We start from the raw sequence: 144179 nt of genomic DNA on the forward strand, positions 1-144179 counted from the left end.
TTTTCCTAATGCTTTAATTTTTGTTCAGGGGCAAAAGATCTGAGATAAAAGGTACATTTTCCTATGTACTATCACAGACAAACACTACAGTGATTGGCAATTGCCCATCTCAATGGGACTCCAATCAACCTAATCCAACATGACAAAGCATTAACATGACCTTCACTTAGTATATTAACAGAGCTACTGACTCTGAAAGCTGCAAACTCTACCCCCTCAAGACCAGATCGACCCAATACACACATACTCAAGAGACCAAGACAAATTCACCAAGTGTCAAAGATAAGCCCTCAAAAATATAGAGGAAAAAAATCTCAATTCCACCTCCAAACCACAAATCCCATATCCAAAGCCTTCTTCAAGACAACAAGAAATCAGTCAAGAATCTTTAGAAATATAGTAATCCAAAGAAAATTACCCTGAAGTCAACAGTTCTTTCCCATACTATAACAGTGCAAAGACATAATTATTTTGGTTCTATTTTTTGGATGCACTCTTCACTCTTTAAACTGTGGATGCATTCACATCAAAGGAAACACACATTCAATGTATGTTACATTGGGAAAGATTACAAGGTGGAAACTAAGTTTGCTAAACAGGAAGGCTTTGAATCTGAAGTAAGGTTTAGAGCCCAGGAGACCTATTCTTACTGCAATTACCAAATCCTACAATAGAACAATTTCCTAAATCAGATACTGTTTTGTAGAGGAGTAGAAAGTGAACCATTCTGGCTAAACCCAAACACCATACCATATCCCAGTGTAAAAAAGGCCTTTGTGAATAGATTTTTTTTTTTTTTGGATAGGCAATTAGGGTTAAGTGACTTGCTCTGGGTCACACAGCTAGTAAGTATCAAGTGTCTGAGGCTGTTTGAACTCAGGTCCTCCTGACTCCTGGACCAGTGCTCTATTCACTGCGCCACCTAGCTACCCCTACATTTTTTTTTTTAAAGCAACAATTTCACTTATATCCAAACTTGCACACCTTTTAGTCCTAAATTATAAGTTCCTCTGCCCACTCATATCACCATAAACTGTCCAAACAACTGTACAAAGTGGAAAAACACAACTGTAATTCTTTTGAAAAAACAGCAAAAAAAACAAAACAAAAAAAAAAACTTAGTTACATGGAAATTCACAGGATTCAAGATAGTAAATGTAAGCACAACTCAAATCACAGCTACACAATGATTACCTATCCTCAGCCCTGACCCCACTTGAGATTTCAATAAGCAAAGCTTTTCTGAGCAAGATATGATAAGCCAAAGAACTTATCTGAAAGACAGAGGAGCTCTCTTAAATATTTTACAGAGGAAGAACTGGAATGCTTCTGGGAGTAAGCATATAAACTTTTATAGGAAAATAAGCGTGTTCACCAACCATGATCAAAACCAGGAAATGAAATCTGTGCAGTGCTCTTCTTCCTCTAGCAACCAGAAATTACCCTTAAAAAGTCAAATCTACCCATACACATCAAAATATTCATAGCTACACTTTCTGCAGTAGCAATAATAAAAAAAAAAACTGGAAACAAGGTAGATTACCACGAACTAGAAAAGAGCTAAATAAAATGTGGCACATGAATGTAATGAAATATTATTGTACCATGAGAAATGATGAACATGCAGAATTCTAAGGAGCTTGGGAAGATTCATATTAACTGATGCTGACTCTAAAGGAAGCAGAAATCAGAAAAACAATGTGATTAATATGATGTAAATGGAAAGAACAAAGAAAAAAACTGAATCTAAGTGATTATGACTAAGCAAGGTCCCAAAGAAGAGATGAAAAGGTGTACCTCTCTCCCTTTCTGAAAATGTGGGACTGTGGATGTGGAAGAGCACATACAGAGTCAGACTCAGCTGAAGTGCTGGTAAATTTTGCTGAACTGTTAATATTCCTTTTTTTTTTCTTTTAAACTCTATGCTTAGAAGGAATGAAAGAGATTTATATTCAGAAATGAAGGAGATATAAAAACAAAAAATATTAACTTTTTTTTTTCAAAAAGCTGCAGGAAAGTCATGTCTACCCAGCAATTGATTTATTACTCTTACTCAGTACGACCAAAGAAAGTACAAGAAAGCACAAGATTTGAATTTGGAACAGGGGAAGGAAGTTGTGTAGACGAGGTTTGAAGATGGTTTCCCAATTTGTTCAGTTCTGTGATGCAACTGACACTTTTTTTCCATTATATGGTGCCCAGGGAAGCTTCATGGACTTTGAAAATCAAAAATAAATGCAAATGAATCCAACATGAACTTCCACAAGGAAGGGAAACTGACACCTCCCAAGAGCTGCTGACAGAAGAGGATAATAGTCATGGATTTTCTATAGTCTGGAAAGAACAGAATTCTGGGCTCAGGTAATGGAAAAAGAAAGATCACCACTGCAATACAGGTCTTAGTGCCCCCATGCCCATAAGATTAATATATTGGCACACCAGGCTGGGGAAGAGCAGAACTGTTCGTAAAGCAGTTGAAAGTGGAGGAAAAAATAAAACATTCACCTATCCAGGGGGAAGGTTTCTAACCCTAAACTCCTAACATCCCACTTTCTTAGGTAGGTCACTATCACTGAGGTAGGAAGGTTGAAGAACTCTAAGGGGAAAGTGCCACAGAAGGAGTCAAACATTTAAGGAGGGAGAGGTTACTCCATTCTCCAGACACACCTTGAGGATACTGTCTGCCTCTAAAACCCTGGCCTAACCAACAGTTCTACCAGGTGAAGGCCTGAAGGTAGGGAGGGATTTTTGTGACTGAAAGGAAATTTAGGAAGGACGTGAAGCAAAGACAGAATATCCTAGTAAAGGAGGAGGACGCAAGCCAGTCAGAGAAGGTTGTACAAGAGAAAAGGAGTGAGGAAGACAGGCGATACAGAAATAGAGTAGTGAAGGACACAGGGGGGAAAGGAATGGAGGCAATGGGAGTACTACCTACACCCAGACCCCCTTTGAGCACCAGACACACACACACACACACACACACACGGACACGGACACACACACACTCTTTAAACCTTCAAACATAAATCGAATCCCCTGCCGTTCGGATCTAAGACTGGACTGACAATGCAACAGCCCCCCCAAAGTGTCGGGGCTGCAACGAGGCTGATGAAGTAGCGAACTCGAAAAGGCAGGGGCTGCAGTGGAGGGGGAGGGAAGGGACGAAACTGTACCGAAAGGCAGAGGCATGAAAGTGGGAGGGGGGGGGGGGGGGGGGGACGGAAGAACAGGATGTAGGGCAAGGGAACGGAAAATGCCACCAGGCACAAGTGGAACCCAAGGGTGCCCAAAAGGAGGACTCCAACACAGACAAAAGGAAGCAGGGGACAGGAGGGCAGAGGGGGGCTCCAATGAGAAGAGAGAGAACAGCCGGGAGCCTCCGCGGGAGGCACGGCAGAGCCGCTCACTGTCACGGCACTGGGAAGGGGGGGTGGGGGGGGCCGGCACGGGGACTCGGGTCCTGGCCGGCCGGCCCCGGGGGTCGGAGGGGTGGGCCCGCCGGGGGAGCAGGGCTGTCTCTGGCCGCGGCTGGGGGCAGGGTGGCCGCCGGGTGGGGGGCGCCGCGGGAACGGAGCCCCGGGGGGCGGGGGCGGGGGCCGGGGCCCCGATACTCACACCTCCAGGATGCGGTCCCCTTTGCGCACCCCGGCCCGGTCGGCCGCCCCCCCGGGCAGCACGGCGCTCACATGCTGCAGCGGCGCGTACAGCTCTCCGTTGATGCTCCGCAGCTGCCCGCCCTCGCTCACTTGGCCCCGCACGTTGAAGCCATAGCCGGACTCGGACTTGACGATGCGCACCACCCGCGGGCCGCCCCCGCCGCCGTTCCCGGCGCCCAGGAGCCCAGAGCCGCCGCCGCCACCGCCGCCGCCGCCGCCGCCGTTCCGCTGAGGGGCTGAAGGGTGAATCCCTTCCCCGTCCTCGTCCGCCATCTTGCGAGCGAGCGAGCCAGCCGTACCCCCGCCCCCTCCCCAGCCCGGTCCTCCCCTCCCTTCCACGCTCCCTCCCCTCGGGCGGCCGAGCCAGCGAGCGAGAGCGCGCGCCCAGCCGATGGCGTTCTCTGAGCCGGACAGAGAGAGGAGGGCTATTGGGCGGCGCGGGGCTTCCCGGGAAATGTAGTTTATACTGGGAGCTTCTGTGCGGGGGAAGTTGGACACGGGCCGACTGAGAGGGAGGCGAGGCCGGGTGATGACGTCACTTTGGGACCGCAGCCTGCCGGGAGTTGTAGTTGATTGCCTTTTCCCGCCTTTTCTGCTAGCCTCAGAACCTCTTCTAGTTAGGGGAGGGTGATGAGCCACAGCCCCAGGATGGCTCATTTGGCAGCTGCTGGTAGTTGACGATTGTCTTCGTTTTCCGGCAGCTAATACAGGGAGTACGGTGGCTCCTGGCCCAATGTGGTCGTGATGAGGAGGAAGAATTGTCTACAAATGAGGAAAAAAATGCAGAAAATTGGGCGCTCGAGGAAACTAGGCTACAGTAGATTGTCTAGCCCTGCAGTAATAATCCTACTTGAACAAAAATCGAGTCTCTGGACTTTCACATCGTTTTTAGCCAGTAAATGTGGGAGGAGGTTGACTCCTGGTTCATCACGGCCATGATGAAGAGGAAGAATTGTCTACAGATGAATGGAAAAAAAAATACAGGAAATTAGGAAGACCAGATTCTCAACACCTGCAATAATGATCCTACCTGAACAAAAAAATAGGTCTCTGGGCTTTCACCTCCTCTCCATCCTACTCATTCCTTTACATTCCCTCAGCACTTCTGGTTTCAGTTTGTACTATGGCTATGGCAACCATCACCCAGGTTTTTCTAGGACACTTTCAATTTCGAGAATAACAATTGCATTTTAAAGGACATTTGTGCAAAAAGTGATATTCTTTATTAGGCCATATGTCACAATTTTTTGGCATGGAAAATAGAATCACTCTCAAACTATAGCATTCTCTCTTTTTTGAGTTCCAAATTCTGTCCTTCCATCCCCTCCTCCCTGAGATGGTAAGCATTCAGATATAGGTCATACGTGTGCAATTATGTAAAACATTTCCATATTAGTCATTTTGAACAAAAAGACTTGAATAAAAGAAAAAATGAAAGAAAGAATGCAAAAAATAGCATGCTTCAGTCTGTATTCAATCAATGTCAGTTCTTTTTCTGCAGGCAAATAGTATGCTTCATCATTAGTCCTTTGGGATTATGTTAGATTGTTGCATTGTTGAGGATAGCTAAGTCATTCACAGTTCTTCATTGAACAACATTGCTGTTACTGTGTACAATGTTCTCCTGGTTCTGTTCACTTCACTGTGCACCAGTTCATGTAAGTCCTTCCAGGTTTTTCTGAAATCATCCTGCTTGACATTTCTTACAACAAAATAATATTCCATTATAGTCATATACCACAACTTGTTTAGCCATTCCCCAATTGATGGGCATCCCCTCAATTTCCAATTCTTAGCAACAAAAAACAAAAACAACAAAAAAAAACAACAAAAAAAAGCTGCTATAAATATTTTTGTACAAATTGGTTCTTTTCCCCTTCTTTGGGATGTCTTTGGGATATAGACCTGGCAGTGGTATTGCTAGATCAAATGGAATGCACAGTTTTATAGCCCTTTGGGCACAGTTCCAAATTGTATAGCACTCTCTTTAAACTCATTCATGTGTGTAGGTTTTGTCTTCACAACTACATTGTAAACTCTTTAGTGAGCCGGTCAATAAACATTTATTAAGAACCTACTAAGTGCTACGATTATAAAAAGAGGCAAAAGATATTGTGTCTGCCCTCAAGGAACTTACAGTCTACTGGGTGGGATAACATTTGAACAAATAAATACAAAGCATGCTCTCAACAGGATAAATAGAAAATAATTGAGAGGAAAGGCACTGGAATTAAGAGGGGTTAGGGAAAGCTTCCTTCCAGAAGATGAGATTTTAATTGGAACTTAAGGAAAACAAGGAAAGGCAGTAGGTGTAGATGAGAAGAGAGAGTATTCCCGGCACGAGGAACATCCAGAGAAAATGCCTGGGGCTAAGAATAGAGTGCTTTGTTTGTGGAACAGCCAGGAGGTCATTTATCAGTGGATCAAAGGGTATGTGGTTGGGAATTAGGTAAAAGAAGACTGAAAAGGTAGACGAGGGTTAGGTTATGAAGGGCTTTGGATGCCAGTTAGAGGATTTTGTATCTGATCCTGGTGGTGATAGGGAGACACTGGAGTTTCCGGAGGAGTGAGGATAACATGGTCTAAACTGTGCTTTCTCTCCTCTCTTTCTTCTAAAGCCACTGCAATATGACTTCTGAACTCATCATTCAACTGAAATTGCTCTCCAAAGATACCAATAGTCTCTTAATTGACAAATCTAATGTCCTTCTCTGGATCCTCATTGTTCTGGACCTTTCTGCAACCTTTGAAACTGTCACCTATATCTTCATTCTCTCTCCTTTCTCAGCTTTCATAACATTTCATAACATTGGCTATCCTCCTATTTCTCTGACGACACCTGCTCAGTCTCCTTTGCTAGGTTGGTTCCCCCAGTTCACACCCCTAACTATAGGTGTTCCCTAAGGATCTGTCCTTGGCCCTCTGATACAGTAGTTGCAGGCATTCAGTAAATGTCTGCTGATTGGTTGGTTGAAGAGAAAAAAAGGAAGCAGCTTATAGGACACCCTGGTTCTGTTTTTTGTTTGCTCTCCACCTCCTTTTGCATTTTTCCCATACTGAACACATGAATATTTAACTTTCAGTTAGCTGAATAAGATCAGTTGCTCTTCAAAGAGAAGATAACCATCAAAGTGTAGAAGGTTTAGATGAAGTGAGTATTATATGTATAAGAAAATCTTTGCTGCCCGACATGTAGCTATCCCATGGATAAGATCACACACACAACAATCACCTTTGTGGGGTGTAAGTGTGTTACAGGGTGTGAGCAATACTTCTCAGGTGCTCTTCGGGACAAAAATCTCCAAACCCCACCCCTTAACCTGCTTATTTGATTGTTATCTTTTAATTCTCTCTCACTGGGTTCAAAATAGGTATGAATGGAAATTACCCCAGAAAGTATTCAAAAATGCAAAATGTCTCATACTAATTATTAATTATCTCCAAGCTGTCACCTTACTTTATAAGAACAACAAAGAAGCTTCTTTTTATACAAGATTTTTCTCCTTACTCAATCTCAGACTCTGGTCTCATGGGCTTAGACAAGCATCAGTATTACTAGCTATATGATCTATTAACAGTAACAAATAATACTAAGACATAGATAAATATTTCAACAATGTTTCAGCTGTGAGAAAGGTCACAGCTAGAGTCACCTTTTTACTAGTGGCTGCAACAACTTCTGACTTCTCCAAAACACTGGAATCTCAGGCCAATAATTCAGTTCCCTGAAGATAGCCGATAAAATCTCTAAGGAATTCTTGGGATGTGTTTTCTACAGGATAAGAAGTAAACTCAGTTATCTCAAAAATGTCTCTTTGGACCCCCTCAAAGATGACAGTTAATCCTCTGAGTCCCTCAGAAACACAAGCTCTCTTGGTAGTTAACTGTAGTCTTTCAGAATCTTTCACCGTGCAGTTAACTTGACAGTAAAATTGAATATGTACAATAAGTGACAAAACTGATTTTTGACTCAACAATTTCATTGATTGGACTTTATCCTAAAAAATATAATAGAAGGATAAGGACCAGCCTCCTGTTTTATTGTTACAGCAAGTTACCTGGTGAAGAAGCTCTATTAATGAAGCCTTGTAATGAAAAAAGGAGACATGCAACAGTTAACTGAAAGAGATTCATTTATCCATAGCAGGAGAAGGATACAGAACAAGGATGGAAATTGAGGATACCTCAAGTTCATTTAGCTAAAAGAAGTACCCTCACTTGAATTGCCCATTATCATCCACCAGCCCGATTATCTGAGAACTCTTTGTGGGAGCTTTATACTCAGATGACTAGGAAGCAATGTTAACAGCCTAAGCCTTTAGTCCCTTGAGTCAACCAATATTTTTAAAGGAAAAGTTAGACTAACTTGCATGAGGGGAGGAGTTAGCATATTACTCCTACCACAATATAATCTGGAAAGAAGGTGGGCTGATCATGTAATAGCAACAAAGGATGATAGATGGAAGCACAAAGGCTTCAATGGTACCCATAGAATGCAAAATGACCTAGAGGAAGGCACCCAGCTTGTTGGGTGATTCTTTTAGGGAGGCTTTATGGAAGAACATGGATAAGAAGGCATGGATGGCTTGTTATATACACTATTGGAGGGAGTACCTATGTTGACAAAAATCATAGCACCATAGACATATTAACATAATGTAATATTATGGTGCTATTAAAATTACTACAAAGCATACAAGGAAACATGAAAATAAATCAAACCAATATGAAAAAATGAAAAGCAAGGTTATTAGAACCAGAACTGCATGCACATTCACTAAAACTATATTTGGGAAAAAATAAAGACAAAAATAGTGAAACTTCAGCTGAACTTGGAAAGAGATGCAAAGCAAACATTTTTGTTTATTTTCTGTTAAGTTTTTAGTTTTATTTTATTAAGTACTAAAGATCTTAAGTACGATTTTTCCCTCATTCTATATGTTTCCTTGGTTATTTGTTTTTGTTAATGGCTATTAAGTTTATAATGAAAAATTATTTGTGTATTTGTTTTGTCTCCATACCACACTGTAAGTTCTATGAGGGCAGGGACTCTGTCTCATCTAAACTTCACATCACTATTAGTGCCCAGCGTAAGGATCTGCACATAGTAGGTGCTTAATAAGTGTCTCTGGAATTTAAATAAAGATATAGAAGGAATAGATACAAAAGGATAAGAAACCAAGGGCAGCTAGGTGGTGCAGTGGATAGAGTACTGGTCCTGCATTCAGGAAGACTTGAGTTCAAATCCAGCCTCAGATACATAACACTTAACTAGCTGTGTGACCCTGGGCCTAGCCAAAAAAAAAAAAAAAAGAGAGAGAGAGAAACCAAAAGATACATGGTCAAACAAGCTTTTCTAGTATTCTATCAACCTGTCAAAAAAAAAATTTTTTTAACACAACAACCTCTTCTCAGGACCTGCAAGAAGGTATTTATGTATGTCTAAACAGATATTCTTTCTTAAATGTTCCCTTCATCTTTACTTTTCCTCAGTAACCTTCACTTATTTCCTATCACATTAATTCTAGAAATGAGAAGGAATGGAGAGGTAAAAAAAAAAAAAACTTTTTTGAAGGGGAGGGGACCCTTTCCTACATCTCACCCACTAAAAAGTATTCCACATTTTTAGGGGGGAAAAGAACATGCATAAAAAATAAGATTCAGAAATTATCCCTTCTTCTCTAAACTCATTTTGCTTAGATTCCAAAGTCTTCTATATAATCTGATTTTGTCCTCCACCTCCCTATGCTAATTAGGCTCGCTTCTCATTGCATCTTGGCACAATGGAAAGAGCACTGGACAGAAGACCAGGATTTGAGACCCAGTTCTAGAACTGGCTGTATAACCTTGGATAAGCCACTTCACTACCCAAGGACTCAGTTGGTTCATCACTAAAGTTGGTTCATCAATAAAGTGGGAGTATTACTATTTACAATCCTATACCACAGGACTGAGATGAGTAAAGTGTCTTTTTAATATTAAGGTACTATATAAATGTAAACCCCCATCTTTATTCCTGTAGGGGATAGGGACTGGACCTAGGATTTCATTGATACAGAGAACTACCCAGTGAGGAAACTCAATCTATCAATACAAATTGACACCTTCTTTGCAATTTGTAATCTTATTCTGCTGACTAGAACAGTGACAGATTAAGTAATTTGTGCCGGGTCACCTGTGGATCATATGTATATCACAGATTGATTGCATATCCAAGGTACCTGCCCGATCTGTGTACATTGCATACTGATCATTACTATCTTTCTAATCACACATGCATCACATCACATCACACGATCATCATGTGTAATCAAGTGTTGCTGACATGTGCATCATATACTCCTTACATGTTGCTTATATGTCACATGAATGGCATGTGAGCAACATTTGTTGCTCTGTGTTATACACATTACACGTACCTTTCTGTAGACCATGTGTGTCATGTGTCCATCAGTGCATAGTATGTATTGATCACTTGTATATCACAATGCCTAGCTTAGTCTATCCTTTCTGTCTGGGAATGGGAGAGTCTAAGGTTGGGAGAGATCAGGCAGTCACCTTGAGAAAGAAAAATGAGGTAAAAAGCCAGAAATGTTAGCAACCCAATCACTACCACTGTCACATAAATTCAAACCAGTGGGTTCACAGGAGGACAAAAGGTCCTTTCCATTTAACACACAAGCAGAAAGGGTGCACAGGGGATTAACTGTCTTGGAAAAGGGTGGTTCCCTGACAAAAATGATCGGCAATGCACTTGTCTTGTGATTTAAAACCTTCTCAGCCTTGTAGTCCACTTCGGAATTAAAAAGCACTTGGCTTAGTGATCTGGCTCAGTGCACAGCTCTGGCTCAGAAATGCACTTGGTTGGATGTATAACGTAATGTAATCTACTTTGAGATGTACACTACCATCCCTTGTTTCTGGAAGCACTTAAGACAATGCCCCCTCACCCACCCACAACAAAACCCCAAATATCAATCACACCTCTTCCTCCAACCCTGGGTCTGGCCTTGGTCCACTCCAGACTCTTCACTATTCTCAACTAAAACTTTGCTGAGAATTTATCTCATCTCCCTGCTCCCTCCTCATTCTGTCTCCCCGTCTCCTGGGTGACCTAAAGAGAACTATCCACTGTGATCGAGTGGCTCCAGGACTCAGATAGCAGCTTCAGAACAGACCATGGTGGTGAAAGTGCCCACACTAGTGGTCTTTCAGCTGGGGCAGCGGTGATGTGCAGCAGGGGCCAAGTAGGGGCCCAAGTCACACAATGACCACGATAATGCAGGGAACTTCAGAAAAACGATGAAAACAGTGTCCATTCATAATTTCAGAATCTCTTGGTAGAGAGGTAATAAACGGGAGGTGCAGAGAGGTGAAATTTTTTAAAAAGCCAGTGGATTGATTTGTTTTGTTTGATTCTACATATTTGTTACAAGACAGGACTTTTATTTAGGAGAGTGTGAATTCATGGGTAGTGATAGAAATGCTAAAAAGAGCATTCTTTTAATTGCACAGAAGTAAACAAGAGGAAGTGCAGAAGGGGACCCAAACTGAGCAACGTTGTTGACACTATACATAGCAAGTTCACAGTTTGTTATACAATCATCTTTCTTCTTTGTATGTTGAAATGACTATTAAAGTCATAATAAAGAGAAAATTTATTTTAAAATAACCAATAGAATGACGGAAAATGTGAATGGTTGAAACAGGATCTTCCAACTATTTGTTAAGACTATATTAATAATATCAACAATAATACTAACTCCTTCTCCAAGGATTGCTGAGATTCCCACTGAGTGGGGAGAGTAGGGAGGTGGCAGTCAGGACTCAGATCTTAGTGCCACACCTAGATGCCATTCACCAACTGGGATTCCCTGCTATTCTGTAATTTTAGCCACCAGGACCAACTGCCACTTTCACTTTTAAAGTGCCCCTCCCAATTGTGATTCCCAACATCTTTCTAGTTCCCTTGGCAATAGCAATGCTACTGTTGTTATTCCCAACTTTTCTACACTATTATTTTACCCAAGGAGGAGGGGAGAGAGAGAAGAAATGGGTGCCCAGGACAGAGCCCTGGGGCATACTCCCTCTAAAGTGGGAGGAAATGGATAATAATCCAACAAGACGGAGAAGAAACAAATAAACAGGAGGAGGAAAATGAGGGAAGAGAAGTAAGGAGGAGGCAGTCGACAGTATCAAGAGCAACAGAAAGGTCAAGGAAGACAAGGATTAAAGAAAAAGCCATTGAATTTAGAAATTAAGAGATCATTTATAAATTTGAAGAGATTAGTTTCAGTCCAGTGGTGGGATCAGAAGCCAGACTGCTTCAAGGAGTTGAGGAACAGAAGGTAAAGAAGTGGAGCCATCCAGTATAGAATGGTCTTTCTAGAAGTTTGGTGAGGAAAAGGAGAGATACTGGATAATAGACTGACAGTTTGGAAGAGCCAATCGAAGGATTTTTTTCCCCTAAGGATGTAGTAAACCTGAGTATGTTTGTAGGCATCAGGGAAAGAGCCAGAAGGGAGAAACTGAAGATGAGACACAGACAGGAAATGATTAATGGGGCCAACTCCTGAAGGAGACACAATGAGGTAGAATTGAGTGCACAAGTCAAAATGGTAGTCTTGGCAAGAATGACTACGTAGTCTCTTCCAAGAGTTAAAAGAGGAGGGCGTGGGTGAAGATGGAAATGGTTTGGAAGTGTGGAGCAGGGGAAATGAGGGAAGTGAGGGAATGGCTAATTTTTATTTTCTCAGTAAAGTAGGAGGAATGGACATCTGAGGGAACAGAGCAGTGGGGCAGGGGTTGAGGGGAGTATTAAGAGTTTGAGGAAAGAAAGAAAGTTTGGAATCATTCCGAGGTGAATAGAATAGAGAATTAGTCAAGGCAGAAAAAATTTTTTTTGTTGTTGTGCTGCAGTGAAGGTTTCAAGAAGATTAAATGCCGTGAATTTGTAACGGACCCAATTAGTCTGGTGGTATGACTTTCCCCTCCAGCAATTCTCTTCCCTTTAAAGGTAGGGCTCTAAGGACTAGAGAGGTTAACTTTAGTAAATTCAATTCAATTCAGTTCGATAAACATTTGTTAAGCACCTATTGTGTGCCAGGCACTATACTAAGTGAATGCAAATAAGAAAGACAGTCCCAGTTCCCAAGGAATTTACAATCTAATGGAGGGAGATTACACACAAAAGGAAGCTGAAAACTAGAGAGGGGATCCAGGATATGCTGTTTTGTGGAGTCAAAACCAAGTAGAACTGCTGCTGATGAAAAATGGAGAATTACCAGGAGCTGAGTTAGGATTTAAACCCACATTTTTCTAAAACTCCAAATCCAACCTTCATTCCTTCCACTATATCCTGATGCCTTCAAGTTGAATTGGTCAACTGGTCAGGACTGTCAAAGGAAGAAAGTGAAGCCAGAGCAGAGATTAGTAGACATAGGAATGGGGAACCCTCAGCCTCAGTCTTGAGGCCACATGTGGCCCTGTTATGTTCTCAAGTGGGGTCTTTTGACTGAATCCAAACTTTACAGAACAAATATATGAAATATATTTATAATATGTAATATAAAATATTTATAAAATATATATTTATAATAGAAAATATAAAAGGATTTGTTCTGTAAAACTTGGACTCAGTTAAAACGTCAAATCCCAGGACCTAGAAGGCCACATGTGGCGTCGAGGCCTCAGGTTCCCCACCCCTGGAAGGAGAACAGAGAGGAGTGGAGGTTTTAAAGGTCAAGTTGAGGACAAAAAAAAAGTTTTAGGAGAAGTTAGACAGAAATGTGAAATGATCATCAAAAGTGGGGAATTTTAGAGTTTAGAATCTTGGAAGAGGCTCATGCTAATAATGAAATCTGAGGCAGGACCATTTCTTTGAATGACTGAAGCATCCTATATTTGGATATATTTGTAGGTTCACATAAATCATGTATTACTTTGCAAATATGCACACACCACTTCAGATACAGAAGTCCCATTACAGGTATATAATATTAAGCATCATATAACAAAATCGCACACATGTATCCAAACACTCTGAGGTGACATGCAGTACATAATATCATACATTGGAGTTACATACATAGTATACATTACGTGTACTTGATTAGTTATCACCATCTGTTAATGTGTAACTATTTGTACAGCATGGCATCTCAGTGGGTCAGTGGATAGAGCACTGACTAGGCCTGGAGTCAGAAAGACCTGAAGACAAATCCTACCCCAGCTAAAAAAAACAAAACAAAACAAAACCTTATAGCCATTTTCCAATACTCCGCATCCCCACAGAATCCTGCCTTGTAACAAAGAAATACAATTATACCTTTACAAATGGGAAAATAAACAGGAACATCAACTGTATCTGCAACACATTCCTTTTTCTCACATGTAGCTCACTACCTCTCTAGGGAGGGGAAATATGTTTCATCATCAGTCCTCTGGAGTCAAGATTAGTCATTACATTGATCTGAGTTCTGATATCTTTTAATGCTATTTTCCTTTTGAGATCCTTGCACAAATTGTTTGTTGGGTTTGGTTTTTTTTTTGAGGCAATATTTGGAGTATAATAAACAAGACAAGTTAAAGAGCCTAATATAAAAGGTGTTAAATGCGACCACATAGATATCACTGACACTTTGTACAATGTGGCAGGAATCAAAGCACTTGCTATGTTTCTAAGTCCTTCAAAGACACTTCATCCTCCCACCAGTGACTCTCTGCTATTCCTGTTTTCTTGGTAATCAGGAAATCTAATTCCTGCTTCAGAGTCCATAGTATGGCATAAAATCTCTTCAGTATTCTCATTATCATAGGCTGAAATTATTACTGCAACTCGCCCCCCCCAACTCCATCCCAATGTAATGTCCTTATCCACCTCCCCCTTCTTCCTACACTGCTAAGGGCAGCCATCTCTGGACTAGGCTGAGTTATCTCTAAGTGCTACATGATAATAACAATAACAGCTGTCATCTATATAGCATGTAAAGACTAGCAAAGTGTTTTACATAGGTCTGAGCTCAAGCTAAAGCATCCTTAGACTCCCTTAAGCACCTAATTGAGATGTTTTCTATTGGGTCTAAGTGAAATGGGGGATGGGAGAGAGACATAGAAAAGAACCTTCTTAACCTTGGCAAGAGAAAAGGAAATAGGAAGGCTAACCATTGAAGACCCATGAAAGAAAAGAAAGGTTGATTCTGCAGACAATGTAGAATTGAGCAGCCCAGAAGTCTTGCTGGAGCTTAAGCTAGGGAGATCTTAAGCTAGGGAGTCTGAAGCTAGGGGGTCTGAAGCTAGGAGAGCTGTCTAACACCAGGAAATTCTATTCTTGCTGCCTGACAGGTGAGAGCGGGTAAGGCAGAGTCCTACTACAGGGATGAGGGGTTAATGGAAAGCTTCCAGGCAATTTGCAAGGCTCTGGTTCCAGCTGTCAGGGGATGATAAAAACTGAAAGGATTCTCTCACCCAGCCCAAATGTAAGGGAGCAATCAAAGGACCCACTGCTCTGCTCTAACTGAGCACAACCCCTTTTGGAGGAGCACGCCTGAACCTGCATACCTCCAAGTACTGCCTGTCTTCTCCCTGGGGCTGGACCCTTTTTGGTGGCACGTTTACCTCGACCCTTTCTGGTGAACTCAAAAGGCATGCACAACTAGAGGCTTCTGATTAGTCCCCATATAGCCCCTTGCCTTGCTTCCCTCCCCCACCCCCATATCATGCTGTATATAGAGGTAGGGGTATCTGTTGCAGCAAGATCCTCTCACTCAGTAGACTTTAAAGGGAGAGTCAGTTTCCACAAATTTCTTCTTCTCTTCTAAACATATGGTTTGGAAATGGGATAGTTTTAAAGTTGAAGGCATGGAGGAAGTCGTTCTCCCTCACTCCAGCTATGGCAACTGGCTCTTTCCATGTGGCAGGAGAGTGTGACCTATTCTAAGTGAACCTTTCGCATTGCATTCCTTTCTCTGAGCAGAGGTGGCAAAACAGCAATCCCAAGATGGACGATTCTAGTCTTGGGTGCTCAAGAGATCTAGAGTCAGTCAGTCAATAAATATATATCATGTGCCAGGCACTACACTAAGTGCTGCAGATACAAAGAAAAGCAAAAGACACTCCCTGCTCTCAAGGAACTCACAGTCTAATGGGGGAACAACGTGCAGACAACTGTGTACAAACAAGTTACATGCTGGATAAATTGGAGATAATCAACAGCAAGAAGGCACTAGAATTAAGAGGGATTGGGAAAGGCTTCCTGTAAAAGATGGGACTTCTGATGGGACTTGAAGGAAACCGGAGGATGCCAGGAGGCAGAGATGAGGAGGAAGAGCATTGCAGGCATAGGGGACAGTCAGTGAAGATGCTTGGAACCAGAGATGGGGTGTCTTGTCAGAGGAACAGGAAGGAGGTCTGGAGTAACGGAGAGGTCCGGATGACTGGCAGCAAGAGATACTTCCTGCAGCTATGATGATGCTACTCAGAAGAAATGACCATTGCCAGGGGGATGAGCCCAAACCACATCCTAGCTTTCCAGAAGATATGTAGCCAAGGGAGTTGCTCATTCTGGGCAGAGCCAATGTGAAGGTGAAATGGCTATTTGATGGTCCTGTAAATTGTTTCATGTCTTGATATTTTAAGTATCAACCTCCTGGGAGAGCATAATAGAACTTAAAGGGTTATTATTTCATGTTATAAGTCTTTATCAATGTGTACTTATGAGTCAAGTGTGGCAAGGGGTTGCCCCCCACATGTAACATTGGGATGTGTGGCTCAAAGGGAGGCAGAATAGCCATCTTTAGCCTTTCTCCTCCTACCCCTCTTCAAAGGAGACTCCAAGGGGGGTAAAGAGTCAAAAGTTTGTCCACTCTGTACTCCTCACAGAGAGGGGTCCAGGGCAAGAATTGTATCTACATGTTCCCTTAAATTATTAGTCTATGGAATATAGTTTTCAGGTTCAATCTAACTTCTGATCACTGTTTCATTAATGTGGGAAGCAGGATCCCAAGCCTTATATCCAAGGCTTTACTCTCTTCCTACCAATTACCAGTTTCACAATGAACACATACATATTAGTTAGCCAAAAAACTCATCTATCCAAGTCAATAGCAAAACAATCACAATAACAACAAAAAACAACCCAGAAATCAGAGAAAGTATACTTACGAGAATATATACCAGACAGGAGAGAGAGAGAAAGAACTCTGCCATTGGGAGCATCTTAACTCTTCTGAGAGTGAGAGGCCTAGATCCCATCTAAGAGGTAGTTCCCTGAAATCTCTAGTGTAGCAAGCTGGGGATAGGAACATGATGGAGACTGCCAACTCCTCTCAAGGCAGCTTCTTCCCAGAGTCTTTTCCTGGAGCAACTTGAATTGAGTTTGGCAATGCCCATCTTCTCTCTTGAAGCTGGAAGTCAGAAGCACCTGAAGTGACCGTAGAGCCCGAAGAGACTCTCAAAAATTCAAAGAAAACTGAAGAGCTCTCTTTTCTCCTCAGCTCCATCCTGACCCTTACCCGGGTGCAGGGCATGGATTTCCAGGAAGAAGAGAATCCTATGCCAATGAACTTTGGGCCTCTGGTTACATAAGCATTTCTTTTGGGGTGGAGGAAATAAATTTACTTTGTACACTGAGTACTTTTCTAGAAGGGACGTTATTGATGATCCCTTTTAGGGAGACCCTAGACACGAGTCACGCCTAATCTTTAAGTGATTCACCCCCCACCAGGGCTCTTGGGTAGGGGCATAAAAAGACAATGACACATAATCTGACCCCTCTCTCTAGAGGTCAGGCTCCATCAGGCTTGAATCCATTTCATAGGAGCCTAGAATTCCATCACTAAGTGGGAGAGGGAGTCCCAGCCCCCTGGACCAGCAGGTCTTTTTGCACTTGGAGGCTTATTTGGGATCTGAGGAACTAATTCCTATCAACCCTAAGTGCTTAATCTCTCTCTCTCTCTCTCTGAGTTTGCTTTCTTTTTTACCTAAACCTACTAGTCCTATCATCAGGTGAGTTCAGATTTCCATTTTAGGGTCTTCCTAAGAGAAGAGTAAGAGTTTTGTGAGAAACAAGTGAGTAGAATGGTAAAAAGATGTACAATGTAAAGCAGGTATGGGAATGCTATTTATTTTCTCTATACAAAAGAAAAACTAAAGACAAATACTAAAGACGAAATGCTAGAAGGTTCTCCCAAGAAGGCACTGACAAAAACTTAAATAAGCAGCAGGTAAAAACTATCTTTATAGTCTCTTGGGGAGGTTGAAACTTGAACATTAGAACATGAAGCAGTTTTCAGGATTGCTGATTAGGCATGACCATATTTCACCTCACTTTGCAGTGTCCTGCTGGAGGTAGGTGTCTTCTGGCAAGCCAGGTCAGGAATTAGGCTTATCTAAAATCTGGTTATCATCCTCTTTAAGATCAGAAGCTTCTCCTGCCACCAGTCAGCTCTGATCAAGGGACCCAGAATCTCCAACCTCTCAATCTCACAAGGTAGCTACTGAGACAAGATGTTTCCATTCTGGGATCATTGTTTGGTCACCTCTAGCCAGGAAAGAAAAGAACAAAGCAGAAAAGGTATGTGGAGCTCCAAGGCCTAGACATAGTCAAATGCCTGCTCTAGCTATCACCTGAGGACCATAGGACCACTGACATTTATGCCAGAAGGAACATTTATGACCCAAGATAACTAAGGGGATAGTAAAACAGCACCTGTTTGCCCCTGAAATACTTTGCAGGATTGCTAAACAGGCACAGAATTCAAGTCACCTGACTCAGATGAACTACATCCTTGGGTACTAAAAGAAATGGCACCTGTAATCTCTGAGGCATTGTCAGTGATATTTGAAAAATTGTGGGAAATGGGAGAAGTACCACAGAACTGGAGAAGGGAAAAAGTTGTCTTGATTTTCCAGAAAGGAAAGAGAATGGAGATTACAAACTAAAGGGCAATGAGCTTGACTGCAATTCCTGGGAAAATTCTAGAATGGATTATTTAAGAGAGAGATGTTTGAACATCTAGGAAAAGATGATCACAAAAAACCAACATGTCTTTAAGAAAAGGTATGGAAGCATATTTTAAAAAAACCAAGCACCTTTTTAGTTTCTCTAGAAATAGTAAGAAATACCATTTTTTCAGCCTAAAACCAGTTCCAGAATATTCCCTTTAAGGAAATGGGAAGAACAAAAGCTAAGGTCTTTCTTTGCCATGGAGTAAGGGTGATAATCAAATTCAACCCTAGTCTAGATAAGATCATTACCCCATGCTCAACTGTGATTGTCATGACCTTTCTAATGACAGTGTTTTCTCTTTTGAATTTGGAGGTTAAGATATTGATCTCAGGATGGGAACATTTTTCATTCCTTAAGAGAAGTGGTCCTGGAAGAAGCTGAGGACTTTGGATGTTAACTCAAAATTGTATTTTAATTATTATCTTTTCTTTGTTTAAGATTCCTCTAAATATTACTTAGAGTTGTCTTGGAGAGAGAGAGAGTCATATCAGAGGACATGGAGGTCTATGTCAGTATGGAGATTTTTTAATAGTATTTTATTTTTTCCAATTATATGTAAAGATAGTTTTCAACATTCACTTCTATAAGATTTTGAATTCCGAATCTTTTTCTCCCTCCCTCCTCTCCCCTCTCCCCAAGATGACACGCAATCTAATATAGGCTCTACATATACAATCAGTATGGAGATTTTCAAAGGAGAAATCATTTAGGTATAGACTAATGTTCAGTTCAATAAAAATTGTTTCTAGAAGATGAGCCTAAAATACAGAGTACATTATTAGTATTATTTTTTTCTCTCAACATAGGTCATTCCAGACTAAGCTTATTTTCTTTTAGAATAAGGTTATTAAAGCAGGGGTTGTTGTTGTTATTCAGTCATTCAGTCATGTCTGACTCTTCATGGCCCTGTGGAGTCCTACCCTTGGTGACCCCATGGACCATAGCATACCAATACTGTCCATGGGGTTTTCTTGGCAAAGATACTAGAGTGGTTTGCCATTTCCTTCTCCAGTGGACTAAAGCAAACAGAGGTTAAGTGAATTGCCTAGGCTAGGTGTGGGGTCATACAGCTAGTAAGTGTCCAAAGCAAGATTTGAATTTAGGTATTCCTGGGCAAGTTACTTAACCTAGATAAGAAAGAAAGAAAGAAAGAAAGAAAGAAAGAAAGAAAGAAAGAAAGAAAGAAAGAAAGAAAGAAAGAAAGAAAGAAAGAAAGAAAGAAAGAAAGAAAGAAAGAAGGAAAGAAAGAAAGAAAGAAGGAAAGAAGGAAAGAAAGAAAGACAGAAAGACAGAAAGACAGAAAGAAAGGAAGGAAGGAAGGAAGGAAGAAACATGTATTTCATCGATGAGAGGTTTGAATTAGGTATTAACAAGGCCTCCTTCACACATGGACGCATAGGACAGAAAGTCTGTTCAAACTGGGGAACTTAGTTGAATCCTAAGGGATTTGCATAATACTAGCAAGCTAATTTGTAATCTGGGATTCCAAGGTATTGTAACTTCAACCCTAGATTACTTCATCATCTTCCATTCCTATTCACATGCTGCTGAAGAGTGTTGTAGCAACCTTGCTAACTGGATCCACTACAAATTTATATTCTGTAATCTCAACTAGGCCCTCGTACTGCCAGGCAATTCTTTTACTCCTCTGTCATCAGTTCTCTCCCATATTCCCCACAGTGGCTATTCCAAATCTTTTCTTCTCTCTTCAATCTTCTCACCCTTGTATTCACTGTTCTACCAAGAGTGCATTTGTGCATGTGCCTGTTCTCCCACAGCTGCTCCAACAACTATGCATTTCCCATTTTTTGGTCATCTTAACGATGTGAGGTGGAACCCCAGAATTGTTTTGATTTGTATTTCTCATAATTAGTGATATGGAACGTTTTTTCATATGTTTGTTGTTAGCTTGCATTTCTTCTTTTGACAGTTTCATATCTTTCAACCATTTTTCTACTGGGGATCAAACACCACCTTCAATAAGCCTTTCCTTATTACCCTAGTTGTTAGTGGCCCACCCCAAACAAATGAGAGAATATTTGTACAGCACTTAGCACAGTATCTGGTACATAGTGGGCACTTAAATAAATTTTTGTTCCCTTCTCCTTCCCTTCCCCAGAGTTCTTTTGAATTTACTTTGTGTGTATTTTATATCTAGTTTTATATGTATACTTATTTCCCTCAGTAGAATATAAGGTCTGAGGACAGGGCCTGTTTTTGTTTCTATAGCCCCAAGGTCCTAGAATGATGATAAGAAAAATATGTGGCATATGATAGAAACAACTTAATTCTCAACAATTTGAACAAGTAATTAAAATTTTTAAATGGGAACACCAATAAGACTGACCCATAAGCCCATTCTCCCACTATGTACCAATCTTTTAAGAGTTGTCTATAATATACTAATTGAGTAGTACATCCTTGACTTGAGGGTATAAGTAGGGAACAAGCAGCCTTTTGCAAATGATAGTTAACAATGAGCCACATCTTTACCACTTCACAATTAACTGGAAGATGAATCAAACATAAGATCCCATTATACTTATTGTTTGTTGATTACAAAAAGACATTTGTTTCAGTAGAACACAACATCATCTTACAGGTGCTTTTAGGGCATGGTGTCCCCACCTTTATATCAAAATCATTCACAATTCCTTGGAATATATAACAACAGAAATAAGCCTGCTCAATGACCCTCTTGAAAAAAACATCAGGCAAGGCATAAAACAGAGACAAATGCTTGCCAAAGGTATTCACTACTGAGATGGAAGAGATGCAGCACAATGTTTTTCAAAGAGGGATGCTCTGTGTATGCCCTCCAGCTGCTCCTACAGGTAAATGACATTTTGCTGATGTCAATAAGCCCCAGAACATTAAAGAGCCTTCTAGAAGAGATCTTCAATCACTCAAAGGAGTCTTGCCTATCCAATCCCACAGCATAGACCAAGGGAATGAAGAATGACTATCACCCAGATTTCAACATGCATTTGGATGGATGTTCTATAGAATCTGTCCAGAGTGTGTGTATCTGGTATAGACAGTATCAGTGGGCAATAATCTGGGACCAGATTTGAACAGGAAAGGGAGATCAAGCTATACTGTCTTTAGAAAATTGCTGAAGTTCCCCATGAAAGCATTTTTTAATGCAGGGTACCCAAAAGTCTTTGTGCAGCTTTAAGCTCTGATAACTTCAGAAAGTGGAAAAGCTACAAACTTACAAAAACAACATTGGAAAGGTTTAATTATTTCAATTTTTAAAAACATTGATGTGTGTCCCTCCCTCATCATTAATTGATATCAATTAGTCAGAGTTAATTAGCTCTTAGAAACAGGTACTTTCTAAGGTGACATAATCATAGTTGGTACAAAACATCCCCTACCCTCAAAGCTCGGGACACACTCTCCCATAAGTACTTACAGAGTGAGGAAAAGTGGGCTCAAGCTTAGAGAACACATGTGATATAGGGGTAATTTCATAGCTCCTGGATGCTGGAAGTCCTTTTTCTCACCCTTGTGGAGTCATCAGGAAGTTCCCATTAGATATAATGTAGCTTTCTGCTGGTCTCCTCCTAAGAGTCCTAGAGCTTGCTTTTCTCATTATGTCTAGTTTGTCCTCAGCTTGATATTAAGACACAGATACCAGCCAAAGCTGTTCCAGAGACACTGCCAGGATACCCACATAAAGTACAAAGTCTTGCAACCTTTTGAAGCTCAAAAGGTCCCTTGAGGAAATAAGGAGATGAGATAGACAATCTTCTCTATTCAACTCCACTCCCCCACCCCCAACAGATTCCATCCTAGCAGCTTAGTTGAAGTAGCTTTCTCAGGCTAGTCTACCCCTGGAAAGTTAGGTTCCAGACTGACTTGTCTCCCAAAAAGTGATTGGATCTACTCAAGCAGTGAGGCATTTTAGTGGCTCAGTACATAGACTACTGGACCTGGAGTCAGGCACACCTGAGTTCAAATCTTGCCCGAGACCCTTACTAGCTGTATGACCTTGAACAAGTCACTTCATCTTTGTCTGCCTCAGTTTTCTCAACTACAGAATGGGAATAATCCTACCTCCCAGGGTTGTTATGAGAATAAAATGAGGCGATATTTATAAAGTGCTTAGCATAGTGACTGGTACATAGTAGGCACTTAATAAATGCTTGTTTCCCCTTGCCCTCAACCAATCCCAATATATTTTCTATGTAGCATCATTCATTTCATCCAATAATTTTCAATAATTTCATCCAATAAGTTTCCTAAATTAAGGACTTTTTATACCCAGTTTGATACCACCACAGTGGATAGAGTACTAGCCCTGGAGTCAGGAGGACCTAAGTTCAAATCCGGCTTCAGACAATTTACTAACTATGTGACCCTGGGCAAGTCACTTAACCTCATTGCCTCCAAACAAAAAATATAATAATAAATTAACTGAGGTAGGGGTGATTAATTGAACCAGTCCTCTCCTTTATAGTTGTTTGGAGCCAGGATTTAAACTCAGAAGACCTGGGTTCAAATTCCTACTCTTTGACTTACTTGTTCTGTCACCTTAGTCACTTGACCTCTCCTAAGCCTCAGCTTCACATCTGTATAACGAGGGAGCCAAACTCAATGCTCTCCAAAGTCCCTTTCGGCTCTGAAACTATAATCCTATGATAAAATTATTAACCTACTTAAGTATAATATTAGTATTGGCAACTAAAATTTTGGACTTTTCCCCACTTCTGTTTGTGGGTGGTATATTTCCCAGCCTCGGCTATCATATCCTCTACACTGTCCCCAAGCCTTCCAGAGATGCATATGTCCTTTTCCTCTATAGCCACAGTTGTTTTGAGTAAAGAGGAGCCATGTATAGTAGCCACGAATAATATCCCAAAACATCTTCTGGGAAAATTCCTGCTTTGGATAAACTCTACTATGAAGTGCTAGATCTGGAATCAGATGAATGAGTTTCAAGTTGTGATTCTGTTCTGCCACTTGGGTGTCATGTGTCTGTGGGTAGGTCATTTGACCTTTTGGGGTCTCAGTTTCCTCACCCATAAAATGAGGGGATTGGGCTAGATGATCTCTGCAAATCTAATTGTAAATCTATGATTTTATGTTCCTTATGACCTCCTGACTTTTCCTCTTGAAGGTGACTGCATCTTACTCCCTCTCCCTTAGCCTTCTCTGGTATTCTTCACAGATGACCAGCCCCTCCACATCCCCTTGTTCAGAAACTTTTGCATCCTAAGCATTCCCTGGAGATGAAGACAAAGAAGCAGGGAGAAGTACGAGCCTAAGGCACCATTGGATGTTGGCAGCTCTCACCAAGTCTGTTTACTGTCAACACATATGTACTAATATTTACAAATCTCACAGCTGTTTGCAAATGAAGCAAAGCTATGAGGAGGACTAAAAGAGAAGAAATGGCAGCCCTTGGTGACTGCAGGAGTCCTCACTTCTCTGGTAACCAATGACCAGGAGCCAGTTAAGAGGACTGTCCAATTCCTAGATATGAGTTTGAAGTCAAGACTCACCTATTTTCATCAATCCTATTGCCTCCAACTTGCTTTACCAAAATCATACTTGACAAAGGGGTAATTTCTAATCTTAAAGATTTTCCAGGAATAGATTCTACCACTTCCTTGCTCTTTAATCCCATGGTTTAACCTCTCTCAGGAAGCTTTTTATATCTAGCCTCAATCCGTCTTGTTGCAACTGAAACAGATGCTAGCCTTGAGGCATCTTCCAAAGCATGGATATGTTTTGCCCCTGGACATTATTCTCATACTTATTTACATCTTGATTTGCAAATGTATGGTGCTAATCCAGCCAAGATGATAGACCGTAGCCTGGGCTTGCTCTTACTTCTGTTTTGTGATGGCACTGTATCCTTACCCCTGTCACAAACATTGATGCTGATGGTCACTAGGTTCCTTCAGAGCACAGCTCAGTTGTTCCGTTTTACATTCCGTCTTTCCCAATCCAGGCAGTCAACTAGCCTTTATGACCCCTTGGTGGCCCCAGTCTTATTTAGTTGTGTTTATCTCTAAATATACTGTGTCAGCTTGAATTAGGTTAGGAAACGGATTTTCAGTTTTTTGTAAAATACTTCCCCAGGCTCAAATCAGATTTATTTTAGGCCTAACCTTAATTAAGTACCTTCTACGTGCTAGCTACTATGCTAAGCATTGGGGATATGAAGAAAGGCAAAAGAAGTCTCTGCTCTCAAGGAGCTCAGTCTAATGGGGAAGACAACATGCAAACAAGCTATAGACAGCATAAATTCGGGGTAGTCTCAGAGGGAAGGCACTGAGATTAAGGAGTACAGAAGGTGGGATTTTAGGTGAGACTTGAAGGAATCCAGGGAAACCAGAAGGCAGAGCTGAGGAGGGAAAGAATTCCAAGCACGGGGGATGCTCAGATTCAAGAGATAAGGAAGTGATGAGTGAGGAAAAGCAAGGCCAATGTCATTGGATCTGAGAATACATAGAAGGCAATAAGGTGGAAGAAGACTAGCATGGAGGAAGGAAATAAATTACAAAGGGCTTTAAAAGCCAAAGAAAGGATTTTATATTTGATCCTGGAGGTAATAGGGAGCCACTGGAATTTATCGACTAGGGGAATGTTATGGTCAGATCCATACTTTAGGAAGGTCACTTTGACAGCTGAGTGGAGGATGGACTGGAGCGAAGAAACTTGGGGCTGGAAGACCCCCCAATAGGCTCTTGTAATAAGCCCAAGCATGAAGTGATGAGGGTCTGCACCAGAGTGGTAGCAGTGTCAGAGGAGAGTAGGAAGCATACATGAGAGATTTTACAAAAGTAAAATTGCTAGGCCTTGACAACAGATGGAATGTGGGGAGTGAAAGAAAGGAGCAGAGAAGGACCTCTAGGTTGTGTGCCTGGGTCACTGGGAGGGTAGTGGTGCAAAGGATACAAAAATGAAGCAGTGTGTCTACTCAGGGAGCTTATGTTCTACTAAGGGAAACAACAACAATGGATTTAGAGACTGAGGACATGGCTTCAATCACCTTGAGCAAATCACTTGACCTTTCTGGGAGCCTCAGTTTCCTCTTCTGTAAAAGGAGGTGGTTGAAGTAAATTTCTTCTACAGTCCTATCCGGGATACCTCAATGGCCCCAGCCTTTCTTAGTAGTGTTACCTCTGAATGTATTCAATGTCAACTTGAATTAAGATAGGAATAGATTTTTGGTTTTTCATACAATATCTGCCAGGCACAAATCCGATTTATTTTAGGCCTAGCCTTAATTCCTGGTGGTCCAAGGATTAATTTGAATAATTTGATTTACTTTCTTGGTTGCCTTCTTTTATACTTAAGACCTGAGCTCTGAGGTTTCCTAAGAGAAAACTCTAAGAACTTAGGTTTCAGATAGAGGCTTAAGGTATGACTGGCTAATGCTACACCTCTACCCAAATGCCCAGGTTGTGAAGACCTGTCGCCCTCTAGTGGATACAATCTTGGGTAGTAGTAGCATCTCTACCTACTACCTGAAAGGATGCAATTAAATAAGAAAAAAAATTGGAAGGAATAAGCACAGGCAACACGAAAATGAAATGATCGTTTTCCATAAATAATATGATGGTTTGTTTAGAGAAACCTAGAGATCAAACTAAAAAAAAAATTGATATAAGGAGTAACCTCAGCAAAATCTCAGAATATAAAATAAGTCCGCACAAAGCATCAAGATTTCTGTATATTACCAACAAAATCCTTGAAAAAGAGATAAAAAGAGAAACTCCATCTAAAATAACTACAGAATGTATAAAATACTTGAGAGTCTATCTACCAACACATACAGAGGAACCTTATAAGCACTCTATAGAAATACAGACCTAAATAATAAAATAAATTAATTGTTCATGGGTAGGCCAAGCCAATAAAATAAAAATGAATATACTAACTAAATTAATTCACTTATTCAGTGCCATGCCAATGAAACTACCAAAAGATTACTTTATAGAGTTTCTTTTTCTTATGATGAAAGTCATCTGGAAGAGCAAAAGGTCAGGGAACTCAAGAGGAATATTGAAAAAAAGGGGGGAGGAAGACAGCCAAAAAGTACCAGATCTCAAACTATACTACAGAATAGTGATCATCAAAACTATTTGGTATTGGTTAAGAAACAGAGAGATAGAGCAGTGAACACTTACTAGCTGTGTGACCCTGGGCAAGTCACTTTACCCCATTGCCTTGCCCCCCCCAAAAAAAAAGAAAAGAAAGAAAAAAAAAGAAAAAAGAAACAGAGAGATCAATCACTAGAACAGATTATGTACACAACATATAGAAGCAAATGAACACATTAGCTTCTTGCTTAATAAATCAAAGATCCCAGTTACTAAGATAAGAATTCACTGTTTGACAAAAACTATGGGAAAACTTGAAAGCAGTCTAGCAGAAACTAGGTACAGACCAATATCTCACACCATATGCCAAGATAACCCCTAAATGGATACATGACTGAGACATAAAGAGTAAAATCATAAACAAATTAGAGACTCAAGGAAGAAATCACCTCAAATCTATGAATTGGGAAGAGCTCACAATCAGACAAGAGATAAAGAGGATAAGAAAAGATAAAATGGACAATTTTCATTATGTAGAATTTAAAAGTTTTTCCACAAACAAAAGTAATGCACCTAAGATTAGAAGGGAAGCAGGTAACTGAAAAAAATCTTTGCAGCAATTTTCTCCGACTAAAGTCTCATTTCCAAGATATATAAAGAAGTGATTCAAATTTATAAGACGAAGAGCCATTCTCCATTTCATAAATGGTCAGAGGATATGGTCAAAGTCCATTCTTAAAGGAAGAGAACCAAGCTATCAATAACCATATAAAAATGATCCAAATCACTAATAATTAGAAAAATTCAAATGAAAATTCCTAGGCTCTGCCTCACATCCCTAAGATTGGCAAAGATGTAGGGGAAAAAAGTAAAATAACAAATGTGGGGATTTCAGGAAAACAAACACATTTAATGTAATTGGTAGAGCTGAGAATTGGTATAGCCATTGTGGAAAACAATTTCAAACTATGTCCTGAAAGTTACTAAACTGTATGTACTCTTTGGTCCAATGACACTAATACCAGGCCTCTATCCTAAAGAGATCAAAGAAAGAGGAAAAGGACCCATACATACAAAAATACAAAAGTTCTTTTTGTAGTCATAAAGAACTAGAAACTAAAGGAGTATATCAAGTGGAGAATGGCTAAAGAAATTGTGGTATAAGAACGTAATGGAATACTACTGTGCCTTAAGAAATTATGAAAGTTGGGGCAGCTAGGTGGCCCAGTGGATAGAGCACCTGCCTTGGAGTCAGGAGGACCTGAGTTCAAATTCAGCCTCAGACACATGACATTTACTAGCTGTGTGACCCTGGGCAAGTCACTTAATCCTGATTGCCACACCAAAAAAAAAAAAAAAAAAAAAAAAAATGAAAGTAGCGGTTTCAGAAAAATCTGGGAAGATTTGTAGGGCCTAATACAGAGCAAAATAAGCAGAACCAAGAGAACAATTTAAACAATAAAACGTTGTAAAGACAAACAACTTTGAAAGACTTAACAACTCTGATCAGCCCAAAGACCAACCATCACTCCAGGGACCAGCAGTGAACTATTCTATGTACTTCCTGATAGAGAGGTGATAGACTCAAGGTGTAGAAAGAGACATTTTTTTTTAACATGACCAATGCTGGAATTTGTTTTATTTGTGTATTTGTATATGCAAATTTGTCATAAGTTTTGGTTTTCTTTTAAGTTGGGGGGGTGGGGCAGGAGGAAGAGAAAATGAATGCTTACTAATTGAAAAATAAAATAGATAACAAAAGGAATGCTATTTTAAAGAATACTCAGCAGGTGAATATGTCAGGGAAAACATTACAGAGGTATTTTAACCAGGCAGAGTATCACCTCCTGTTCCTAGACACTGTGCTTGTCTTAATTCAGTTCAAGATCATGTTCAGGGCTTTAAAAAAATTACACAGTGATTCTGTGGACTTCTGGATTTTCAGTTCCTAAAATCCACAGATCTTTTTCAGATGAACTTCTGTCCCATCCTGTCCTTGAGAAGTTGATTTCTGGAACCCAAGTGTAAGACTATGTTTATTCCTATTAAATTTCATCTTATTACTGCTAGCTGATTGCAAATCACCATAATGGTAGAGGAAAGAATGCTATGTTGTTAGGAGACCTGGGCTCTAGTCTAGCCTGACACAAACTACCGGTGTAGATTTAGGTAAATTACCTCTCTGGGCCTCAACTTTCTCATCTATAAGGTGAAGAATTAAAAGAGATGATCTCTAAGGTCATTCTTGTCCTGAAATTCTATGTTGGCTCCTAGGCAGACAAGCATCTGAGGATCAGCTATATGGCATCAGGTGCATGTGTTGATGTTGGCCTTATATTAAATACTTGGCTCTTACAAGAGGTTGGATTTTCCAAGCAGGCCCCTCACTTAGCTTTGGCACCCAAGAGCTGACCCTTCGAGGCTCTACTGGGATGTGTATCAAGGGGTTTGGGCAGGTAGAAGATGAAGATGACTCAGAAAAAGAAGCAATAATGCTTCAACATTAAGGAGAATTCAACTACATTCTCAATCAAACATTTATTGAACATCTAGCATGAGTCCTAGGAATTGTAAAGATATGAAAAAAATATGCAATACACTTCCCATTTTCAAGGAGCAGATTACTTAGCAGAAAAAGTGATTAATGCACATGGAAACAATTCAATAATGATGCAAGCCACTATGTAACTAAAAGTTACGGTACTTATTGTATGTATTGCTTAATGGATTCAAGAGAGAGATCAGTATGGGCTTGATTAGTAGTGGAAAGGCATGAGCTGTCATACACTATATGAATGCTTATTCCCTTCCCCTTCCCTGTAAAGGATTTCCTGGAATCATCTTTGACTCATTTCTCTCCTACTGTCGATCTATTGTAGCATGCGAACTCAGATGGACTGCACGGACCATGTCTTCATTGCCTTTGTAACTCCCTCAGCCCACAGCACAGTGCTTGATACGTAAGCGATGTTTAATAATTGTTTCTTAAATAAACAGTCACCAAGTCCAAGCATTCCCTTAATTTTTTCTTGTTCAGACTAAGTATCCCCAATTGACACAATGAAAGCAGCATTCCTGAGGTTAAATAGTTGGAGACGTATTTGTCCACAGTGGGTTAGCATAAAGGAAGGGAAGGAAGGATGGATTTATTAAGTGTCTATGTGCCAGGTGCTTACAATTATTATCCCCTTTGATCCTTACAACAACCCCGGAAGGAAGGTGCTTATAATTATCCTTTTTTTTTTTTTTTTAACAGTAGAGGCAATTAAGGCAAAGGGGTTAAGTGACTTGCCCAAGGGTACACAGCCAGCAATTGTCTGAGTCTGGATTTGAACTCGAGTTTTCCTGACTCCAGGCCCAGCACTCTAGCCACTTTGCCACCCAGCTGCAAAGAGCTAATTATCCTCTTTGCCCTCAGAATCCAAGAACCAGAGGATTCTGGGTTTTAAAAAGGCCCTAGAGAAGGCCCTTTTTTGAGTCATGGACCCCATTTGGCAAAGTCTATGGACCCTGTTTCAGAATTCTTTGAAAGGCATAGAATAAAATACACAGTATTACAAAGGACATCAATTATATCAAAATACAGTTATCAAATTTTTAAAAAATTTAAGTTTATGGACTCCAAATTAAGAGCCCCCGACATAAAGGATAGTCCACCACATACGTTTAGGAAGATGCAAGGAAGGTGTCATTGAAGATGGGCCTCCCAGAGGTGTTGTAAGGAAATTACTTTGTAAAACTCAAAGGCTGTACAAATGAGTTATTGTTTGGGGAGCATGCTGAGCCAACACTCTTCCAGGCTTTTTTCTAAAGAAAACACTTTCCTGTCTTCTGTGCTGGTATAAAATTATTCATAGAGACCTTGGAGAAAGGTAGGTGGGGCAATTTGGGGGTGTCAAACTGGGTCATTCTAGAAATTGAGTAGAGACGCCATGGTGATTGGAACTGAGTCAGGGAAGGGAGGAAACCACTTTTATTTGTGAATGCCAAACTCTTCTATCTGAACACAAAACAAGAGGCTAAGAGCCCAAGTCAAACATCTGTTATTGGGTCAGTTTTACCAAGCTCAGTCCCATATTTAGAAATACTTAGTTCTGAGGACTGAGGGAACCCTGGGAATTACTAGAGAAAAGGAAGGAAGGAAGGAAGAGCAAGAAATAAAAAAAAAGAAAATAAACAGCAACATATTGTTTAGCTGATTAAAAAGATAGAGCTGCTAATTCCAACCCAGAAGGTATTCTCCTTGTCTACTCTTGTTTCCAGAATCCTTTCCAGGGTCAACGTTAAGCCGTTTAATTCTTGGGATGACAGGGTTTTCTCTTAGGTTGAGTCTTCCAGTAGTTTAGCTAAAAAGGTCCAATTAAGTAGGACTGAAAGAAAGCCAGTCAATTCTTTTGTTAGAAAGTTAATTATTTTTTAATGTCCTTCTTGTTGTTGTTTTTTGAGGTGTCCATGTCTCTGTTAACCCTTTTCATATCTGACTTAGTCATGGTGGAGGATGAAGAAAATGAACAAATAATCAAAGGAAAAAGGAAAGGTGTGCTTGGGCCAGGTTTGACCTAGCAATACCATTATTAAATAAATTTTCAGTGTGAACATTTACATTTCAGAAATTGGCAAACGGATAGAAATTAGGGCTTGATCTATTGTTTTGTTGAATGTCTAGGCTTACAGAAATTGATGGAAAAGATGTTAATAATGCAGATTAAAATTTTAAAACGTGTCAAGGTACATTCCTCCCTGCCCCCAGGGTTGGTTGTTAAACATTTAGTAGAACACCCCTGGAAAGAGGTCTCCCCAGTTTCTTTTCCCACGTTGGGGCTGAACTGCTCCATGCTCACAGGAGGCTGCTAATGAGGAATGCATGTCTGGGCAGCTCTGACACCCAGCTTAAGGAAACAGGCTGATCCAGCAAAGGCTCCGGGGAATAGGGCTTGATCCTCTCTCCACAAGATGTGAAAGCAGCAGAAGAGCTGGCTCAAAAATGACAAAACACAGGAAATAAATAGCGCATTCAGTCCAAGAACAGCTTACCTCACCGTGCCCAGCCTGAAGAACACTGGGCTCTGTCGATCTCACTTCCTTTCCTCCCTCCTTCCACCTCTCAAGCTGAAAAGTTTCCAAGACTCAGATGCCTTTCTCTCCCTACCAACCCTGGTGCCCCTTCCCTATGTCAAATTTTCCACTTTACACAGAAAGGGCACCACACCTACATGGAGAAACACAGAGCCTTAAGACTCAGCTGAAAGGGAACCCAGGGACTGTCCAGTTCAACTCCTAGATAAAGCACAAATTCCATCTTTTCATTTCTGCATCAGGCTTTGTACCCTCTCTCTCTCTCTCCCTCTGTATACACACATACAGACATATGCAGATATATAATATATACACACATGCACAGTGTATGTATTATGTATTTATTACTATATATAATAATGTTGTTTGATTGTTTCAGTTGTGTCTGATTCTTCGTGACCCCATTTTTGGGTTTTCTTGGCAAAGATACTGGAGTGGTTGCCATTTTGTGCTCCAGCTCATTTGACAGATATAGAAACTTGGGCAAAGAGGGTTAAGAGATTTGCTCAGGGTCATCTGTGCATACCCGTGTGTGTGTGTGTGTGTGTGTGTGTGTGTGTGTGTGTGTGTGTGTAAGGCAGGTAGGTGGCATAGTGAATAGAATGTCAGACCTGGAGTCAGGAAGGCTCATCTCCCTGAGTTCAAATCTAGCCTCTAACACTTACTAGCTAGGTGACCCTGGGCCACTTCACTGTTTGCCTCAGTTTCCTAATCTGGAAAATGAGCTGGAGAAGGAAATGGCAAACCACCCCAGTATCTTTGCCAAGAAAATCCCAAATGGGATCACAGAGTCAAACACAACTAAAATGACTGAACATACATGCACACACACACACACATAAAATACATTGTATTTATTCCATTCATATCTTGTATATTCTTTTATATATATACATATGTTGTCTATCCCTATAGACTATAAACTCTTTTGTCTCCTTAATGCTTAGCACAATGCCTAGTACATAGCAGGTTAATAAATACTTGTTGATTGAGCTACAACACGCCCAATTATTAATCAACCACTCTTATCTGGAAGACCAAGAGAGCTATTTATATCAGGTGGACCTCTTCCTTTCTTTTATAAATTAACAAGCATTTATTTTCTCTCCTTCCAGACCCCGCTTGAAGGAAAAAAAAAACCCTTATAACAAATATGCAGTCAAGCAAAACAAATCGGCATAATGGCCATTTCCAAAAATGTCTCATTCTGAATTTTAAAAAATTTGTATCCCCCCAAACTGAAAAAAAAAGTAAACTTTCCTAACAATAATGTTTCATCAAGCAAAGCAATTCCCACATTGACCACATTCAAAAATATGTTAGTCTGCATCTTAAATCTGTCCCCTCTGACAGGAAACAGGTAGCTTTCTTCATTTTCAGTCCTTTGGGAATTTTTTTTTTTCGTCATTGCATTGGTCAGAGTTCTTAAGGCTTTCAAAGTTTTTTTTTTCTTGGTAATGCTCCTGTATAAATTGTTCTCTTGGTTCTGCACACTTCACTTTGCATCAGTTCATATAGGTCTTCCCAGGTTTCTCTGAAATGGTCCATTTTGTTACTTATCATGCCTCTCTTTTCAATGATTCTTTCCAGAAATCCCTTTGCAGTTTGGCAACAGGTCACCTTACATAAGAGATTTGCCGTACATACTTCCATTTATGCATTCTGTGTTTTAGTCAAACTGATCTAGTTGCTCTTCCATTGGCACAAGACATTCTACCTCCTGCCCCTTGTGCCTGGAATGTACTCCCTTCCTCCTCCCTCTTAGAATCCAGTTTCCTTCCAGGCTCAACTCAGTTGTTAACTCCAGTATGAGGCTTTTCTTGACACGAGTTCTAATGGAGTCTTCTAAACCCTCATATTTGCTTTGCTTATCTGAACACACATTCCCTTACCCTATCCCCAGGAAAAGTATGCCCCTTGAGGGCATGAACTTTCATTTTTGTTAAGAACATAATAGGTCCTTAATAAATCTCAGTCAAATCAAAAGATTGGGTTTCAAAAAGAAGCCTTTCCTTTTTATAGAAGGATATTCTTATCCCCACACCTTTCTTCTCCTTCTAATGGGAAGTCTTCCTGGCACCTTAGTCAGTCCACCCTGCTTGGTGCCCTGTTAATAATTCTGAAAACAAAGACAAGAGATACCCAGCCCAGGCAAAGAAAGGTGGGTTAGCTCGAGGAGGAGGAAAGAGGTTCCTGATGCCTTCTGCACCCCTGGGTGTGAATCTATTGAAAAAATGAGAGAGGGGAAGAAAAACAATGGGAGCTCAGGCTCCTCTGAACTGGGTGGCAGGAGAGGGACAAGGGTGGGGGTGGGGTTTCAGGTTTCTCTGGTCCAGAGAGGATTAGTGTAAATTCAGCCATGTCCCCATTCAGCCCTGCAGCCATCTGCATACCCTGCCAGAAAGAAAGAGTTGGTGCTAATTGAGTGATGCTCAGAGATAGCCTCAAACACTCTGAAACAGCTGAAGTCAGCATTTCTAGAGCTTTTCATTTCTGCAAAGGACTTGGCAGTTAGTTACTCATGTACCCTGCGGTGCTAGTTGGTGGCTATATCTGTAATCACAGCACCTCCATCCCCTACCAGTTCCTTTTCCCAAGCCAGGAGACATTCAGGGGTTCAGCCAAGGCCTCCACACCAGGCAAGGCCCAAAGCCAGAATTAGGAGCCAGCCCCAAACTCTCCTATCCTTTCTAAATGAGAGCACAGACAGCTTAAGCTGAGCTCCCCTTCCACAGCCCCTACACTCTGAAAGCACTTAATCAAAGAAACCACAAAGCCTTTGGGGTTGAGGGGATGCAAATCATACAAAAGAGGAAGATCTGTCCCCATGAGGATTCTCCAGATGTGAAAGAAAGGGCCTCCTTCAGGAGGCTAGAGGAGGAGGTGTTTTTGTTTTTTCTTTTTTTTTAAATTTTTAAATTTTTAGGCAATTGGGGTTAAGTGACTTGCCCAGGATCACACGGCTAGTAGTAAGTGTCAAGTGTTTGGTTTGAGGCTGGATTTGAACTCAGGTCCTCCTGACTTCAGGGCTGGTGCTCTATCCACTGCACCTAGCTGCCCCTTGTTTTTTCAAGCAATAGACAAAAACCAGACCAGAATCTGAGAGGCGCATCAATATAATTTATTCGATTCACCATATAAAGAATATAGGCCAGAAACACCTTTTAGAGTTAGGAGGGACTTTGGAAATAGGTTAGTTCAGGCCCTTCACTTCACAGATGAGTTAACTGGAGCATGGAAGGACTTGCCCGCAGTGGCAGAGCAAGTTCTGGGCAGGACTAGGCCTAGTACCCAGGCTTCCTCTACACAGACACAGATAAACTTAAGCCTTCTACTTTTGAGCCAGGAAGAGCTAAGTAACTTAATAAGAGCTTTGCTTTTTGTTAATATTTTTCTACAGGACTATGCTAGTCCTCTGACATTTTATCTCCATCACCTGAGGGTACAAGTCAGGGACCAAGAGGAGATGTGATCATTCAGAGGCAGTATACCCAAAAGGACAGGGAGGGGGAGATTCAAGGAAGAACCAAGTCCTTTCCCAAAGGGTCCTATTCATGAATTTTCTGTACAATCAATATACATTTCCTTTCCCATCCACTTCCCCCCCCCACCTGTAGCCTGAATACATAAACACACATACAATTCCCTACCTGGTCCACAAATTAGGCATGGGGAAAGGGGAGAGGAAGACACAGGGATAGGAGAAAGATGAAAGACACACAAAAAGCTTTTCCCAGTTTCAAGCAACTCTATAGGTAGGTTCCAAAACTTTGGTATTAAAACAACCACAAGACATAACCAAAGACACCAATAACTTAGCAAAATAAATATTGGGGGAGGCATGGCTACTTCTCTGGGACTGATGCAATCTGGTGGAAAAGCCTTCCTCCAGGCACTGGGACCAGGAAGACTGCGGTGTTTCTTGGGCTAAGTTTAAATGGGGAAAAAAAAAAAGAAAGAAAAACAAACAAGAACACTCCAAGGGTTTCTGGGAATTGTGGGAGAAGACAAAAGCAGCAAGGACTAAGGCATGGCTGTCAGTGTCCCTAGGGACCCCTTCCTGCTACAAATCCATTCTTTGAATGGGGGTTTTTGTCTCACCCTCCTCCCCAGGAAAATGGACTTAACCAAAGGTGAGATTCATCCTCACTGAAGCCAGGCAGCCCCCAAGCTGGGTAGGCATCCTGCCATCTTGGGAAGAGGACTAAGTGTTTGTGGGGGACCGTTGCTAGGAGCCGAGCAACACTGGAAGAAAGAGGTTCTGTCCCTCAGGATGACAGCCAGGCCAAGCGGATATTTGTTTCTCCATGTGTCAGGGCAGACGTTGAGTCAGGGCACCCCATCCCGGTCCTGCTGGGTAACCCTTGCCAGGGCAGCTCAACACCCACTTTCAGAGGAAAAATCTCCTCTTTAATGAAGATCAGCAACAATCATGGTATTATGGGTGTCAGCACTGGCTCCACCCTTGCCCTGGCCTCAGCAAAGAGGGGCTTCTGTCGGTAGCTTCCTTCAAAGGGCTCCAGGTCTCCAGAGGAAGGCCCTCCCCCTCCTCTGTATGCTGGGCAGACAGAAGAAAGGAGCTCGAGAATTAGGCATACAAACATGAGGCCCGGGGCAGGGGGGAGCCAAGGACCAGTCAAGAAGTAAAAGTCTGTGATGCGACAGGGTAGGTGGGTTTTCTCTTTAGGCCAATAAGGGTCGTAAGCAGCAATATTCATTTGCAGCTCAGGTTTCCACCACCCGGATGAGAGGCAAGGGCTTAGGGTTTGGAGGCCGGGAGATCCTAACGCTGAAAAGAAGAGACACAAGACACGAACACTTAATGCCTTATAGGTCCTGCTCATCAGCTACGATGCCCCCTCCTCCACCCCATCCATCCTCTACTTCTTTCTCTCTGGTCTACTCCTTCAGTGCTAACTAGTCTTCCCAGTAATTCTATTCTTAGGGACCCAGTTTTTTAAAACCCGGATTGCCAATCACCTCTCAGAAGTCTGGTGCCCTTTAGTGAAGCAGTGAGATAGAGATAATGGCTTCAAGACCCTTTCCAGTCCTATGAAGCTGACGCTGTTCTTTATATCCACACATGCTCTTCTTCTCCAATCATCCCATAAAACATCTTCAACCTTGGCCCATAGATGGTATCGGGAAAGAGGAGACGAGAGGGCAATTTAGAAGTGGAAAGCAGAGATGTGGGAAACGGGAGGTGTCAGGCTGACAGATAAGGAACGATCAGGGTGGGAAATCAGGTCAAAACAGGGCTTAAATTAGGGGTTCTCAACCTGCTGCGTCAAGGACCCTTCGGGCAATCTGGGGAAGCCGATGGACCAAGCCAAATGAAGCCAATAAAATAATGTTTTTGAATTTATAAAATACATAAGATTACAAAGGAAACCAATTGATTAAGTAGATTTATTAAAATATTTTTTAAAAAAAGTTCACAGGACCCAGGTTAAGAACCCCGTATGGTCTAAAGGAAGACCTGTTCTATAAGTCGTCCCTTCAATACCAAGGTTATCTATGGAGCTCAGTAAAGAGGAGTCCTCTTACAGCCAAGATTGTTCTCTCTTCCTCCTTTCCTTTTTTCTGACACAGACCCCACATACATAGGTATATATACTCACATTCCCAGGTTGTCACTCTTGGTTCGGGTTTGGGTACTGAAATTGCCCGGACTGATCTGCTTTTCTATCAGGTGCTCCATTCGGTCATGCATCTCTAAATTCTAGAATGTACGTTCCAAAGTGAGAGCACATCCTTTCTCTTGTTATGTGCCCCCACCTACCGATTAATCTTCTCTTGCCATCTCCCCACCTTCCCTTTGGAGGTGTTGTTACTCCTTCCTCAAGTGAAAGGCCTTCTCCCTCCCTATCCACCATTCCTTAGTGGAACCCCTTCTTTTCCAGGTTATCTGCCCATCCAACAATGATCATCCCTTTACTGTGACATCCCTTTATCACTTCTACACTCCGGTCCCTGTTGGATAAACTTGTCTAGGTAGTCTTTTAAGTCTGGGTACATATTATGTGTACACGGTTACACGTGTCCAAGTCTCCCAAACTAGGCCGTAAGCAGCCAGAGGGCAGAAGGCCCCCTCTTCCTTCTCTATTTTGCCTCTATGTACCACTCACTCAAGTCTTCTGCAGACACAGCTGCTCAATAATTATTAGTTACCCAAAAGACTGTAAAGGCCCTGCAGCAAAGTTAGAAATTATTCAGTAAACACAACTGCACTTTGCAGACCACGGTTACCATCCCAACAATGAAAACCTGCTGATTAACTCATTGTCCCAAAGCCTCACTTCCTGAAGCCTTCTTGCCACAAACCTCCTAATCTTCTCAGGCCCAAAGAGCCCAGATTCCCCTCCAAAGTGATTCCCATGAGTCATACCTCAGCCTCCAAGTAGGCAACCTTCTCTTTGAGCTCTTGGATGGTTGTGTCCTTTGACTGAATCACGGTTTTAGAATTCTGAAGCTGTGAGGGCAAACAATGGGCGATTTGAAAAAATGAACACAGGTCAAATGACTTTCACCTCTGGCTGCTAGAGAATGTATGGAAAGATGAATTTTCAGCTCTTTAAGAGCATGCTTTCAGATTGCTTTTTGATACAAAAGACACTTAAATCAATATAACGATTTAGATCAATATAATGGAGCAGGAGGACAAATGATTCAAAGCAATGTATTCTACTTGGCCTTGGAACATACACATTCAATCGTGCAGTAGATGCAGCTTCCTAATTATATTTTGCTTAGGCTCATAGGAAAAAGAGTCTGCATTCTCTGAGTACAAACTAAACCACAAACAGGGGAAGACAACCCTGAAATATGCCAGTGTGAGTGAGCATGTGTCTGAGTGGAATCCAGTTTAGGATTTAAAATTTGCTCTAGGTCATTCACAAAGACAAAGCAGAGAGTTTACTTCTTTATTTCCAAAGACAACAGTATTCTCAGAATGACTCACGGAGAAACGGAGGAGACAGTTTTGGCTCATTTTCTTTCCCTTCCCCACCATCTAAGGAAGGTAAAGGGGGGAAAAAAACAAACCAGGAGAGTAAAGGATGCTGGATAATCCAAGAGTAGGCTATAAGCACTTGACCAGAAATCTCTGGATATCAGGCAAGATCTCCTAGCGGGTCAAAGGGATTTTCCCTGCCCAGACTTGACAGGCAAAAACAATTCCATAGGTTAGTGAGGGCTGGGGCATTTTTAGAAGGGAAAAAGTCAGAGGGTGGTGATGTCTACTCTTACCTGCTCTATCATTTGCCTGACTTTCCGCTGCTGGCTCTTCAGCATGTCATCCAGGTGATGGATCTTCTCCCGAAGGGCAGCGACTTCCTTCTCTAGCTGAGCAGCCCTGAAGACAGAAAGGACCAGAGGATTGATGCAGAGAGGAAAAATGCTCTCTCTGTCCAGTTACAAGAGAGAAGGCAGGATTTCCAGGGCTGTTAAATTCTGTTTCTTTTTGCTCTGAGAGGAGATTCTATTTAATATTCTTTTTCACTATCATCTTTGACAGCTATCCCTATGGCTTAGACTCATAACATTCTGGAGCTGGAATTCCAGTACAAGCATTTATCGTGCCTACTATGTGCCAAGGCACTGGGAATACCAAGACAAAAGAAACACAACCTCTGCCCTTAAGGAGTTTATATTCTACCATACTTATGTAATTAAGGAAATATAAATCTAGAAAGAAGGCTACGACTTACTAAAAAGGCTTACATCATTATATTTTCCCATCAGTTGCTCTGTTTGGTTTCGACTTTACACACATTATGTTCCCATGTTCCCCTCTCCCCCTGGGTATCCTCCGGCAGCACCCTCTTTCTAGCCTCCTTTTGTGTATTGTCTTCCCTTTTAGATTGTAAGCTCCTTGAGGGCAAGAGCTGTCTTTTTCTTATTTGCATTCTCAGCACTTAGCACAGGACTTAGCACAAGGTAAGCACTTAATAAATGTTTACTGGCCCTTGATTATTGATTATATATCAAACCCAAAGGGCTTATATTTTATACTAGAGACAATGGAAGCCAATTAAGACTCTTGAACAGGAATGACATGCTCAGACCTCTGCTTCAAGAAGGTTATCTTGGCAGCTTTGTGTAGGACATTTTGAAGTGGGAAGAAGCAGTGATCCCAGAGTTTTATACTGGAAAAGATCTTAGAAGCCACTTATATCCTCTAAGAATTCCTGCTACAATCTACTGCCAAGTGGTCATCTAAACTCTACTGGAAGATTTCCTTCCAAGAAGGGGGAATCCACCACCTCCTCCCAAGCAGACCATTTGACCTCTGCAAAGACCTAATTATTGGGAAGTCTTTGCTGGTATCAAATCTAAATTTGCCTCTGTAAATTCAACCTGTTGCTCCAGGTTCTGTCCTCTGTGGCTGAGAGAACCCATGTAGTGGGAAGAGCACTCGAGCTTGAGTCAGAGGACCTGCATTTAAATCTTGGTGATGCCACTTCTTCAACCCATCTTCACATGATATGGACTTAGGGCCCTTCACCATCCTAGTTGTCTTCCTCCAGATACTCTTCCAGCTTCTCAATGCCCTCTTTTTTTTTTTTAATTAATTTATTTTGATTTATCAACAATCACTTCCATAAGCTTTTGAGTTTTAAATTTTTCTCCCCCTCCAATCCCAAGATGGCACGCAATCTGATATCGGCTATACATATACATTCCTATTAAACATATTTTCACATTAGTCATATCGTAAGGAAGAGTTAGCACCAATAGCAGGAACCACAAGAAAGAGGAAATGAAACAAAACAGAAGGAAAATAGCAAATAGTATGCTTTGATCTGCATTCAAACTCCATAATTCTTTCTTTGGATGTGGATAGCATTTTCCATCATGAGACCTTTGGAGATGTCTTAGATCCTTGTCAACATCCTTTTTAAAAAATTTTAATTTAATTAAAAAAATAATTTATTTATTTTTAGTTTTCAACATTCACTTCCACAAGATTTTGAGTTTTAAATTTTCTCCCCCTCCCTCTCCTTCCCCCCTCCCTAAGACGGCATGCAATCTAATATAGGCTCTACTTATGCATTCATATTAAACATTTTCACTCAATGCCCTTCTTAAACTATGGCGCCCAGAACTGAACACAGTATTCCAGATGTAGTCTGACACAGCAGAACAGAAGAAGCACTGGGATAATCTCTGGATAGCAGTTTATTTCTGGAAAGTCTGCCTTTCAATGCACACCAAGATCTCACTGGCTTCCCCACCCCCCACCCCCTGCAAATTTATATCAAGCTTTCAGTTCGTTAACACCCCCAGATATTTTTCAGACAAACTTCTGCCAATCACAGCCTTTTCTATCCTTTACTTCTAAAGTCCAATAGCAACTCCAGTCTTTCAAATATCACTGACAGAGGCTCAATAATCACACCCACCCATTTTTTGAGTACCTAAGGATGCTTCATTTGGATGACTTGAATTAATCAAGGTCACCTGGGTAACAAAGTACTCTCTTACTTATCTTAGGCATTAACTGCCTATAGGTTATTTGTGTTGTCATTTTTTTTTTGGTGGAAAATGCATAAGTAAAGACTGGGCAGCATTATCTTCTATTTTTGCTCAGGTATCGTCATCCCATCCACCCCAAGCATCAGCCCTTCTCTCCCCCTCTCTCTGATTCTTTCCCCCAACAGAGCTTTAAAAAAATCTCAAAAACTCACCCTTTTTCACTGTCCTTAGCTTCTCTTGCCAACTTCATCACAATGAATAAATTAATGAAAAAGCACTTGCTAAACACATACTATGTACCTATCAACATGCCAAATACTAGGCATACAAACAGGAAAAGCAAGATAATCCACGTTCTTAAGAAGTTCATACTCTCATTGAGCTTTAGCTGTCTGAGATTTAGCATTCCTGATACTATTTTTTATAGGGCCATTTTTATAGGGTTTCTTATATCCATTCCTATCACTTGTCTTTGCTTTCCATTTTATACACACATGCACGTGTGTGTGTGTGTGTGTGTGTGTGTGTGTGTGTGTGTGTGTGTATTGATACAAACACACATATATATGGAGGGGGGAGAGAGACATGGATGCATATGTGTATCTTTTAAAAATCTAAGTTGGGGGGCAGCTAGGTGGCGCAGTGGATACATCACTAGCCCTGGAGTCAGGAGGACCTGAGTTCAAACCCAGCCTCAGACACTTACTAGCTGTGTAATCTTGGGCAAGTCACTTAACCCAAATTGCCTTGCCACAAAAAAAAAAAATCTAAGTTGGCTGGGTAATTTCCTATACAATCACATTGGTTTCTTCAGAAAACTCTGCTTTTTCCTCCTCTGTGTTGTCAGAATTTCATTACCAAGCACCTCCCATCCTTCCTGGCCTGACTCCTGTAGAATATTAGTCCAAGGGATACCTATCTTTCCTGCGAAGTTGGGGTTCTTAATCTTTTTTTGTATCACAGACTTATTGGCAGTCTGGTTAAACCTATGGACTCCTTCCAAGAATAATATTTTTAAATGCACAAAATAGAATACATAGGATTACAAAGGAAATGTATTATAATGAAATATAGTTACCAAAAAAAAAATTTTTAATTCACAGACCCTAGGTTAAGAACTCCTCTGTAACCCTTGAAATCTTACTTTCCCTAAATCAAGGGTGTATATCAGAGTGTGCCTAGCTTTTCTTTAATTTCCTTATCACAAGTGGTCACTCTCCCCACCCCCCACCACCATTTTCCCATTTCTACCCCAGCAACTGGTTCCTCCAAGTTAGTAAGAACTGAATCCAACCCAGAATTCTCCCTTCTTGGTTCCTATACTTTTAAAGGATGAAATTACCTTTAAGACAAATGAAGTTGTCAGTTACACAGAGAACATTCTGGCAGATGTCTGAACAACTGAAATCCCTCATCACTTCTCTAACATGCCCAAATGTCAAATGTGTGGTCTATTTTCCAACCTAGTTCTCCTTTCTGTCCAAGTGTATATTCTGGAGACAAAGTTACACCCGTTATACCCAGCTAAGCCTCAGCCTTGGATCACTCACACCATTCGCTGCTCCTACATTTGTGCTGCTGAATGAAGGTAGAGAAAATCACTCAACTGTTCCGACTGGGTCCACTACAAATTTGTCATATAACCTCAACTGGGCCCTCACTGCTGCTGGGCAAGCCTTCTACACCTTCCCTTACCAACTAACCTACTCTCCACAGGGACTCTTCCAAACCTTCTCATCCCATCTCAAACCTCCCATGGCTTCCCCTCCCCTACTCTCAGATGAAAGCCTTGCCTTATATTTTACAGAAAAAATTGAGGCCATTTGCCATGCGCACCTTCCTCATCTATCACTTTGGTGCCTTCTTCCCCTCTCTTCTCCCTCACTCATTTCACATCATGAGGCAGCCTTACTCCTTACCAAGGCTAACCCCTCTACCTGTTCAAGTGATCCCATTTCATTCTATCTATCCCAACAGATTGCCTCCAGTCATACTTACTCCATCATTTATTTTCAATCTCTCCCTTTCTACTGGCTCCTTCCCTGTTCACAAATATGCCCATGTCTGCTTCATCCTGAAAAAACTGGACCCTCCTACCCCCGCAACTGTGCTATATCTCTTCTGTCTTTTGTAGCTCAATTCCTTGAAAAGGCTATAATAGATGTCTCTACTTTCTCTCCCCTCAGTCGCTTCTTAAACCCTTATAATCTTGCATCTGACCTTTCTACTGAAACTGCTTTCTCCCAAGTTACCAATGATCTTAGTTGCCAAATCCAATGGTCTTTTCCTCAGTCCTCATTCTCCCTAACATCTCTGTAGCCTCTGACACTTGATCACCCTCTCCTCCTCAATATTCTCTTCTCTCTAGGTTTTCAGAACACCAGGCTCCTGGTTCTCCTACTACCTATCTGACCTCTCCTTCTCAGTCTCCTTTGCTAGATCCCCTTCCAGATCATGCTTTCTTACCATAGGTATCCAAGGCTCTATCCTGGGCCCTATTCTCTTCTCCCTCTATACTACTTCACTTGGTGATCTCATCAGCTCCCATGGATTTAATAACCATGTCTGTGCTAATTATTTTCAGATCTACCTATCCTGCCCCAAACTCTCAACTCCAACTGTCTTTCAGACATCTCAAACTGGATGTCCAGTGGACATCTTAAATTAAACATGCCCAAAATAATTCATTATCTTTCCCCCAAACCTCCCCCACTCCTACCTTTCTTATAACTAGAGGGCGACACCATCTGTCTGGTCCCTCAGGCTCATAACCTATGAGTCACCCTGGATTCCTCACTCTCCCTCAGCTTCCGTGTCCAATCTGTTGCCAATACCTGTTCATTTCGCCTCAGGGACATCTCTTGAATACACCCCCTTCTCTCCTTTGACACTGCCACCGTTCTGCTGCAAGTCCTCATCACTTCACTCCTGGACCATTGTAATAGCCTGCAGGTGAGTCTGCCTGTCAAGCCTCTTCCCACTCCAATCCATCCTCCATTCAGCCACCAAAGTGATTTTCCTAAAGCACAGGTCTGGCCATGTCCTACTCAATAAACTCCAGTGGCTTCCTATGTCCTTCAGGATCAAATACAAACTGCTCTGTTTGACATTCAAATTCCTTCATAACCTGCCCCCGCTACCTTTCCAGTCTTCTTATGCCTCACTCCTTGACTACTCTTTGATCCAGTGACACTGGCCTCCTGGCTATTCCATGAATAAGAAACACTGGGCATTTTCTCTGGTGTCCCCCATGTTGAATGCTTTCCTTCTTCTATTCCAACAACTGACTCCCTGGCTTCCTTTAAATCCCAACTAAAATCCCATCTTTTACAGGAAGCCTTTCTCAATCTCTCTCAATTCCAGTGCCTTCCTTCTATTTCCTGGTGTCCTGTATATAGCTTGCTTGGTATTTGTTTGTACGTGGAGTCTCCCATTGGCTTGAAAGCTCCTTGAGGGCAAGGACAGTTTTTTGCCTTTTTTTTTTTTTTTTTGGTATCCCCAGTGTTTAACACAGTGCCTGGCACAAAGTAGGTGTTTAATGTTTATTATTATTTATTTATTGATAGACAAAATAGCCCCTGGTTTTTCCTTTGATGATTTCTATCCAAATGCTTTTCTTTTCATTATCCTTTCCTGGCCACTTTCCCCACCCACAGTTTCTGGATTTCCTCACATGAATATACATTCAACATACAGAACTTCCCAAAGGAAGCTGGGTGGCAAAATGGATAAAGAGCTCAACTTGATGTCAGGAGACTGCAGTTCAAATTTTGCCTTAGCCTCCTATTAGAAGCATCTGGGAAAATCACTTAAATTCTCAGCCTCATTTCCTCATCTGTAAAATGGGGATAATAATTATACCTACCTCACAGGATTATTCTGAAGATTAAATGAGTTAATATACGTAAAGCAGTTCTAAAACACTACATAAACATTAACTATTATTATTATTAACGCTCTTCACCACCCCGCTCTCACTCCATTTTCTCTCCCCATTTCTTTTGTGTAAGGTATGTTCATCCAAAGCCACATTCTAGTCATGAGTTTTAGCCCATCAAATCTCAAAATACCTTTGGAATCAAATATGCCTCCTTACAGAAGGCCTACCTAGTTCCTCTTGGTGCCTTAAACACTGGTCATTTCTGTATAGACATTTGAGTTAATGGCTCTTCTGAGGGACATTTTCTACTACAAACTTCTGGGTGTCTTAACTATCATTCTTCATTCACTGTAGCTATGTATTTTCCATGTAATGGAACTTGGTAGATACATGCAGGCAGCTTCCTCACTGCCCATACTTATTTTAAAGCCTTTTTGATTAAATTTGTAAGGTAGCAAACACATACATTTTTATTAGGCTTTATGAGGTACACTCCATTCCTGACCAGGAATCTGCCATCCCTATATTTTGGAGCTGTGCTCCAAAAAAGCCAAATCCCATTCTCAGACACCACCTTCTTAGTCTGTCATTCAAAATCCTAAATTAATTATAGTTTTCTGCATCCCCTGCCTTCAAGAAGCAGCAGTGATGAAAAACACAAGCTGGGTCCCTGAGGTCTTCAGTTTCTTGACCAGGATACTTCACAATCTTGGCAATAATTTTTAGGTTCCTTATGGCAGGGTCATGCGTGCCCAAATGAATCACAAGAACTTGTGGTAGTCATCTTTTTTCTTCTTTTTTTTAAATTGGCTAAAACGAATTTAAAAAGATTTTTATTGTTATCTTTTAAGTCATCCATTTTCTTAAGTCTTGGAAGACTTCGTTATATCTTGGACACATAGGATACATCCCCCAGGAAGAAAATAGGTCTATTGTTGGTAGTTATCAGGTCAACCAACAATTGCCTCAGTACCACTTCTTCCTCTGACCCTTCCTGGAGGATCTCTCACCCAATAGCTGCTGTTGTTCTATTATATTATTGCTTGGAAGACCAGCAACGGTTTCCTTCCTCAGAGGACCTAGCCTCCTCCTCTTCCTCATTTTTGGACAAGGAAAGTGAGGTCTAATCAGAAGTAACTTATTAAAGTACAGGTCATAAAGCTGAGAGGCTCAGCCAAGACTGACCTAAGGCTTCTAACTTCTAGGCCAGCAGATATTCTACTGTATCACATGATATCTTCAAAGCAGACAGAACCAAAAATCCCCAGAAGGCCAAGACACTTGAGAAGAATGTTCCATGAGACTCCAGCTTGCTGCTGCTATTTTCCTAGGTCTCAGAAGCACAAACGCTGGTGACTGGTTTTTTTTTTTTTTTTTTACAAGGTGAGGGAGTCCAACTCTACTGGGAAACCAAACTAGACAGCCTGATGGAAGGTTCCACTATGTTGTAGCTGCATCCCCAACCTCTTTTTGGGGTAACAGCGAAGGATACCTAAAACCTAGAAATCTAAGATTCTGTCTCAAAGACAAGATAAGCCTAGGGGTTTAAGCTCCAAAAACTTCCTCTTTTTCTACCTTAATTCTCTATTCTTCTCTTTCTCAAATTTCTTTTATTTGGAAAAATCTGCATTTTATACGGCTAACTGTTAAAATGGTTTAATCACATGTTAGTATGAATAAAAAAGCATTTATTAAGCACTTTATGTGCTAAGCCCTGGGTTACACATGCCAAAGGAAAGCTAATTCCTGCCCTTAAGGAACTTACATTCTCATAGAGTAGACTACACTTTGGGGAGTGGTGGCCAGGGAGGGGGCCCAATCGGTCCAGAAAGTTACTAGGATGATGAGTAGGGTGACACACCCCTGCTAGAGGGCAGAGTTGATTTGATTATAGTCCCAGAACTAGAGAGTGGGGGAGGAGCAGGGCAGAGAAGATGGCTGAGGGGGGAGTGAAGTATGACTGCAGCCTGCTGGGCATGTGCCTATTCCACATGTATGTTACAGATCGGATTTTATATAAGCTACATAGCCTGTAATATAAGTGGTTTTTACACATGTAGGCAGCTAAATGGCAGTGGATAGAACACTAGCTCTGGTGAGAACTAGTAAGCAGACCACTGGAGTTCGATTATGAGTAAAGTATAAGACTTGAAATGAAGGAAAGGGCTTCTGGGGTGGGGAACCTTCTGCCTTCTAGATCCTTTTGACTATAAGGGCCGCACTTAAAGATCTAGAAGGCCAAAGGTTCCCCCCACCCCTGGGCTTGAAATGCCACAGAGGATTTATATTTGATCTTGGAGACAGTAGGGAGCCCTCGGGAATTATTGATTGGGTTGTGTGTGTTGGAGACCTGGGCAAACCCATGCTTTAGGAAAATCACTTTGCTAGCGGAGTCAAGGATGATTTGGAGAGAGAAAACAGAGAGGAAGGAAGACCAATTAAAATATCTCTCACAGTTATGGATAGGAGATGTATTCTTAACCAAACCAGGGCCAGAGACAATTACAAAAGATAAAATAGATAACTTTAACTACATAAAAACAAAAAACTTCTGCACAGACAAAATTAATGCATCTAGAATAAGGAGAGTGGTTGAGTAGGGAAAAAATCTTTGTACCAAATTTCTATGATAAAGGCTTAGCATCCAAGATAAATATAAACAAACAATAATAAACACATACACACACAACACACACACCCCAAATGCCATTCCCCAGTAGATAAGTGGTCAAAGGGCATGAACATCTTGAGAACACTCAAGAGAAGAAACTGCAAATTTTCACATCCACAAGAAAGAATGCTCCAATTCACTAATAATAAGAGAAGAGCAAATCAAAAAACTCTGAAGTTTCACTTCACATCCTGAAAATTGGCAAAGATAACAACAGATGGCAACAATCAATGTTGGGAGGGGTTGTGGAAAGATAGAGTCTCCGCTACACTACTGGCGGAGCTGTGAATTTGTACAACCATTTTGGAAAGCAATTTGAAATGACGTAAATAAAATTATTAAAACGCCCATATTTTTGACTCAGAGATTCCATTACTGGGCTTATCTCCCAAGGACAGCATAAGAAGAAAGTCTCCAAAATACCAAATTACTTAAAGTGGCAATTTTTTTTTTGATAGCAAAGAACTGGAAACAAAGTAGATATCTATCAGTTGGGGAATGGCTAAACAAATCATGGCACATGAATGTAATGGAATATTATTGTGTTATAAGAAATGATGGGCTTAGATTATTAAAATCTAGCCACTGCTCACATTCTTAAAGTCTAGCCAATAGCTCACTAATGTTCAGGCTCCTTAAGAGTCTGCCCAATATGATGGATATTCTAATAAACCTTGCCTTGGGCTGAAAAAAAAAAACAAACCCAAAAATAAATGATGAATGTAATGAATGAATACAGAGAAGCACAGAAAGATCTATATAAACTGGTGCAGAGTGAAGTAAGCAGAGCCAACAAAACAATATGTAAAGTAACTAAAACAATTTAAAAGGAACTTCCTCTTTTCTTTCTCTCCCTTCTTTTCCCTTCCTTCCTTTTTTCTTTCTCTCCCCTCCTTCCTCTCTTCTCTCTCCGTTCCTCCTTTTCCCCTTTTTTCCCTCTTCCTTTTTTCTTTCTTTCCCTCCCCTTTCCTTCTTTCCTCCTTCCTTCTCTCCCTCCCTTCTTTCTCCTAAAATCCCTAATAACCAAATAATCATATATAGATTTATACAGGCCCTTTGGTTTCTTCCTCTTATGCTTCTATTAACTCAAGCCTCCAATACAGGAAGAAAAGGAAAGGGAATAACCCAAAATAACTTAGTTGATCTTTGAGTTTCTTTTTTTTTTCCTAGATCTTTGAGTTTCTGACCTACTCTGGAAACAGATTAGGTCAGAGAGGCACATGACAAAAGCAAAGGCCTAAAAATAAAATGTTTAGATTTTCCATGGCTGACCTAAATTTAAAATCTAGAGCCAGTAACACCAGGATAAAAGCCTCAAGAAAGCTCTATCCTCAAAGACTGTGATGGGAATTATGATGTAATGGCCAAAAAAAAAAAAATTTATAGTTTAGACCATATCCAACATAACAACATTAAACTGGATCTGTGATTCATCAGTTTCATTAGTTGAGAGTTTATTTCTGTTACCGTTTATGGCCGATAGCACAAAGAGGCCAGAAATTCCTCAGTGGCCTAGGGTTCAGAGTGGCCTAATTTGGTATTACTTGGTATGCTTCAACGATATAGGCTTTCTCTGTCCCCCTGATTATATGGAAAGTAGATGGTAGTTTATTCATTATTATTTATTATTAATTAAATTAGAGATAATTTGAATTTACTTCCCCAATCATGGTTGAAATCCCTTCTTTTGCCTCTCTGCTGGTTAAATATACCTTTTCTAGCTTCTTTCAAGGCTCTGCACATTTTCTGCTTCCTATATGAGGCCTTTCCTAATCCCAACCTGTCAGTTCCCTCTCCTTTTTGAAATGACTTTGTACGTGTATGGCCGTGCATATATTAAGTCTACCACACCAACCCAGCCCGTGCTTCCTCCCACTTTCTGCTAAGTAAACTCTTCAGGGAAGATTTTAGGCTTTGTATTACCACCGATCAAGTGATTTGCCCAAGACCACATACTATTAAGCTTCAGAGCCAGGATTGCAAATGAAGACTCCCCTTTCCCACTCTATCGCACCGCCTCAGGTCACCCGTCTAATCTCCCTTGGAACCCTTCCAGTGACAGGGAGTTCCATAAACAAGTCTTGCTGTTTCCACTCACATTCACCCTCTAACATCGTCCTTTAGTCTGCAGTCAAACTCCTTTTTCATTTGTGAAGATCTGGCCACACCACTTCATTAATCAAAATCCTTCAATGAATTCACCAAATCAACATTTAAATTCTGATGCCTGGGAACATAAGGCCCTGTACAACTGCCCTTGGTGGTGTTGTTCAGTAGTGTCCTTTTGTGGGGCAGCTAGGTGGTGAAGGAGATAGAGCGCCAAGCCTGGAGACAAAAGACTCCCCGAGTTCAAATCCAGCCTAGCTGTGTGACCCTAGGCAAGTCACTTAACCCCGTTTGCCTCGGTTTCCTCATCTGGAAAATGAGTCAGAGAAGGAAATGGCAAACCACTCCAGTGTCTCTGCCAAGAAAACCCCAAATGGGGTCAGAGTCAGAAAAATGACTTAACAAAAACAACTGCCTCTCTACATTTTTCTCAGGATACTCCTTTCTCTATCCATGATTGGTCTGAACTGGACTATTACTTGTATCCCATACGTGATCTGTACTTTACCTGCCCTCTACCCCTTTCTTGCTAAAAACTTATGCTTTCTTCCTTTAAAGCCAATTTCAAATGTCACTTCCTCCAGGAAGCCTGCTTTGACTCCCCCCAGTCAGTGGTGCCCTTGCTCCCTGTGGACCTCATACACCCTATAAACTCTTTGAGGGCGGGGTCTCTATCATGTCCAAATTTTGCATCTCTTCCAGCACCTGGCAGGGTGTGTTGCACACGATAGGTATTTAACATCTGGGTTGATGATACATACGTTACTCTGCACCTCTCTTATGCACGAATCAGGTTTTATTTTGTGCTAGGTTTATAACAAGTAGGCCCATGTCCTAACTAAACTCTCGGCAGTTAATCAATAACTCTTAGCCGTGGCTCGAATGACCAGAGCTTCCTTGCGAGCTAGTGACTCCCAAGCCAACTGCCTCCCCAAAGATGGTGCTGGCTCCCAGATGCAGTGTCCTCTCCCTAGGAGTAGGCCACACCCTGAAGAAGCATGTGGATGAGTCAGACTAGGAAGGTGTGACATCAGCAGCTGCAGCAGCAGCTCCCACCCCAAATCTGGCCCTTGTGAGAGCCACCGCAGTGCAACACCCCCGCCCCAACCGCACAGTGAGCAAGCAGGCGCCCTTACTTTTCCTGTTCTGCGAGGCAGTCAGCAGTCTGAGTCCGAAGCTCTTCCAGGGCCGTCTCCCCTTCCCTGACCTTCTCCAGTAAGTTCTGTTGCTCCTAGGCAGAGCAGAGGAAGGCAAAGTTGGGATGAGGGGAAGGCGTCTGTCTCCCTAGTTGGTCCAGGGAGAATCCTACGGTAGGGACTAAGGCCAGCTGCCAAACAGGAGCAGGCAGGCCAAGCTAGTTTCATGGGGTGCCCTCTGCTGAAATCAAGAACCTGTCCCTCCCACCCTCCTCTAGTAACTGGGCTCGGAAACCTCCCGGCCTCACCCTACTGCCCTCCGGGAAAACCCAGCCCTGATGAATCCAGGGCAGATTCATCTGCCAACTCTGGTTGCCACTGCCCCAGCAGCAAGTGCCAACTTCAGAACAGTCTCCAAGCCTATATAAGGGAGATGTACAAGCTGGAAATAAAGAGGCTTCACCAGTAATAGGGGAGGCTAAAGTGTGACAGGAGAAAGAACTTCCTGGCCTTCAAACATGGAAAGAAACAAGGAAGCATCTACCAAAGGAGGTTGGGGGATGTCCATTTCTGGAACCCTTTAAAAATAAGATAGCTCTCTCTGAATGTGCAGGTCAGCAGAAATGCCCTAAGGCAGGGGGGTGGACTAGGGTCATACCTTAAGGGGCCTCCTAGCTCTGAGGACCTGAAATCCAAAAGAACTCAATAGTCACCTTCTCCATCCCCAACATGCACCTCTGAAGCTTGAGAATTTCTGCATCTTTCTGCTCCAAGCTGCTCTCCACTCTCTGAAGGGCAGAACTGCTCGTCTCAGCCTCTCTCTGGTACTGGCTAAGCGTGGCCTAAAATATGGAATGGTCACTTGGTAACTGGGAAAAACTCACCCCACAGCCATCTGCAGGGGTGTGCTGTAGAATTCCACTCAAGTCAAAGTATGTATTAAGTGCCTATTCTGTCCAAGTCACTGTGCTAAACACTAGAGGACAGAAAAGACAAAAATAAACTTGTCCCCGCCGTTAAGTAGCTGACATTTTATTAGGGAGATACATCATAGACACAGACAAGTAAATATAATTTACTAACAACTGGTAAGGGAAGGAGGAGTCTGTCTATGTAAAGGGTAGCACACATTTGTGTGTGTGTGTGTGTGTGTGTGTGTGTGTGTGTGTGTGTGTCCCTTGCCCCTTGGAAAGCTAGAGATACTGAGGAGGTGAGGAAGAAGTGCATTCCAGCCCAAGGCAAGAAGTCCAAAGATGGCATGTTGAGTTTGGAGAACAGGGAGTGGGCCAGCTGGACTAGAATATGGTACATGAAGGAGAGTAATGTTAGTGTGGAAAGGCAGGTGGGAGCCAGATTATGGCACAGGTTTATACACCACACTGCAGAGTTAGAGACAGCCACCTAACAAGAGGAAAGTGACATCGTCAGACATGTGTCCAAGATGCACTGAAAAGGGGAAGAGGAGGGAAGCAATTAGACTGGTTGAGAAGCTTTTGTAATAGTTCAGGCAAGAAGTGATGAGGTCCTGAATCAGGATCCTTACAGTGAAAGGGGAAAGAAGGAAAGAGATGAGAATGAGGTGGCTAAAACTCAATATAGGGTAACTGGCTAGATACAGTAGGGCGGAGGAATGGCTAAGTGTCAAGAAGAACTGAGGAGATAAACCTGCGTTATTGAGAAAATAGGGGAAGGTTTAACAGAAAAAGTAAAGCCTGAATAAGGAAATTGCATGGCAGTTGTTGGAAGGATGGGACAAAAGAGAAACAAAACTTTTTTCCTACCCATTTCACAATAACTTCAGCGGGCTAGAGCTGAGCTCAATCAATCAACAAGCATTTGTTACATACCTACTATGCCAGGCACTGTTCTAGGCACTGGGGTTGAACACAAAGATAAAATTGAAACAATTCTTGTCCTCAAGAAGTATCCCTGAACACAAACTTCTGGGGTTCTCCTCCCCGAGCCATACCCTCCCCAATACCCACCACGTTAAGATTAAGTTTAAATAGTAGCAGTCTGCTAATTAGCCAAAACCCATTCTCAGCTACATATACAAACACATCAGACTCCCCAAACTCCACCAATGCTCATACTGGCGGACTTGCCCCCTGGGGAAACAAAATAAAGAGCTCCCTTTCTGCTTCAGAGGCAGATAAGCCAGGCTAGGACCATCCGGGGAATCCACACTGGAACATCAAGACTGACTCCCCTTCCGGACAAACCCCAACGAACCTAATCCACCATTAATGGTCCCCATGCCCTAAGTCTATGCTTGGCACCAGGTTCAACTATACCTACTGAGGCATCTCATGCAAACTGTCCTTAAGTCTTTTTTCATGAGGGAGAACATGTCTAAGGAATAGAGCGCTAGACCTGGAATTAGGAAGGTCTGGGTTCAAATTCTACTTCTGGGACTCACTACCTACCTCCACAGATTCCAACAAGTCTTTTTCTCCTCTCTGCCACCCTCTTCTCCCCTCTTAGCATGCTTCCTACTCCATGTCTAAATTACACAGTGCTTTTTTTTTTTTTTTTGGCTAGGCAATCAGGGTTAAATGACTTGCCCAGGGTCACACAGTTAGTAAGTGTCGTGTGTTATGTGTCTGAGACAGGATTTGAACTCGCACCCTCCTGACTGTGCCACCTACTTGCCCCTCACAGTATTTTTCCAATTCCAAAACAGCACATGGAAAGACTGAAATTATATACCAGGAAGAATTTCCTAAGAATTGATTGAGTGGGTGGGGGAATGATGTAGAAAGGGGTATTCCTTTCTTTCTTTTTTTTCCTCTTTCTTTTTAAAGCAAAAGAGAAAAATCAATATTTTAGACTGGTTCAGGACTGGAAAGCTCATTTGTTCTAACCCAAAAGATAAAAGAACAACTGACACCTAGGGACATGAAGTGACCTGCCTTAAGTATGATCACTGATAGGCACAGTCAGGCATAGAAACTGGATGTCCTGACTCCCAGCTCAAGGTTCTTGACACTTCACCGAAATTCTGATATAAAATGACCCAGGCTGGGCTGAGTAAAGGGAAAGAACCACATGGCCTCTGAAGGACCTGGCCAGAAGCAGGGAAAGTGGAATAACAGGCAGGGCCAGCTCCTCCCCAGGTCAAGTTTAGGGAGGGGAAAGAGGCTGGGTATCCAGGTGGTTTTCTTTTGCCATGTTATCTCCCCTGTTTTTGGCTATCAAGGAAATATTTTCAATAGCAAAACCCACCTGGTAACAGTGAATGAATGCTACTGGATTTTCACGATGACTGTGCACCTTGATCTCACACACACACATACACACACACACACACTCTTTCTCTCTCCCGTCCCATCCGTTCTCTGAACCAGAAACAAACCAAGAAAGTGTCTTTGTTAGAAAAGGTTGGGGCATCATTCAAACCAGATAGTAGAGTGAGACAACTAGCAAATGACCATGACTTAAATAAGTTTCTCTTGTCTTCTAACTTCTGGAGGGAAAACATCTGGCCTGGTTTTCTCAGTAACTCAGACCCTCTCTTATCAACCTTATTTCACATTACTACCCTCCATAGACTACGTCCCAGTCATACCAGCCTCTGTGCTAGTCCCTGGACGGGCCATTCTAACTCTTGCCTTTGGGCTCTTTAGAGGGCTATCTCTCATGCCTGCAATGCTCTCCTCCCTCACCTCTGGCTGCCAGAATCCTTGGGCTCCTTAAAGTCTCAACTCAGGTGCCACCTCCCAATAAAAGACCTTTTTCTGCTACCACTACTATTACTACTACCAATGCTACTATACTACCATTACCACCCCTACTACAAACATAGCTACTACTACTACCTAGTACTAAGGTTACTACCACCACCACCACAACCACCACTGCTAAGATTATTACCACTACCTCCTCCTAAGCTCACTACTACCACCATTACTACTACTACTACTACTACTACTTCTACTACCACTACTACTACTACCACCACCACCACCATTACTTCTACTACCACCACTACTAAGGTTACTATTACCACCACTACTGAGGTTAGTGCTACCACTACTACCAGTACTGAGGTTACTACTACCACTACTACCACTAAGGAGGTAGGTGTTACTATTGTCCCCATTTCATGGATGGGTAAAAGCTAAGGCTTAAAAGAGAGGTTAGACTTGTCTGTAACCAAATGAGTATTAACTGTTTTGCTTTTCTTTGTATCCCCAGCACTTAGCACAGTGAATAGTATTTGGTAGACATTTAATAGATGTTTACTGAGTAAAGTAGGATTCAAACTCAGGTCTTCTTGACTTAAATCCCAGAGCTCTCTAAACTGTGCCACCTACATTGATTCCACCTAGGTGTTGGTATTGTCTACATACCCCCTCCCCGTCAAATTATTTCATATACCTCTTGTGCCCCTCTAAAAGAACGTAAGCTTTTTGAGGACAAAGATTCTTTCGTTTATTGTCTTTGTACCCCTATCACCTAGCAGTGACGGGCACACAGTGGAGATTTAATACATGCTTCCAGAATTGCACTAAATGGTGTTGACAAGGTCAAGGTTACAGATCTAATACCAGGGGAGCCCACAGTCCCACATGAAGGAAAGAAATATCTCTATTCCAAGGTCTCGCTTCACTCTCAATCCCAGTGGCTGTCATCAAGTCACAAAGAGCACTCACAAATCCATCCCCATCACTGAAAATATATCATTGAAAGAGCACATTCTATTGCTGGTGTATAAATAGAACCCTGTGTCTGAATTATTCTGTCAACACTGAGCCTGCAAAAGAAAAAGCCAGCTGCTGGCCAATGTGGAGCCGGGCATTTTCACTCAAGACACTTTTATGTGGTCCAAGGAGGGTTGTCAATCCAGAGAAAAATTGCCGTGGTAGAGGCCTCTCCCATGCTTACAGGGCCCAAACTGATTAAGCTCTCTTTCTTCTAAATAATCCCCAACTTCCCTTGGTCACCAGTAACAGACAAGGCTTAACAATCCCTCCCAGGGAAAGAAGTCCATGGAGCCTCAGACTCCTCTTCCTTCTGGTGCTATGCTCAGAGGAGCTAATTAATAAATAGTCATCTTGATACATAATCAACTCTTGGTTATCCGCTCGGAATTATGGGCAACAAATTTTTAGCCCCAGGCTTCATCCCTTCTCTACCCTTAAAACAGCAGAAGAGAGTGGAGAAGATAGAAGGGACCCTAGAGATTATAGAGCTCTGCCCCTTTGGGTTGCCTTTTCCATTTTAAGACGGTGTAAGCAAAATCTGACTGGTGCCTCATAAACAAGCTGGCACCATTTAAAAAAATCTCTATGTTTAGAATGAAATCACAAATAAAACTTTATATTCATCTCTGATCATTCCAGAAAAAAAAATCATTTTAGAGAGAGGGGAAACTGAGGCAGAAGTCAGCTCCTTAATAGTTCCCTTACTCTTCATTAAACTGGAACTTTTGCCACAGCAGAATCCAATAAGCATGGAGGACAACCCCAACTCTCCCATAAGCAGAAATGGGCAGTGTCCACTCCATTCTCAACAGTCGTGATACTCTATTACCCTCTTTCCTACCTCCAGCTCTATAACCATGATCAAATCACTTCTGCCACTGTGTGTCAACACACAGAAGGGGTATGTCAACCTTCTCTCTCACAGTCCCATTCACAATCTCTAATATCCAGGACCAAAGTGTACCTCCAGACCACCACTCCCTTATGTGTGCTGTCTTTCTCATCAGAATATAAGCTTCTAGATGGCAGGGACCATCTTTGCTTTTGCATTTATATCCCCAGGGCTCAGCACCGTGCTTGGCACAAAGTACAGCAAATATCTCTAGAGTGTTTTAAGGTTTGCAAAGCACTTTACATTACCTCATTTGGTCTTTACTGCAACCCTGGGAGGTAGGTGCTGTTGCTATTATTCCCATTTTACAGAGGAGCAAACTAAGGCTGAGAGAGATTAAGTGATTTGTCCAGAATCATATAGCTCATGAGTGTCTGAGGCAGATTTGAACTCAGGTCTTCCTGATTGCAAGACCAAATCTCTATCAAGTACACCACCTAACAAGCGCTTATTAAATACGTTTGCATTCATTCATTCATTCCATGAGGACCTCCAAGGGCTCAGTTTTTAGACCCTTGGTCAGCACTGATCTATCTGTCCAGGAGAGAATGGAGCCTGGTGTCAGGCACCCAGAATACAGACAGTCTTACTGGCTTGTGTTAGACAAGAGTTTCTTGGGAAGTCAGCAAGAATCCCTGAAGTTCTCTTGACTCAGCCTGAAGCTGGATTCTTGAGTCTCATTTTCCTGCAGAAGCAGCTCTAACTCTTGGCCTATTCCTAGACCTAACGCCTGGTCCCCTCAGATCTGGGGAAGTGGCACCTGGCAACCTTACCTATGGCCCAAGCCCAATGCCAAGCGACTTTGTGCACAGGAACTGCAAACTCATTTTCATATTAGTCTATGTCAAATGTATTTGGAAAGAAAAGTCTGCTAAAAACTGTAATGTATACCTGTGTCAAACAGAAATGACTTTTGGGTTACCCGCTGTCTGGGATGATTCCTTGTTACTGATCCCTCCCCTTCAAAGAGCACAGACTCAACTGTTGACTATCAAAGCAGCACCATGGTCCTTGAGGAAACTGTGACCATACCTGCCTAAGAGAAGGAAAATTGGGATAGGGCAGACACCCCTCATATCATTCCCCTGATTTTCAATATGGTAGCATCAGGCAAGAGAAGGGTATGACAGATACTGTGGAAGCTCGCCCCCCACCCCCATCACCTGCTGCAGGTGACCCATCACTCTCAGTTACTTCCTCAGATCTTATAATGGAGTCCTCAAGTCCTATTGTCCTTGTTTATGTCTGTAGTCCCATTACTTAGCACACTTCCTGGCACATAGAACGCACTTAAGAAATGCTCTGTCCAGGGACAGCTAAGTGATGCAGTGGATAGAGGACCGGTCCTGGAGTCAGGAGGACCTGAGCTCAAATCCGGCCTCAGACACACAACACTCATTACCTGTGTGATTCTGGGCAAGTCACTTAACCCCAATTGCCTCACCAAAAAAAAGAAAAGAAAAGAAAAGAAATGCTCTGTCTGGAGGCATCGAGGCAGCTCAGTTGACAGAGCACTGGGCCTGAAGTCGGAAGACTCAAGTTCAAATCCGGCCTCAGATACTCCCTAGCTGTGCAACCTTGGATAAGTCACCTAACCTCCATTTGCCTGATCCACTAGAGAAGGAAATAGCAAACCACTCCAGCATCTTTGCCAAGAAAATCCCATATGGAGTCATGAAGAGTCAGAAACAAGTGATCAGCAACATCGTCTATTTCAACATGTACCCGAGGCACTTTGCCAGGCATGCTGGGAACCAGTCCCTGCCCTCAAGAAGTTTACCTTCTACCGGAGGGGAAGGGGATGCACACATTTACACACAGAAAGTACATACAAGATAATTTCATCCGAAAGAGAATAGTAACACAACTGGGGGGGAATCATGAAAATTATTGTGTAGAAGGCAGCCTGTGAGCTAGGTTCCGAACCCAAAGCTGCATTCATTCCATGATTTTGGGCTCATTGATAATTGAGGTGAGCAAGGGGTGCATTCCAGACACGGGCCAGGACCATTTGTGCAAACTCATGGAAGCAGAGGATGGAATGATGCATGGGGGGGAAACGAGCAAGATGGAGATCAGACAGAGGGAAGTCGTGGGCTGGAGAGATGGGCAGCAGGCGGGCTATGGAATACTCACCTCGAAATGCGCCTTGTCTGACCGCTGCTGCCTCTCGGCCTCCTGCAGCTTATCACGCAGATCCTGGATGGTTTTCTTCAAGCTCTCGGAGTCTTCATTTTGATAACCTTGCACCTGTAACCAATCACTGACACTAAGGGAAGGGAAGCCCAAAAGTTAACACAACTATCCTTGAGACTTGGGGGAAACAGACGCACTGGCCAGCCTGCCCCCTACAAAGGACATCCACCCCAACAAAAGAACTGGCCAGAGACACCAGACAGACCAAAGCAGGCTCCCTTCAAACCTCAATTAGTCCAGTCCACCTCCAGGTTGCCCCTTCACCCCAGCTATCCTGAGCATTTAGATCCATTTTCAACACAGCATTGAACTGTTCCTACAAAAGGATTTCTTACGAAATATGCTTATGATTTTTTTCATAAGGGAGATAGCACAGCAGAGGGACCAGAAAGCTAGACCTGGAGTCTGGAAGGCCTGGGTTCAAATCCTGCCTGACACTTACCAGCTGTATGACTATGGGCAGGTCACCAAAATTTTCTCCACCTCAGTTTCACGTAAAATGAAGATAATGACTGTTGGTAACAATGCCTCCTCCCCTTACAAGGTCTGTGTGAAGCTCAAATGAGATGAGGCATAGAGTTTTATAAACTTTAAGGTATCACACGTCAAGTATTATTTTCTCAGCTAAAATGGAAATAGGGCTCGCATGACCTCACATGTTTAATCATGTTGTTTGACCGAATTCGGTCAAAAGGCCACACTTAAGGATCTAGAAGGCCACATGGGCCTGAAGATCCCAGGTTCCCCACCCCTGACCTACAGCATTGTCTTTTAAGCCTTTTTCATCCCCTACCAACAGCCAGTTCGGTGAAGTTCGAGGGCTGGTGACTAGCTATGAAGTAAGAGACGTTCCCTCTCCTCCACACTCACCCATCAAGGGTTAATGCCTAGCTTGAGCTTGGCCACACCCAGCCGTGGGTTGGTGGTGGTTAGAGCTGAGCTGGCATGTAAGATCATGAGCCCAAACTATGCTGTCCCACTGCCAGGGTCTTTAGCCCTGAGCCTCCGAGGGGCTGCTAGGGAGTCGGGTCTCCTTCCTCAAGCACTCAGCCGGACGAAGAAAACCCTGTGCTCTAGTCCTTGATGCTCCAAGTCAAGGAGCAGGTCCCTTAAATCTCTCTGAGCCTCAGTTTCCCCATCTACAAAATGGAGAGAAGGAACACCAGCCCTTCCCTGCCTCACAGGGCTACCACAAAGATAAGTGAGATAATATCTGGCAAAGCTTTGAGCTTGTGAGAAGAAAGGGGCTAGATAAATAATAAAAGGTATTATTATAACTGGTTACTCCAACACGGCTGTCAAATGCAGAGATGAAGGGGAGTTGGGGGAGGGAGGAGATGAGGAGAGAGGCTCCAAAAAGCCCATTCAGGCAGCTGGTGGCATAGTGGTGTGCACAGAGTCAGAAAGACCCGAGTTCAAATCCAGCCTCAGACAGTTACTAGCCGTGTGACCCTGGGCAAGTCATCTAATCTTAGTCCGCCTCATTTTCTTCAACTAAAATGGGATTAATAAAAACACCTACCCCCAACCCCCAGGTTGTTGTGAGGATCAAATCAAATAAGATAAAATTTGCAAAAGTGCTTAGTGTGACACATAGTAGGCATTACATAAACGCTTACTCTCTACCCTCCTTTTCCTGCCTCCTGTTTAAGGGTGGTGAAAAGACTCACCACATCCTCAAACTGGACATCACCAGAGCATGTGGCTCATGCCCCAGCATCTACAAAGGGCCACTTCCTATAATGACCCAACAGAAGAGAATGTCTTTTAACACTCTACAAGGAAGGCTCCCCAAGCTCCTTGGGTGAGCCCTTTCTGTGCCCCCAGCACCAGCAAGGCAAGAAGCAGTGTCTGGGTCTCCGAGGGAGCTTCCCTTTCTTGTTACCTACCAGAGTCTCAGAGGGGGTCTTGTACAGAGTAGCGGAAGACTGCCTGAAGCCATCTGGCTCTTCCAACAGCACCTGTCCAAAGAAAAAAAGGCAGTCAGGCGGCTGGCACAGCCGTGACACGGAGCAGCCTTCTCAGAGACATCAGAGACCTCCAAGACTTCAGAAGTCTTTCTAGACTTTCAAGAAGCGAGGGGTGGGGGGTTGGTGGTGTTGACAGCAGAGCAGGATGACCTAATTGCTTACTGGTACGTTCAGAAAAACAAGCAGCAAAAACCTTCCCAGCTCAGAAACTATGAATTGGCCCCAATCCCTGAAGCTCACCGAATACAAGCATCTGCTTGCAGCCAATACTCAGACTTTCCTCTGCCCCCGGAATTTCGAGAAAGTCTGGCACACACCGAGAGAAGAGAATACTGCAAAGCGGCATTTGCAGCCTTCTAACCCGCTGCCTGGTATCTCCTCCATAGAGCTTTGGGAGTTTCTGAACATGGGGCAGTGGGGGAGGTTTACAAGTTAACAGCTCTGAAAGGGATCTGCTGGTGAATTCTTGTGGCCAAGTTTCGGGCCCAGGCTAGGTTCTTCCTACCTCCCTGCAAAGCACCAGACTACCCACTGCCCTTAGCAGCCAGATGTGTGCTCTACACAACATGTAATCAGGAGAACATGGTGCTTTTATCTCAGATTATAGTCATATACACGCAATGTACACATATTCCTATTTGGACTGGATGTGCATTATATATTTAATTCAGCAACCAACATGCAATAAGTATGTGTTAGAAAAACTGACACAGTCAGTTCCCTCAAGGAGCTAACATTCTACAATCTGAATCATTCATACATTCATACACACACATATACATGCACACATGTACACACACACATGTATCTGCATATATATTCCACAATCTGTATGATATATGCTATATATTGTGTGTGCACATATATTCATCTCTATCATGTAAATATACATACACACTCTACACATGTTTGCACAAATGTTCTACAATCTATACCATATATAAAATGTGTTCACATACATATTCTACAATCTATCATACATATGTATTTTACGTGTGTTTGCAGACACATACATATATGTAATGTCCACACTTAGCAGGAATTATTTTGTCATTATCCGCTTTTTTTGGATGGTTTTGATGATCCCTTCCATGTCTCCCATCCGTTAGCGAAGGTGAGATTTGTCAGACAAGAGTCAGGGGAGCTGACTGGCTGTTAAACCTCAGCTAAGACCTTCTTCTTCTCCAAGCGTCAGTTTTCTCCTCTACGAAATGAGGGGGTTGGACCAGAGAGCATCTCTAAGTCTCCCCTCAAGCTCTGAAAGTTCACGATTCTAATGGGTACAGCTTCCCTGGTGACTAGACCACCTAGATAGAATCGGCCCCCAAAGGGGGCTAAATGGATACAGGACCCAAGATGTTACAACAGCTGAGAGTGAGGAGTGATGGACAGATGCATCTCAGACATGTACTAGCTGTGCGACCTTGGGCAAGTCACTTAACTTCTATTTGCTTCAGTTTCCTCATCTGTCAAACGGGGATAATAATAGCACCTACCTCCCAGGACTGTTGTGAGGATCCAACGAGATAATTTTAAAGTGCTTAGTACAATGCCTGGCACATATCTAGGTGTTACATACGTTATTATCATTATTATCATAGGAGACCTGAGCTTGAACTCCATTTCTGCCAATTCCTAGTTGGGTGACCAACGGCCAAGTCAGACTTAACCTTGAACCTAGATGGGGAGAGTAACACCTGTCTGTATCAACCTCACACAAGGTTGCTGTGAGAATTCAAGGAGATCATTTGCAGAGTTGACTCTGTAAACTTTAAGGGGATACACAAGTGTCAGCTATTCTTACCGAAACCGGACTCCGATTAAGAGGATGGAGGGCTAGATAGTGGAGGAAGGACTTCTCTCCTGGGGACAGTTCTCTTTACCAATTCATTAAAATAAATAAATGAATGAATGAATAAAATAGCTCTGTAACTATACCAGTGGTCTTGCATTATTTATATATTCACTATGTGAAAATCTGAATTTGGAAAACAGGTTAAGGAGAGATTCTCTACTATATGAACAAATTCATCACTTTACAGCAATTATAGGATTTCTCTAAATAGCAAGCTTCCCTAGTGAATTTGAAAATTACGCAGTTTACAAAAATTAAACTTTTATATAATGTTTTAGAAACCAGTACATTGCATAATGAGGTACACCTAGCTATGTGTATGTACCTGAATGCAGAAAGAGACAGGGCATGGGGTGTGTGTGTACGTATGTGCGTGTACGTATGCGCATGCGTGCATACATTTGCCTTGGCTCCCTAGATTGTAAGTTCCCTGAGGACGGAATTGCCTACATTCTCATCTCCCTCTCACCACATGATTCACAGAAGATGATCCACAAATACTTACTGATATACAACCCCATCTTTCCACTGAGAACTTAGCTGCTAGGAGTGAGCTAGGAGACATTTCCCATTAGTTACCTGCATCTCCTGTTGCTGAGGAAAGTCCCTTGAGTCTCTCTCAAGCTTGCTGCTTATATCCTCCCGGAGCTTCTGCAAACAGCTTCTAGCCTGGTGGGGAGGGCAAGTGATTTTTAGCTGGGGGAAGTGGGAAGGTTGAGGGGAGGGAGAGAACAGAATGCTCAGATCTGTCCACTGATAGGGTCCCCATTCCCAACCCATTCACCACAACGCCTATGTCGTCCAGAGACACTCAGGGGGCACAAATATTTTGATTAGGTACGTTTGGAATATAGGGAATATACGAAGTTCCCAATACCTTCACTGACTCACAAAAAGTCAGTTCTTGACTCTCTAGCCTGGTGAGTAGGGAAGCCATGCTGTAGGGAATCCCAAATATAATAACCAAAATAATATAATTTTAAAAAATCACCCTGGATTAGTTTAGGCAGATTTACCTTGAGTTGTCATTATAATAGATCTGCATTCCTTGGAAACTGACTAATAATGGGGCAGGGATTGAAAAAAACATGATAAGGTATAGAGGAAATCAACCACTCGTTACCTAAAACAACAAAAGCTAGTTAATCAAATCAATCAGTAAGAATTTATGAAGTGCCTACTCTGCGTTAGGCACTGTGCTAAGTGCTGGGGATAGAAGGCTAAAAATGAAGCAGTTCTTGTCTTCAGGGAACATACATTCTATTCACACATTTTTGTTTTTCAGTCATGTCCAACATTTCGTGATGCCATTTGAAGTTTTCTTGACAGAGATACTGGAGTGGGTTGCCATTTCCTTCTCCAGCTCATTTGACAGATGAGGAAGCTGAGGTACAGAGGGTTAAGTGACTTGCTCAGAGTTACACAGCTTAGTAAGTGTCTGAGTCAGGATTTGATCTCCGCAAAATGAGTCTTCCTGACTCCAGGCCCTGAGCTCTACCTACTTTGCCACCTAGCTGCCCCCTATCCACACACAGATAATGTGAAATGACTTATTCTAAATTACATTCTCAAGTTCCAATGATGCCTCTCATCTAACCTCATCCCAGTTCTTTTCAGAAAATAACCCAAGCCTTTAATCCATGCTTTTTAAAAAATGATTTTTACAGAGAACAAAAAGATAGCATAAACCAATAGCCAGATAATATATGCCTGGCATAATCCTGAGCACAGACTGAATACTCAACAAACATCTACTGATTAATTTGACTTCTGCAGGGTCAAAAGTGACAGGCATGGCTTTTACTTGATTAGGGAGAGAGTATCAGCTTACAGATTTGGGATATTTGGGGAGTGGAAGGGAGAAAAAGTTTATCATCACCCAAGAGAGAAGGGAATCAAGCAGCTAAGCACTAAAAACACTCAACACCACAAATAGTGAACTTGACAGGCTCATGCAAGTTTGAAAGACTTAGGGTTGGGAAGAGGAAAGAAAGACTAAAAACAAACAAGCCAAGTGGGGCACAGACAGTGGGAGGTTGTGCTTGGCCCCGAGCCAAGCTGGTTCTTTCATTCATTCATTCCATACGCATCTATTAAGTGCCTACTTAACATGAGATCCTGTGGTAGGTACGGTGGGAAGTATAAAGTATAAGACAGGCTTTTCTCTCAAGGAGCTTTCAGTCTGGTAGAACTTCAATGGAAAACAATTCTCTCCACAATGAAGAAAAGGCTGCCTACCTCTTGGATGTACTGAACCTCACTTTTTAGCTGATCGATATTCTTCTCATGGATGACTTTGTCACCAGCTTTCCCCTTCAAGTAAACCTATAGTTGGGGAATGAAACCATTCTAATTACAAAGAATCACAGTCAAATCAGGCCCACCAACTGCCCCCCAGTACCTGTTTTTCAATAAACATGTAAGATTTGGAGGGAACTTGGGAAGGTCATCTAATACATTCCCCTGCTACAGTCACGTACTACACCCAAGTCATGCCAGGCAGGTCACCACTGGCCCTTGTCTTAGAGATCTCCAGAGGAGGTGGCTGTCTGTTCCAGCATCTCTGATCCTGGAAGTTCTTCCCACTTTCTAACCGCAAGATTGCTTTTTGCAACATCAGTCCCCTTGCCATTTTTCTGACCTTCAGTGAAAAGTGGGGAGAAAAGGGAGGGTGATAGGGAAGGAGGACAGTATTTACCTTGATGATTTCCTCGTGCCCATCATTGGACTCTACCAGCTCTGATGCCAGGGAACGACCAACTGATCTGCTAGACACCATTGGGTAGGACTTCCCAACTGCCTAAAGCGAGAGAAGGGGAGAGGTTCAAATAAAACATAACCAAAGCAAATTAACTGGCACAGGATAGATAGTTCTCAACATAACACCAATGTAGAAAATCTCTTCTTCAAAAATATCTAAAATATTCTTCTACTTTCCTCACCAAAGAAACAACATCAAGTCAATTTTAGAATCTCAACAAGATGTCAAAGTCATTTCAATGGAGGAACTCAAGCTCAACATCCTTCCCACTAGAAGATCAGGTTATAATATGTCAAGGATCAGCAAAGATAGGGGTCACAAAGGGTCGACATGACTGAAACTGAACAACATCAGCAAAGATACTTGTTGGGAAAAATTAATAGAAATCACAGATTCAGATTTTCCTTTGGTAGGCTTCTCCCCCTACTTCCAAAAACATGGTCTTCCTGAGGCTTGACTAGAAGTGTTTGTAGGGGAAAGTAATCCTGAACCCACAATAGCAGATATGTTTCTATGCAGTCATGGAGGGACAGAGGGAAAAGAAACAGCATCAGGAAGGAAGGAGATTGGGCCATGACAAGGGAGGAAAATGTGGCTGCTAGAACCCCAGATATTCTCTGCCTTCAAGACATATGTCTTGAAAATATGTCTTCAAGAAGATCACCTCACGGATCATTCTGAAGAGCGAGTCTGAGAATGTTCACATTGCCTTAATGGAAGAGATCAGGTACTACATGGCTCCAATATAGCCCTGACTCAGACCAGTTTCCAGAAACCACATGGCTGGTGGAAGGCCTTTCTGAGAGAGGTCACTATGTTCATCTCCATGACCTGACAGATGTTCCGAGGAAAGGAAATGTTCTGGCCCTCTCACCATTCTGGATTGAGTCTCCCATCCCAACAGAAGGTATTGAAATGGTATTGAGTGTAGACATTAAGAATATTTCTAAATTAAAACAATAGGGGGCACTTGAATGTGATACCTATAGCCATCATTTGCCACAGAAATCATCCTACGTAAAACAAAGTTTTAAAGAAACCTGAGAAGAGCAGCATGAACTGATAAAGAGTGATGTAAACAGAATTGGGAGAACAATTTACATGGTGATAACATCACTGTAAAGAAAAACAACTCTGGAAGACTTAAGAACTCTGATCAGCTCAGTGACCAGCCATGACTTCAGAGGACCAATGATGAAGCATGCTGCCCAGCTCCCACCAGAGGAGTGACTGACTCAAGGTGCAGAATGAGACATGCATTTTTAGACATGACAAATGTATGGATTTGTTGTACTTGACCATTTTATTTGCTACAAGGATTTTTTCGTTATTTATTTTAGTGGGGGGGGTTTAGTGGAAAGAAGCCATAGTGCTGGTTCCCCCAAAAACAAAAGAGTGAAAAGAGGGTCATTGAAACATGGTTTTGAAGAAGGAAGTTCAGAAGAAACAGATAAGCAGGACAATTTTGAAAATAACATGCTGAATTTATTATAGATTTTGAAAAGCTGTACATAATAAAGATTCACTGTTTCACATATAATCTTGTTTTTCTATTCTACTTTATATATGGAAATGGTCTCTCTTTTGGGAGGGGGAGACATTCATCAAATCAGAAAAAGAAATTATCCTAACAATAATGAACCTAGCGAACAATTGAATGACTTCTTTAGGAATCAAGCCTCTCTCCAAACTAGCATTTTTTATGCAAATACAGAAAAATTTAAAAAGCTACTTCAGCAAAATCTTGAGTTAAGAAATAACGTAAGTGCAGAATGATTGGTAAGAGGATAGTGTTTGAGAGACTAAAGGCAGAGTGTGGTGACAGAAGAGAACAACACGCTATGCTGAAAATAGCAACACACGGACAATCACAAGTCCTAAGTTCTGGTTCTTGGTCAAATCCCTGAATGTCCCCGGAATGCAGGAGGTAGGGGGTTCCCCATCAATGGAGGCTAGGATTCCCAAAGAGGCAAAGGATCAATCACAAGGGAGGTTAAGAGAGAGGCTTCTAGGTTGGGTCCCTATGGGCCACCAAGGTCCTGCCCAACTCTCAGATTGGTTTGTGGTCTTACTAGCAATGTCTAATGTTCAGCTATGACTTCCAGTTCATAAACTTAGTTATGAAAAAATGAGAAGGAAACAATTTCAAAGTAGCTAAACTTGCCGCCAACTCTTTTTCCCCCACGGACACAAACATGCTCTCCGGCAGCTAGGGAATGCCGGGGCATCCCCAGTCAGCAGGAAAAAACAAAAGTGGTATCTGACAGCCACCAGGGCCAACTCCAATTTTTTTGTCCACAACCAGCCCCTCTGGATTAGAAAAGCAAGGAACACATGCGGTAGGAGGGGCCCTGTGGGGTCACCCCATCCATTCTGCTGATTCTGGTCAGGATACAACACTTAAAATCGCCTAGAAGGATGAGAATTGCTCGGGTTTCCAAATATTCCCCAACTTCTGTCCACCAACTTTTTATGTTTTGTTATTGTCATGCTGTCTCATTTAAATTGGGGGGGGGGGCATCAAGAAAAGATAAGATTCTAGGAAGCTTCTCTATCAATATCACCAACTGCTCCTTTGCCCCCAAAATCCAGTCTAACTTCCCTTCCCCCTCCCTATTATTCAGGACTTCTCAACACAAGTCTCAAATTACACCCTAAAATCTATTCATTCGTTCTCAAGAGGTATCCACCCCCTCCTCATTCATTATCCTTAACCTAGAAGTTGAAACAATGTTCTCTATTCCCTCTTTGTCTTGGTTAATCTTTCATGGCTGGTAAATAAACCCACTTTGCTGGTGTCACCAAAGGAGTTGCTAACAGAGATAGAAGGGTCGCAAGAGTTTTCTACCTACCAGGCCAGATCCCACTAGTAGGTGCAATGGGGATTGCACAGAAGCCGTTGCCACGAAGGCCAGATGCAGTGCAAGATGCAAGCACTCTGAGGGCCAGACTCGGGAGAATCCAAGAGTTTCCATTTCCTTGTGGCTACCTCTTTATTCCCCAGCTCCTCTACACGAGACAGACCCAACCTCATCCGTTTGCTTTTATGGGATCAATAGGATTTGCAGCTAAAGGAGACCTTGGAAACGACTTAATCCAATTCCCTCATTTTACTGATAGGGAACTGGGAGGATGTCTATGGGGGTTGGGGCTGGTGGGAGGTCACTGATTCATGCAAGATTATAGAACCCCAGGTCTTCTGAATTCAAATTTGGTTAATTTCCTACCACCCCTTGATGCTATTTGCAGAGCAGATACAAGGAGGGTTTAGGGGGACAAAGGCATTGAAACTTGGGGCAGTTAGGTGGTGCAGTGCATAGAGTGCTGGCCCTGGAGGCAGGAAGACCCAAGTTCAAATCTGGCTTCAGACACTTCCTAGTTGTGTAACCCTGGGCAAGTCACTTAAGCCTGTTTACCTCAGTTTCTTCACCTGTAAAATAAGCTGGAGAAGAAAATGGCAAACCACTCCAGTATCTTTGCCAAGAAAACCCCAAATGGGGTCCCAAAGAGCCAGATATGACTGAGATGACTTAACAGTAACAAGAGGTATTGAAACAAATGGCTAGAAAGAGATCATCATCCCTCAGGATCAGAGATAATCCAGAGAAGACTCTATTCTATTAACAAGCTACACCCCAACTCTCTTCCCTAATCTCCCCCCTCCCAAAACAACTCACCCAAACACAAAAGTACCCAACTCTGCAATAATCCCTGTACTATCATATTACATGCATATTCTCAAGCAGATGGTGCATGACCGTAATACAGAGAACGTCCCAACCTGGAGTTTTAGGGACAATTGTCCATTAGCTATAAGGGCCAATGATCCCATACCTCCAAGGCAAAGAGTGGAAGTATCTTTTTGAGGGGAAAATCCACAGGGGCTAATCAAGAGGCAGGTAGCCCTGTAAACATTCTCGGGGAGAAGCGTAGCCACCCTCAAATTACAGACAGCCTCTTGGCTCTGTTCAAACAAATCTCCAACCTATGACTCAGTCCCCAAAGAGGGAGAAGCGGGGAGGGGGTAAACACATAGCTAAGAGGTTAGGGATTCTGACTAGGGAGAGAAGAAATAAACAATGAGGCCCCAGAGGGTTCTCACAACCAAAAACTCTAATTTGTACAGGCAGAGGGACACCAAGCCTGGGTTCCTCTTCTCCAAGCTCGAAAGCTAACAGGTCCAGAACGTGTGGGAACAAAGAGGTTTACAGGATACAATAAGAAAATGCTCGTTTTTAAGGAAAAACTCAGGGCTGGGGATGCAGATGTCTCTAAACTGCAAGATTCAGCTGTCCCATCAGATCCTGCCACTTCACCAGCTGCTTTTGTGGTCAGTTCAGTTTTTCCCACTCTAAGAAATGGGGATAATCACCCACTTGTCTAGCTCCGCTCCTGTTCCCAGGAGTTATAGTATAATGATAGCTCCATAAAGTTAGGGAAGAAAGACACAAGGGATTATTAGGGGGCCAGAAACCCCTGGGGCCCAGGCTCTCTCACTCCTACTCACCTACTAAAGACTGTCCACCTTTGTCCCCATTCCGGGGCTCACCGGGGCAGAAGTTGCCCTTTGTTTAGCCTCGATCACACAAAGAGCTTTTATCCTTCATGGCTCACAACTACACACCCAGAACAGTTAGTGACACCAATGTTGGCTTTTCTGTCAATCACATCTCTTGCATCTGACCCCTTTTCTCTACCCACACAGTGACCACCGAGGGTTGGCACCCTCATCACTTCTTGACTGGATTATTGGAATGGATTCTGAATTGGTATCCCTGCCTCAAGTCTTCCCCTATTTCAGTCCATCCTCTAGAGCAGGGGTGGGGACCCTGCTCTAGACTGAAGACCATAAGTGATATCTGACCATGGCATGTCACTTCTCTACTCCACAAACTCCAATGGCTCCCTATTACATCTTAGATAAAACAGAAACAAACTCCTCTGTTCAACATTTAAAGGCCTTCATCACTTGACCCCAATATATCTTCCTCTGCTCCTGCCCCCCCCATGGATATTCATCCCCCTCCTGTATCCTGCAAACTAATCTCTCCATCCCTCACCCATGAAAGGCCATCTCCTGTTTCTATGGTTCTGCACCAATTGTCGTCCCCCCCCCCAATTCCTAGAATGCATTCCCCCTTGCTTGAGCCTCACAACGTCCCTCTCTTCCTTTAACACTCAGCTCAAGTACCACCTCTGTCCCAAGTAATTAATACAGTGCCAGGCACATAACAGACACTTAATAAATGCTTGTTGATTGCCTGATTTTCCTTTAGCCACCCCCAAATCTTCCTAGGAGCAAATACAGCACTAGATTATTTGGGTGGGCTCACCCCAAGTAATGAGGAACTGGTGAAAGAGGTGGGGGGGGGCAGCTAGGTGGTGCAGTGGATAGAACACTGGCCTTGCAGTCAGGAGGACCTGAGTTCAAATCTGGCCTCAGAACATTACACTCACTAGCTGTGTGACCTTGGGCAAGTCACTTAACCCTGGCTGCCTCACCAAAACAAAAAAAAAAGAAAAAAGAAAAAAAAAAGAAAGGTACAGGGGAAATGGGAAAGGAAGATGGTAGGGGCACAGGTGAGCTCCTCTCATTTCTAGAGACATATGTATAGGAGATAGTTGGGATCACAGAAACAGAAGAGAAAAGGAACTGTTTGTAGAGAGTTTCAACCACAATTTATTGTTGACGCACAATTTCAAAGTTTGTGAGTATGTCCTGAAGAAGGTTACCTGTGTCCCACATTCCAAGCCAAAGGGAGCCTGACGGATTGTGTTCAACTTTCCTCTGCCAAAATGCTTTCTCCAGCGATAGCTGGGAGATGGTCCAAGAGATGTTTCATGTCACTCTAGCTAAGAGTAGGAAACTGGTTATTTTCTTCTGTTCTTCTCTACCACGTCAGGAAGGACACTGCCTTCTTCTTTTCTTTCTTCAAAGATTCCAGAAATCCTGGAAGACTACTCCTATTCATTTCTCCATGATCCCATGACTATTTTGTTCTCCTCCCCCCCTCCCAAACCAACCACCATCAAATCTCAGCTATGGATTTCTCCACCCCATCCCCCACCCCAGGAAACTATGCTATTTCATAAGGGACTCTAGTGCCACGACCCAGAGAACCATGCACTACAATTACCAGTAGTACATGTGTCTGGAACCGAAACTATTGGGGTGCACACCCCACCTCCACCCTGAGGACATACCTAGGGATTATGTAACCCTCCCTTCCCTGGTCCTCCTCATTATTATCATTCTTATTCCTACTAATAATAATCAATCACAAAGAACATAATTTTATCCACCTGTGCAATAATCTTCTGAACATTAATTATAAAAGAACAATACAATCTGTCCTCAGACTGGTTCTATCTGAACTCTATGTAATACAACAAGAGACCTGAGAACAACATTCAGGTTGACACAAGTGCTTTGATGTTTAGAAAGCCCTCCACAAACATTATCTCACGTTATCTTTATGCTATGTCCTTTTTACAGATGAAGAAACTGAGGCTCAGAGAGGTTTAAGTGATTTGCTCATAATAAGTATCTGAGGCAGGATTTGAACCCAGGTCTTCTTAATTCCAAGGCTTGAACTCTCTACTACAGCACACACTCTTCTCACCTCTCTGCAGGGCCTAGGCCTAATTAGCTCCAAATCCTGACAAACTTAACAAGGCCAATGATGCATTTATGAAAATGGCAACACGGTGTCAAGCCTCTGGCTCTGTCACTCTCTGCTTATGGGACTCTTGGGTCCTTCATCCGCCAAATTAGAGGGTGAGACTAGACAACTTCTAAATTAAATCTCCTTCTAGTTCTAACAATCTATGCATTCTAGGGTACCAGAATGGAAGGAACAGACTACCCAGGGAAGGCAGCAGAGTCCAAGGCATAGGTACAATAGACAGTCATTTAGCCAGGAAGCAATAAACTCATCCTCCAAACATCTCCTCCATCTACCTATCATGGATGCCTGAAATTCCACCGATATAGGACATCCATGCCTTTGGGTTAAGCATTATCTTCCACCTGACTCCTTTTAACATGAAAATATACTTCAGAAAGATAAGTCATTAACCCTGTAGTATCCATTAGTATATCAGATTTCTTTTCTCATTGAGCAGAACAAATAAGAGGTGCCATAAGGCCAAAGGATTTGAAGCTGGAAGAGGCCTCCGAGCTCAACCTCTTCATTTTTACAGATGAGGAAACTGAGACACTGAGAAAATCAATTTGCCAAAGGCCTCACGGATAGGTACTGAGCCCTATTTTGAACCCAGGTCCTGGGTCCTCTACGTGCGTGGCTCTTTCCATCACATATGTCTTGCTTCAGGCACAAAGTGAGGAGAAGGGGCTGAAAAGGAAGAGAAGGGCAGAGAAAACAGGCTCAGTGCTCTACCAAGACACAAAAATGTGGCCTCAGTTTTCCTAGTGGGGCTGAGATGTCACAATTATAGAAAATCCTGGGTTGTTCTTTTTTTAAACCACAGTTCTGTACCCATTCTTAGCTCCTCTCAAATCTCTTCTTTCCCGCTCCCACTTAAAGGGGAATCAAGAAAAGGAAGACAGAACCAAGGATGAGAAAAAGGTGAAGAATGTAATCAGAGCAAGATAAGATTCCAAACACTTCATCTATAAGCCAGCTCAATTATGTAGGCATAGCTGACGTATAAAGAATTTTAAATTCTGGGTCAGCTCTTCCCTGTCTAGCGTGCTCCCATCCTGCTACGTGCAAGGAATGAAAACCCCTTCTAATAATAGTCTTAAGGCCAGGAGTTCTTAGCCTGAATCCATGAACTTAGGTTTTTTTCTTTTTAAAAAAATTTTGATAACTATAATTCAATATAATTGGTTTCTTTTGTAATCTTATGTATTTCATGCATGTGTAAAAACATTATGTGAGGAGGGGGCCCACTGGCTTCACCAGACTTGGCACAAGTGTCCCCTCAAAAAAAGGTTAAGGGGGGAAGCTAGGTGGCACAGCAGATAGAGCTCTGCCCTTGGGAGTCAGGACGACCCGGGTTCAAATCCCATCTCAGACCAGCCACTTGACACACACTAGCTGTGTGACCCTGGGCAAGTCACTTAACCCTGAATGCCTCACCGAAAAGGAAAAAAAAAAGGTTAAAGAAAAGTGGTTAAGTAGATAACAAGAAGCAGGAAGGTGAATCTTGGGAGCGGGGGAAGTTTAGCAAAGTCAGAGAATCCATGCCAAAGACCATGGCACGTAGCAAGCATTTAACAAATGCCTTTCAATTCATTTAAATAAGAGGCATTTAGGTTATCCGCTGTTTTCCTTCATCCCTACTGCTGTCCTCCTCAACAGAGAAAGGGGAAGTCAGAGGATGTTTTAAGGCTCATATAAATCATGTCTACATGTGTTCTTAGACATGCAAAGATGGGAAAACCCTAAAACACATCCTGGTTTTTTATTCCCCTCCTGGATTCCATGTTTTGGTTCAGCTAGCTACACTGCCCACCCACAAAGGAATTCATCAATAAGTATTAACGGATTTTTGGAGACCAGCCAGAGAGTCATAAATCCTAGGTGCTTGACTTGGGCTAGGTCAGAAGAGAAAAATTCAGAACATCATGGTGGGGGGTGGGGGAGCCTTCTCTGATTTCCTGCTTTTCATCCCCACCCACCTCCTTCAAGTTTCAGGAAGAGCTAGTAACTGGCCAGTTTATTTCTCCCTAATCTCAGTGTAAGATAAACCTTTGCTTTGACCCCTATGGACAAAAAGCATGAGGGAATTTCTACCTCCCCTTTGTTCAAAGGCATCTGGTTTCAGATTCTTTCTGAAAGTAGAAGATGGTCTGAATTCCATTCTCCCCATTTCCTTATCCATTTTTCTGCTCTACCAGACAAGGGAAAAAAAAATGAGACTGAAGGAACAGGGATCCACTCTCAACAAAACCAGTGCTTTGGCCTAATAACCTCAGGAGTGTCATCTCTGAGACTCAATTTCTTCATCTGTAGAGACTTGAATATCTTTCTTCCTGTTCATTCCCTGCCCCTCGAACCCCTCCCCCCCCACACACCTTCTCCCTGCCCTCATAAGGAATCAGGAGCAACAAATCGTAAGGCTAGCTAGGGCAAAGAACAAAAGAGAATCAATGTCCTCCTGTTAAGAATCCAGAAACTGGGATAGGATAAAGAAAGAAAAGTAACCACTGCCTATAAGGAGACATGGTCTGGTGGGAGCAGGACCAAGGCATCTATTTGCTTGAAAGAAACTCGATTTCCCTTGCTGGGGGGCAGGAGACAAAGGAAAAGATGGGTGAATTCCAATGCCAATTATATGAAATCACCACCACACAAATATAATTTAACTGAATTAACATGTGAGTTGGACAAGGGCCATCTCAAGGACAATGCATCGGGCAGTCACAGAAGAAGAGAATAAAATCCAGAGAGAAGGGAGACACACCTCCTTACAAACATTACTTATCCTGTTTCACTCTACACCATAGCAGCTTGAAAATCTATGAAACCAGACACACCCACGCTGGGTTAAAGTTCCCTAGAGGAGCCAGAAAACATTGAACCATACAACTAACCCTTCACCTCCTCTCCCCAGGAAACTCTAGGAACAGCTGGGTAGTGGGGTGAGAGGGGACAAAGAAGTGGTGGGGCACACGTGAATTGGGGCAGGGAGATCTCTGGGTCCCGCGTAGCAAAGGACCAGTGCCCAACTCCTCCTCCTCCTCCCTGGCCTCCCGCAGACTTGGCGATCAAAGACGGAAGTAAAACTAAAACAGGCTTCGGGTCTCACCAGAAATAGGTTGGGGTCAGAGCATGAGGATAGAGGCATAGTCCTATGAGAGGCTCTCCTGGGAGAAAGCCCCTCTCTCAAAGAAAGACATGACTCTCTGGGTGGTTTTCATTTGAATCTTGCTCTACAGGAGAAACCTCAGGAACCTGAATAAGAAGGGGAAAGGGCTGTCCCAGTCTTTTTTGTTGTTGTTAGTCCAAAAAGTACCCTGCATCAATCTTTTAAGAGCTCAGGTGCATCTCTGATGCTACAGGACACAAAGAGAAACCAGAAACTGAGAGATAATCAGATACAGAGTAAATAAAAAGCAGGACCTCCCTGGATTCACAATCCTGTCACATAAATTCGTTTTCACCATGCATCACACCATCAAATTTTAACATGGCACTTCTAGGTAGACCTAAGTGATTTGCCTCACAATGAATCTGCGAGGTGGGGAAAGCAAATACTATTATAATCCCCATTTTACAGATGAGAAAAACTGAAGGAACAGAGGAGCTCATCAGTTTTTCCAGGTTCACACAGCAATTAAGATCTTAATTAGGACTCCCAATCCACTTGACTCTTTCCCCCCCCCTATTATCTTCTGGCTCCTCACCGGCATCAAAGAATCTCCAACTTCCTTCGAGGATCATCAGCTAAGGTTGCCACCCTCTCTATAAAGCCTTTCCTGATTTCCCCTCAATGGTTATTTCTGTCTCTCTTCTCAAACTACCTGGTATTATAAGTTCCTTATGTACTCAAGTGCCGCTCTCCAGCAGAACGTAAGTTCTGGGAGGGCAGAGGCTTTACTTCCCTTTATTCCCACGTACAATTAGCTGAAGCACCTAGCATATGGCCAAGGGCTCCATGAAGACAGGTTGAATCCAAGTATATCCTCCCTACCTCTCGCAAGGTTCAGTCGACGAGGGATGGCTAAAGTCGTCACCGCCACCGGCAGTGTCCCGAGGAGTCAAGGACGGGCTGTCGCCCTCCAAGCGCAGGGGGCCCGATACTCCCGAACCAGGTCCGAGAGCGGTACCCGGCGGGAGGATGAGGGGTGGAAGGAGAAGGGGCACAGGAGTGGGAGGAAACGCCTAAGACAACCGTGCGAAACTGGGGATAGGGCGGGGAAAGGGAGCAGGGCAGGGAAAGAAGCGATGGGGGACGGGACCGAGCCCTGGCCGGCCGCTGCCCCTTTTTCTTACCTCGCTCTCCCCTTCGGAGTGCAAGTCCACCAGAGCACACCAAGAGCGCGTCCCGTTCATTGTCTTCTGGCCCCGGACCGCGCCGGAGCGGCTCCGAAAAGGCCAGCACCTACCTCCGCGGAGGTCCAGATCCGAGTAAGAAGGCGGGAGGTTGAGAACGCCCCCCTATATGTAGGCGCATCGGGCTACGGGCAGCCGGGGAAGCCACGCCTCCTCTCCGTCTAAGCTCAGCCAACTGGAAGAGGGCAAAGAAGGGGGGGCGGGGAAGCAGCTAGGGGCGTGCCAGGGCAATTGGAGCCTGGCCACGCCCTCTGGCGGCAGTTTCTATTTGCATAAAGGGCGGGGTTATGGCGCCACACAGGAGGGACTTCCCAGGTCTCCAATGTTAATTTCAGTCGTGTTACTTTACCAGCCCGGGAGCATAGGAAGAGTTGTAGAGCAACAGAGCGCTGAGATAAATGTGGTCCAGCCCCGCCTTATTGAACGGCTAAGAAAACTGAGACCCAGAGAGGGGGAGTGGCCTATCCAAAGTCAGACAGATAGTAAATAAAGTAGATTCTAGGTCATCTGACTTTCAAGTCAACTTCTTTTTCCTCTCCATCTGGACTTCCTCACCGACTCCTTCCCCGGCCCCAAGCAAAGAATCAGTTCCCAGCTGTTCTGGATGGATGGAACTAAAGGGTACTAGGTGGGGGAGGTGTTAGAACTCCAGAGAGGAATCCAGTCAAGCAGTGGAAAGGGAAGGTGTTGCAGACTCTCGACTTGGAGACTCTGCTACTTGGACAAGCCTCAGTTTCCTCATCTGCAAAAGGCTGGGGGGAAAAAAAGGACCTTTCTAGCTCTAAACCCTATAATATTGTGAGTCTGAGAGCTTTGTGGGGCTGGATGGCCCCTTTCCCTTCTCTCTGTAGTTTATCATGTCAGCAAGTCCACCTCACTAAAGCTGGGTTTAGGCCTGCTTGTCAGGTGCCCTGATTTGGCAAGAACCTGCCCGTGAATGCCAGCTGGTTTTGTTTTTGCCCAGGCGGGGCTTATTAGACTCAACTGCAGCTGCTCTCCTCTATGGGCGATACAGGTGGGCTGAACTGCCAAAGAGCATCTGTACTCCCAGGAACTGGATGGGCTTGCCCTCCCTCATTAGTCTTGTAACTTGATCCCAGGGAGCCATCTTGTATGCTTCACAAAATTGTAGAATTTCCCCATTGGAAAGAATCTCACAGGTTATCTAGTCCAAACTGGAGCAGACTAAGAATTCCCCCAACAAAAAGTCAATGCTCCACTTGAAGGGTTTCAGTGATGAGCATCACCAGATATTTCAGTGCCAGCTTATTCCACTTTGGGAGAACGCCAACTTGTAGTTTTTCATTTTCCTTATCGGCCTCTGCTGGATTCTGCCCTTTGGAGTCAACTAGAATAAATCTAGCCTCCCTTTTATGTGACGTTCCTTTCAGTATTTGAAGATAAGCAATATCATTCAAAGGCAGCTTGGTGGCATAGAGGACAGTGCTAGATTTGGAGTCAAGAAAACTCGAGTTTGAATCCAGCCTCAGATAACTAAGCTGTGTGACTGTAGGCAAATCATTTAATCTCTCTCAGTCTGTTTTCTCATCTGTAAAAATGAGGAAAATAGCACCTACCTCACAGGGTTGTTGAGGATCAAATGAGATAATATATGTAAAACACTCTGCAGACCGTAAAGCACTAAATAAGTGTTAGCTGTTATTGTTAGCTCTTGTCAGGCTCCTCCCTAAGTCTTGTTTTCTAGGCAAGACAGCCCCAGTTCCTTCAAATGATCTTTGTATTCATGGCTCTCACCCAGTTGGTTGCATGCTTCTGGATGGACTCTAGTTCACCAATGTCCTTTTATGAAGTTTCTTACTATGCAGACAAGTAATAGCAAAGGACTGTAGGCAAGCGTATCACAATTTTCATGTTGATAGCAATTTTCCAACAACAGCTCAAGAAGTATGAACAGGCAAGAAGAAATTGCAAAGACAGGTGAGCAAAACCCTCTTTCTTCTACTTAAACATCTCAAAGGAAGAGAAGACAAGAGAGTGAAGCTTTGGCATGAGACCCAGAGGTTCTAGTGCCTAGCTCAGGCACTCTACTATTCTAGGCAGGTGACTATCACACTGGGTCACAGGGAAGTTAGGGCTCCTCCTCAGAATGAGCCATGAGAGTGGCATTGGAAGGATTGCAGGTGGCCTCAGGCACATGTTTGGCAAGTTTGCTGCTGTCACACCCCTGTGCTGCTAAAACTCAAATCCACCAGGTACCCTGGAAGGTAGCTCGGAGATGAACGGGCACTAGATAGCCCCATGCCTGGAGATAGGCTTTGGGGTGGCTTCCCCTTTCAAAGCAGACACTTGAACAGGATTGGCAGAAACTCTGCCCCCGCCCCCACCCCCACCCCCCACCACTCCAGGCTACCCCAGGCAGGGATTGGGCCCTATGCCAAGTAAAAATGGGTGGGGACCCTTGTACCTGAGAGATGGATGTTGGGGAGTTCCCTTTCTCCTTGTCCTGATAGCCTCAGGGAATAAGAGAACTGGTTCTATATCTGCCCAATCATTCCTCCCACCCCTTCAAAGCCCCTCAGCCCCTATCAGACTCCACAACCTCCATGCCGTTTGCACTTCCCTCGAATTTAGTGGAGAATGGGATAGGTTGTACTGCCAGGACTCCTGGGTTTCTCTCAGGTCCCAGCTTGTGCTGCTCAACCCCCTCCCCTCCCCTGCCCCATCATGTAGTGCTGTGAACTCCAGCGGTTAAAAGGGTCTTACTTCATAGGAAAGCAACCACACAGGGAAGATGAGGGGGTAACAAGGTTCACAATATAAAGATATGTATTTAATTTAAAATAAAATCGAGGAAGAAAAAATTGGAGGGGAAGAGAGATATCTGATTTGCCCAAGGAACAGAGGTACAAAAATCACAAAGTTACAAGTCATTGGTGAGTGTAGTCATGCTTCCCTCCCCCAGGCTCCTGGAGATGATTCATGGGGGCTGGGTCTGTCCTAAAAAGCCAAAGGCAGGATGGAGGTCTTCATTTCCTCCTCCCATTCCATTCCAAGGCAGAATTCCCAGCCTGAGGCAGAGGAGCTAGCATTAAGGACCAGGCTCCTGAGAAAATGAGGGATCCTTGGATTCCCTGTTGAAGCCAGGAATAGATCTGTGGGAAGGCTGCAGTAGAACCATTAGACCTGAAGAGGCCCTTTGATCTGTGAATCTTTAAATGTATTTAGATAGCTGGCAGAGCTCCCTGGTCTCAACCAAATCATAACCACGTAGCCGCCAAGGGAAGCCTATGAACATAAGAAGTCCTTCCCACAGCACCATGTTACCCTAGCACAGGCCCTTTTCAGCTCTCCTTTCACCAGGAACCAAAGACAACTTGCGTTGTTTTACTTTCTTAACCAGCTACCTGGGGAGTAAGGATGAGCATGAGGACCAAGAGGGAAATCTGATGGCTATATGAGGAGGTTGTGTGTGGGGAACCACCTCGTTTCCTCCCCTAGCTAAGGCACCGAGAAAAAGGTAAGAAGGTTGACTCTTGGGAAAAGGAGAAATGGTCCCTTGGAGCTGCTGGCTCAAAGCAGGTAAAGGACAAATGGAGGGTCTAGAGGTATGGGGGTACCCCAGGGGCCCCGAGGATTGTGCAAAGAAAAGCAGGCAGGACCACGCCAGCGCGTCCACAGCCCATGGTGTCTCCCTTCTCCCAAGCCTCCTTACCCAGTCAGGAAAAGGATGGGTAAAGGGATCACATGGGGAATGTCCCTGAGCCTTAGGATAAAGAGGCTAAAAAAATACAAGCTCTAGAGGTTTAAATCTCTTAATACTTCTCCTCTGCCACCTACCTACTCCCATCAAACTCTGTTCACATGGAGAGGAGGGGAGGGAAAGTCCATTCCACAGCCCTGCTCTGGCCCACGCTCAGGAATTCCCCTTAGCACCATTCGGACCCAACCTCTAACAGGGTCATTTGGTGGACTAGAGGAAAGGGAGCCGAGGGCTAGAGGAGGGAAGGACCTTCTGCAACTTGGCCGCTAGACTCCTTGCTGACTGCTGGCTAGCAAGAACTGGTCTGGAGGTTGCTCTCAGTGAGCAGTGATGCAATGGATGAGGGGTCATAGATATTGTCAAATTCCTCATCTGAGCTCAGGCCATCATGCTTGAGGGATGCCTCGGCTGCTGATCGAGTAGCCTTACGCCTAAAAAGAGAAAGAGGGAGAGAGAGAGAGAGAGAGCACACCATTAGTCAGGAGAAATGATGAATATTTGATTGCAGTCAAAACCCAATTCTTTTGCCTAAGCTGGCCCAGCCAACAACTAGAATGTAATCTCCTTGGGGAAAAAAGACCATTTTCCCTAATTTTTTTCTTTCTATATCCCTAGTACCTAGCAAAGTATTTTGTACATTTGGCACTTAATAAATGCTTGTTGAATCGAAAAGACCTTGCTTTTAAAATCTTCTCTCACCTCAGGTAAGATCATTATAATAACAGCTAACATATATAGCACTTCAAGGTTTGCCAGGCACTTTACAAATATTATCTCATATGATTCTTACAACAATCCTAGGAGGTGAGTGCTATTATTATCCCCATTTTATAGTTGTGACAATTAAGGCAGACAGAGGCTAAGTGACTTGCTTAGGGACACACAGCTAATAAGTGTCTGAGGCAGGGGCTGACCTCAGCTTCCCTGAGCCCAGGTCCAGACGCTCTATCCACTTGTGCCGCCTAGATGCTAGAGATGATTCTATTACTGAGATCCAAACCAGGGAGCCAGAGGCACTGTGGACCTATCATGCGTACAGTCAACCAAGGCCTAAGTTCTCCAACAGGGCGCCTACGGGTGCTCTTCCTTACAAGGCCAGCAAGAACCCAGGTGTTGACTGCAGCCTCACCTTCTCCTCCATCATCTCTCTCTCCCACCTCTCACTCCCCTGTGGAACCTACCGGGAATCCTTTTCCAGGGCCTTCACCCGGGCCTGAAGCTGCTCGTTGACCTCATGCTGCTCTTCCAGCTCACGCTGGGCCTTCTTCCTCAAACCATCCAGCCGTTCAATTTCTTCTTCTGCCTCATCCACCTGTCGCTTCAGGGCCTTCACCCGCAGGCTCAGCTAGGGAGAACCCATGGATTAGAAGACCATCTGCCACCCGGAAGTGGATCCCTCCGCCTTTTCCAATAGGACGGAAAATTGCCACTGCTCATAGCTCATACTCCATGTGCTGCTGGTGGTTTAGCTCATACTCTATGGGCTACCAGCCATAAGCACACACACACTCTGACGCATGGGTGCCTTCATAATACACAGAATAAGATAGGCCTGGAAAAATTGGGAGAACATACTGCTAGAAAGGACACCAACCACTTCTGGAAAGATCCTCTTTGCTTAGAAAGGGGATATGCATTTATGTGCTTTATATACACGTTTGACCTTGTCTACATCCTGTGTCCATACCTGATCCTTCTGGTCATTTACATGCTGCCTTTCATCATCAATCTGGATGGAAAGTTCTTTAACCCTCCTCTCCAGTTTTCGGTTCGTGGTCTGCAGAAGTGTCTTCTCCCTAAGGGATGGGTAGGGATTGCTCAGAGCTACCACCAGTAAGAGAATTACGTGGTGCACCCCTCCACCCCTATTCTGTCTTCCTATAACAGCTTCACTTGGTCATGGGAGCTAATACTAGACAGGGAAAACGCAGCCGTGGGATCTGGAAGGGTGTAGGATGGCAAGAATCTATATCCCTCTTGCCTAAGGGGTATTAGATATTATAGCTTTAGAGATGGAAGCCACTGAAACTAACCCCATATCTCCACAGATGAAGGAACCGAGACTCGGAGAATTAAGTGAATTTACCCAGGGTCACAACATCAGCTAATAAGCATTCGAGGCAATATTCAAGCTCAGGTCTTGCTGACTCAAGGTCGGGTGTTTCATCCACTGGGCCACCCAGCTACCTCACAACTTTTTGGCTGGTAGTTCACCACAGACCGCAGAGGCCACTCCGGGGCAGCTGCTCTATCTACTTACCTCTCTTCCGTCTGAAGTCGATCCTGCAGCTCCTGATTCTGGGATTCCAGCTGAGAGAGGCTGGCGCTGGGCTTCTGGAAACCCTCTGAGCTGGCCAGTCGGCTCTTCAGATCCTTGTTCTGAGGAAGAGACCAAGCCTTCTATCAGGGCGTGTTTCCTGCTGCCCCTCGGCCACTGAACTCAATCCCAGAACTATCCGTGAAGACGTTGTTATGTAAGACCTTAAAAGTGTTTCAGAAAAGTGGGAGGTTCTCTTGTCCCCAGTGTCACAGGCTGTCAGCACCTGTCCTTCCTCCCCTGCCATAAGCCTCTCACCTGTCTCTCCAGAGAGATCTTGTCACATTCCAGGTCTTGCCGGCTGGATCTCTCCTGTAGCAGCTCTCCTCTCAGCTGGTCAATCTGGATTTGGGGTTGGAAAGATTCCACAGGGGATGGATAGGGAACAAGGATACCCAAGGGAGAGAACTCCATTGGTGATAGGGGACTTTTTCATAGTCATGGGACCACCCCCAGGACCCTGTTTTTCTGCTGTGACCCTGGGATCATGAGAGGCAGGAACCTCCCAAAAGAAATCTAGACTAGAAAAACCTCAAGTGATTGAAAAACTACCAAGAAGGGAAGAGTAATGTGTCTAAGCAGAGACCCAGTCAGACACTCTCTTCTCTTCCCACCCCACACGATCAACCTCATCTCCCAAAGAGGAACATCGCCCCCTCCTGGAGAGTGAGTAGCACTGATACAAGTGGACAGTCGGGTCCTAAAGCATCCATGGCCAACAAATCAAGGGGGAAGGGGCTTTGAGGATTAGCAAGCATGGCCCAATACTTTAGGATCAGAGAAGGGAAAACGGGAGAGAGGCAGCAACATATTACCTGGTCCCGCCCACGGTTCACTCTATCGGTCAGCAGCTCCACCGTGTTTCTTTCCTCATCTAGCTCTGCCTCTAGGCGTGAGACCTTTTCCTAATAGGGAGATGATGGGTTAACTCTCTGCCAGAGTGGGACACTGTTGAGGCCCTCCCTGACATTCTCCAAGGCTCTTTCTGTAGCCCAGGACCAAAGCCTTCTTCTTTCAAACTCAACTTACAGTTGCCAGCAGGTACCATGGGGACAGTGCCCTCTGCTGGCCAGGTAAGTGGTCACAGGAAAGGGAGGGAAAGAGTTCTGTTCATTCCTCAGGATACAAAAGGAAGACAACCGTCAAGGTCAAGACAACAGTTAAACTGGTTAAGCCAAGGGCAAGTCTGGTTTCACAAGCAAAAATGTGGTAACAGGAGAGCTCCAGGGGCAGCTAGGTGGTGCAGTGAATAGAGCACTGGCCCTGGAATCAGGAGGACCTGAGTTCAAATCCGATCTCAGACCAGATACTTGACACATACTAGCTGTGTGACCCTGGGCAAGTCACTTAACCCCAATTGCCTTGCCAAAACAAAACAAAAAAAAAAAAAAAAGAAAGGAAAGAAAAGAAAAGAAAGCTCCAAATAATCAGGCATGGTGGAAAATTGAAACTGAGTCACAAGGATGACAGAGAGGAATTCATGGAAGGAAGCCCCAGATATTTTGGGTCAAAATGACCACTGAATTTAGTAGGAAGGCCTGGATTTGAAGCCTGGCGTGACCAGTTGGCAACTATGTAACTGTGAGTGAGCACTGGGGCCTCTCTGAATCTCTACTCCCTCATCCACTTTTTTTGTTCTGTTCTGGACCCATGATTTCACCGGTGTAGGGAACTCCCTCATAAGATCAGTGTCTCTCCAAAAGCAGATCAGCAACGCTTTTGTTACTCATATCATTAAGACAGTTGTCTGGAGCACTGAGATGTCCAGTCATAGAGCAAATAGGTCAGAAGGAGGACTTAAACCCAGGTCTTACGGCTCCAAGGCCAGCTCTATTGACAACTAAGCCACAGTGCCTCACCATAAAATGGAAATAATATTGTACTGCCTACCTCACAGGGCTATAGTAATCGATTAGACTTTGAGCTCCTTGAAGGCAGGGACTGTCTTATGCCTTTCTTTGTATCCCCAGTGCCTGGCACATAGTAGGCGCTTAATAAAAATGTACTAACTGATTCTGACTGTTGTGAAGAAAACAGTAAACCTTAACATAACACTGTATAAACGTGTTGTTGTTATTATTATTACAAAGAAGCACTGGGATTTGAGGTTGAATGTGTCATCATAGAATCCTGCAGCATGGCTCACCTCTAGGTTCTTGAGTTGCCGGGCCTTGTCATCCTGGGAACGTTTTTTGCTTTCGGTCTCCTGCTCCAGCCCCTGTAGTCTCTGGACTAACAGGTCCTTGTCTAGCAGTGCTGTATCTCTCTCAGCCTGCAACGTTTGCAGGGCCTGGCGCAGTCGCTGGGCCTAAAGGAAGAGAGGGAAGGGGCATTTAGAAGCAGTCTCCAAACCCTGCCAGACATACGATTAATTGCTGTCAGAAGAGAAGGGAAGGATAAACCTTACATCCTTGGGAGTTAACTCAACCCTTCCAGGTTAGAGACAAATCCTCAGCATCTTCATTGCCCCATCCCCTCATGACTCTACCTCTTCCTGCAGTTGGCCCAGCCCTCCAGCTGCCTTCTCCGCCTCAGTGGCCCATTCCTTGGCCTGGCGCTGGGCACCTGCTACATCTCGACGTGCCTTCTCTTTGTATTCTTCCAGTTGGGCTTGGAGCTGCCCGAGGGCTCTCTGTGACTCTTCTCCAATTTTCTCCAACTGAAAGGTGGAAAAAGAACACAAGTTGGAGTGCCACCTTCCTTAACAAATATCCTAATGGCCTCCTTAGGAACTTGATTTCTAAGACTCTCCCTAGAGGCCTCTTCACCACCATGGCATCCCAGTATAACCTCTGTGTCCAGAACTGTGCCTCAAAGCCCCATCAAGGCAGGCCTTCATTCTCATTTGCCAGAATGGTCAAAAGGGACCTGATAAAAAGAACACTTTAATTTGAAGGATAACCAAGGAAACTCTCCTCCACAAAAATATGTTCCCTAACAGCCTGCAAATCTGCCATTAGAGATTCATTTATTTGGGTGTTAAATATTTTTCATAATAAATACCCCTGCCTAAGATAATACATTAAGACTTCTCAGCTCTGATTTGCCAACACCTTTTATAAAAGCCCTGAGGTAAAAGACCACAGGATGCCACACCACACCCCACACCCCAAATAAGAGGAGGGGTAAGAAAGCCCTACTTTATGGTTTTGCTCAGAGGGATAGAATAAAGTGTCACCCAAAGAGATGGATAGAAGTCAGGGGTCTCCAAATACCCAAACACCCTGGGCTTGCCCAAAGAATGAATGTGTCTGTGGGCTAGACTATCACTCCAATTATTTGAACTGTCCTCGGCCCCTCACCTCCTTGTTCAGTTTCTCCACAGTCTTGTCCAACAACCGTTTTTGCTCTTCCAGCTCAGCCTTGTTCCGCCGCAGGACTTCCCGTTGCTTTCCCTCCTCTTCCAGGGCTCGGTTTAACATCTGCTGCTCCTGCTCCAAACGTGCCAGACTTCGTTGCGCCTCCTCCAGCCGCCCCTCCAGCAGCCGCTTCGCCACGGCCAGTGATTCCTCCTCTTCCTGAGATATACTCAGGGCTTTCTCGAGCCGCTGTCTCTCTGCCTGCAGGGAGGGGAGATGGGGCTAAGGTAGGTAGGGAAATAGGATCGGTGGGGCAGGAGCAAAGCTTGGATCTTAACTTGTCCGAAGGTAAGAGAGTGGAAGATGTGTGACACAGGTACTCAATGGAATCGGGCCTGGGAGGACCAGGAGGGAAGTTGAGGAACAGAACAAGTAAGTCCAAGATGGGAAAAGAGGTAAACTGAGGCAAAGAGAAATGGTTTAGATGCTGGAACATAGACATTAAAGCACAGATAACAAAATCAAAGCAAAATCAAAAGCCTCAAAACAGAGGCTTTTGAGGGAGAAAAATCTGACGAGCCATAAGGAGGCCATAAACAGAGTTACCTAATGTGTGAGGAGAGTTGAGGCTCAAGGGGGAATAGAAGGGGCAGGGGGAAAAGCTAATGGTTGAGCAGCACTGACTGACCTCCAGCCGCTGCACCTTGTCCCGAAGCCTCGACTCAAGAGCCTCTCCGCCTTCCGCCAAGCTCCGGGCTTCCTTCAGCTGCTGTTCCAGGCCCAAGATCCGCCGTCGGAACTCATCGTTTTCCTCTTGGGTTTCAAGGAGCGTCGACTCCACTGCTACCCGCCGCTGCCCCATCATGGCTGCCTCTGCTTCAGCTGCTGCTTTGGCCTGGGGAAGCACGGAGGCAGCTCAGACTGTGCCCCAACCCAACACAAAGAGATACCGAGGCCAGAGGCTTCCGATCCACCCTGGCTGGCTAAACCATGCTCCCAAGCACCCCTGAGTCTCAGGAATATACGCGCGTAAGCGTGTGACTCTCCTCCTGACTCGGTGGGTCTTCCAGATCCCATGGCCCCTCTCCTATAGCCCCCCTTCCACTTTGCTTGCCTTGGCAGTCTCTTCATAGTCCTGCTGAAGCTGCTGCAGGGTCTTATGCAGCTGTAGCTGCTGCTGCTCAGCCCCCTTTCCCCGCTCAGCCTCTTCTCTGAGGGCTGCCAGCTCCTGTTCCAGGTCCCGAGCCCGATTCCTCGCAGCAGCTTCTTGACTTTGAAGATCTCGCAAGTCCTGCAGTTCCTCCTGGGCCCGCTGCAGTTCCTGGGGGGAGAAGGGTATGAGATGTTGAGGAGCAGGGGCCTGGAAAGATCCCTGATTCACATACCCCAGTTCTCTGAGGGCCGGGAGTCTCGAGGCTGTACCACTGTGCTAATGGAGGAGTTCTGTAACCCACCTAGGTAGATTCTTAAGAGATCAGAGAAACATGGCCCCTGGCTAGTGCTGCAATACCAAATTCCCTGTTACTGTCAATTAACCAACAAGTATTTATTTGGTGACTCTCCACCAATAGAATAGAAGCTCCCTGAAAACAGGAAACGTTTCTGTTTCGTCACTGCCTCCAGACCATCTGGCATAGTTACCAGAACTTGACAAATATTTGTTGATTGGTTGATGTGACCTGCACTATGCTAAATACCACAAGGGATAGAGAAGAAGGCACAGATTCCTGTTCTCTAATAATCTGGTAATAAATGGCTACAGATTATCATATGCTGAGTAGAATAATATCATCTGTAAGTTCCATTTCAAAGAATGAAAAAACTCCTGGGGAAGGCTTCATGGAAGAAGCGACACTCAGGCTGGGTCTTGGGAGAGGGGCAGAATTGGCTAGATGGAAAACCGGAAGGAGGGGATGCTAGGCAGGAAGAATTTGCATAGGATATGTAACTGACGAGAGAGCTTGGTGCAGTGACTAGAGATGGCTTAGAGTTAGGAAGCTCCTGACATTGGAGACTTGGGTTCAGATCCTGCTACTAACACATACTGGATGTCTGACGCTGGATAAGTCACTTAAAATCTTAGCGTCTCAGGCAATTCTGTGAATCGCAGATCTGAATTAATAGTCCCTACATGAGTAAAATCATAGGGTTGGACCAAAAAAAAAAAGTGACAGAGTAAAAAGACAAGTTCAGTTGGATTCAAGGATTCATGCAGAATGCATGCATGAATTTCCATGCAATGGAAAAAAGAAGGTCGGAGAGATTAGATCGGGAGAGATGGAGAAAAGCCTTCACCCACACAGTAGTGAAAACCTGAGGTCAGTTAGTTGCCAGAATGAGTAAACATCCTATGGGCTTATCACCCTGTGACATATCTCTGCTCTCTTATGCTCCCATTCCTGCCTGGTACCTTCTTGAGGTTCTCGACCTGACGATCATCCTTAGCACTGGCTCGGGCGTGCTCTAGGTCCTTCTGCAGAGCCCCGATTTGCTCCCTGAGTTCTTCCTCCATGTCCTCCTTCTCTAGCCGAAGCTGTAACAACCTGCATTCAGATGGAGGAAACAGAATGGAAATGGAGGTGCCTTGGCTCTCCTACCTGAGAGAGACAAAGGCTCCCTCTCCTTCCTATTAGCATCCCAAAAGCCTTCCCATGGAACCTGGGGCCACCAAGTCCCCTGGATGGGAAGAGACAATGGAGATTTTATTTCTGGAACACAGGTAGGAAATGACAATCAGGCAAGTTGGAGTCAGGGGCATAACTCACTCTTGCTTGGTCCCACGAAGCTCTTCTTTGTTTTTCTGGAACATGTCTTGCCAGTGGCCGGTCTCCTCAGTGCTCTCTTTGAGTTCCCTCTCTAGGCCCCGAATTCGGGCTGACACTTTCTGCCTTTCCACCTCCAGGGTGGCCTGATCCTGGTAGAAGATATAAAGAGAGGTCAATAAGCCTGAATCCCAAGGAAGCTATGCTAGGGGATGGAGGCAGGTAGGACGGCATCTAAGTCCTTTCCATCTTGGCCCTCTCTGCTGTAGCACCAGGCCTTCAAAACAATGTCCTCTCCATCAAATCATGTCCCATTCCTTCCAAATTCTGTTTAAAACTTGGCTTCTCCAGGAAGCTTCCCCCATTTAACATTCTCTCGTGAAAGTGGTTGCCACATGTGTGCCTTATTAGGTTGGGAGATCAGGGAAAGCAAGGGCTGGGCAATATCACCTCTCTTCCTTTACATCATGGAGGCCTGGCAATAGCACATCCCATTAATAGTGTTGATTTTTTTTAAAAATCAAATTAACCAATGGTTTATTGTCTTTTTTTCCCTCATAAAACCAGCTCCTAGTTTTTAGTTGTTATTTCAGTGGTTTTCTTACTTTCAATTTTATTTATCTCCCCTTTGATTTTCAGGATTTCTAATTTGGTGTTTCATTGGAGATTTTTATTTTTTTCTTTTTCTAGTTTTTTTTTTTTTAGTTACATGTCCAATTCGTTGGTCTGCTCTTTCTCTATTTTACTGATGTAAGCACTTGGAGATATAAAATTTCCCCTTTGGCTGCTTTGGCTGAATGCCATAAATTTTGATATATTTTCTCATTGTGGTCATTCTCTTTAATAAAATTGTCGACTGTTTCTATGACTTTTTTCTTTGACCCACTCATTCTTTAGGATTATGTAATTTTGTTGATTTATTCATAAGTGACAAGGCCATGGACTCTAGTGACACCTGGGTTTCTCTCCTGGCTCTTTTCTCTCCCAGAGTTCTCCATATGGGATACTATGACTCTGAATACCAAAATCCAAAAACCCCTTTCTCCCTCCCACCAACCCACTTACTTGGGAGACATCCTTCATGTTCTGGCGCAGCTGCTCTATGTCCTGCTGGCACTGCTGCCGGACACGTTCCACCTCCTGGTCCCGAGAGGACACCTCCTCTTTCAGCACCCCCTTCAGAGCCGTAAGTTCCCGCTCCCGCTGCCGGAGCTGTTCCTCCTGCCTCTGTTTCCCCTCCAGTACTTCCTCTAGTAACTCCCTGGTCTCTAGCAGGTCCTGAGAGGAATCAGACAAGGGGCTGTTCTTAGGAGTCAAGGACTGAATTTCACCATTTCCACATCACTTTTTAGTTAGTATAAGAGGAAATAGAGGTTAAGAACCATTCTCCAAGTCCCTCCCCCTCTGAGGCTTGCAGAGAAAGTGGCACCAACCTTTTGTTTGTTTTTTTTTGTGAGGCAGTTGGGGTTAAGTGACTTGCCCAAGGTCACACAGCTAGTACCTGTCAAGTGTTTGGTCTGAGGCCAGATTTGAACTCAGATCCTCCTGACTTCAGGGCCGGTGCTCTATCCACTGCGCCACCTAGCTGCCCTAAGCACCAACCTTTTGGAGGCCCATTAATTGGTCTCTGCCTGGAGCCAAGTCCTAGGTACTCTCTAGATCCCAGTCCCTCCTCACAAGTGGCAGAGAGGAAAAAGAAAGATCCGGGTGAACCCTGTTTGGACCAGCCCTGGAGATAGGTGCTAGGGAGCCATCTCTTATCCCTTCTACCTTCAACAGCGCCTCCTTTGCAGCCTCAGGGTTCTGTCCCTGCTTCAGCCTGTCTTGCACCCCTCTCAGCTGGTCCTCAAGCCCGTGCCGTAACCTCTCACCCTGATCCAGCAGGAGCTTCATGTCCTGGAGCCTAGCAGCAAAGGCAGGCAGACAGGGCAATGTTAAGCTTCGGTCCCCCTTCTAGACGATCCCTGGGTCTTCAAGCCTTTGAAGAAGCCAGTCTCCACTGGCTGGCTCCCCAGGCATCAGGCCAGAAGAGCTGCTGTCTCCTGGCTTGACGCCTCAGCCACCCTCACACCTTCCCCAGGGCCTACTCACTCCTGGGTGCTACGCTGCATCTCTGCCTTCTTCCTTTCCAGTTTCTCCTGCAGTCGCAGACACTCCTCCACCTTCTCCTCCAGTTGCCGTTCCAGCCCCATCCGGGATGGCTCACGAGAGACCTCCAGCTTCTGCCGTTTCTGGAAGAGGAAGAGAAAACAGGGGATGGAGGGGGACCCTCCAGGGAGATGGGGTGGAAATAGGATCAGCTGCCATGATTCCTTCCTCATTTCTTGGCTTGTTAGCATTTCAAAGGACTAGAGACTTGCTGGGATTTAAACCCTTTCTCCTCTTCTGCCTAGGCTTCAATCATTTCTGCTTCCTCATTTTTCTTTCCTTCTCCCCTTCCCAAATTATTTCTCTCCAGTGGAGCTAGGTGGCACCATAGTGCGCAAAGCACTGGACATAGAGTCAGGAAGACCTGAGTTTGAAACCTCAATCAAACACTAACCATGGGATCCTGGGTAAATCGCTTTACCTGTCTGCCTCAGGTTCCTCAACTGTAAAATGGGGATCCTAACAGCGGATAACACCCTACATTGGAGGGGATAATAACAGTATCTACCTTTTTATGAGGAGCAAATGAAACAGGACATACTGCAAAGTGCTTTACAAACCTTAAAGCGCTATATGAATGTTAGCTATTACCATTCATGGCCTGGTTACACACCTTTACCTCCTCATCCAGCTTTTGCTGCAGTTCATCCACCTTCTGAACCAGCCCACGATGTACTGCCATGGCTTGTGAGATATTGGAAGGGGTTACCTGCTAGGGGCAGGGAGGACAGATAACCCTGAGTGTGGCTCCCTAGTTGGCTTCAAACCCTATGGCACTTTACCCCAAGGTACCCACTCACCGCTAGGGCCTGCATCTGTTCCAACACCAGGCTGACCTTCCTCTTTACAGATGTTTCACTTTCTGAACTCCTGTAGGAGAGGAAGGTACAAAGTAAGGGGCTGAAAGGAAGGAGTGGTAAAGACCAAAAATGAGTGGAAACCAATGATGGGGGGAAAAAGGGGGGAGAGGGAGAGAAGGAGAAAGAAGGAGGGGGGGAGAGAGAGAGAGGGAGAAAGAGAGAGAGAGGGAAAAGGAGCATAAGAGGGAGAGGGAGGGAAAGAGAGAAAGAGAAAGCATGAGAGAGGGATAGGGAGGGAGGAAGGGAAAGGGAGAGGGGGAAGGGGAGAGAGAGAGAGAGTGAGAGAAGGAGGGAAGGAGAGGAGAAGGGAGAGGGGGAGGGGGAGAGAGAGAGAAGGAGAGAAGGAAGGAGAGGGAGGGAGAGAGAAAGAGAGAAAGAGAGAGAAAGAGAGAGAGAGAGAGAGAGAGAGAGAGAGAGAGAGAGAGAGAGACTGCCTCCCTCCCATCTGCCCCAGGACTCTAGTCTTCACTATCCCTTTGGCAACCTTCTACCAGTCTCAAACTTACTGACCCCTCTCGTAGGATATTATAGATGGTAGCTTTAGCATGTTCAGCACTGCCAGGGGTTGTGGCCTCCTGCTGGTCCCTCAAAAGGTCTGGGGTTGACTTGAACTGTAAAGGACCAAACAGCAAGACTGGAGTTATGGAAGAAGAGATACAAGTTAGGCTAGGACAGCTACGAGGTGGCAGTGACAGGGATGAGGAGGGTGGGGGCCCTGCCAAACAGGGATGGAAAGCAGATAAGCCAGCTTAGAGGTAGATCAATGGGGGATTGCTACTGGGAATTTGAGGAAGAGACTTGAACAGGAATGTCTGGACAAGCTATGCTTGCTTGCTATGTTATTTCCTAACCCAAAGTAAACTATTTAGTGACAGGTAAAATATCTCAATTCTCTGCTGTGGACAGACTGCTCTGTCTTCTAAAGGCTCACTAAGAATGCTCTCAGTAAAGGGGATTGTCTCATATTCATATCGGCATCCCCAGTGCCTGGCACTTAGTGAGTTTGTAATAAATACTTCTTGATTGATTGATTCCTTTTGCTTCCAGAACCCGTACTATTGAAGGGGCTCAAAGAGTTTGGGACTTTGAGAAGCTGGGACTTTGAACCTTAAGGTGAAGGTTGGAGTGATGGAGAGATGATAAGCAAGAGAATGAGTCTGACTCAGAAGAATGATTGGAAGCTAACAGTTGAAGAAGAATCCAGGAAAATAAAATAAAAATTATGGAATACACACACACAAAATAGAATGTTCTCAGTGATGGAGCAGGGATGGGAGTCAGAAGGAAGGAGCCAGGGGTATAGGTGGAGTAGGAGTCAGGGAAAATGGAGAGAGTAATTGGAATGTTTCCTATGTTTCCAGAAGGACCTATGGTAGTATAAAAGTTTTAAGAACCAGAAACTGAGAATCACTGTTCCTAACAACAATTTTAGATAAGGTTACCCATAGTATTCTGGCTTAATGGCAGGAGCCTGAGGGAATATAAGGGTTGGGTGGTGATAGGCTGGGGAACCTCACCTGCATTAGAGAAGGGTCCCGTGCCCTCCCCCGTGGCTCCTCAAAGCTCTGCAACACCCATTCCTGGGTCTGTCGAGATCGACTGATGACATTTGATGGGGCCTGAACCTGATTTAGACCACCCATCATATTGGTCTGCTTCAAATTAGAGGAGGAGGAGTTGCTGATGTCGCGGTCCCGCTCCCGCTCTCGTTCCCTTCCCCGGTCCCGTTCCTCTGTGGTATCTCGAGGTGGGCGACTATCTAAGCTCTGACTCCGTTTGCGATGTTCTGGGGACAGTCGTGTACGGTAGCCAGTACGGCCCCTTGCTTGGGACCTTTGGCTGTCAAACTTGCTAATGAGTGAATCCACCGAGGAGAGAGGTGCTGTGTCAATGGCATCCCCATGTGGAGGGGTTAATTCTAACAGGCTCCCAGTCAGGACACCTGGGCCCCCAGGAGCAGAATCCAACAGGGAGGCATGGGAACGGGAACGCTGAAGCTTGCTCTTTTGCTCAATCCCAGCCTCCTCATCAGAGGTACTGCCCTGGGAATAGGAACCAACAAATCTCCGAGGTGAGCCATATGGATTCTCGGGAAGCTCTGAGTCTGAGCTCAGTGAATCAGGGGCTCCTCTACTGCCACTGCCCTTGATCTGTACCCCAAAGGAATCACCACCCTTATCCCCACTGTTGAGCACCACAAAGGGCTGCCCGGCAATGCCTTGCACCCGCACCGCTACACCATAAGAACTAGCTCTAGAGTCCTTGGCTGGGCGACGGCCACCCCGGCGGAAAGGGGCTGTCTGTGCGCTATCAGCTGACTCTGTGATGAATCGGATTTGCACACCGTGGTCCACTGGTGCCCGGGGCTCTGCTATGGCTGTTGCCCGCTCCATGTACATGAGGGGATCCTGTGGAAGAGAGAAAGGGAAAAAAAATCATCCAGTTCCTGTCCCTCAGATTTGACCTAAGTCAGCGGAATGAAAATGGAGCCCCATCCAATTTGAGTTACTTTAGCTCTAAAGTCTCATTTTCCTCCAATATCTGAGTTATGGGTGAGCGGTATGGTGTAATGAATAGAAAAAGCAAGGAAGACTCAGGGTGAAGTGTCACATATGCCAGAACACATTTTGGCTACGCAAAGTCACTTAACCTCCAAACGACTCTCTAAGACTGGATGTTACGAAAAAGTTCCTTTTACCAATGAAATCATGGGTCCAGTCCCTATTCCTCTCTCCTAGGGGAGGTATGCCACCTATCTACTTCTGGTCTAGCCACTGAATCAGAGAAGGAAAAGCAGCAGAAAACTTGGGTCTTACTTGGTACATGTTAGAGTTTTACGGATTCCCTCTTTCCCAAAGTATTCTGATCTTAGATGAAGGCCCTCTCCCCTGAGAGCTGGCCAGCCCCCTGTTTGGCATCCCTGGCTATCGATCTCCTAGGACTATCTTCATATATAGAGGAATTCATTCAATCAACGTCTACTTATTGAACATATAACGTGCAAAGAACTGTGCTAATAAGGGCTAACATTTTAAAGAGCACTTTCAAGTTTTACAAAGTACTCTATACACACTCATGACAAGCCTATGAGAGAGGCACTAAAGGAATTATCACCTCCATTTTACAAACGAAGGTTTGGAAAGTTGGGTGACCAGCCCGTGGTTACATAACAAGCAAGTTTCCGAAGCAGGATCAGAATGGCGGTCTCCTCAGACTTCTTGAGATACACCAAGGCTGCCTCTCCAAGCAGGTCCTTCCAAGAGCCAATGGGAAAGACACAACATACACAAATGTGCCATGCTATATACAATAACCCCAGTACAAGAGAGACTATAATGTTGAGGCCAATAGCAGGCAAACAACTCCTGGTTCAGAATTAAGATGTCTCCTTTCCACTCCCTGGGACTGAGAGTGATCCCTTCTTTGCTTTAAGTAAGAGGCAATAAGAGGAACATTCCTGGTATGTGCTGGCACAGGGAGCCTCAGGGAGGAGGAGAAGGAAGGGAGGTTCTCTTCTAGGCATACAAAAATATCCAGCTTGTCCAGCTCCCATGTTAATCTCCACGATGGACCAGGACCAAGCTGGGGGAGAGGCATTAATATGCCAGACCCAAATGCAAAAACAAACACCCATTAAACACTCCTACCTTGGAACTTGACTCTGGGGAGACTTGGCACTACCCCCTACCACACTCATGTTAACAGCCTTCAGAATAGGGTGGGGTCAAAGCTCGGTCAGAGAAAGTGAGGGGGGAGTTCAGCTCCAGAGAGGAGGAGTTAAGGTAGGAATAACTACAATCCTGAAAATGGTAAAATGGGAGTCTCCTTACATTTCTGCTAGCTAGTCTAACAAGCTTGGGTTTGACCGGCAAACTCAAACTGAGGGTAAAACTAGAGAACATCATTTATTTATTCCCTTACTAACCAATCTAATTACTTGGACTAGCCAACCAAAGAACAGTGTCTCTGCATGCACATACACGTGTGTGTGTGTGTGTGTGTGTGTGTGTGTGTGTGTGTGTGTGTGTGTGATGATTAGAGATGCTGAACTTAGTGTGAGGGTCTTCTTTTCCCAGTGGCCATGTAGGAAACTGAGAAATACATGGCATTGCTTTTATCCTCTCCTACACTGGGAATGAGCAGTGAAACAAGAAACAAAGCTGAGAGAAAATGAAGGGGTAAAATTTGAAAGGAAAACAAAGGTGATCAAACTGAATACCCCAATTTATTAATTCAGCTTGCCAAACCTGAGCACCATCACTGCGCCAAAATCTCATCTTGACCACACACACACACACACACACACACAGCTGGGGACTGGGCAGAGAAGAGACAATAGTCTGTCCTTCTGGGGATCCCAAGGCCAGATTGAAGTAAGTAACCAACAGAAACCCTGAGGTACCACTCACAGTAACTTTCAAGTCAAGTAAAGTCGAGAAACATTTATGAAGTGCTTACTATGTACCGATGCTTACTAGGTATGCGACTTGCTGGGAATACAAAGGAAGGCAAAAACATAGTGCGTGACCTAAAGGAGTTTATGCCCTAATAGAGGAGACAACATGCAAAAAACTATGTATATAAATAAGGGCAGCTAGGAGGCGCTGTAGATAGAGTACCTAGCCTGGAGTCAGGAAAAACTGAGTTCAAATCCAGCCTCTCACACTTACTAGCTGTGTGACCTTAGGTAAGTCACTTAACCCTGTTTGCCTCAGTTTCCTCATCTGTAAAATGACTTAGTGAAGGAAATGGCAAACCACTCTAGTATTTTTGCCAAGGAAACCCCAAATGGGGTCACGAAGAGTCAGATATAATTGAAACGACTCAACAACAATAAATGTCCATAAAAGATATGGAAAGCATAAATTGGAAGTGATCTCAGAGAGAAGGAAGGCATTAGCAATGAGAGAGATGGGAAAGGTGTACTACAGAAGGTAGGATTTGAGCCATGGCTTGAAGGAAGCTAGGAGGAGGAGGTAAGAGCATTCTAGGCATGAGATGAGAGCCAGCAAAAAGGCAGAGTCAGAAATGAAGGGTCATGTTCAGAGAACAACAAGATGTTGCCAGATCAGAGAGTAAGTGGAAGGAAATAGTGGAAGGTGTAAGAAGACCTGAAAGGTGAGAGGGGACTAGTTGTAAAGGGCTTTGAAAACCAAACAAGATTTTGAATTTGATCCTAGAGGTAATAGAGACCCACTAGAGTTTATTGAATATGGAGGTGGGGGTGACATGATCAGCTCTGCATTTTTAGGAAGGTCACTTTGGCAGCTAGTGGAGGACTGACTGGAGTGGACTTGAGGCTGAGAGAGCAATCAGAAGGCTACTGTAACTGTGCATGTATGAAGTGATGAGGGCTGGCATCAGGGCAGTGCACTGTCAGAGAAGAGAAGGGGATGTCTACAAGAGATGACCCAAACGCAGAACAGTCAGGACTTGGTGGCAGATTGGACATATATAGGGTGAGTGAGAGTGAAGAGCTGAAGATGAGAGCTAGGCTGTGAGCCTAGGTGGTGCCCTCAACAGTAATAGGAAAGTTAGAAAGAGGGAAGGGTTTGGGGAGGGTTTTGAACATGTCAAGATGTAATGGTCATTTCCGAGCTTGGTCTATCTCCTTGTCCCTCTCATTCATGTCTTAGGATCTAGTTGAAGGAAACGATGCCTATGCTTCTAGGCCTCAAAAATCACTTGACTTATTAATAAGGCTACTTTGCATTCCAGAGGCAGCTACTGATCATCCAGATTCAGATCAGTTACCATTCTTGGCCTGGGCAAGAAAGGGTGGTCAGCACCTTACCCAAGACCACCTAACCTGCTGGGAGGTAATAACAAGCCCATCCCCTCTATTTCAACCATCCCATCTTATGGCGTGTGGCCATCTGAGTATCAGTAAGTGGATGGAAGGGTTGGAGGGATAGTTCAGAGCAGGTCAGAAAGAAGAGCTTTAAATGATTCAAGGTGGAAAACCTGAAACCTACACGCCTACAGTTACACAGACATGAGGGCAGAGTCACTAGAGACGAGGGCAGACTCTGGAGCCTTGTGCAATCCCCTAGCGACAGGTAAACTGCGCAGCAGCGACCCACGACACAGAGTCCAGAAGCCTCTCTATCCCAGATCCTACCCATAAGACCTTCCCTTGCCTAGACCTTACGAAGAGGAGAGGTCTTTCCTCACCAGCTACATACTCTCCAGGGACAAGTCTAAAAGTCAATCTCACTTGTGCTATTCCTGCTTACGAGGAAGGAGAATAATGAAAGCTGCTTTAGAATGCCTCTTCTATAGTTACTCATTAGCTTGCCCTGCCCCAGTTCCTTCACAACAGACCAATGGCAGGAGTCCAGCACCCAGGGAGTGACAGTGTCCCTGGACTCTTGGCAGGAAGGCCTGGTTTACATGGGAGTTAAGAGGTGAAGCTAGGACCCACAGGGAGCAGGTTCTGGGCCCTTACAGATAGACTTAGATGTCAAAGAATGATAGTTAGGTGATTCTGACCTTTCTGCTCACCCTCAGGACACAAGAAGCCATGGGGACATGAAGATTCCCCACATTTAGGTCAAGTGCCAAAACTTCATAAAATGTGAGGGGCCTGTGACAGTCCAATGAGAAAATGCTGAAATTGGAGAGCCAGGCTAGAATTGCTCGGCCACTAGGTAAGAAGAAAAAAAAAACAAAAACAACACCACAACAAGGAACTGGGCCCCTGCAAACTTGATGGACTGGTTTGGAAAACAAGATAAAGGGGGAGGGACACGGGGAACACATAGGCAGCTAGGAAAGCAAAAACAGAGAAAGTCCATACAATGGAAAGAGTAAAGGGGCAAGGACCCTGGGCAACAGCTCTGTCCAGCCCACAAATAACACAGGAAATAGAGAGAATAAGGCTGGAAAGGGGCAAGAACAGAGAATTTAGTACGACGGTAGAAGATGAGATATTGTCCCCTTTCTGCCTATCCCTTAATGAGGCCCAAAGTTGCCTTCCTACTCCACGAGTGACCTGGACAATATTCCCACTGGCAGAAACAATCACAGAATCATCGACTTTTCAGTTGGAAGAGCTCTTAGAGGTCACCTAGTCACTAGCGACTAGAACTAAGGTGGGGAACCTGAAGGCCTCAAGGCCAAAGGTTCCCTACCTCTGCACTAGAAGATCTCTAAGGGCTCTTCCAATTGAAAATTCAATCTAGTCCAGTGATTCTTATTTTAAAGATGAGGAAACTAAGGCCTTGGGACACAGAATGATTTGCCCAAGATCATACAGATACTGAGTAGCAAAGACGAGATTCAAAGCCGGGTCACCTGACTCAGAATCCGGGTTATCTTGAGTTATTTTTTTCCCTCCAGACCATGATGCCTCCATAAAGTCAAGGACATTGTAAGGAAGTGCAGAAAACACAGAGAAGGAAGGCATAAACTAAAACTACCTGACCTGGGTTAATGACTCTCATCTGCCAGTATTTCTCTGGACCATGGACATCACCAATATCCGTGGGGAAATAGAAGAGGCTGGAGTGTTGGCAGCTTGACTCCAAAATAGCGGCTCCTAATTACTTTCAAATTAAAGCAACTTTCCTGAGGCAAGGCATCCAAGAGACTAAGCTGAAGCCAAATCTGTGTTCTCTTGCTCATCACTCCATTAAAGCTAAACTTGGAACTCTTCAGCAGCTCAGTGAAGATACTTCAGACTTAGAAGACTTGGTTTCTCCTATCCTCACAGTTTATGATTATAAAACTCCCAAATGTTTTTCACTTTATCAGTGTGTAATCTATCCAGCCAGAAGCACAGTTGGATAAGTACTGATGCCTGGGGCCAGGGATCTCAGAAAACAGGAGATTCTAAATACTACCTACAAATCCCTGGGTAGCCAATCGGTCCCCTAATACCAAGGGCTTTACCCAGCAGATGAATCCAGAAACAAAGAGGACACTAAGGAAGGGGGAAAAATCCCCAACCTCTGTCATAAGATCATAAATCTAGAGACCTCAGAAGCCATCTAATAGGTGCTCACCCTGACACCTTTCCCCAGGGGAAACTCCCCCAAAAGAAACAACCCTGGATCTAGAGTCAAATTCTGGTTCTGCCATACTACTAGCGTGGCTCTGAGAAAGTCCATTTACCTCTGTGGGTCTCAGTTTCATCATCTGTAAAAGGAAAGGATAGGACTGGATCAGTGGTTTCTTAACCTTTTTTTGTGTCATGTCTGGTTTTTCAGCAATCTAGTGAAACCTATGGACTGCTTCTCAGAAAGAATGTTTTTTAATGTATAGGAGAAAATACATAGAATTACAAAAGAAATCAATTAATATTAAAATAGTTATAATTTTTTTTAAGTTCCCAGGCCCTATGTTAAGAATCCCTGGAGCAGATGATTTCAAATGTCCCTTCTAGAACTAATTCTATGATCTGTAATTATCTAGGCTCTTCTCATGGTATACCTCGAAGAGATGGGAGGGAAAGCTACATTTGGCTGGAAAACAAAATTGAGGCATCCACCTCGGCCAGACGGGTAAGAGAGTAAAGAGAGAATAAGATTAGAAAGGGGCAAGACCAGAGACTTTAGTATGGCGGTGGATGACAAGATATGGTTTCCCGTCCCCCCATCCTTCAACAGGACCCTAAGTTGCCTTCCTATTCCACCAGTGACCTTGACGACATCCCTTCTGGCAGAAAGAATCACAGAATCATTGTCAGCTGGAAGAGCTCGTAGAGACCGTCTAGTCCAATCATCCTTATTTTACAGATGAGGAAACTTGGACAGAAACTCAAAAGGCTTTACCCCCATACGGGGACAGGAGATAAAGAGGTGATCACTGCCTTGTTTGATGTCTCAGGGTCCCTTATTTGCAGCTGTGTAGATGGTATGTATTTCTGAGTGGCCAGGAGAGGGGGAAATGACCGAGCCATCTCACCGGAAAGAGGGAAGAACCAGCAGCCACATCCAGGGGAAAGGCAGTGGCCAGTTCTGCCTGAAGGGTGGGAGCAGGACTGCAGCGAGACGAAGCTGCCCTCAGTTCCTCTCCACTTTCCTAACTTCCAGTCCTCGTTTTAAGCCCCAGAGATTCTCCACCTGCTCCCAAAGTCAAGAGAAATCTAGTCCTAAAAGACTCCTCCATGCCAGAGGCATATCCTTCCCCTCCGGCGCCCTCACCTGGCACCTGCCCAAGGTCCTGCCCCGGTCACCTGGCGCAGGGGGAATCTTGTTAGGAAAAGCCCTCCGATTACTTACTTTTCCCCCGGATCCAGCTCGGAACCCTAGCCCCAGAGAATAACGTCGCCAGCGCACCTGCTCCTGCCCTTGCCCAGCCCTCCCCCACCTGCCTTCCTCCGCACCTGACTGTCCGCCGCGGGGATGGGATCAAATTCCCGGAGCTGCCCTCTTCTGGGCTCTACCCTGGTCACTCACCCCTGGCCTGGCCCGGCCTGGCTCCGATCGTCAGGCTGAGCGCTCCCACTCGGGTTGGGCTGGGCTGCAGGATGGCACGCGCGGCTCCACCACCCTCCCCCTTCTTCCTCCCTCCAACCCCCTCCCCTACCTCTCCAACCTGTTACTCCCCTCCGCCGAACTCCGCCCCTTCCCCCGCCTCCATTGGCCCACCACCGCCCCGCCCCGCCCTACGCTTCCTAGGATTGGCCCGTGAGCCCCACACTAGGCGGGCCTGCAGTAGACCTGGAATGATACCCGGGGTCTGGTATGAGGGTCGAGAAGGAGAAGGAGAAGGAGGAGGAGGAGGTGGTAGTGGTGGTGGTGGTGGTGGTGGAGTCACGTGGTAAGAGACGGTTGGAAAAGGGGGGGGCGAGGCTAGTTACTAGGAGGCCATTTTGGGGGAGTAGCTGAAAGCTTCCAGTATGCCGCTCCCCCACCTCCTCCCCCTTTCCCTTAGCCAGATGAACCTGCAGGTTAGAGCATCCTCTCAACTCTAGGGGGAAAAAAGGTTTCACCATGAGCCGCAGATCCTCGTTTATCCCAGCTAGGAAATTCTGCATTAATCCCTAGTAGAATTTCTTCCCTCCTCTGACTTCGGTTCACCTTAGCTAAAAAAAACAATACCGAATAAAAGCCCCAAACAAACCCAAAAAACAAATTAAAAAAAACCCCAACTCTTCTAAAATGTCCTTTATGAAAACCCAAATACTTCCTTCTCACCTCATGCAGAAAATTTTTACCTACTCCTCCTCAGCTTTTCCTTTTTCTTAACCTCAAACCAGCCATCTAAGCCTAGCTGAGACAAGAAATGAAGCATAGGACAATAAAAAGCTCTTTCCTCAGGGAAGGGCCAATAGAAGGGTCCTAGCCCCTACAAAGCTCGTTTCCCTACTAAACCTGCTTTGGATAAGGTTGCTTTGATTCCATAGAGAAGAAAAGGAAACGTGGAAGAACGAGTTTACATGGAGTACGGCATAATAGAAACAATAACTGCTGGGGGGAGGGGAGGGCGAGGCCACCGCTGTGTCAGGAGCAATTTACTGGCCTACTTCAAAATCATCCTTTTCCCCCCAAGAGTCCAAGAAAGGCTCTGAATGATCCCAACAACAATAATAGCTAGCATTTATATAGCGCTTTAAATGCAAAGCACTTTAAATATTTTAACTCATTTGATTGATGCCCCATGAAGAGAGAAGGATATCTCACTCTGGAGAGATTTGGGGCAGGGGGGATAAATACTTGTTGAAAAATGCTGCTGTTAAACAGCATGTTTTCCTAGATCTAAAAAATGTTGAGCAAATAAATCAATCAATAATCAACAAGCATGTATTAAGCACCTACAGTGGGCCAGGTATTGGATTAGGCAGGCACTGGGAATAAAAAAACAGAAATGAAACAAACAGCTCCCAGGTGGAAACGTCTTAATCTCGGGTCTAGGGAGCCCGAAGAGGAATATAGGAAATGCCAGCTCAGAAACCAAGAATTCACTGAAACAATCGGACTCCCTCCCAACCCCCCAGCTTTCCTCTCAGGTGAGTAAGGTGTGTCCAAGTAACTAGAAGAGTAAAGTCCTTCCCTTCTCAAGGCTGGGACCAAAACAAAGCCTCTGCATTCCAGGGGAAGCTTGATACAACAATTAGGGCCATCAGCCTTGGGCTCTGCCCCACGTGGTGACCGGAGGAAAGCTCTGCATTTGATTTTAAGGTGAGGTCTGGTCCTGAGGCAGGTTTCTCCCAGGAAGATAAGACCACTGGTTAGAAAGACAAAGTGTTGTTTGTTTTTCTTTCTTTTTTTTTTTTTTTAAGCGTGGGACACTGTAGAATTAACTCAGACTAGAAAAGAGGAAACTCTTAGATTAATGGCCAATTATAAATATAAACATGTATATAATTGAGTATATAATATCCTCAAAATCCTCACTATATAGATATATAACTTACGTGGTGCACATATTATACAATATGTGGCACTTTAATTAACACTTAATGTGTACGAAAGACAAGCCATAAGAAACCCCACCCTTTACCCTTTGGCCAGAACCTCTACGGAAAAACTGAGCCAATATTGAGTCACTATCACCTGTTCCTCAAGTATTCAGTCTACAAACCACCACCACTTTGACACTTTTAAAATAGAAGGGGACCAGCCCCTTATAGAGGTCAAAATCTGAAAGAGTTGGGAAAATGGATAAATACAAATTGCAAACTGCTTGGGGGAAAGACGGTAGAGACAGTCTCAGCTTTTCAAGCAACCAATATACATTTATTAACTGCCTACTGTGTGTGGCAGGCTAGGGTTATAAAAAGAGTCAGCGAGTCCCCTGCCCTCTGGGAGTTTACTATCTAAAGAAGGAAACAAACAAAACAATTGTATATGAAGCAAGCATTATAGAGCATAAATAGAATATACTTAGCAGAGAGAAGGTGATGAAATTGAGGGTTGGGAAAGGCTTCCTTTAGATTAGAAGATGGGATTTCACCCGGGACTTGAAAGAAGCCTGGGAAGCCAGTAAGCTGAGATGAGAAACGAGAGCTTTCTATGGGTGACAATCAGAGAAAATTCTTAGAGCTGGGAAATGAAGTGCATTGGCACAATTAAAATGAATGAAGCTAGAATAAGAAGAAAAAAGTAAAGAATTGAAAAAATCTTCCAACACTGATTTTTTTTTTTTTAAAGTTTGAATATAGTACAGTGGAAATACCAATCAGCTCTAGAACCAGAGAACACAGTTCAAATCCCACCTTTGGCATTACCTGTGTGATTTTTGGCAAGTAACTTCATCTCCCTGGGCAGCCTTTTCCTCGCCAATTAAATGAGGGACTTGAGCTAGCTTTTGAGGTCCTTTCTAGTTCTAAATCTATGATATTGTGATTTCTCAACCTTCTTCTAAAAGAGAATGCCATCTGCAAGGTAGCTCAAAACTCAACCTTGATTTACCCACTTAAAAATATTTAATTATTTTTACATGTAATTGGGAAAAAATAAAATATTATTAAAATGTATATTTATTGAGCATCTCTGCAAGGCATCATTTGGAGCATAAAGTTGCATGAAATAGTTTCTGCCATCAAAGAGCTTAAAATCTAGGAAGCAAGATAAGACCCAAATGCAAATATATGCTCAAAAAAAGGTCGTACATGTAGGACAAACTGATACAACAAATTCAATAAGCATTCATTAAGTACTTACTATGTGAAAGACTGTAAGATGCGGTGGGTAAGGAGCCAGATCTGGAGCTGAGACTATCAAGTTTTGGTTCTAACTCTGGCTGGGGACTCCTGGACAAGTCACTTAGCTCCAGCATTCTAAATTGCAGCACAGAAGCCAATCTGCATAAACTTCCTCTTTGGAAACTCCCTACCCTTTGGACCCAAGAAAGGTGTAAAACACTGGTTTAGGGTGGGGGGAGGGGACTATAAAGATAAAAACCAAAACAGCTCCGGATTTTAAAGAGATTCCATTCTCCTGAGGTGGAGCTAGGGGAGGTAAAAGAGAGGAAAGATGCTGTGTGAATAAATGCCGGCTCATTTGTGTAAGTAGAGCCTTAAAGCCTGGGGCCGTCTTCAAGATTTTTACAAAACTTAAGGAGTTTAAGAAGCAGAGACCCAACCACACACATGGAGATAGGACGCTGAATTTATTTGACAGGAATTAAGTGCAGAAGAGGGAGGGATCATTTTAAGCTGGAAAAGGCAATTTAGAGAACCATTTTACATTGCTTCATGATGATTTGCTAAGATTCTGAAAGGTGAAGATGTGAGGGATGGGGGTGGTGAGCCCTGCTGAGCAGAGGCAGGGAAATGCAGTTTCTATCATAGAATAGCAAATAGAGCAGCCTGGTTTTGTTGTTCAATCGTGTCCAACTCTTCGTGGACCATAGCACACCAATACTGCCTGTGGGGGGTTTTTTTGGCAAAGATACTGGAGTGGGTTGCCATTTCCTTCTCCTGTGGATTAAGGCAAACAGAGGTTTAAGTGACTTGCCCAGGGTCACACAGCTAGTAAATGTCTGAGGCTAAATTTGAACTCAGATCTTTCTGATTCTTGCCCAAGCAGTCTATCCACTGAGCCACTTTGCTGCCCATTTATGTTGAGGAGCCCCAGTGGGAGATGAGGCAGAAAGGATCAGACTATAGTAGATTCCAAATACCAAGTTGGAATGGGGAGGCATTGCAGATTGTTGAGTAGAGAAATACTGTAATCATCACAATTCTTTTATGAAAATTAGTCTGAGGATTGGTACAATCATGTTAAAGGGAAGGAGACTAATTATGAAGCTTTTTCAGTATTATGGGCATATCATACTGTGTTAAGAACTTAAAGTAGGAAGATGGAAATGATGAAATAGTCAGAGGGGTGGGACAATTTGCCTTGACCTCTTCCTAACATATAATTTATGATTTATCTCTTTATTTGTTGTTTACAAATACATTATTCTTTAATAACGATAATGACCTGTCATTAGACAAAAGCCTTGGGGCTTGTCTGACAGAGTAAAATTTTCTATCCTGGACATAACCTGGGGAAATAATGTTGGAAGGTTACTTGGCTTCCATTCTCTAAAAATCTCAGTAAGCTTTCAAGTCAATTAGTCTTCCTCACCTACCCATCCCTCTATCTCCATTCCTTGTGTAGTTTGATAATATGTATATACATATATATATATATATGGTCATTCCTATTTTATAGATAAATTAAATTGAGTTACATCACTGATCAGGGGTTTAGAGATCCAGGTGTTTAGTCTAGCTGTCCAATGCTCTGTTACTCAGTTTCCCAATGAGAAGAGAAATAATTAAAATAATCTCCAATCCTGCTTGCCTTTTATTATTTATTGCCACTATGACATTATTTGTTTTTTTTTTCCTTTTCCCTTGGCTTCCTCTTAAAGGAAATCTGCCATGTTATCTCCAAGTTTCTACCCCTTTTCAATTATCAGCTGACACTATGTGCAACAGTAACAAAATCTGGCACATACCATGGGGGCTGTCTAGAACAAAAAATTCTCAGCTGCTTTTCCCAGCATAATTAGGGTCACTCCCTGAGCAAGGGACAAAGACTGATCTCAAAGCTCACAGAGTTTCCTCCCCCACCCCAAAGACTCCACTTCTTGGGTTGTAGGCCCAGCCCACATGTTCAAAGTTTAGAGGAGATGGCTGTATTGGAAATAATACTGTGGAAGAAAGAAAAGGAAAGAAAGACCATTAATGTCCATTTATGATGAAATTGTAGGAGAACAGATTCTTTCTACACAATATTTTCTTCTAAGCTGTCAAAACAGTTCTGGAGAGCAGATTTCTTTCACGCACCCAAACAGCTGATGCCACTCCACCCCCTTCCTAGCTAGAAAGGAGATAGAACCTCAGTGACTTGAACCTAGATAAGGATGGCTGGGCTCCTAAAAGCCCCACGTCCCCTCAAACACCCTTTAACAATGATAAAGGGTTGCTAGCAAAGTCCTGTTCATCTCTTTCTAAGGGATTATTGTTAATTGTTTTTCCCCATGGAACACACACACACACACACACACACACACACACACACACACAAATATATATATATACATACATACACGTCTATGCTTATTTCTTGTAACTTCGGGTTCCAAATAAGGAAAAGCCTTTCCTTATACCTTCCAAAGGCCCTTCAGGAAGTTGGAGAAGGGGAGTAGACTTTCTGAGCTTCTAGTTCCTGGATCAGATTCCTCTAGCTCACTAGGTAAATATGGGCTTTATCCAGGGAGTGGGTGGGGTTGCTCTCTGACCTTTCTGGATTTCAAGTCAAAGGAAAAGCAACCTGTCTTTTAAGCTTTATTATCTACAGTGTCCAACACTAACTCAGTTTTTAATCAGTCAACTACCATTTATTACCTTTCTGTAGTGTCCCCAATACTTAGCACAGTGCTCAGCATAGTTAACAAATATTAAGCACCTACTCTGCCCAGACGATGCGCTTTAAAAAAAAAAAAAAAGCATTAACAGTTCTTGCGCTCAAGGAGGTTACATTTTAATGTAGCCAAAATATAGTAAATGTAGCCAATATATAGGTATATTCAAGGTACATATGAAGTAAATACAAAGTAACCTTACAGTGGACAGCACCAGCAGCTAGGGAGATTAGGAAAAACCTCCCTACTGAAGGTGATATTTGAGTTGAATCTTTTTTTTTTAAATTGTTATTAATATATTTTGTTTTTTACATCGCCAATATTTCTCTCAGTATTTCTTTTCCTCTTTTAAGAGAGCCATCCCATTACAAATATTTTAAAGTTAATTTTGTTTTTTCAACTGATGAAAATCTACCTTTTTTCTCTCCTGCCCCTCCCCTCATTAAAAAAGAAAGAAAGAAAGAAAACCAGAACTTTGCAACAAATAGTTATAGTCAAGCAAAACAGATTCCCTTTTTGGTCATGTCCAATACAATATTATCTCAGTGTGCACCGTGAGTCCATCACCACTTTGTTAGAAGGTGGGTAGTATGTTTTACCATGAGTCCTCTGGAATTGTGGTTGGTCATTGTCTTGATCAATTTCCCTCTCTCTCTGTGAAGAAGGTGGTAAGAGAGAAGGAATGTGCTTAGCATCCCTGCTCTAGGTTTGTGCCTCTCTTCTCTTTTGCTTTCCCAGAATTTTCCCTTCTTGTTTGTTTGTTTGTTTTTGTTTTTTGTTTTTTCCTTTTAAATCTCTCTTCGAATTCTACCCACTGGCTGTCATTAAAGTTTGTTTTGCTTAGGACTAAACCTACCCTCCCTTTTATTACCCCTTTTCCTTCTCCTCCTCATACTTCCCTATTGGGTGAAATGTATTTCTGCACCCAGCTCTGTGTGTATGAATTAATTCTTCCCTCCTTTGACCAGTGAGATTCTAACTTCATTCAGATGGTGAGTGAGATTCTAACTTCACTCAGATGGTAAGTGAGGTTTAAATGTGACCCACTCCTACCACCCCTTCCTCCTTCTTTGTGTAGTTTTCTACTTCTTTAACGAGATTAGGAAAGCTAATTTCCCCCACCATCCCTTTACATTTTCACTCTTAAGGTATTCTTTTTCCCCTCTCTTTCCTTTTTTTCCTTTTAAGATCATAAAAATATAAAAACCACTCCCAAGCCCTCTCTGTTATTAGATTCACTTCATGACCTCTGATGATTATAGGATTCTCTGAGGCAACATGTGTACCATCTATATATCTACCTACATTCAAATATAGACACTTTATTCTTGTTTAGTCCCTTATGATTGTTTATAGTTACCTTTTTGAGGTTTCTCTTTTGTATTTCAAAGTTTCTACTAAACTCTGGCTTTTTTCATCAGGAATGCTTAGAAGTCCTCTATTTTATTAAAGATCCATAGTTCTGTAGGATTATCCTGTTTTGCTGGGTGTTTTGGGGTGATTATACTGTTTGGGGGCCTGTGAGGTATGCCTGGATCAGCACCTCTGGCATGCGTAGCGGCCACTCTCCAATAAACCTTTTCAGCAGTTGGGCAAAATCAGGTTGAGGGTAACTGACAGGCCTCCAACCTGTTGGTAAGTTAGAGAGATGTCAACCCTAAGCATGTAAAAACTTTCTCTGGTGGAATGGATGGACAAGAAAAATTTGTTCCAACAGCCATGAAGATGACTGAAGCAGGTGATATGGAACACTTACAGCTTGGTCAGACATAGAAGACACCAAGTTAATCCACTGCCTCCCAGACCATCTCCAGTCATCTTGACCTTTGTCTTGCCACTAGATTTTGGTGACTCTAGAAGAGAGAATGAGGCTGACAACTTTGTGCAGCTCTGTCTCACTTAAATCCAATTCATAAAGAAGTCAAGACGTCACCTGCGATGTCAGTGATCCTCTTTGAAAACGAGGGACAAACAATTGTTTTGCTGTATAAGCTAGTTTTGGTTGTAAGTCTGTATCTTTTGCCTTATAGAATATCCTGGTCAAAAATCTCCATTTCTTTCATAATAGTGCCTACAAAGTTTCACACGATTCTTATTGTGGCTCCTTGGTACTTGAATTCTCTCTTGTTGCTTGTAGTATTTTTTCTTTTACCTAAGAGCTCTGGATTTTGGTTATAATGGTGCTAGGATATTTCATTTTGGTGTTTCTTTCAGGAGAAAGATTAAAGGAGGTAAATCTTTTCTATTTTCACTTTGCCCTCTGATCCTAAGAGATCTGGGCAGTTTTCTTTTATGATTTCTTGAATTATGATCTCTAGACTTCTTTTTGGTTATGGCTTTCAGGTAGTCCAATGATTCTTAAATTATTTCTCCTCAATCTGTTTTCTAGGTCAATTGGTTTTGCTATAAGATACCTTACATTTTTCTATTTTTTTAATCTTTTAACTTTGTTTTAATATTTCTCATTGTCTCATGAAGTCATTAACTTCTATTTGGTTAATGACTAATTAACCCACCTCTCATTTATTGTCCAATTCTTTCCCCTAGCACTCTTGTTTCTTTTCCACTTGTTTCCTCTAGCATTCTCATTTCATTTATAAAGTAATTTTTTGGCTCTTTTTAAACTATCTCACCTTTTCTTCCAAAAACCTAGTTGAACCTTTGTCGAAACTGTGTTTTTTCTTTGAGGTTTTGTTTGTAGATGTTTTGGAGTTATTCTTATTCTGGGTTTATATCTTGGGACTACCTGTCACTATAATAGTTCTTTTGTTTGTTTGTTCATTCTTTCAGCTTTACTTCTTGATTTTGGACCATATGTTAGAGTTAGGGTTGGTGTCAAAGGCATGTAGCTACTGCTTTTTTTTTCTTTTATCAATCAGCTAACAAGCACATATTAAGTACCTACTATGTTAGGCACGGTGCTTAGCAGTGGGGGAAACAAAAGCAAAAAACAGCCCCTGTTCTCAAGGAGTTTACTAGTCTAATGAGGAGATAACATGCCAATGACTATACACAAAATATACATATATACATACACATATATACACAGATATTTATATGCATATATACACATACACACATATATACATTTTAAGCAGTAGAGGGAAGGCATTAAGATTAAAGACTAAGAAAGGCTTCTTTCAGAAGATGGGATTTTAGCTGGACTCAGAGGAATCCAAGGAAGCCAAGAGACAGACAGGAGAGAGTTCCAGACCTGGGGCTCAGCCAGTGAAAAGACACAAGAGTTGGGAGACTGAGTATCTTGTGAAAGGAACAGCCAGGATGCCAGCCAGTGTCAGGACTGCGGAGTTCCCCAGGGGTAAGGTGTAAGAAACTAGAAAGATTAGGGCAGCTAGGTGGTGCAGTGGATAGAGCACTGGCCCTGGAGTCAGGAAGACCTGAGTTCAAATTTGGTCTCAGAAAAATATAACACTCACTAGCTGTGTGACTCTGGGCAAGTCACTTAACCCCAATTGCCTCACATTAAAAATATATATATATATAAGCTTTTGGAAGTCGGACTATTTAAAAAAATTATAAAAAAAGAAAAGAAACTAGAAAGATAGAAGAAGGACAGATTATAAAGGACTTTGAATACCAAACAAAGGAATTTATTTAAGATCCTGGAAGAGCCATGGGAATTTATTAAATAAGGAAGTGACATGGTCAGATTTGAGCTTTGGGAGAGTCAGTTTTGACAGCTGAGTGGAGGATGGTTTGAAGTGAGGAGTGATGAGAGAAAGACCACCCACAGGTCTATTGTAATATGTCAAGCATGAGATGGTGAGTAGCTGCACCAGAGTATTGGCTCTGGCAGAAGAGAGAAGGGAGTGCATGAAGGTAGAACCAACAGACTTGGCCACCGATTGGATATGGGGGTTGGGGGGGGTTGGGTGAGGAATTGAAGGTGACACCTGGATGGTTCAAACCTGGATGACTAGGGGGATGGGGATGTCCTCCACAGCAAACTGGGAGGGTTTGGGAGCAAGTTCAGTTTTGGAAATTTCAAGTTTAAGGTCTCAATGTAATTTCCATTTTGAGACATCCAATGGGCAGTTGGATATGCAAGTTGGGGTAAAGAGAGAGAGAGAATATAGAGGGTTTTTTCTTTTTTTTTTTAGCAAAAAAAAATCAAATTTAGCGGTCTTAAATGCAAAAGTAAAAACAAACAAAACACACACACACACACACACACACAAACACAGACACACAAAAGTAACAGAAACAGAACAACCTAAAATAGTCAAAGCATCATGAAGAAAACTTTGGGAGTTAATCTTTAAAACTACAAATTAAAGACTTCTTGTTAATAGATAATCAGCAGGGAACAAATTCTTTGCTGCTGAGTGTTCATATGAAGACAGATTTTTAAAACAAAATGCTACTAAGATAAGAAAAAATAATTTAGTGCTCGCAAGAAAAGATGTGAGAAATATAGTGATCAAATGTTTATGTGTTATTACAAAATAGAGCTATCCTTGTGAATTAAAACTATGTTGAATGATCTTGGAAACTGCAGTTCTCTCAAAAGATAATGTGCCAGGGGGCAGCTAGGTGGCACAGTGGATAGAGCTCCGGCCTTGGAATCAGGAGGACCAGAGTTCAAATTTGGCCTTAGACACTTGAAATTGATCTAACATTGTGGGATCTCAAACATTTGAACATGTTGGTTGCATCTCAGTGTATAAAAAAAAAACTTTTCACTTCTCATTTAGACTTAAATAAACATGTGAAAATTGGCACAAAATGAGTTTTATACTAACAAAAAACACTTTAACTGGTGTCATTGTGTGTGAGCTACTCTGTACCAAACAGTGAGAACAACTTATTCCTGGGCTTTGTTGGTTTTAAAAGAAAGTAGATTTGAGAATCATCTGCAACAGGATAATTGAATCTGTGGGAGCTCATATCACCAAGTAAAATATTACAGAAGAAGAGAAGACCCTAGACAAAACAACCTTTGAGGGGCAGCTAGGTGGTGCAGTGGATAGAGCACTGGCCCTGGAGTCAGGAGGACCTAAGTTCAAAACCAGTATCAAACAAGACACTTGACATTTACTAGCTGTGTGACCCTGGGCAAGTCACTTAACCCCAATTGCCTCACCAAAAAACAAAACAAAAACACCTTTAGTGGACTGCATTGCAGCAAAGGAAACTGAGAAGTAGTGGCCAGACAGGGAGAAGGATAGAATTGTGTCATAGAAACTCTAGGTAGGTAGATACAGTGGATACAGCAGCCAGGTCTTGAGTCAGGAAGAATCATCTTCCTGAGTTTACATCTGGCCTTAGACATTTACTAGCTATGTGACCCTGGGCAAGTCATTCAACTCTGTTTGCCTCAGTTCTTCATCTGTCAGATGAACTTGAGAAGGAAATGGCAAACCACTCCAGTAGCTTTGCCAAGAAAACCTCAAATAGGATCATAAATGGTCAGACCCAACTGAACTGATGCAACAACATAGAAACCTAGAGAGAAGAGAGTATCGAGAAGAAGAGGGTGATCAATAGTGTCAAAGGCTACGCAGCAGTAAAGCAGGAATGAGGATTAAGAAAAGGCCATTAGAAAAGGCAATGAAGAGTTCATTAGTAACTTTGGAGAGATTACTATCAATTGAAACAGGAGAGTGGAAGCCGGGATGTAGAGAAGTGAGAGGAAAGGAAGTGGAAGTCATCAACTTTGTACTTGTCCTTCTATCATTACACAGCCTAGGGCCTGTGACTACTCCAGTGGGATATGCCCTAATAAGTGGTTGATGATGTGACACTGGAGCTCACGACAGAGACAAGGGCTAGCTATCTAGATAACTTGGTGAGTCATCTGCAGAGAGATGGTAATTAAACACATGGAAACTGATGAATCAACAAGTGAGATAATAGGGGGAGAAAAGAGAAGGAAAAGGTCTCAAGAAAAAGTCCTAGGTGGACAAAGTTAGTGGACATGAAGATCCAGCAAAGGAGACTGAGAAAGAGTGTTCAAGCTTGTAGGAGGAGAACCACGTGATAATAATGTCATGAAAATCCAGAGAGGAAAGACTATCTAGGAAAAGAAGGTGGTTAAGAGTGCCCAATACTGTAGAGATCCTCACAAAGGATGAGGAATGACAAAAGGCCATTAGATTTAGTAATAAATATCATTTGTTACTTTGGAAAGAGTCATTTCTATTTTTTTATTTTTGTATTAATTTATTTTGATTTATCAATAATTGCTTCCATATGCTTTTGAGTTTATAATTTTTCTCCCCCTTCCTCCCCACCACCCTCCCCAAGACGGCACACAATCTGATATAGGCTATACATTTATATTCATATTAAACATTTTCACATTAGTGATGTTGTAAGTAAAAATTAAAACCAATAGGAGGAACCATCAGAAGAGGAAACAAAACTCAACAGAAGAGAAAAAAAATAGCAATTTGGCTTCCATAGTTCTTTCTTTGGGTGTGGATAGCATTTTCCATCACAAGGCCTCTAGAGATGTCTTACATCCTTGTAGTGCCGGGAAGGGTTAAGTTTATCAATATTAGTCATCACACAGTGGCTATTACTGTGTACAACGTTCTCTTGGTTCTGCTCACTTCACTCAACATCAGACCATACATGTCTTTCCAGGTTTTTCTGAAGTCAGCCTGTTCATCATTTCTTATAGCACAATAGTATTCCATCACATTCATATACCACAACTTGCTCAGCCATTCCCCAATTGATGGGCATCCTCTCAATTTCCAATTCTTTGCCACCACAAAAAGAGCTGCTATGAATATTTTTGTACATGTGGGTCCTTTTCCCATTTGTACAATTTCTTTGGGATATAGCCCTAGAAGTGCTATTGCTGGGTCAAAGGGTATGCACATTTTTATAACCCTTTGGGCATAGTTCCAAATTGCTCTCCAAAATGGTCGGATCATTTCACAACTCCACCAACAATGCTTAGTGTTCCAATGTTCCCACATCTTTTCCAACATTTATCATTTTCCTGTTTTGTCATGTTGGCCAATCTGATAGGTGTGATGTGGTACCTCAGAGTTGTTTTGATTTGCATTTCTCTAATCAATAGTGATTTAGAGCATTTTTTCATATGACTATAGATGGCTTTAATTTCTTCATCTCAGAACTGTCTGTTCGTATCCTTTGACCATGAGCCGTTTCTATTTTGAGGTCAGAAGTCAGATTACAGAAGGTCTAGTGGAAAATGAGAGGAGAGGAAATGGAAGCACCTAGTGTAGACAGCCTTTTCGAAGAGTTTAGTTGAGAATGGGAGGAAAGATACAGGATGATGGATGACAGGGATGGTAGGATCTAGTGAGGATTTCTTAAAGAGAGTAGTAGTTAGCAGAGAAAGAATCAATACATGGGAAGAGACTGAAAATAAAAAACACTGTGAGTATAGAGATGGTGGAGACAGTTACTCGATAGTACGAGAGAGAATGGGATCAAGGGTACCTATAGAGAGATAGGTGGGGCAGTGGATAGAGCTCCAGGTCTGGAGTCAGGAAGACTCATCTTCCTGAGTTCAGTGTGACCTCATATACTTACTAGCTGTATAATCTGAGACAAGTCACTTAACCTTGTTTGCCTCAGTTTCCTCATATGTAAAATGAGCTAGAGAAGGAAATGGCAAATCACTCCATTATCTTTGCCAAGAAAACCCCAAATGGGGTCAAGAAGAATCAAACATGACTGAAATGACTCAACAACAATGACAATAACAACAACAGAGAGGTTGGCCTTGCAAGGAAAAGTGTAACTTCATCAGGAAGTGGAGTGAAGGAGTCAACATCAGGCAATGATGTCTGGGGGTTTTGAGATGAGGAGGAAGATCAGAGCAAGTGAAATATGAGGCTAAGGCTTCAGCCAAGAGGGAAGAAGTATGGAGTTCTGGGAAAGTCTTGAGATAAGAGAAAGTTTGGAACAGCTACTATGGCAAGTGGAATAGAAAATTAATTGGAGAGGAGAAGAAAGATTTCCTTGCTCCAGCCAGGGCTCAGTTGAGCTTAAATGACATAAATTTGTAGTGGACTAATCACCACTACAAATGTTAATATGAGTGGAGAAGGCAGACTGTAGAATCCAAGGTTAAAATTTGGAAGGTCATAACTGGAGATAGGATAAAAAAATCTAGGGATTTGAGAGTAGAAGCTAAAGCAGTATTGAACTGGCTCAGCAAGGGATGGTGAATGAGAAAGGAGGAGTGTGTAGTCAGAACAGAGTTCATGTCCTGGGAAAGTATTGAGGAATGAAGAGATGTTAAGAATAAAAAATATATATTCAGAAGGCGTAAGGAGGGGGCATCTAGGTGGTGCAGTGGATAGAGCACTGGCCCTGGAGTCAGGAGGACCTGAGTTCAAATGCAGTCTCAGACACATCATATTCACTAGCTGTGTGACCCTGAGCAAGTCACTTAACCCCAATTGCCTTGCCCCCCCCCAAAAAAGTAAGGGATTAAGAGAAATAAAATGAGAAAAATTTTGATTAGGTAAAAGAATTTGGGCATTCTTGAACATGGAAGTATAACATTTGTGAGTGTCTCAAACTGAATGTCCCATAGACATCTAAAACATATCCCAAACTGAACTTATTATTTTTCCTCTAAAAATGTCCCCTCTTCTTAACTTCCTATTACTGTCAAAGTTTCAAAGGTACCACTATCTTCCCAGGAATCCAGGCTCACCATCTAGGTGTCATCTTCGACTCAAACCCTCCCACCCTGATATCCAATCTATTTCCAAGACCTGTGGGTTTTACCTTTGTAACATTTCTTTGTAGATACCTCTGTCTCTGTCCTCTGACACTGCCACCACCCTGGTGCAGGCTGTCATCACCTCGTGCTTAAGCTGTTGCAATAGTCTTCTGATTGGTCTCTGCCTCAAGTCTCACCCTCCTTCAGCCCATCCTTTACTTAACTGCCAAAGTGATCTTCCTAAAGCACAGCTCTGACCATATCACCCCCCACCCCCCATTCAATGAACTTCACTGGCTTCTGGGATCTCTGCGATCAAATATAAAATCTTCTGTTTGGCTTTTATGTCCTTCATAAAACTTTGATCAATCTGTGATCTCAATGTGGACACTTCCTTTAATGGAGCAGATCACAATCCATCCATGCTTCTATATCCTGTGTCACCCTTTCCTTCCTCTACATATCTTGACATTATATGAGTCCTAATAGAATACATGAACTCTCCCTGTTATCTATACAATAGTGTCTGACACGTGGTTGGTGCTTAAAAAATGCTTACTAATTTAACTTGATTTTATTTACATGAATGGCCTGTCTGTAAGGAGATGCTGGAACCAGTTCAAACTGTCTTTCAAAAGCCAGTTGTTAACATTTCAATTCTAACATTTACATCTCAGAAATTGGAAAGCACTAAAAAAAAAAAAAAACAACAAAAAAACAAAGCTGTTCATTACCTGGCTCCTTCCTATCTTTCTAGTCTTCTTATACCTTACTCCCTACCACATACTTTATGATCCAGTGACACTGGCTTCCTTACTCTTCTTTGCTCATGACACTTAATCTCCCAATTCTGTGCCTTTTCACTGACTGTTCCTGATACTCGAAATTCTCTTTCTCCTCTTCGCTTTCTCCTGGCTTCTTTTAGGTCTCAGCTAACATCTAAAATTCCACTTTCTGCAAGAAGCCTTTTCCAATTTATCTTAATGCTAATGCCTTGCTTCTAAGATTACCAATTTATCTCTATATTTTATTTTATCTCTAATTTATCTCATATATATAACATATGTATGTATGTGTGTGTGTGTGTACAGTTATCTCTTCTACACCATGGAAGTTAGGGGCATAGCACCCTTGTGAGCTGGAAAATCTGTGTATCATCTGCTGGCTTTCACATTCTTTTCACAAACTTTGACTTTTTACTTATTTTAACTTTAAAAAAGAAATTTTATATATTTGTGGTATTAAAAGAAAAAATATGCTGATATTATACAATACTATACATATAAATATACATATACATGCATTTCTGAGTTTCTAAACTTTTTCTGTGTCATTTGTGGCTTCCACAAAACTCCCCCAAAATACCCATTTAATTTCTTGTGACCTGTGATGTATCAAAAGCACAATGGGGGGCAGCTAGGTGGTACAGTGGATAGAGCACTGGCTCTGGATTCAGGAGGGCCTGAGTTCAAATCCAGCCTCAGACACATAACACTTACTAGCTGTGTGACCTTGGGCAAGTCACTTAACCCCATTGCCTAGCCAGAAAACAAAACAAAACAACACAAAAAACCCACAATGGAGAAAGCCGAGATGTGGAAGGGATAATGGTATGTATATCTTATTCATACGTAGTTGTTTCTGTATTGCTTCCTCATTAGATTGGGAGCTCCTTGAGATAAAGATGCATTTTTGCATTTCTTTGTATCTGTAGCACTCAGCACAGTGCCTGTCACATAATAAACCTTTAATAAATACTTGTTGACTTGTCAACTGCCTCAGTAATGGTGAGTAGAGGGAAAGAACACTATGTAGCGATCTGGAACGAGGAGTATTGCCACCTACCCACCATGCCAGTGATTAGGAGAATATGAGTGAAGGTTCAAACAATACTGGAAAGGATACAAAGGATAAAGTGCCATCTGGGAGGACCCTGATTTCAATGAATTCCAGAAGATGAAAGGAATAAGGAAAGGTCTAAAATAAGAAGTTTGTTAATTATAGAGTGGGAGTCCCAGAGGGCAAGGTGGAAAGGGTAGGCAGATCTGTTGTAGGACATTGTGGGAGTAGGAGTGAAGTGGAAGAGAATGAGGAATCAGATAGCTAGGATTGGGGGGGAAATATTTGTTCTTTGGTAAACTAGAGTTCAGTGTTGGGATAAAGAGTAAGAGATGGCAGGAGTATGTTATTCATTGGGAAATGAATCCAGGTAGAATATCTGTAGGTGAGAGGGGATACACTGATGAAATCCACTGATTAGCAGGTTCAAGGTCTCCCTTCAAGCCAAGGTCCTCACAGTGCCCCTACAGCCCTCAACAATTTCAGTCTGCTAGAAATCATCCTGAGCCCAAGAGCCACAGAACAGCTCAAAAGAGTAGCAGGGCTTTGTTTCCATAGTATGAGCCCTAATCCAGAACAATTTTAATCCTTGACTATTTAAATCCAATTCCCTTGAAAACTATTTCCAAAATACTATAACAAAGTGGGACTAGTTCCAATGATAAAGGCTCTCAGCTTCAATTCCTAAGCATGATATATTCAATGGCCTCATAGTCTAAAGAACATCTCAAAAAGGTTAAGGGTGAGGTCTAAGGAATAATCTAAGAATAAGACCATGAGACTTAATTCCTTAGCACTGCTGTGCTTATTATAGTATTGGAGGGAGAGGGCAGAAAGAAGGGGCTGTTAGGTGACTTTGGGAGTTCATAAAAATAGCTGGTTCTTCTTTCCATCTATACATCAATTCTTTCCTGACTTACTTCTCACCCTTGCTCTGAATTTCAGACAAATAACCAGAAGACATTTCTTTTTGGCAGCTTCATTTGTTGATTCACTCAACCATTCAACAAACATTTCTTTTTTTATTTAAGTTTTTTTTAATTAATTAAGTTATTTTTAGTTTTCAACATTCACTTTCATAAGCTTTTGAGTTTTAAATTTTCTCCCCCCTTTCCTCATCTCCTTCCTCAAGATGGTGTGCAATCTGATATAGGCTCTACATATATATTCTTATTAAACATATTTTCACATTAGTCATGTTGCGAAGAAGAATTAGAACCAATATGGGGAACCACAAGAAAGAAGAAACAAAACAAAGCAGAAGAAAAAAAAAGAGCAGATAGTATGCTTCCATCTGCATTCAAACTCCATAGTTTTTTCTCTGGATATGGATAGCATTTTCCATCATGAGACTTTCTGGAGATGTCTTAGATCTTTGCATTGCTGAGAAGAGCTAAGTCTATTAAAGCTAGTCAGAGAACAATATGGCTCTTATCGTGTACAACGTTCTCCTCGGTTCTGCTCACTTCACTCACCATCAGTCCATATGAGTCTTTCCAGATTTTTCTGAAGTCTGCTTTGCTCATCATTTCTTATAACACAATAGTATTCCATTACATTTATATACCACAACTTCAACAAATATTTCTTAAGCATCTATCATGGACTAGATAATGGGAAAGATACAAAGCTTAGAAAAGACATGATCAGCCCCTGCCCTTGTGGAGCTTATAGTTTAGTATGGGGACAAGGCACAAATATAGATGGCGATAATATATTACATAATACACTAAATACATTAATGAGTTGCAAGTCAAAGTGATATGTGAAGTAAGAGAAGGAAAATCCTTACTGATGGGAGATTAGGGAAGGTTTTATGGAGGATATAACATTTGAGTTGGGCTTTAAACGATGGTTAGAAATTCAGCACGTGAAGAAAAGTATGAGAGGATATTTCAAGAAAAAGGGCAATGAGGTAGGAAAATGAGGGGCATGTTCTAGTTTGGCTAATTAAATCTACCAACTCTAGGTCCAAGATTCTTTTCACTATACCATTTGTCTCCTGTGAGATACAAGTACAAAAGTAGGATAGTGTCAAACTGCCTTGAATAGCAGGCAAAGGAATCTGAACTTGACTCTGTAGGAAGCAGGGAACCATTGAGGATTTTTGAGCAGAGGAATAAAAAAGATGTGCATCTGTAAGGAACATTAATCTGGCAGTAGTATGAAGTGTAGATTGGTGTGGGAAGAGAATAAAAGTGGAAAAACCTGTTAGGAAGATCTTTTCATAGTTCTGGCAGCTGTTAATGAGCACTAGGATGATAGCGGTAAGAATAAAGAGGAGGGGATAGATGCCAAAGATGTTGCAGAGGTAAAATCAACAGTTCTTGGTAACTGATTGATCATGAGAACTAAAGAGCACAAGAGGAGGGAGATGAGTCAAAGATAACATCAAAGTTTTGAACACTGGAAATTGAGCCATTGTTAGAATTAAGGAAATTGGAAGGAAAAGAAGTTGGAGGGGGAAAGGTAATAAATCTGGTTTCAGACATGTTGAATTTGAGTTTGGACACTAAGTGAAGATTTCCTTAGGTAGGGGGAGATTTAAGTTTGGAGTTCAGAAGAAAGGTAAATACTAGCAAAACAGGTTTAGGGAATATCTGCAAGGATGTATGAGTTGAAGCTGAGGGAAGGAATGTTTTATGATCCAGACCTGGGATTTGTCAGTGCAGTGGGCTCCTGTGGTGAGCAAATTCCAGTTCTGTCCTGGATAATCTTAGTGGGTTACCTGTCACACATTAGTATTGGGAGTTTCAGTGACTTGTCCAGAGTTACACAGCCAGTATGAATTAGAGGCAGAAGTCAGGTCTTCCTAACTCAGAGACTGGCTCTCTTACCTTATACTGCCTCTCATATGTGGAAGGGAAGAAGATTGTTAATTTCTTTTCCACATGCCTCAGTTTCCCCCTATGAAAGTAGGAGATGGTGGAGTAGCTGGCATCCTCAAGAAAAGATCTCTTATTTCTCTGAGCTGAGAAATAATATAACTAAACTTTTACATAGAACTTTAAGGTTTGAAAAGTGATTTCTTCATGAAACCCTATGATGCAGGTAGTACAAGTATAATTTTCCCAATTTCATAAATCAGGAAACTAGGGCTGAGGGAGAAGTGTCTTGCCAATGTTCACACAACAAGTAAATGTCTGAGACAGAATTTGAGCCCAGGTCCACTGACTTTAAGTTTCACATTCTTTCTACTCCATCACGCTAGGGGAAAAATGTGATGGCCTCTGAAAGTGCTCCATCCAGATTCCAGAGAGAATACCAAAAGGCATGCCAAAGAATTCCAAATAGAATTTGTAGCTCGGTTAGCCACGTAACTCTGTCCTTTTGTAATCCTCCCCCCCTTGTGGTCTAAGCCAAAACCCCCAACAAGAGGGAGTGATTGGGAAACACTGACTGGACATGTTGGGCAACATTCAATCACTGAACTACAGATATACAGTAACACATTCATACAGTTACTCAATTTGTATCTTGCTTCGCTTGGCTTTGGTTTCTTGATATCAGCTCAGGAATTTGGGCTCTGATTAGATTTTTTTTAAATTAAAGAAAGAGAGAGAGGGGAAAAAATCTTTCCAAACTGTTAGAAAGAGGGAGAAGGAAAATAAGCTTAGCATCAGTTAGCAAGAGGAGGAGAACCTTAGTTTGTTGCTGTCTTTAGAGGGTATTCTTGTCATTAACCCAATTATGTCATTATATTGTCATTTCTCTTTCTTCTTGTGTATACTGCCCAACTGGAATACAATGGGGACAGAAGAATTCCTAGCCTGGGTCCCATGCTGAGACTCTGTCCCTTTACAGAAGTGGGTGGGGATTTCTAGGATCAACCTTCCAACAAACTTGAACCATGTTATTACTACATTGTACTCAACCCTTGTCCCTTCTCCCAGATTTTTATCTTACTCCAAGCTATACTGTGCTCCCAACCTAATGTCTAACCTCTATTTAGTTTTGAAAGACCTATACAATCTGGCCCTAGTCCACTTTTCCAGCCTCACTGGACATTATTCTTCCTCCCACACTCCACCATCCAGCCTTCTCTGTGTTCCTCACACAGGATGCTCTGTCACCTTTCCCATGCCTTCGCACCTGCAGTCCATCATGCTTGGGAAGGCCCTCCTTACCTTGCCTTGTAATAGAGTCCATCATTTCCTGTAAAACTCAGCTCAAGCACTATCTTCCATATGTAGTCTTTCCAGACATTAGATAAGTGCTAGAACCTTCTTTCCCAAACCATCTTGCATTTCTTACTTTGTATGTATTGTTATTTATTCATTTTATATTCATGTTAAACAGATTTTTATATGTTATTTGTCGACTCCCTCATTAAAACGTAAGCTCCTTATAAGTAGGAATTATTTAATTATTTGTTCTTATATCCCCAATGCCTTGTATCCACAAGTGCTTGTCACATAGTAGGTGCTTAATAGGAGGCAGATAGATGGCTCAGTGGATAGAGCACTAGGCCTGGAGTCAGGAAGACCTGAGTTAAAATCCAGCCTTAGAAATTAAATAACTGTGTGATGCTGGACAAGTCACTTAACTTATATTTGCCTTAATCCACTGGAGAGGGAAATGGCAATCCACTTCAGTATCTTTGCCAATTATACCCCTTGGACATGTTGTCCATGGGATTCAAATATGACTGAATAACTAACTGAATAGGTGCTTAATAAATACTTGTTAATTGATTAAGGCTTTTCTCACTAGTCTCAAAATCCTCACTTCCCTGACTTCCTACTGTGCCTACCCTGGATCACTCTTACTAACTGCCATTTCTGCTCCTATCCTTGGGCCCCTCAGCCAGTCTGGAGACTAGTCTGGTCCTTTCCAGATTCAGCCTGTCCAACCTCACCTAAACTCTTACTCCTGCTTGGCAATTCCCTCACTCAGTTCTCAACAGCTTTCTCATGTACATCTCACAGAAGTTGTCCTTGAAATCCTTTACCCACTTCTCCTATTCCCTGGTTCTCAAGGAATGACATTCGACCACACATGCCCATACCCCTTCTACTTCACATAGAAGTGTTATTCCATTATAACAATGACTATCCTGGCCCCTTAAAGTAAATATTTCTTATGAAAACTAACCTGTTGATGATTAAATGGAGCCAGGGTACAGAGGACTTCCCCACAGTTGGGGGAATTCCAGCAGTGGGAAATGGAGCCATTTGTAGAGAGCCTAGACACCTCCAATCCCCTTAAGGATACCAGAGAATGCTGGAGGAAAGGTAAGATGTAATCTATTTGAGCTTGAGGCATTAGGGTGCTAACTAGTTGGTGTTATACAGCCATAGACTCTTAGAGTTGGAAGTGTGCAGGGAACCACAAAGGGAATCTATCCCAATTGATATCTGAGCAAGAACCTACTCTACAACATTCTCACCACATGGTCATCTGTCTTTTGCTTAAATAGCACCAGTCATGGGTAATTTACCACTTCCAGAGGCAACGCATTCTACTTTTGGACAGTTCTAATCATTTGGAAATTTTTCCTTACATTGAAGCAAAATCTGACTCATTGCACATTCCAACCATTGCTCTAATTTCTGCCCTCTGAGGCTAAGCAGAACAAATTTAATCTCCCTTCCAAAAGACAGCACTTCAAATACTTGAAAGCAGTTGTCATGCCTCCTCAAGTCTCCCCTTCCCCTTGGTAAATATCTCTAGTTCCTTCAACTGATCCTTTAGACATGGTCTCTAGTCTTCCTATCCTGATTGTGTTTGTTTGGATATGTTCCAATCTGTTAACATCTTCCTGAAAATGTGGTGCCCAGAACAAACATAATACTCCAGATACAGTCTGACCAAGACAAGGTACAGTAGCACTATCAAGTTACAATATCTTCTATACACCATGCCTTTTTTTAAAAGATAATTTTCTACTGACATCATTTAAAAAACTCTTACCTACATTTCCTAATGTATAATTCCAAATTGCCTTCCAGAATGGTTGTACCAACTCATAGCTCCACCAACAGCAAATTAGTATGCTTCTCTTGGACTTTCAATGGTGGAAGAGACAAAGTCAGAATAAGAATTGATAATGACCAAGCCTGGCTCTGGAAAAGAAATGAAAAAATGCATTTCCTTTCTTTCATTATAAGGTGGGGGAAGATAGATATGGAACATTGCATATATTGTCAGACATAGTCTATAGCTTGATTAGTTTTGCTGAGCTGCTTTTTTTCCTCTTTTAAAAAAAATCTTTGTTACAAGAGATGGCTTTCTGGGTAGAGAAGGGAGAAGGAAATATTTGATAATCAATGTGATATAAAAATAAAAGGAATCAATAAAAATGATATAGCTTTTTAAAAAGAATAATATAAAAAAGAGTTAAGTTCTGTCTTCTCTCAGTTTTCTCTTATCATTGTCCCATTCTGTCTTTAATCTTCCCCCAACATGGTTTAAAATAGTCCTTTTGTTATTATGAATTTTTTTCACTAGCCTCAGCTCATTCTTTTAGTGTTACTGATATTAATTGATTTTGTTTCTATCTATCCCTGTGGATGAGTTCCTTATATATCCATATGTATCTCTGTAAGTAGTTCCCCCCTTTCTTCTTTGTCAGAATTGTTTGTATAAGCAGAATTTCATCCTTGAAAGTATCCCCTTTTTTAATGTCTACAAAATCCGCTCACTAAATCTAGGATGCATATCTGGCTGTAAAGTAGAGCTGTCAGTCCCTGCCAAAGCTCCTATCATTTCTTCTTCAGCAACAAGTTTCTCCTTATTGGTCAGAATCAGGTCTAGAATGGTAGTTCATCTTATTGCTTCTTCCATTTTTGGGGGGTCAAACATTTATTAGGTGCCTAATGTGTGCCAGCACTGTGATAAGCACCTTTTAAATATTATCTTACTTGATTCTCAAAATAGCCTTGTGAAATAAGGTGCCATTGTGAACTCCATTTTACAGTTGAGGAAACTGAGGCAAACAGAAGGTAAGTAACTTGCTTATGGTCACACAGCCAATAAGGATCCGAGACCAGATTTAAATTCAAGTCTTCCTGACTCCAGGCTCAGAACTTTATCCACTTAGCTGCCTCTTTTGAGGAATGAAATGATCATTGAGGTAAAACAGTAATTTATCTGCTGCTCTGCTCTCAGCAGATGCTCAGATAGTAGAATTCCTCAACACTATCATATCATACCTGCTCACCATGTTCTTCATCCATTCCCTCCTTTTGGCTAATGGATTCCACTACAATCCCATCTCAATGTTACTTCCTTTTCTCCCTCTGTTAATTCTCACACTGACGTTCTTTACCATGCTTCTCTACTCTGGTTCATGGATTTCTTCCCAGGGGTATATCTTTTAATATATAATCTTATTCCATAGTTCCTTAACCTAATATGTTACTTTTGAATAAAGTATGTTCTTCCATAGCCATATTTTAGCCATGAGTCAAATTCCATCAAGTCTTATCAATGCCCATAAGGTTGAATTTGCTTTCCTGTTTGAACATTTCTTGTTTGTCTTGTTTATTAATATACTTTGCAAATCAATGTATAGTCATTTGAGGGCATGGTTTATTGCTGCCTGTGTTCTTGACTATTATCTCTTGTGAATTAATGGTTTTCTAATTAATAATAACTCATACTTACATAGTACTTTAAGAAAGTATTAGCTTCAAAACAACTATGTTGTATTAAATTTGAGGATGAGGAAACTGAGGCAGAAAAAAGTAAAATTATTTCCCTTCTATCATATAGCAGGTATACAAGGTGACATTCAAAACCAAGTTTCTCCTGGCAGTCTTTCCACTGTGCCATGCTATTTCTTCACTGATATTGCTCCTATGTCACATCTATTATTTTCTCTGGCTTCTGGTTTGGCAGAGAGATAGAGTTATCTATGTAGAAATATTTATATATCTATAGATCTGTCTATCTGCCAAGCCAGATGTGTGAGCAAATAACACCACACACACATATTTACATCTAAAGATATCTATATAGGCAGATTTCCCCTTCCCTTTTACTTACTATTTAAAATCCTTTACATTTAGAATCTTTTACAAAAAAAGTTTTCACTGGCCTCCATTAGCTACACTTTCTCCTTAACCTAAGTTAACTTAAGCAATTCCTATATCTTAAATCATAGTAAGAAAAAAAAATCTAATTAAGACACTATCTTCTCAACCAGCTGTTCACTACTCAAATCTGGCTATCTCTTTTTAAATCATTATTTTTAATTGGCAACGATAATGAAAACACTACCCATGTTACTAAATTCTTTAGTCTCTCATCCTGGACTTTGTAATCCCTGGCAATTCCCCCAAGATTCCTTCTGGCAACCTGATTTGTGCTTATGTAAATTGCCATGAATTGGCTTAATTGATCTTAAGCAGCTCACAATCATTTTGCAGCTACATGTTCTAGGCACACAGCATGGCTCCCTGTAGTTTTGGTCAGGCGACACACAACACCAGTGTGGTATTTTGCAACAGGGACTTGCCCAGCGCCAAGACCCATCTCTCACACTTCTCTGCGACCCTGGGAGACCTCTGCCTTGCTGTAAATCCTCATCATCCTTCATCACAGCATGAAATGCTGCTCCCTCCTCAGTGGGTCCTTCATCGTCTATGGGAAAAGCCTTGGAGATTCAATGTTTCTTCTTCCCTTCTTTCTCTGTATCACATTCTTACACCCTTTACTTTCCTGACATATATTAAACTTTTCCTCTACCATTTCAGATTACTTTTGAACCACTCCCCAGCCCCAATATAGTTTGGGTCCCACAGAGTATCATCTTTCCTATTAGCACCAAGAGGTCTGAGCTGCTACTTAAAGTGCTTACATCTGTGAAGTAAGCAGAACCAGGAGATCATTGTACGCAGTAACAGCAATATTGTAATGACAATCAACTGTGAAAGACTTAGCTACTGTCCTCAATACAGTGATCCACAATTACATCAGAGGACTATTGATGAAAAATGCTATCCATGGGGCACAGTGGATGGAACACCGGCCCTGGAGTAAGGAGGACTTGAGTTCAAATCCAGCCTCAGACACATAATACTTACTAGCTGTGTGACTCTGGGCAAGTCACTTAACCTCAAATACCTTACCAAAACAAACAAACAAGTAAATGCTATCCACTTCCTGAGAGAGAACTGATGAACTTTGAGTACAAATTGAAGTGTAATTTTTCATTCTTTATTTTTCTTGCTTTTTGATTTTACAATGTGGCTAATATGGAAATATGTTTTGCATGATTTCACATGTATAATTAATATTGTATTGCTTGTCTTCTCAATAGGTAAGAGAAAGGACTGAGGGAGAGACAGAATTTGGAACTCAAAATTTTAAGAAATGTTAAAATAATTTTGAGAAAAGCCAAATAAAAGACAATTTTAAAAAGAAAAAAACCAAGTGCTGTATCTGCTAACTCAACCAGGGTGGCACCCAAAACTTGTAATGCCATCTCACTTCTACTATGTAGTCATAAGTAATTGTCCAACATATCCCAGCCTCTTTATACTACTCGGTGTTTTCCCTTGCTCCTTTTACTTTGTTGTTGTTCAGTAATTTCAGTCATGTTTGACTCTCTGTGGCCCCATTTGGGGTTTTCTTGGCAAAGATACTAGTGACATTTGACATTTCCTTCCCCAGTTCATTTTGGCTTGCCCAGGTCACACAGCTAGTAAGTATCTGAGGTCACATGTGAACTCAGGTCTTTCTGACTCTAGGACCTGCTCTTTATCCACTGCGCCCCCTACCTGCCCTGTTATTTTTAGGAGTGTGGATATTCTAATAATTCATAAATCTCTTGAAGATTATTCCCCCACTCAAATGGATCCCAGTCTTTTTTCCCTCCTCAGAATAGCCTTCAAAGAATTCCCTCAATTGGCATGTAGTCTAAATTGCATTTACAATAGTGAAAACTAAAGGGTAACATCCTTAACATCCAAGTGGCAGGAATACCTTACCTACTTTTAGTAAAGTCTGAATTTTCAGGTACCTCACTCCATCATAGTTTTTTGGTTTTGTTTTGGTTTTTTGAAGTGGAGGAGGAAAATGCACTCAAAGGACTTTATATAGAAGTACCATCAAAGCTAGTTTCTTAATCTTAAATTCACGAGGTTAAGTCAGATGATCAGATGACAGTGCCAGGTGACTGCAGGTTATCAAGTTCAAGGTACCAAGCTCAAGTCCCAAGCCACACTGGCCTAGTTTCCTGGACTGTTGCTACTTACAGCTTCCCTACTGCACTGGCTAAAATATCATGCACAGACTCCTGAGCTTCAAGGTTCCCATACCTTGAAATCCTGGCTCAAGGAATCCACTCCTTGCAACTAACTTGAACAGGACAAACCAAAACCCTAAGGCTGATGCTTGGGACCTATGACCTTCTTCCCTTACTGAATGGCGTCATCTGCTGAGAAGGAATGAGTCCTTCACCTTCAGACAGGAAGTCAGACAACCTCAGTCAGGTACTTTTAAAGACAGCCAGTTGCAACTACACAGTCAATGGAAAAAAGATGCTTCCAACTATGTGGTGGGCCACCATCAAATGTTTATGGATGCTCCAGGTCTCCCATCTGCCAGGAACAGGTCCCAAGTGTTTCCTACATGGATGATGCCATTTTAGGTTGTTTGAGAATGTGCCAAACCCTGTTCCATACATACCAGGAGCAACCTCAGCTAAGTAACTAGCAACCTATGATATGTAAATCAAATCAAGGTGGGTCAGGGTCAAGAAATAAGATTGTCAATAAATTCTTTTTGATTGATTGCTTCTAGCCTCACCTGTGGGGTACATGGGCCTTGGGAAGAGACTTAGGTTGGGGATGGGAAAGGAGACATTTGGTTAAAGCTTCTTCCTTATTCCTACCTCCTTTATCCTCTGACCCTGTTCAGTTTTCTAATTAAGAGACATAATGAAGCCCTTCAATGATGCCAGAACTCTCTGGTTTCCTTGTTGACTCATTAAAGTTGACAGGAGTACACAGGAGGTCCTGTGTCCATAAGAGGCTGAGATAAAAAACCAGGATTCTTCTTACACCAGGGATTAATCTACAGAATTCTTCAGAACAGTGTTAAAGCTAGCAGAGATCATCTTTCTTTTCCTCTGGCACATTGAAGGACTGATCATTTTTCCTTCAGGGCTCAGAGACAGTGGTTTCACAAATTTCTTTATACAGTTTAGTGACTTTTCAGGCATAGCTCTCCAAATTGCTCTCCAGAATGGTTGGACCACTCTTGGGGTCAATTTCATTTGTCAATTTCATTTTCCTTGCATTAAAGAATTTATTTAATCTAAACCTGAATGAGTAATTCTTTTTTCAAATTTATTTATTTTGATTTTTCAACTTCACTTCCGTAAAATTTTGAGTTCCAAATTTTCTCCCCATCTCTCCTCTCCTCCCACCCCAAGACAGCCTGCAATTTGATATAGGTTCTACATACACATTCATATTGAACCTATTTTCACATTAGTCATGTCGTAAAGAAGAATTAGAACCACTGGGAGAAACCATGAGAAAGAAAAAACAAACCAAAAAGAAAGAAAGAAAGAAGAGAGAGAGCAAATAATATGCTTTGATCTGCATTCAGACTCCATAGTTCCTTTTCTGGATGTGGACAGCATTTTCCATCATGAGTCCTTTGGAATTGTCTTGGATCCTTGCATTGCTAAGAAGAGATGAGTCTATCAAAGTTAGTCATCATACATTGTGGCTGTTATTGTGTACGATGTTCTCCTGGTTCTGCTCACTTCCCTCAGCATCAGTTCTGAATGAGTAATTTTTTGGATTACTAAAAATTGTGAAAGAGATAAGACTCTCGGTGGAATGGGTGTGAACATAAGCTAATAAATGATTAATTACTGTTTGGAATATGAGTTAGACAAACAACTCAGGCTAAGGCAATAAAAGAAAAGGGTGAGAGACACAGGATTTAGGCAGATTCTATCTACATATGGGCAAAGGGACTGAAAAGAAACACAGGACACAGAGCATGCTTAATTCCTCTTCCATTCTGAGACTACATTTCATTTATACTATATATATCTTGTAGGGGTGTCTGGGGTATTCAGGAAAGACTGTAACCTCTCATATGAGCGCTTACCGAGCCCTTTTTAGAACTATTCACCTGCCACCTAACTCTCACCTATGGCTCCAAGTAGCTATAACACGTACAGTGGCCACACCTGCAGATGGGCTAAACCAGGTTGAGGTTAAACGACAGGCTTCAAACCCATCAATGAGTTAGGGGGAGGTCTACCTCAAGCATGTGAAGACTTTCCCTGGCAGAATGGGCAGATGAGAATAATTTGTTCCAGGAGCCATGAAGGCAACTGAAGCAGGTGCTGTGGAGTACTTAGACGTTGGTCAGACATTGAAGGCAGTGCATCTCCAGCCATCACCAGTCATCTTGACTTTTGTCCTGCCACTGGACATCAATGACTATGGAAGAGCGACATTGAAGACTTTGTGCAACTCTGCCTCACTTAAATCCAATTCACCAGCAAGTCAAGATGTCACCTCACTATGTCATCAGTCCTCTTCAAAAAGGAAGGACAAATGAACAACACATATCTTGTATGTACATAGTTGTTAGTAAGTAGTCACTCGCATTATATTGTGAATTCCTTGAGGGCAGGGACTCTGTGTATGTGTGTGTGTGTGTGTGTGTGTGTGTGTGTGCTCTCTTTGTATTCCCAGAGTTTAGCACAATGTCTGGCACATAGTAAGAGCTTAATAAAAAATGCTTGTTGACTGACTAATTGTGGTTTAGGGGCTTGGAACGCCATCTGGTGGTCAATGTAGAGATTGCTCCCCTAGTTGTACCCTTCCAACCCTAGTATTAAAAGATTAAAAAATCTGAATCCTATCAGTCTGTCATTCTGTTAAAGGGAAGCAGCATTGTTTCATTTACGTTAATTTAGTAATTGTGTGTGTGTGTGTATTTCTCATTGTTAGCATAATGGCTGGCACATAGTAAGCTTAATAAATGCTTTTTTATCATCTATCTGATCTTTCTTTGTTAAATCTTTCCAAATCTTTATGAATTCCTCATATCTTTAATTTCTTATAGTACGATAATATTTTGTTACACTTATTTATTGCAGTGTTTTCACCCATTCCCATATCCATGGGCACGCAATTTCTTGCCAGGTGTTTTGCTCACAGGAAAGTGTTACTATGGCTATCTTGGTACATACAGTATCTTTATTTCTGTCATTGATCTCTTTGGGAGTAAATGCTTAGTAGTGAGATTGCTGTGTCAAAGAGTATGAATAGTTAAATAACTTTTCTCACATAATTCCAAATTATTTTCTAGAATAGTTCTTACGGATTTTTTTATTGAAAGTTGGTACCCAAGTTGATGGCTGTTGATCTATGGTACAGTGGAAAAGTACAGTCAGTGGAAAGTGGCCTTGTGCTGGAGTGAAGAAGACCTCAGTTCAAATCTCAATTCTGATCCTTATTAGCAATGTGACCTTGGACAAGTTGCATTGCAAGCTGTGGTCTCTTCATCTATAAAATGAAGGTATTAATAGAGAGCCTCAGAAGGCAGGTCCTTTCTAGATCAATTTTTGGTAATTGAATTCAGCAAACACTTATTAAAAACCTACTATAATTTTTTTCTGTCATTTTATGTTTTCCCCTCTTTGTTGATCTTGAAAATTAATCCTGCAGTGCTTTCCAAATTGGTTAACCCCAACACAAATTTTTATAGTGTGTACTTGGTCTGGGTTCAATTTCTCTTTCTGTTGTCCTCTTCAGTGTAATTTTCTTTCTTTCTTTCTTTTAACATTTATATTTTTAAATTTTTGAATTCTAAATTCTCCCCCCTCAAATGAGAAGGCAAGCAATTTAATATAGGTTATACATGTACAGTCATGCAAAACATATTTCCATGTTAGTCACATTGTGAAAGAAAACAGACAACCACCCCCCCAGAAAAATAAAGAAAAAGTATGCTTCAATCTGCGTTCAGAATCCATCAGTTGTTTCTCTGGAGATGGATAACATTTTTCATCATAAGTCCTTCAGAATTGTCTTGAATCATTGTATTGCTGCGAATAGCTAAGTTATTCACAGTCTATCATCATACAATATTGCTGTTACTGTATACAATGTTCTTCCAGTTCTGCTCACTTCACTTTACATCAGTTCATGTAAATCTTTCCAGGTTTTTCTAAGAGAATCCTGCTCATCATTTCTTGTAACACAATAGTATTCCATTACGATCATTTATCACAACTTATTCAGCCATTCCCCAATTGATGGACATCCCCTCAATTTTCAATTCTTTGCCACCACTAAAAGAGCTGCTATAAATATTTATGTACAAATAGGTCCTTTTCCCTTTTAAAAAAAATCTATTTGGAATACAGACCTAGTAGTGGTATTGTTGGGTCAAAAAGTATGCACAGTTTTATAGCCCTTTGGGTATAATTCCCAAATTGTTCTGCAAAATCATTGGATCAGTATACAACTTCACCAACAGTGTACTAGTGTCTCAATTTCCCCACACCTCCTCCAACCTTTGTCATTTTCCTTTTCTGTCATACTAACCAATCTGATAGGTGTGGGGTGATAGGTCAGAGTTACTTTAATTTGCATTTCTCTAATCAATAGAGATTGAGAGCATTTTTTCATATGACTATAGATAACTGATTACTTCATCTGAAAACTGTCTGTTCCTATCCTTTGACCATTTATCAGTTAAGGAATGGTTCTTATTTCTATAAATTTGACTTCGTTCTCTATGTATTTGAGAAATGAGGTCTTTATCAGAGAAACTTGCTGTACTATTTTTTCACAGATATAATTACCATGTATTTCTCCATGCTATTTTCCCATTGTTTGTACTACTCTTTCTCTCTACTTTCACCCTGTCCATTCTCAAAAGTGTTTTGCCTTTGACTTTTACCTCCTCCCCTCTGTCCTCCCTGCTATCTCTTTCTCCCTCTTCTCTTATCCCCTTCCCCTCCTACTTTCCTATAGGGTAAGATAGATTTCTATCCCCAACTAGTGTGTATGTTATTCCCTCTTTGAGCCAGTTCTGATGAGAGTAAGGTTGATGTACTCACCACTACATCCCCCATCTTTCCCTCTCCTGTAAAAGCTGTTTCATGCCTTTTTTATGTCAAATAATTTACCCGATTCTATCTCCCTTTTCCCTTTTCCTCTTTCTCATCTCTTAATTTTGTTTTTTTTTTAGATAATCATCTCATCATATTCAACTCACACCTGTGCCATCTGTCTATGTATACTCCTTCTAACTGCCCTCATAATGAGAAAGTTTTTAGGAGTTACAAGTATCAATTCCCATGTAGGAATGTAAACAGTCTAACTTTATTACCTCTCTTATAATTTCTCTTTCCTATTTACCTTTTTATGTTTCTCTTGAATCTTGTATTTGAAAGTCAAAATTTCTATTCAACTCTGATCTTTTCATCAGGAATGCTTGAAAGTCCTCTGTTTCATTGAATGTCCATTTCTTCCCCTGAAGGATTAGATTGAGTTTTGCTGGGTAGGTGATTCTTGTTGTAATCTTAGCTCTTTTGCCCTCCAGAACATCATATTCCAAGCCCTCTGATTCTTTAATGTAGAAACAGCTATATCTTGTGTTATTCTGACTGTGGCTCCATGATATTTGAATTGTTTCTTTTTGACTGCTTACAATATTTTCTCCTTGACCTGGGAGCTTTGGAATTTGGCTATAATATTCCTAAGTGTTTTCATTTTGGGATCCTTTTCAGGAGATGATCAGTAGATTCTTTCTATTTCTATTTTACCCACTGGTTCTAGAATATCAGGGTACTTTTCCTTGATAACTTCTTGAAAGATGATGTCTGGGCTCTTTTTTTTTATCATGGCTTTCAGGTAGTCCAATAATTCTTAAATTATCTCTCCTGGATCTATTTTCCAGGTCAGTTGTTTTTTCCAATGATATATTTCACATTTTTCTTCTATATTTTTCATTCTTTTGATTTTGTTTTATTGTTTCTCAATGTCTTGTGGAGTCATTAGCTTCCACTTGCCCAATTCTAATTTTTAAGGAATTGGTTTTTTCATTGAGCTTTTGTACCTCCTTTTCCATTTCGCCAATTCTGCTTTTCAAGGCATTCTTCTCCTCATTGGATTTTTGTGCCTCTTTTATCATTTGGCCTATTCCATTTTTTAAGGTGTTATTTTCTTCAGCACTTTTTTGTGCCTTCTTTACCAAGCTATTGGCTCTTTTGTCATGATTTTCTTGCATCACTCTCATTTCTCTTCCCAATTTTTCCTCTACCTCTCTTGCTTAATTTTAAAAATCCTTTTTGTGGTCTTCCGTGGCCTGAGACTAAGTCATATTTTTCTCTGAGGATTTGGATGTACAAGTTTTGACTTTGTTGTCTTCTTTTGACTTTGTGTTTTGATCTTCCCTGTAACCATAGTAACTTTCTAGAGTCAGGATCTTTTTCGATTGTTTGCTCATTTTCCCAGCCTATTTCTTGACTTTTAACTCTATGCTAAAGTGGAGCTCTGCTTCTAGATGAGAGGGGGCACTGTCCCAAGCTTCAGGCTTTTTTGTGCAGGTGTTGTCAGAGATAATTCTGGGGACCTGTAAGTTTTTGGTTCTTCCAAGGTGTTATGACCTAGGGAGACGTGTGTTTACTGCTCTTCTGGACCATACTCTGGTCTGTAAGTGACCACAAGCACTTTCTTCTGACCAGGGTCCCAGCTCCCCTTTGACCATAAGCTCTGGTGCTAGTGCTTCTCCTCGCCATGGGACTGAGACCCAGGAGTGTGACCCAAATCCAAGTGTGGACAATGAAACAGAGTCCTGTCCCCAGTGCCAGCAAAGGGACCTCTGTAATCTCCTTCTGACCAGTTTTTTGACTTCCTTACCATCTGTGGGCTGAGAGGTCCAGAAACTGCCACTGCCATCCCGGACTCAGTAGACCCCAAGGCCTAATGCTGGGTTACTTGGATGTAGCCTGTGCTGCTCTCCACTCTCATTCCAGTGTGACAGACCTTTCCTGCCAACCTTCTAAGTTGTCTTGGGATGGAAAATTGTTTCATCCCATCCTTTTGTGGGTTCTGCCACTCCAGAATTTATTTTGGGGGCATTATTTAAAGTTGTTTGGAGTGGTTTTGGGGAGAGCTTAGCTGAATCTCTGCCTTTTCTCTGCCATCTTGGCTCTGCCCCCTTCAGTGCCATTTTTTACTCCCTGACATGTTAGGTACTGATGTATTGGGGACCAAATGTAGTCTACTATCATCCATAATGAGAACTCACTATTGTAATTCTATTAAATTTACTTCATTTCATATTTGTTGTCTTCCAGTTTCATCTATAAATAAATGCTCCCGAGAGAATCTGGCTGAGTTGGGTTCCAAGCCAAGTTTCCTGTTCACTTGTTTCTCTTTCCCCTGCTTTCCACTGTTTTATGAGGCCATCTGTTCATAATGACTACAGAAATGTAAATAAAAACACCACCTAAGCTGAACTCAGATGACCAATATTAAACTCAGAGGAGAGATGACTAATGGATATTGAATGTGGCAAATGTGGATAGACTTAGTTGCTTTTTACTGCTATTATCAAGAACAATGATGAAAGAACCTCCACAAACATCATATTAGGATGCCTCATTGTGGTATAGAGGGGACCCTAGGTTCTTGGTATCTATATAAGATAAAAGAAAGCACTATCAAGCTAAATAGGTTTCAAGTGTGGCTGCAATGACAGACTGAACCTGATGTCTAAGGACTAATCTCACTAAGGAGAAGTTTATCACCAGTAGAATGTCTACTTGGTAATAAATTTTTTTAGCTAGAATAAGTCATGAATCAAAGAAAAATACAAAGTGGCCCTCAATCCTTTGTGGGAGAAAGATATGTGGGAAGGGAGCCAAAACCAAGGGTGGAAAGAAGAAGGAAGAGGAGGGGAAGAAGGAAGAGGGGATGATAGCAATGATGATGAGAAACTTTGATTTGGGGGGCAGCTAGGTGGTGCAATTAATAGGGCACCAGCTCTGGAGTCAGGAGGACCTGACTTGAAATCCAGCCTCAGACACTTGACACTTACTAACTGTGTGACCCTGGGCAGGTCATTTAACCTTAATTGCTTCACCAAAAAAAAAAAAAAGAAGGAACTTTGATTTGATTTTCCCAGCTACATGAAGTTGTTTTCTCCCTAGATGACCAGTTCTATTTTTCTCCTATCTTCCACTAGATAGAAACATTCAATTCATTCATTCAACAACCATTTACTACAATAGTAGCAAAGGACAGGATTATGGGATCACTAGAAGAAGAAAAAATGAAACAGGATCCCTGCCCTGGTGGAGCTTTTAATCTTGAAGGGGGATATGAGACTTTTATGAATGTACTCTAATTATATATAACAGGATCTTGGATTTGGGAGAGGGAGTAACTAATCTCAGCTTTCTCCACTAATCCTTTACATTCTATATATGGTAGGATCCTAGGAAATGGAATGAGATTGTGTTTATCTTTACCCAAGGGAAATGCAAGGTCCAAGAAGAAAGATTTCTGGAGGCTGAGACAGAAGATGGAGCTGGAAGGAAACAAACAGTTGGTGGGAAGGAATAGTGGGCCTCAGACCTGACTGGTCTTACACCCTTGAACTAAACACTTAGCAGAGCTGTGTCACAAGGAAAAACACTAAGTGGTGTTCTCATGGGCATTGTGCTAGAGTTGGATGCAGGAATGAGGGGAAATCCCAGTCTCTGGAATAGACAAAGCATCTCTGGGAACATTCTTCTACCCTTGAGAGAAAACTTCACTTGGAGGGAGGGTTAGGGTATAGATTGTGTTGAGGTAGCAAGAGAATACAACAGAAATTCTATTAGAGAAGCTGAGGCAAACAACTAGCACCCCGCTTGGCCTCTTGGCTGCTTGGAGCCCTCTGCTGGGAGCTGAGAAGAACTTCAGGAAGAGTGACGGTACAACACAACCCGGAGACAGCTGCATCCATTGCGTACTATGGGTGGTTGAACATACTGGTTCACAGCTGAGTATTGTTCAAACTATCAATCAATCAGGAAACATTTATTAATCACGCCCTATGTGTCAGGTAGATACTGAGGATATAAATATAAAAATCCCTGATCTCTAAGAGTTTACATTCAGAGGTAAATAAATACAGGCTATATACAAAATAAACACATGATGAATTCATGGTGACACCAAAACCTAAAGGAATAGGGAAGGACTTCTTGAAGAAAGTATGCTTGAGTTGAACCTTGAAGGAAGGGAGGATTCCAAGAGCTGGGGGTAAGGAGTGAGAAAATTTTAGACACTGAAGGCAACTTGCACAAAGACAAAGAGGTGAGACATGGCATTTCTTGCATGTTGAACAAAAAGTGAGTCATTGAATGTGTGAGGGGATTGAATGTGAGTAATAATATGTGATCCGCCTGGAAAGACGGTCTGGAATCAGATTTTGGAGGGCATTGAATGACAAACAGGAATTTGTATTTTAACCTAAAATGAATGAAAGACATCAACTTGAGCCAACGAGTGACGTGGTCAGACCTATGCTTTAGGAATATCAATTTGGCAGCCATATGGAGGATGGATTAAATGGGGGGGTGGGAACTAGAAGAAAGGAAATTAGGAGGCTATTGCAGTAGTCCAGATGAGAGGTGATTAAGGCCAGAGATAGGGACAATTGTAAGATATGTTGAGGAAGTAGAATTAGCAAGATTTGGAAAATGATAAGATATGGGGGTTGAGTAAGAATGAAGAGTTGAAGATGAGAAAAGGTACATAACAAGAAAAAGGCATGTAACAGTATTTGTTATCAGATAGGCATGAGAATGGGAGTTGGGGAAAGAATAGACCTTTTGGAACTTGTTTCAGTCCTGAAGAGGTAATAATAATAACCAGTAGATTCAGTCCAAGTTCTTTGTTCCAAAACACCTGCAGGGACCTGACCTCCCACAGTGATCTCTCCAGCTCATCTCTTCTCTCTCTTTTTGATCATCCACTGTCCACTCAGTTGATGCTTCTGTCATTGGCTCATTTAATCCCAAGAGGTGCTGAAGAGGCTGCCATTGCTGCTACTGCTCAGCTCATGCCAAATTCTTTATCTTAATCACTCTCCCCCAAACTGCATGTCCCTTTTCCAAAGCTACTCAACTCTACCTTCTAGCTCAAAGATTGTGATAGTTCATATTTCTCTCAGGGGTGAGAAGGAATGTATGTCCCTCTGACTTACAAATTCCAGAATGTCAGTAAATTCTCAAACCTCAATTTCATAGTACACAATCCACAATAAACAGTGGTCACGCACAGTCAATTTACCTTACTAATAGTGGAGTGTTTTCTTACCTACATTGCTCTGTCCTAACAGATACTGGGTGCTATATGCGACATCCTCCAGCATTCTCTATATCATATTCATATGCCAGCTTAGCTGCTGTTGCTATAATCTGAATGCCTCTACTATGATTTGCTGACATTTCCGAATGTTCTAAATGCTCTTCCATTCCTGGCGAGGGAGAAACTATCTTCAGGCACATTAGACGGTGGTGTAAATTCTGTGCCTATGCCTATAGGTGACTGAGGGCAAACAGGGCAATATATTGTCCTTAGGTGAGTGGGCTTCTGTCCTTTTGGGATCTCCATTGATGGAATAGCATGCAGAAGGTAGATTGATTCTGAGTTGTCCCTCTTCTCTAACCAAATATGCATGTCCTATGTGCAGCTTTGGCAGTCTTCTGCTTTTTCTAATTGATTTTCCCTCGGTTAGGACTTTGGTCCAGAATCTTTCAATGTGGTTCTTCCTCCTGGGGCAGCTGTCCATCTCCAACTGGTTTTAATGGGGTTTCATTCCTTGGCTGTCTTATACTACTTCCTCCTTTCTGATTGGTAGTTCAACTAGTTCCCCTATGGGTATCACGTAGTTGAGATAACATTGTCTTTGTAGGGCTCTGTCCACTCTGTGGGACTAATTTGGCTACTTCTCAACTGCTTGGTATAGGAACACTATCGGTCCACCATCCCGTGTGTTCCAGAGGTGTCAAGAGCTGATACACAGACTCTATTCCCTCTAATTTACGACAACAAACTTGAGCATCATGCTACTGTTTTTCTCAGTGCCAAGCAGGAGGGTGCTGGTAAATATTTAACAGCCTGTTCTTTGGGGGACAAAATGTACACTTGATACACTTTTAAGTTTAACTTGTATTATTAATATTTTTTCTATCATTTTATTAAGTCTAAACAATCAACAAAATAATAAATTGAGCCACGATTTATACCATTTGCCAGTTCTCAAAGTGTAAATACCTACATTGAACATTTAACAATCGGTTATTGCAAGCCGGTTCAAACTGGCTTCAGCACACCCCTGATGCTAGATGCTAGGTCTCTCTCAACTTCTTTCTCAGCTGGCTTATTGGTTGTGAGTTTTCAGATGTTCTCCATCTTCTGACACCCTAAAACATATTTTAATTAAATTTTATTGTATTTAACTATCAAGTATTTCCCCTCCCTCCCACCATCATCTCATTGGGAAAAGAAAAAAGAAAAAAAAATTAACAAAAAAGCTTGGTTAGAGGGGGCAGCTAGATGGTGCAGTACATAGAGCACTGACCCTGGAGTCAGGAGGACCTGAGTTCAAATTCGGCCTCAGACTTACTCAGATACTTACTAGCTGTGTGACCTTAGGCAAGTCATTTAACCCCAATTGCTTCACCAAAAAAAAAAAGAAAAAGAAAAAAGCTTAGTCAAGAAAATCAAATTCAGGGCAGCTAGGTGGTGCAGTGGATAGAGCACCGGCCCTGGATTCGGGAGGACATGAGTTCAAATCCAGCCTCAGACGCATAACACTTTACAAGCTGTGTGATCCTGGGCAAGTCACTTAACCCCATTGCCCAGCCAAAAAAAAAAAAAAGAAAGAAAATCAAATTCCAATATTGGCTATATCCAAAAATGTTCTGCATTTTTTTGTCCATCACCTCCTTTTTTTAGGCAATTGGGGCTAAGTGGCTTGCCCAGGGTCACACAGCTAGTAGGTATTAAGTGTTTGGTCTGAGGCTGGATTTGAACTCAGGTCCTCCTGACTTCAGAGCTGGTACTCTATCCACTGCGCCATCTAGCTACCCCCAATGCCTCTTTTTCAGGAGGTGGATAGCATTCCTCTTCATCAGTTCTCTGGAATCATGGTTCATCACTATGTTGATCACAATTCTTTCAAAATCTTTTAAAATTGTTAATTTTTACAATATTGATGTTAGAGTATAAATCGGTCTCCTGATTCTAATCACTTCCCTCTGCATCAGCAAATCCAAGTCTTCTGAGGTTTCTCTGAAACCATCTTTTTATTATTTCTTACAGCATGACAGTAGAGCATTAGATTAATATTACCATCATTTCAGTTCAGCCATTCCCCAACAGATGGATACCCTGTTAGTGTCTAATTCTTTACTATTACAAAAAGAGCTGCTGTAAATATTTTTTTAGATATAGGACATTTTCTTCTTTTTTAATTTTTGGGGTATAGGCCCAAAGGGCTTAGTTTCTAATTAGTTTCCAGTCTGACTGTACCAATTCACAGCTCCACCAACAGTGTTTTGGTGTGCCTCTTTTGCTATAGCCCCTCAAACATTTATCATTTTCTTTTTTTTTGCCAACTTTGCCAATTTGATGGGCACAAGGTATAATCTCAGAGGTATTTTAATTTGAATTTCTTTAATTATTAATGATTTGAAGCATTTTCATGTAGCTGTAGAAAGTTTGGATTTCTTCCTGTAAAAACTGCCTGTTCATGTCATTTGATCATTTATCAATTGGCAAATGTCTCTTATTCTTAAATTTTTGAGTCATTCAGTTGGTCAACTACTATGATAAGCATGGAGATATAAAAAAAATACAAAAAACAGTTCCTGCTCTCAAAAAGCTCACATGCCATTGGGGAGATAATGTGCCAAAAAACACCCCAAGACCCCCAACAAACCAATACTGAGTACAAACAAAGGATAGGGGAGGCATGCAGTAGGATAAGAAAAGGCTTCTTGTAAAAGGTAGGACTTTAGCTGAGATTTTAAGAAAGTCAGGAATTCCAGGAGACTGAGATGAAGAGGGACAGAAACCCAGGCCTAGGGATAAGCCAGTGAAAATATTCAGATCTGGGAGATGGAGTGTCATTTGTAAGGACAAGGAGGCCAGTGTCACTGGATCTTGGAGTATTTGGAAGGGAGTAAGATGTAAGAAGATTTTAAAGGCAGGAAGGAGCTAGGTTATGAAGGTCTTTAAAAGACAAACAGGATTTTATGAGATCCTGAAGATGATAGGGAGTTGCTGGAGTTTCTTAGATGGGGAAGGGATGACATGGTCAGACTTTGTCTTCAAGAAGATTCAGAGAATTGAGAGGCCCTCCACTTATAGTAGCAGTGTCAGAGAAGAGAAGGGAGCATATGTGAGAGAAGTTGTGAAGGTAGAAATGAAAGGATTGACAACTGATTGGATATGGAGGGTGAAAGTGAGGAGTCCAGAATGACACCTAGGTTGTGAGCCTGAATGACTGGAAGGATAATGGTAGCTTTGACAAAAATAAATAAGTTAGGAAGAAAGGAGTTGGTGGGGATGGTGGGGGGGTATAATAGATAATGAATTCAGTTTTGAACATGTTGAATCCAAGATGTCTACAGGACATCCAGTTCAAGATGTCCAACAGGCAGTTGGAGATGTGAAACTGGAGGTTGAGAGAGAAGTTACTGTTGGATGGGTAGATCTGAGTCATCTGCATAAAGATGATAATTGAATCAATGGAAAATGATGTGGCCACCAAGTTAAATAGTTTAGCTAGTGAAGAGAAGAGGTCCCAGGACAGAGCCTTGGGGGGATGCCCACAGTTAGACCATGACCTAGATAAAGATCTGGAAAAAAGAGTCTGACAAGGAGTAATTACACAGGTACAAAGACAACCAGGAAAAGGCACATCGCAACAACCTAGAGAGAAGATATTATCTAGGAGAAGAGTGTGATTGACAGTGTTGAAGGCTACAGAGAGGTCAAGAAGAATGAAGATTGAGAAAAGGCCATTAGATTCTCTGTGTATCCTAGAAATGAGACTTTTAGAAATCTGCTGCGAAGACTTACATCCCTCAACCCAATTACTTTTGTTGTTTTTCGGTCATGTCTGATGCTCGTGATCTCATTTGGGGTTTTCTTGGCAAAGATCCTGGAGTGGTTTGCCATTTCCTTCTCCAGCTCATTTGACAGATGAGGAAACTGAGGCAACAGGGTTAAGTGATTTAGCCAGGGTCACACAGCGAGTAAACGTCTGAGGCTAGATTTGAGTTCAGGTCTTCCTGACTCCAGGCCTGGCACTCTATCCACTGTGCCACCTAGCTGGCCCTACCATTTATTTGCTTCTCCTCTAATTTTGGCTGCATTGGGGTAAGGTCCCCTGCTGTTATAATTGTACTGTCTATTCTTCCTTATGACTTATTTAACATTTCCTTAAGTATTTAGATAATATGCCATTCATGTCATATATGTTAAATATTAAAATTAATTCAATATCAAGGGTATCTTTTAGCAAAATGTAGTTTCCCTGTTTTATCTCTTAATTAAACCTTTTTTTTTTTTTTTTTTTTTTTTTTGCTGTTGCCTTGTCTGAGATCATGAGTGATACTCCTGCCTTTTTTTTTTAAACTTTGGTTGATACATGGTAGATGTTGCTCCTGTACCCTATTTGGACCCTGTGTAAATCTTTATATTTCAAGTGTATTTCTTGTAAAGAAAATATTGTTAGACTCTGCTTCCCAATCCATTCTGCTATTTGCTTCCATCTCATTGGTGAGTTTATCTCATTTACTTTCACAGTTATAATAATTAATTATGTATTCCCTTCCATCATATTTTCTTATACTTTTCCTTCTCTTTGTTTCCTGCTCTCTTTTTTATAAAGAAGAAGGTAATGAGAAAGGAGTGTGTTCAGCACCAGTGCTCTAGATTTGTTGCAATCTACTTCTGTTTCCCTACCCCTCTTCTTTTTTGCCCTCCCAGAGCCCAATCTAAAGTTCTTATCCTTTCATTCTTTCTTTTTAAATACCTCAGCACACTATCCTCTGTGATTAGTTTGTGTTGCTTAGGATTAATGGCTCCCTTAATCTACTCTTCCTCTTATTCCCTTCTTCCCCTCTCCCCTTTCCTCTTTACTTCCCTATTAAGTAAAGTTTATTTCTGGGTGCATTCTTCCCTCCTTGGATCACTTCAGGTCAATCAATCAAAAACATATAATAAGCCCCTTCTATGTGCTAGGCACCATGCTAAGCACTGAGGATATAAAGAGGCAAAAGACAATCCCTGCCTTCAAGGAGAATACACTCTAATGGGGGACACAACATGAAAACAAATATATATAATATATAATAATTTATAATAATAAATTAAGAATAAAGTTTATTATAATAAAATATTATATACACACATATATATATATATTTTGGTTGGGTCTTAAAGGAATCAGGGAGGTCAGTATTTAGAGTGGAGGACAGAGAGCATTCCAGGAATGGTAGACAATCAGAGAAAATGACCAAAGCCAAAAGATGGAGTGTCTTATTTGTGGGACAGCCAGAAGACCAGTGTCACTGGGTCAAAGAATACATGTTGGGGAATAAAGTGCAAGAAGACTGGAAAGATAGGAAGAGTGTAGGTAATAAAGGGATTTGAATGCCAAATAGAAAATTTTTGCATTTGCTCCTGGAGGCAGTCAGAAGTCATTGGAGCTTGAATGTGTGTTTATGTGTGTATGTGTGTGTGTGTGTGTGTGTGTGTGTGTGTGTGTGTGTGTGTGTGTGAGTTTGATGTGATCAGACTTGTGCTTTAGGAAAATCACTTTAATGACTGAATGGAGAATAGATTGGAATGGGGAGAGACTTGGGGTAGGCAGACCCACCAGCAGGTTAGCAACAATCAAGGCATGAGGTGGTGGGCCTACACTAGAGTGATGCAAGTATCAGAAGAGAGAAAGGGGTATGTTTGAGAGATTTTGCAAAGGGGAAATTGACAGAGCATGGCAACAACTTGGATATGGGGGACAAGACAGTGAAGAATCCAGGATAACTCCTGAGTTGTGAGACCAAGGAACTGAGAGGATGGTTTTGTTCTCTACAGTAGTAGAAAAGGTAGGCAGTAGGAAGAATTTAAAGGGAAAGAAGAAAATAATGTTCAAGTGATGCCCACTCCCCCACCCCTTCCTCCCTGTTTGTAGTTTTCTACTTGTGTATCCTAATTGAGATAATTTCCCCTACCTTTCCACTCCCTTAGCCCTCTCACCAATGTATTGCTTTCCCACACCTTTTTTTCTTTCTTTTTTAAAGATCAAAACATTAAAAAAAATCATTACCAAAATCTATATCTTTCTAGAATCCTATGTCCTCTAATGAAATTAGAGTTCTGAGGGGACACTTGTACTACCATTTTTGAATGTAAATAGTATATCCTTGTTTAGTTATTCTTGATTATTTGCTTATGTTTATCTTTTTATGTTCCTCTTGTTTGAACGTCAAAGTTTCTACTCAACTTGGGTTTTTTCCTCAGGAATGCTTAGACGTTATCTCCTTCTATTTCATTAAAACACCATTTCCTCCTTGTAAGACTATACTCAGTTTTTCTGGGTACATTATTCTTGGTTGTAAGACTACTATCCTTTGCCTTTGAGAATCTAATATTCCAAGCTCTCTGCTTCTTCATGGTGATGGCTGCTAAATCATGTGTGATCCTGACTATGGCTCCTTGGTCACTGAATTCTTTCTCTCTGACTCCTTGCAGTATTTTTCTTTGACA

General features: G+C 42.5%; 3 protein-coding genes across 12 annotated transcripts in view; all 3 read right to left on the bottom strand.

Annotated features, from left to right (window-relative positions):
- Positions 1-3929, bottom strand: part of LOC114043088 (sorting nexin-27) — a 74814-nt gene extending 70885 nt beyond the window's left edge. For both annotated transcript variants that reach the window (XM_027862009.1, XM_027862010.1), the window contains exon 1: positions 3616-3929. In XM_027862009.1, coding sequence (XP_027717810.1) covers positions 3616-3929 — 314 coding nt within the window. The remainder of the gene's footprint in view (positions 1-3615) is intronic.
- A 26381-nt stretch (positions 3930-30310) lies between these two features.
- On the bottom strand, positions 30311-76547 carry LOC114043102 (tuftelin-like). Of its 4 annotated transcripts, none has more exons than XM_027862040.1 (12): positions 76414-76547; positions 65387-65488; positions 64927-65013; positions 63268-63357; positions 60753-60824; positions 58804-58917; positions 51783-51911; positions 51070-51164; positions 39048-39153; positions 38188-38271; positions 37421-37521; positions 30329-31696 (listed from the first exon to the last, which is right to left on the bottom strand). In XM_027862040.1, the coding sequence occupies exons 1-12, from the start codon at positions 76471-76473 to the stop codon at positions 31561-31563; spliced, it is 1176 nt and encodes a 391-aa protein (XP_027717841.1). In that variant the 5' UTR covers positions 76474-76547; the 3' UTR covers positions 30329-31560. The 4 variants fall into 4 exon arrangements, with proteins under 4 accessions (XP_027717844.1, XP_027717841.1, XP_027717842.1 ...); XM_027862041.1 differs by lacking the exon at positions 30329-31696 and adding an exon at positions 34900-36588; XM_027862042.1 differs by lacking the exon at positions 30329-31696 and adding an exon at positions 36781-36922.
- Positions 76548-79242: 2695 nt separating this feature from the next.
- On the bottom strand, positions 79243-106636 carry LOC114043241 (cingulin-like). Of its 6 annotated transcripts, none has more exons than XM_027862309.1 (21): positions 106575-106636; positions 93098-93988; positions 92091-92191; positions 91521-91590; positions 91334-91432; positions 90664-90803; positions 90343-90475; positions 89638-89850; positions 88576-88724; positions 88221-88353; positions 86925-87131; positions 86499-86705; positions 85814-86071; positions 85000-85170; positions 84658-84819; positions 83327-83416; positions 82770-82853; positions 82455-82573; positions 81882-81990; positions 81376-81539; positions 79243-80625 (listed from the first exon to the last, which is right to left on the bottom strand). In XM_027862309.1, the coding sequence occupies exons 2-21, from the start codon at positions 93977-93979 to the stop codon at positions 80484-80486; spliced, it is 3633 nt and encodes a 1210-aa protein (XP_027718110.1). In that variant the 5' UTR covers positions 93980-93988; positions 106575-106636; the 3' UTR covers positions 79243-80483. The 6 variants fall into 6 exon arrangements, with proteins under 6 accessions (XP_027718110.1, XP_027718107.1, XP_027718111.1 ...); XM_027862306.1 differs by lacking the exon at positions 106575-106636 and adding an exon at positions 100982-101054; XM_027862310.1 differs by lacking the exon at positions 106575-106636 and adding an exon at positions 100909-101033 and having other exon boundaries at positions 91334-91429.
- Between the last annotated feature and the right edge of the window lie 37543 nt (positions 106637-144179).

The sequence above is a fragment of the Vombatus ursinus genome, unplaced genomic scaffold (genome assembly GCF_900497805.2).
Source record: "Vombatus ursinus unplaced genomic scaffold, bare-nosed wombat genome assembly UNPS02014768.1, whole genome shotgun sequence".
Lineage (NCBI taxonomy): Eukaryota > Metazoa > Chordata > Mammalia > Diprotodontia > Vombatidae > Vombatus > Vombatus ursinus.

Excerpts from the sequence above, each read along its gene's own strand:
- LOC114043102 (XM_027862040.1), bottom strand. The coding sequence starts at position 76,473 with ATGAACGGGACGCGCTCTTGGTGTGCTCTGGTGGACTTGCACTCCGAA. Across the intron at positions 58,918-60,752 it reads AGACCCCCTCTGAGACTCTG|GTGCAAGGTTATCAAAATGA; the intron begins GTAGGTAACAAG and ends GATTGGTTACAG. Across the intron at positions 38,272-39,047 it reads TCAGGCAAATGATAGAGCAG|CTTCAGAATTCTAAAACCGT; the intron begins GTAAGAGTAGAC and ends TTGCCCTCACAG.
- LOC114043241 (XM_027862309.1), bottom strand. The coding sequence starts at position 93,979 with ATGTACATGGAGCGGGCAACAGCCATAGCAGAGCCCCGGGCACCAGTG. Across the intron at positions 91,591-92,090 it reads TATAATATCCTACGAGAGGG|GAGTTCAGAAAGTGAAACAT; the intron begins GTCAGTAAGTTT and ends CCTCTCCTACAG. Across the intron at positions 88,354-88,575 it reads CTTCGTGGGACCAAGCAAGA|GTTGTTACAGCTTCGGCTAG; the intron begins GTGAGTTATGCC and ends ATCTGAATGCAG.